Here is a 113,318-nt window from a genome sequence, read left to right on the forward strand (position 1 = left end):
ATTGTTAAAGTGGACACGTGTGGCAGTGTAGTCAGTCAGACATTACAACACACTTAGCCTCGTGACCTGCTGCGCTTTAACATTAATCTACAGAGGTTCAACAATTACTTTCTCTTAAATTTAGTTTATTTGATTTCACACTTAAAATTAAGCAAGGTAAAATATATAAACTGAGTCCATCACATGCATACAAACTAAATGGTCTACTTGTGTTTTTGTTGTTTTTACCAAAATGTGATATTATGAGCGACAAGTAGTTTTATTGTGAAAGCCATTACCGGAAGTCCTATATCTGTGGGGCTTGACTCTCTGGAGACGCCCATTTCCAGTCCACACCGCCCCCCCCCCCCCCCGGCCGCTGGGTCGGTTCCTCCCTCTTCAGTAGCTAATTTTTCCTGCCTGGATGTCGGATCACCACCGCAGTTCAACCGCAACAGGTAAATGACAAGAAATCATTTTTTATGCATTTATCTGGACCGGACAGATGTAACACTACTGGACATCATCGCTGTTGTTCTTGTTGTTGTTGTTTTCTTACCTCTTCATAGAAGGTAATTTGAGATATCCTGATTTAATAATCCTAAATTGAACAGCCGAGGCAGTGTAGCGTAACATTGTAGCCTTGAGGTGATACATTTTTTGTCTACCCTAAAATATGTGAATTCCTGACACCTGTCACTACAATAACCCTCAGTGATGGCTTTTTGTCTGCGTTTTAAGATTAGGAACACACCATATGGCTAAAAACGCCTGTCAGTCGCTACAATTAGACCGGAATAAATGCTTGAATGTATTTCAACAGATGTGCTAAAATCACATTTCAAGATAAACCTTTTTAAAATCACCAAAATAAGGGCTGGCTGCTGCAAATTGCCTCTATCTTGTCAAGAATGTTGTCAGTCAGTGACAGTATATCTAGTGTGGTGTGATGAATGTTTTTATATATATATTTATTATCCATACAGCATATTACCTGCCACAAATATGCTATAGGCCATGTAGAATGGCTTTATTGTTTTATGCCAGAAAACATAAATCCAGAGGTTATTCACATCTTTTTCCCTGAAGTAAAGTTACCATTCACAGAGACAAATGACACAATGCTCCTTAAACATTCAGTGTACAAATCCAGCCCAATAATAATAATATGGCCACGTCTCTGGAGCTCCCCAGAGAGGAGTGAGTGTCTTTAAAGCATTTGAAATGAAAAGATGTTATCAGACGTTCAGATTGTTTCACATCACTGCAGTTTTCCATTCATCAATAAGGAGATGTTGAGGCAGGTGCAGCAGTCCATCCGCGCTCGTGTTCATTCACTGCAGCATCGACTAATTATAGGGATTGTTTAAAATGTGCGTGCTTTGTTTGTGTGTGTTCTGCTGCTCTCGGTTGGAAAAACAAAGAGGAGGCCTTTCGATGCTGAGTCCATCCACACTGCACTTCCCAAATGACATCTGGCCTCATCCCAACAGGGGACCGCTGCACATCCACCCGCCAAGAAGAGACGCACTGCATAACGCACACGTGCATATAAATGCACACAAGCGTACATGCATACTGTACATACATTCATTGTTGTATTGAAGGTTGGAGCTTAAATGCAGACTTTCAGGGTCCAGTTTCACATGACAGACGCAGTCAGCGAGAATGCCAATGCTTTATTGAAGACATTTTGAGCGTTATACTTTAAATCAAGAGAAAAAGTCTTGAGCCAAAGGGTTGTTAAGGTAAAAAAAGAGGCTTTGGTGAATCATTTCTCAAGCTGACCCACAAATGTATCAAAGGGATGATAAATATAAGACGGATTTCTTCTGCTTCCCGATTTTTCACCTGCAGCACAGCAGAGGAAGGTGTGTGGATGTCTTTGTGTGTTTCTGTGCTCTTGTGAACAGGCAGAAAATACTAGCACGCACACACACACACACACACACACACACAGGCCTCTTTCTTCCCGGGCTCAGCAAAGCTTCCTGGGCTGTGTCTGCCTGAACAGGGTCCCCCTCTGTTTGTGGAGTGTGTGTCGGACACACTCGTGCACACAGGCCGACGCATTGATACGAACATCCGAGCGCACTAGTGCGCCGCACACAGGTGTCAATCAGCATGCAGGGCAGAGTCAAAGGTTCTTTGATTCATTTTTCCCTCCCTCAGTGCAGTGGATCAGCAAACGCCTGGCCCTTTTAACGTTGACTCACGCTGTTCCCCTCAATCAAAAACTTTTCAAGTGCTAGAATTTTTAAACGTCAATATACCATCAATGCTGACACGTGCCCACACAAGAAGCACACTACTTTCAGCCTTAGTGTTTGATGTTGACACAATACTTTTAACCCAATGTTTGTTTATGTCAGTTGCCATCACGTGCATGACCAGATTAACCTGTCAGGAGGCCTAAAGGGCAGACATTTTGGTGTGGATCCCTATTGGTCCCCCCCCCCCCCCCCCCCCCACACACACACACACAATCATTGTGTATGTTCCCTGTTGCATTCAAGGTCTCAGTGCACACAGTACTCCTGTTACTGCCGAGGCCGCAGCCTTTCTAGATAATAAAAGATCATAATACTAGACACAGGGACTCTTTACAAGCTGTTCTGCAATATTAACTAACCACTTGACATGCAGTGTACCCCGGTGAGTCTGTGGCCCCAAAAGTCCCTTGGCCAATAGTTAATCAAGCCTTAATCATGTAATCAAAGCATGGAACTTCTCTCATGTGATACCCGGTTTTTAAGCTCCAGAAAACTAGTTTTGTAAATGAAAGCATGGATGAGTTGATTTGTAGTCTTTATGTCTCTTTTGAAGTGAAAACATATTCAAGAAATGTTGCCGTATATCCTTCCACCCTTCCGAAAAACAAACGTGTCAATAGAGTTACTAAAATAATCACAGGCCAAGTTACCTGACATGAACACAGGGATTAGTTTGTTTTGAACAGACCAGAGTTTTTTGTCGTCATTTGTAAGGTTTCTTTAAGATCTTTGCCAGGAAATGGCGAGACTTGAAGCAGCATTTAAATCATCACTGTGCGATAACGTGATATGTCTCTGCAACGTAACATCAGTCACATCAACACGGACTGAGCCAAAAGGTAAATCTGATTTTTTTTCTTTTTAAGTGCATACATTTCTGAAGTGCTCATGGGTCTTTAGGGATGACAGATGGAGACATCAAGTCGTGAGCCTCTGAAGGTGCTGTCAGTGTTGATGTAGAGGGTGTCCTCTGAGCCTCGTGTTGATTCTGTGTTGCTTTAATCCAGGATGTGTCCTGTTTGAACAGACGGCTCTCTAACGGGGCCAATAGGCGATAGATAATATCTTGTGTTTTTAAACCACACGCACCTCAGGGTACCAAAGTGTTTGTGTGTGTGAGGGTGGATGGGAGTCTGCTAAATACCCTCATGCAAAGTGTTTACATAAGCGAGTTTAAAGCGCACACATACAGTATTTACACAGACATACACCCACATAGCTCAGGGGCCTATTAAGAAAATGCTTTTGTAGTTTTATAAATGAATAGTTTACCTAGTAATGATTATTCTGGTATTATCTACTTTGCCTCCTGTCAGTTGAAACACGGTGAAGCTTTAATCCATAACGCACGGTGAGTTACAATGACTGCTGTCACATTACATTACATAACACAGCTTCATAAGTGTTTACTAAGTGGAGATTTACCACATCCCTAAATTACAACAGGTTACACTACGCAAACTTATTTTTACATAAATATTAGTTTTTAATAACACTGTATACCAAGACTGCCAGGTGTAACTGTTGCATATAGAGTGCTGCAGGATGGAGTCCTACAAACTGCACTTTTGGTTCGCTAGTCTCAAAGTCGATGTTTTTTGTGTGTGTTTTTGTTTAGACGCTCAAAATAAGGTCTATGGATAATACAAGTTTAAGAGATTTAAAAGTTTTGTTCTACGATATAAGATATGTCGGTAAATATCCCCCAATTTTGAAGCGCTTACCTGTTCTAAGATTGATAACAAGCGTCTAAATGAGACAAAAAAACGGCCTTGCTTTACGGCCTTGTTGTGCATACTTACGCTCATGCGATGTATAGTTTGTTTAAAGCCTAACGTTAGCTTTTTACTTCTGCCGAGCGCATTCACGCTTCAAAAATCATATGTTGTGTCCATTTGTGAAGATTATCTTGCTGAATGAAACGTGTCAGTATCATAAACTTGTGTTTGCCAGAGAGATTATTTTCGGCAATAATCCAATATCCAATGGAAAAATCCCATTGGCTATGTTAACTTCTGGGTTAGCCTGAGCTAACTGACAAAGCAAACATTAGTGTGTTAACATATGACCTGTTTAGAGCGCAGAGGAAAAGAGATAATGTAGAACGTAGCACATCTAACCTGACACTTAATACATTTATGTTGAATAATTATGTGAACTGGGAAGATTTATACATTTTAGTAAAATAACTTTGAGAAAATAATGTTGAGACTCTGCATTAGCTAGTTTGAAACTAGCTAGTGATGCGAGCTAGTTTAGTGGTTTCTAAGAACTATGGGTGGATACTGTGTCTAAAATCCCAGTTCATCATGCAGTGACAAATTAAGATGGCTACTCACAGTTAGCCTTAAGTGTTACTTTATTAGGATTACCAAGATTTTCTCAGAGCAACTGCTTTTTTTGTATTATCCAAACATTTTTGTTTGTATTTCCCTGGAAGGAGTTGTGTTTTTTTTTGTACTTGGAATGCCAGTATTGTTTGCCTGTGCGTGCACTAGCGCAGATATTCAAGTGTGTGCGGAGGCATACGTCACAGTTCATTGCTCTTAAGTAATTGGCAGTGCCAGCATGTGCAGAGAATGATTTATACTACGACAACCTCAGCTCCCCCTCCAGGAATTCACACGCAAAGAGGGGAAGCCGATGATGGAACAACAGAGTAACAAGAGCAGAAGGAGAGGAGAGGGATGAAATAAATTTGGTGGGAGTCATATAAGAGGGGATGCATGTTCGAGTGAGACATGATTGAGAAGTAGGGGAACAGAGATGAAAAAGAAAGTGAAGTGGGGTAAAAAAAGTGTGGAGGCAGAGAGGAGATTGCTTCGACCTGACAGGAATCACAGCTGATGAGAGCTTGCTCCTTAGCTATAGGCTTGTAGATAGATGGATGAAACAGGAGGAAATAAAGGGTTAGGTCTGAGTGGAGGGACTAATAGAATCTGAAGAACAGGATTGAAGGGGTGGCTAGAATAAGGGAATGGGAAACTCAGCTTGGGGGTGAAAAAGGAGGGAAACTGCCTCTATAAATTTCTATTTGAAGATGGAGGAAACACAAATGATTGGGAATATGGGGTGTGTATTGCTGGAGTAATTGGACTGAAAAATGATTCGGCAACAACGGCATAGCAAAGGAAAAGGATAAATGGCAAGAGGAACAATAGACTAGACGTGGATTCTTTTTATGTGGCAGGGCATGCCGTAACGCTGAGAAATGAAAGCCCGTGCACACAGGGCTCATTTTCCAATTTAAGAGTATTACCTGCATGGGCTCATTTGTCCCCTCTACCTCCTGGGTCTCTGCCAGAGATCCCCACAGAGGAATATCTCATCAGGTGGGCCAGGCTCCATGCCCACTGACGACAACAGTGGATGCAAACTGCACTCAATACATCCATAGCTCTTTATTTTGTGTTTAGTGTGTGCGGTGCACATACACGTGGGAATACATGTTTTATCTTTCAACTTAATCAGAAATGCCCTTTATGAGATGCTCCTATTAGGACAAATATGTATAACCCCAAAAAGACTAATATTTATATTCCTGATAAAACAAATTGTGTTTTGCCAACAGGGAAGATACATACATTCCTAATAATGTAAATGTGTATACTACTAAAACAGGAAATATTAATATTCCTAATTAAAGAAATATGTATATTCCTAATGAGAGAAATATTTCCAATCCTGATAAAACAAATATTTATATCGGAAAAAAAGACAAATATTTAAATTCCTGTCAAGACAAATTTATATTCAAATACATATTCCCAATAAGTGCCAAACCATGACTCAGTGGCAATGAAAGAAAACCACTAAAACCACTGCAGATATAAAGATACTCTTATATTTGCAAAAAGCCGCCATCTGTGATGCGAGAGCAGACAACGATAGATGCTCGCTCTCTTCTCAGACCACCATCATTCTTCCTTCCTCTGTATCCTTCAGCTGTCTGTCCTCCTCTTGCCTACTTCTCCCCGGTAGCATTGTCTTCCTTCTTTTCTCCTCATCCTCATCCTCCCTCTCCCTCCTCTCTCTCTGTCATGTTGTCCCCCTCCTCTCTCTCTCTCTCTCTCTCCCTCTCTCTCTCTCTATTTCCCCTCCTCTGTCCCTCCCTCGCTCTGTCATCCCTCTCCGTGTTAGCCGTTCACTGTGCCTTCCTTGCATTTTTAACCGGGGGATGAAATTATTCCCCCTCTTGCCCGCATTTATATCGTTTCCATTCTCTTTCTTACTCACACACGCATGCTTGCGTTTCTCACATATACGCCCGCTGCTCTGTGACACACACACACACACACACTCTCACACTCACGTCTTCCTCCCTCTCTCTTTCTCTGCAGATGTCTGAGAGCTAGCCAGCTGAGTAGAGGACTCACCTCTCCGCCCGTGCTCTCCACCTGCAGCCATGAATGGTAAGAACACTTTGTCTTGCATGTGATATTTTCGTCTACGGGAGGAAATGATGTACTTTGCGGAGAGAGGTCAGGGCGGAAATTCGAATTTAACAGACTTTAAAAAAAATCTTTAACGAAAAAACCCCAGAAATGGAGAGACAGAGCTGACCAATAAGCAGCAGTTGTGTCGTGCCACTTCTTTAAACTTTAATCGTTCTCTCTGCTCGTCTTCCTGTCGAGACTGGAAGGTGCGTTTGTGACAGTCTCTCAGGATGTTTGGATGTTTGCGTGACTGCTTGTCCCTACTGTCAGCTGTAAACTGGACCCTGAGATCGGGTAAATAGGATATTGATCTGGTGCTGGAGTGAAGGATCAGACTTAAAACTGAACCCCGTCTCTGATCCCGTGACATTTCACATGTCTTTAATTAATTTTATGCGAATCATGAGCTATTCTTGCGTATGTTTTGCGTGGGGAAATGCCTCTGTTTCTGTCGTTGTGCTCACTCTTGGATGTTATGCATCGCTTTTGTCCTCGGTGTGTGGACAGAATTGCTCAAAAGTGTGTGTGTGTGTGTGTGTGTGTGTGTGTGTGTGTGTGTGTGTGTGTGTGTGTGTGTGTGTGTGTGTGTGTGTGTGTGTGTGTGTGTGTGTGTGTGTGTGTGTGTGTGTGTGTGTGTGAATCCTCTTGTTTCACAGCCTTTGATCATAGAACAGTAGTTGCCGCTCCTTAAGGGCCTCTATGGGAAATGCCTCGGAGGAGGTTTGTGTGTGTTTGCGTGTGTGTTGGATGCATCTCGTCCACATGACTAATTCTGCATTTTAACAAAGTGCCAACACCCCCCCCCCCCCCCAACAACTACACTCCCTGCTTCAATCCCATCCAGTAAATAAATACTAGGAGAGAGCAATTCCGACTCACAGCATCAGTATGTGATGAGCTTCTCCGTCGAGCGGGGAAGGCCGAGCTCTTTGCTTCATTGCGCACTTATGAACACGGGTGAATCTGTAATGAGCCAATTGTAGAGTCATTAGTTAGTCGATTTCCGAAACAGGTGGACACGGCATGCAACAGTGTCCGCTGACATGCTGCAGCGTGCACAGACTGTTCATCCATCGAAGCGATCCGAAGCGTTTGATGTGTAAATAATTACGGAAGCAGTGATGTGGTTTCCCCCAGAAGGCCCGGCCAGCGATGGGTGTCTGGAGGTTTGACTCCAGCGTCCCCCTAAGGACTGTACAGCACCTAGACAACAGCGCACTGGCTGACAAAGGGAAGTTACACCACACAAGCAGAGGCTCTTTGTGTCGCAGCTGCTGTGGCACAGTTGGTTTAAATTCTGCGCAGCCATTCGTCGCTGTGGAAGCTATTCCATGAGAGTGTTACTGCCAGTTTTTTTTGTGTGTGTGTGTTTGTTTTCTGTAGATGGACCGACTGTGTGCTATGTTGTCCCAATATTTGCTGACCGGCTCTTGTGTGTTCGCTGAGAGTTTGTGTTCTAGGTTTCTGTGCAGGAAGCTGTTCCTCTTATATTACAGTCCAGGTGGCGGGCTTGACGGTGTATGTTGGGATGGGTTCACAGTGACGGCCTGTCAGGATGCTAACAGAAACCCAGGGAAGGAATAACGGAGAAACGAGATAAGAATGCTGGTTTACGGCACAAACGAGATATTACTTGTTAAATGGGGAGCTTCAGAGCTGCTGATGGGCCTCCTGCTTTTAGTCTTTTATGCCAAGCTAAGCCAATCGTCACCTGGCTCCAGCTTCATATTTGGAGTCTTTAAAAAAGCAGATTAAATAGCCAAAAGACTCATTATAATCCGCTCTTATTTGCTAAGTATTCCAAAATTTGGCACCGTTTTATCTGGTCGCACATTGAGTGGTCTTATGCTGTCAAGACCCCCATGGATTGGTGTGAAAGGAGCTTTGCGGTGCCCCACTTATTTGCCGAGCTGATGCACACATGCTGGATCGACTGACAGGCCTGTGGATGCGGCCATGCTAGCTACATGTCCCAGTGGCCCTGTGCTAAATATCTCCTCCCCTTTTCCCTCCACTTACAATAGCCTCTAAACGAGGTCTGTCAAAGCCAACGAGACAGTGCGGAGAATACTCACATCTCCGTGAGAGATTAATTACTTTCGCCTTTTCGTGGCTGCAATTTTGCTGACGGTGCCAAATCTAGGTCGGGGACCGCAAGGTGCTAAAGTTGGCTTTGTCGGGGGGGGGAAGTGCATACCTGAACAGGTGTTACCGTGGTGGTTTAGAGAAGAGTGAGTTGGTTCTGGTACTGAGACCAGTTCAAGGCAGTCAGTCCGGAGTGTTCTGTGAAGCAAAGCAGTTTTTATTTATAATATTTGAATCTTTCTCCCTTTAACTCTGTAGTTACACATTTCATCTGCTGGGCACTTAGAAGGGACTGATGGGCTGTAACTTGGTGTCATTCCTCAGAGATGTGTGTGTGTGTGTGTGTGTGTGTGTGTGTGTGTGTGTGTGTGTGTGTGTGTGTGTGTGTGTGTGTGTGTGTGTGTGTGTGTGTGTGTGTGTGTGTGTGTGTGTGTGTGTGTGTGTGTGTGTGTGTGTGTGTGTGTGTGTGTGTGTGTGTGTGTGTGTGTGTGCTGTGTCAACAGTGGCTAGTGGAGTGTTTGGGTTAGCACAGGGGAGGAAGTTCCATCATGGGCAGGGTGGCATTTCCTGAAGCTGGTGAATAAATTACACTCTAGATACCAGGTCTCTAAAGACATTCACACATAAACAGCACAAAGTTTTGCATTTTGCCAAATAACAATATTACAGCTACGATATTAGAACTATAGTTTTTGTCCTTATCTCTGCAGACTTCATTCCTATTCCTCTGAATCTTTTGCATCTACCAGAGATACCCTCCCCTGATAATGGTGTCGTTGTTCATGTTGAAGTGGAAAGTTTAGAGAGAACTTCCTGTGTAAGATATTGTCTGTCTCTAAGAAGAAATCAGAATCAGAGTGACTTTATTCCCAACATGTCGCTTATCGAGAGGAAATATGGGATTATCATGAAAATCAATAAAAGCAATCGCATGATTAATTATTTTAGATTATATAACAAAACAATGTCCCGAGGCCAAATAACATCTTTAGATTCGGTCAATTTAAAGTTTTGACTTCTGACCCAGTGTTTCATCGATGCGCTCACAACGATAGGCGGTGAATTAATTTAAAAGACAAACTCTCAACACGTTGTCTTCATTTCACACTAAACTAACTGTTGTAAAAAATCCGTCTAAACATTTCGTTTGAGGGTTGACTGGCGCCAGCGAGGCCCGTCTGTCGCTGTCGGGCAGAGAATGATCTGTTTAGGAACTGAGCTACAGAAGGAGCTCATAGACAAAGTTTGTTCTTTTTTTTCCCACCCAGTTGTTTTCCATCTGTAACATCGCAACTATCCACTTTACAACCGAAGCCTTTCTCACATGAAACCATCTGTTTCTACCGTCTGAATGTAGGTTACAGTCGATTAACTTGTCCATCACTCTACTTCTATATCTCCGCTGTCTGGGCTCGTTATCTGTCATGTTGTCCTTATCTGCATCTCTGTCCTTCAATTACTGCCATATGGGGAGATCCAGCTGTGCACAACGTCCATACAGTCCCTCCTTTAATTAAAAATGGCCTCAGCGCTCCCAAGTTATGAAAACGAAATGAAGGGAAAAGGCTTTGAGTGTACCCTGATCGTGATTTGATTCATTTCGTGGATTCCCTGATGATTAATTGATTATCAGCTCCAATGATAATCTCTCCCCCCCCTTCCCTCTATTAAAGGTGTTTTAGAAAAATTAGTAAGAATTAAGTTTCGCACCCCTCACACAGCACATTCGACTTCATATTTAATTCATGGACAACCCTGAACTTACCTTGAGAAATGCATGAGTGGAGCGGAGTGGGGAAAAAAAAGCTGACTGGACTTTTTTACACATTAATCATTGTTGGGAGTTGGTGGTGAGTGGTTTCATCTGAGGGGAGGATCTCATTTGGGATGGAAATTATGCAGACTTTTTGGGTGGCGGAGTTAAAAAACACACTGAATTCGGTATTAGCATTTCCGCTTTGGGGACTTTCAACATGTTGCTGCATTTGTGTGTGTTGACGAGTGGAGCGCAGCCCACGCATAATGGTTTAAAATAGCTTTCTTCTCTTTATCTTTCTTCCTAAGAACTGGCGCTGTTTTATTTAGGGAAGTTTGGGGCTCCAAAATGTAGCTGGCATTATATTAAAGCAGGATCCTTTTTGGATTTGAGCTCTTTTTGCATAGCAGCACCAGTGACGGCCGCTGACGTTGTGTAGAATTACAGTCTGTTGAAATGATAATGTGTGGTGTATATACTGTATGCATTTGTTAGTTTGCATCTCTGTCTGAGTTTTTGCAGTGCTTGTGTTACTTTTTACTCGTGTTAGAGGCGTAGCTCTTTGGATGGCAATGTCGGTCGATGCCGTGGCATTTTTTTACCCACATTCATGGTCTCCAGAGGATCAGACCAACTGACTTTGGTGATCCCCTGACTGTTCTTCTTGCTCCACCGTGAGGTGGACATTTCTGTTTTTAGGATATCCTGATTTTTTTTCTCCATAAGGCATTTTTTGCTTTTGATATTTGCAAGTGCAGTGAGAGACAGGAAACATAGTGCGAGAGAGTCCCTGGCCAAAATCCAACTGTGGACATTTCGGGTTATGTGGCATGCATCTTAACCAGTTTGCTACAGGGAGGTGGCTCACACTTTTTAGTGATCCTTTACCCTGTTATTGCCTATTAAAGATGTTGTGTTTGAACAAGATTTGCACCAACTTTAGGAGGCCTCTCAAAATCCTGTTTTCATTGCGATTTCAAAATAACATCTCTTGGCTTTTGTCCAGGCGGAGCCAGCGTGTGGGCCATCACTCCAGAGGAGAGGGGGAAACACGACAAACAGTTTGACACCCTCGCCCCCGTCCTCAGCTATGTCTCTGGTAGGCTGTTGTCACAACAAACAGAAGTGTCATCGGTTTGTAAGCTCTATCAAATGCCCGTCTCTCTTAATTCTAGTGATTTTTGTCTGTTTCCAGGAGAACAAGCCAGGAAATTCTTCCTCCAGTCTGGCCTTCCTGCTTCTGTCCTGGCTGAGATCTGGTAAGCACCATTGAATCACAATGTTAAGACAGAGCAAGTAGGTCAGTAGGTCCAACATTTGTTTTTTGGCCAGAGTTAGTTTGGTCTTCTCGGCCTGCTTTTTATTTCCTGTAGAGCACTCACTTCCTTCACAGCCTGCCCCACCCAGTAAAGTGAATGTGGTGTGTGTGTATACTGTAATCAGAACAGAACCTTGTGTAACCCTCGCCCTTTATACTGTCTAAGAAAGACAAGGAATGCACACTTTGCTATAATCAGATCATATTATAAGTCAGCTCGCTCTTTCTCCTTCTCCTGTAGGAACCTAGCTGACATGGACAGCGATGGGAAGATGGACAGACAGGAGTTTTCCATCGCTATGAAGCTCATTAAACTCACACTTCAGGGGCGGAACTTACCGTCTGTCTTGCCAATCACCATAAAGCAACCTCCCGTCTCCAATTCAGCGTCAACCATCCCTTCTTCAGCACGTTTTGGTAAAGATTTGTCGGAGGATTTTACAGCCACAATCCAGTTTCAAAACCACGACATCTCAACTCTTTGTCTCACGACTGTGTCTCTTAGAAGTGTTGTTTCACAACTAATAATAACTCATACATTTTAGTTGTATTTCAAAATGGGATGCTTATGTATCTGAAAAAGAAATAGCTCCTCTCACAAAGTGATCTTCACTCAGTTGAGCTTCGGTAAAAATGGAAGTTTCCCATTTTTAAATTCAACTATAAGTTACTCTCTCTACTGAATGGTCTTCTGGATCAGTTCATGTTTACATGTGTGTGTTTCCTACTTGCAGGAATGGGTTCTATGCCAAACCTGTCAATCGGTCTGTCATCCATGTCAACTATGTCAGCCATGCCCATCCTAACACCCCTCCCGGCTAACCACTCCATGCACTCTGTGCAAACCCTTCTGCCAACGCCAATGACTCTGCCCCTCATCCACTGCCTGGGAAGCTGTGGACTCCCCAACGGCAATGTCAACCTCCTCACCCCACCTCTTGTTCCCAACAATTCAGGTTGGTTCTGCAGTGGAACCATTCCGATTTGCTCCAGGGACAAATACAGCTAGATATTGAGTAGTGGATTAGCACCAATTCTTTCCAATTTAACCTGGGATTATAAAAAGTGAATGTGCGCTGAAGATTTTGGATTATGTTCCAGAGTAACCGAGATATTTCACTGGCACATGTCCCAAAATGAGATTAAATGCAAAAAAGGAGAACATTAACAAAAACGAGCCTGCCAGAACAGCATAGATAAGAGGCTTATGCTATTGATAACTTCTACACATGCAAATAAACCCATTACCATAGCATTACAGCTGGGAACACAGATCCAGGTAAAATGAGAGGAATACATGTGTTTATGTCTGTTCTCATCTTTTTTCGGCGCTTGAAATTTTCGGTGTAAATCTACTCAATATTTCAGAACGTCCCAAGGTCCTTGGATGTTGTTGCAGCAGCTCATTGTAGACTACAATTCTAATCATAACATGACTTATTACTAAATGGAGATTATGCATTGATAAATTAAAATAGGTTACATCACAGTCTAGTTCTTATGAAGAGATTAGTTGTCACTTAACGTTTAAACCAAGTAACTACCAGGTTTATCTGCTACATGGCTAACTGAAACCAACCGCCAAAGCTAACGTTAGCGAGCTAACATATGTAGTCTTGGAAAAGGAGGAGTGAGCGAAGGGGTATTCAGCTGGTTGCAATCTGCAATGTGCCGCCAAATCCTACACACTGTGCCTTTAAGTTTGGTGCAGCTTAAAACTAGTAGTTACTAAGAGCTTTGAGGTTAGGAAGGAATAATGAATAGCTTGGTGCAACCCAATCCTGGTGTGTAATGTTCAGTGTAGCAGGGTCAGTTATTCATTCAGGTCTTGTGCATTTATGGTGCGGTGTTAATGTAACGCATGTAAGATGAAAGGGCTGCAGCTTATCCACCCCCTGAGGGTTTCTATCTGACTTGAATGGAATATGGAAGTATCTGAACATAGGCTACTGTATGTGCATGTATCTTGCAGTATGCTGTAACAGCTGTTTTTTATTTACCACCAAGGAGATAAGTCACCACAGTAAAACATTGATATCAGGTGTGGATGCACCTATCGGGTGTACACATACTCATTGAGTCTGTTTTATCTTTTATCTGACTGTGCACTCTTCCTCTCTCAACTCCTCCGTCTGTCCTTTGGCGGCTCTCTTTATTCTCACCCTGTTCGAGATTCCTTTCCGGCTGTGAAATGGGCAACCTAATTAGCGTGACGTTTCTCTCCTATTTGGTGCTCCCTCGATCTTCATCCTTCCTCTCTGAAATGGTGAAAAATGTACCAGTGCCACTGCCGCAGCTTTCCAGACTAAACCCTCTGTGGCGCAGAGTTGCAGAAAGCAGCGATCGGTTTGTTTTTAACCAGATGTCAATAACCTTGCTGCTGGAGCTCTGTGTGCTGTGACTGTAAAGTATGAGGAGATAAGATTAGATGTACACACGTTCAAGGGCAGCTGCACCCTTCACATAGTATGTCAGAGATTGATTGCATATTTTTTTTAAAAAGCACATGCACACTTGTGCATTCAGCAGATTGTTTTGTCATATGTTTGTTAAAAAATGATATTTGACTATTAACCAGCTGCCTCCAACCCTATTTGCAGCGCTCCCTCTCTCTGGCTTTTCCTCTCCCATGGCGTTCTCTCCGTCCACCGGCATGTCGAAGGCCAACTCTCTTCTGGACCTTGGATCCAGCAGGTGAGAGTGTAAATAGATTGTCACTGTCAGCTCCCACCAAAATAGAGAATTTTGCTCATTTTGAATGTCCTCTGTCAGCACATCTGCACAAGTTCCTTCTGAAACATAAATTTAGAATCAAGCACTCAATTTCCAAGTTGGATTTATGGGAGATGTGACGATTTCTAAAATGCACCATTTATTATGCAGTGATTTTAAGGGAATGGCTGCTGTTAACACCGGTCTGTGTCGCACACTACCAGCCCATTCGCCCTGTGCTTACGAAGAAGCAGAGTTTTTGCGGGGAAGGGACGAGGATCAGAATGCAGGCAGAGATGAAACCCTTTGATAACAGAGAGAGCAGGAAGGGCATGTTGAAATCAGATTGCAACATTAGGAAGTGGGCTTGTTTAGAGTCAGAGGAAAAATGGCATTCTTACGGGAGGAGGTCACTGTTACTGTGAAGTTTCCATCTAAGCTGACTGGCTTGTGATCCCCTGGCTTTTCATCTAGACTTTATGACTTAATACTTGCAAAAATGATGAAACTCTCATCAGTCCCAAAAGCTAATGCTAAAAAGATAACATGCTAATGTTAGCATTTCAAATTCCTGCTGTATCTGCATAGAGCTGCTAGCGTGGCTGTAGAGTCTTGTTAAAGTTTAGGAAGAATTGTGTTTGTGTGTAAGATGAGGTCTGTAAAACATGTTAGAGAGTGGACTGAGCGAGATATATAGATATATGCACTGTTGTTTAGGTTCTGATAACTTGGGTTGTCCCGTTAAATGGCAACAATGACATATATACGTTATCAGCCGTGAATGTTGCCATATCTCAAAGAGAAGTGTATATAGGAGATGGCGACTGGAGGGGTTCGCAGTCCTACATCCATGGCACTCAAACTGCCACTGTCATTTGTGTTTTTGCACGAAGCACTTTAGCTCTGCCTGGATTAGTTACAGCAGTGGGATGTAATGAGGAGTAAACAAAGAAGAAATCAGAGTCCGGGAGGTGCAGTTTCAGTAACGGCCAGAATCCCTTAAGAAAGACAATAACATATCTAATATCCTCGATCCTTCACATGGTGTTATGTGTGGTTTGGGAAAATGAGCAGGAGTAGTGTCTGATTTCATTTTGAATGTATTGTTTTTAAATGGCCCAGTGTTTGTCCTGGCCTCAGGTGTAGGTGGTGGCAAGTATAAAAAATGGCAACAGCAGTGTAGGGGAGTCAAATACCAGTACAGGTTGATCCAGCAGCCATCCACATCACTTTAACCTCTCAACTTTCAGCTTTATTTTTGTCCCAGAAGGGCAAATGTTTTTTACAGCAACGCATATAACAATAGAATGAAAAATCATAGACATACAGAACAGTCGGGAAAGGAGAGGCGTCCTGAATGCAAGTGGGCTAGAAGTCAAACAACAGCAGTCACTGGTATGCGACTCGCATTTCCACAGTGTGCAAAGGCATCTTGTCCTGTTTTAGTTTTTTTCTCCCAGAACCATAACAAGTTTTAGTATAAGTGACTTATACCCTCCTGGTGGCACTAAGTCATTCACGCTCACACACACACACACACACACACACACAGTCACACACTGAAAAATATCCCCAAGGCGGAGGGAGGATCCCGCACTGCATCTCCCATTGTCTCCCTGAACCCTCTTCTATTTCAGACGAGCGCTGTAAGTTTCCACTCAGCTACAATGACTGAAAAAAAGGACATTCTTCTCAAATGAACATCATCGACCCAGCCTATGCTGTTGCTATTCTTGCAGAGCCGTTGTTTACTATAAAAACAGAAGGGCTGATTAGCGTAGCCGGAGTGTACAGCGCTGTCTCGTTGCAGAGAGTCATTGTCTACGTGGTCGGTTGCTTCCTCTACAGCTAATTAAGAGCTGAGAGATAACACCAGGGAGTCTCGGAGCAATTAGTGGGTTTAAGTCAAGGCTTGAATACAAAAGGAGAAAGGGAACGCTGACCATGTAATATTATTGTGTAATTTCCCTTTAGGTGATATCTTGGTGTAACCTCGTGCCTTTTTTTTTTTTCTTTCTCCGTCCATAGTTCAAACTCTTCCTCCACCACGTCGCTGGCCAGTAACTCTCCAAAGACGGGTGCAAGTGATTGGGCCGTCCCGCAGGGCGCGAGGCTCAAGTACCGTCAGCAGTTCAACACGCTAGACAAGCTCATGAGTGGCTACTTGTCTGGTAGGTCCCGCACGGACACACGCATACGTACACACTCCAGCCAAAACAAACAGGAGGTTCTCAGGAGCGCTTGGCTGCTCATGAGTGGCCTTTTGGGTAAAGTTTGACAGAGCGCACTCTGCGTCAGCTTCACTTTACACACAAGCATGCACTCACGGAACTCTCGTGATGGCTCTTAACCCCGCTTGACAGGACGTAGGCAAACACATCCACATCAGGTGGCGTGATAATTCACTGTGTTATTATTTCTGATGTCATTTTTACTTTGCAGGACCTCAGGTTAGAAATGCGCTGATTGCATCCAACCTGACCCAGACTCAGCTCGCCACCATCTGGTGAGTATAAGGTGTGTGTGTGTGTGTGTGTGTGTGTGTATGTGTGTGTGTAGCCAGGTAGCCACATCTCTGGCTGTGTGCCTTATTAAGTTCATACTGGTATCTATTGATCACTAGACAGGCAGAACATGTAGATGCATAATGCCATTAAATCAAATTTCTTCCCTTTATGTGGAGCTTAATGCCATGATTCACGGCACAAAACCTTTCCATGAGTAGGATTTAATGCCACTTGGTTTATCATTTACCAAAAAGAAAAAGAAAAATGATCCAAAATCATACCTCTTAATAAGTACAGATATACATACTATAAACAGCGATCCAGCTAGCAATAAAATATATATTTTTTGTATTTTAGCTCATTGTTGTTGTCTTATAAATCAAACATTCACTACTGGCTCAGCACCAAAAGGCAAACAGTCAAAGTTAACGTCTAGCTGATGAACCTAGTGAAGTATTTAGCATCTAAAGAGTAGTAGTAAAAAGTATTTCCCTCAGGATTTGGTGGAAACCAAATGAGTGTAAAGGACTAATGAGCCAGGTGTGTCAGTAAGGTTGCCGCTAATGAATCTCAATGTTGCTCTTTGTCTGCTGGATGAGTAAATAGGCAACTGTTTGCGAAGTCGTTCACAATCACGACTTGACAGCTTGTCTCGCTGCCTCTAAAGAAGACCAATATGCTGCTTTAAAATCATGATATTCTCACCAAAGGAAGTTTTTTTTATCTTTACCGCTTTACGACGTGAGCTACTATGTTGTGCGTACACAGGACCTTGGCAGACGTGGACAAGGACGGTCAGCTGCAAGCTGACGAGTTCATTCTGGCCATGCACCTCGTGGACATGGCTAAAACTGGCCGACCGCTACCCCTCACACTGCCTCAAGACCTGGTGCCTCCTTCTCTCAGGTAACGCACACACACAGATTGACATCAATGGATTATTTTATACATTCATTATTACATATTCATTGTTATCTCTTTTTTTGATACATTTCAGAGGAGGAATCAAGCCCAGTGAGCTTGTTAATGGAACGGGGCCCTACATAACTCCCTGTTTAATAGACACACCAGAGATAGAACCTGCACAAAAGACCAAGAGCAGTGGTATGGCATGTCCTGCACACAGTTTGTTGTGTTAGAATTTGACTCTTTAGTCTTCCTCTGGGTCAAACCTCTCTGTCTGTCTTTTCCTCTCCTTAGTGTCCTTTGAGGACAAGCTGAAGGAGAACTTTGTGCGAGGCAGCGCCGAGCTGGAGAAACGCCGACTGGCTCTGGAGGAAGAGCGGCGAAAGGAGAGGGAGAGGAGAGAGAGGGAGGAGAGGGAGGCTCATGAAAGGAGGGAGAGGGAGGCAAGGGAGCAGGAAAACCGGAGGAGGCTTGAGGAGGAGAGGCGGAGAGAAATGGAGAGACAGAGGGAGGAGGAGAGGCTGAGAGAGCTGGAGAGGAAGGAGGTGAGCTGGAGAAAATGGCCTCACCTGTGAGATGCCGAACATCTGGACCGCCGTGCCTCTGTGATGACCATGTTCCTTCGTGCTTTCAGGCGGCGAAGCAGGAGATGGAGCGCCAGCACAGGGAGGAGTGGGAGCGTGGGAAGAGAGAGGAGCTGGGCAGAAGGAAAGAGGGGGAGCAGGAGGAGATCTCCCGACTCAGGGCCAAAAAGAAGAGTCTCGAGTTGGAGCTGCAGGATGTGGTGAGACATTCAGAAATGAGCGCTCATAAGAAAGCATGGGGAGCACACTGACATCTCTTGCCTGGTCTCGCAGGGTAACAAGCACAAGCTGATCTCAGACCGTCTCCGTGACGCTCAGAGCAAGAGGCGGATTCTGAAGGCCGAGGTGGACCTCGTCAATCAGACGAGGGACTCGCGCATCGTAGAGATCAACGCGTTGCAGCTTCAGTTTGAGGTTAAAGAAATGCGTTTGCTTTAACTTCCTCCCTGTCATAAAATGTATTCAATTATTCCCATGGATGTTTGTTCTTTTCTTCATTTTCTGCTCGTATGTTTGCCTCGGTGTTTGCCTTAGGACTGGCAGAGGAAGCTCTCCCAGCTGGTCCCAGAACAACACAGGCTGACAGAAAAGCTGCGAATCATCAACCTCAACAAAATCTCCCGTGGGTGACAAACGCCTGTCGCACGACACACGGGACACCATGTCGGTCGCTGAATTCTCGACACTTGCCTCTGACCTTTTGACATTTGGCCTTGCAGCGGTGACTCTGACCTCGCTGGCCGGGACCGTGACGGAGAAAGGAGGGAACTGCCGGAGGCTGAAGGACCAGCTCGACACTCTGGAGAGGGAGACCACCGACAAACTGGCCCAGATGGAGCAGTACAACAAGGAGCTGAAGGTCAGTGATCGGCACAGACTTGTTCAGGATGTGGAGGCTGGTAATGACCTTTTTAGCCTAGTTTAGAATATTTATGTTCAATTCAGCTCATACTAGCCCGGGAAGAGCCAGGTCAGGCCACTACAGAGTAGTTCAGACCACTCATAGATTATTTTAGGTAACACAGCTTAGCTTTGAAGAAGTTTAGAATCACCTATAAAGCCAGACGAGCCGTATTCCCCTGTTTCCAGTATTTAGACAGCTAGCTAAGCTAATCAACTGGCTTATTCCAAAATTAATGCGCAGACACGAAAGTCGTCATTTTCTCATTTGACTCTCTGGAAGAAAGCAAATAACTTTCCCAAAACTATTTCTTTAAGAGGAATAATGGAATTGGCTCTTTTTTTGTGTGAAAATGATTAAATATTGACTTATAATTCAAGAAAGAAGTTGGGTATAATCATAATAATACGGCAAAATAAAGCAATACAACTATATAATGGATTACACCAATATTGGGAAGCAGAACATTTTTATTGTTTTTCCTTCAGCAATGGTTTATTGGAAGAGAACAAAAAGTGAGTTTCACAGTGAGAACGCAGCTGTGAAATCTTGTTCAGCAGGTCTTTGAGTTTCACCCCTCAGGAAGGAAAAGAAAACCTTGTTACGTAACGTTATTGCACACATAGATACAGACTCGGACGTGCACGCTTGCTGGTAGACAGTCTGAAAATTCAATACCTGTGATGAATGATGTCATATCTTCTTACAACATATCGCCAATCTAATACTTATAGTTGCAGCATCAATAGCTGCTCTCTCTCTCTTTTTTTTGGGTCTCTTCTATTGTTTTCTTTTTTTAACTGCTTTTTAAAGCTTTTAACACTGTTCCTTCTCTCCTCTGTCTTTTTTTCCCCTCTGCTTCCCTCCAACTGGAAATGTTTCTTCTCGTCTATATTTTTTCCATTTATTTTGTTTCTTTCTGATGCTTCTTTTCTTTCTGCTTTCCTTTTCTTCTTTTATCCGTCTCACAACTCACCCCTGTATTCCTCCTTTTATCTTGAATATCGACCCCTCCTCTGTTCTCTTCCCTCTTTCCTTCCCTCCATCATCACACTGTGTGTTTCATAGCTCGGGGATATGGATGACTGTGTCCTGCGGGGCCTTCTGTCTCTGCTGGCCTGCCTCAGCCAGCTCTTCCTTCTCATCAAGGTTATCCTTCTTTCTCTCTCTCCCCCTCTCGCTCTCTCTCTCTCTCTCTCTCTCTCTCTCTCTCTCTCTCTCTCTTTACCTCCCACTGTGTAATCTTTTTCACCCCTCCTCCTTTTTAGTTGTTGTTTTTTTTCATCTCACCTCTTGCCTCAATTTTAAATCTTCCTTTCCTTTTCATCCCGTGATGATTCGATCTGTTCATCCCTGGGACTCATTATTAAATGAAGCTCTGCTTTGGTACCATGTCTTCCCTTTTTTTTGTTTTGTTCTAGCCTGTGTTTTTTGTATAAACAGGATGCACCCTGAGGGTAAAACACACACACAGAATGCTTAACCTGCACAATCTATGTGTTAGAAAAGGGAAAGAAAATGAACTCAGCTTGTACATATACACACACACATCTGCATGTGTCTGTGAATGGCTTATTTTACATCAGTTTTGCATGTTTGGACATGATTGTATTTGTACCATTGCACCAAATATGTGTGTGTTTTTTTTTAAACCACCACATACTCTATGTAGGGATGGCTTTTGCAACACATCCACATCTTTCTATACATTGAATGCAAATGTAATGTACAGTCCTGTGCATCCACTACTTTGGCTTGTTTGTGGTTGGAGCAGAATGTAAGCTTGCACCGACTTGTGTTGTGTTTTGTGTCCGATCACAACACTGTTTTCTGCTTCGTTAAACTGGTCTTAAACTGTCTTTTATTTCCCTCTAACGCATTGCACATTCTGTGGCTGCATCAGGAGCTGAGGGAGAAGCAGGTGAGGCAGCAGGCTGTCCTGGAGGACCTGCACAGAGTCAAAGAGGAGAAACTGAGGGAGCTGCAGAGGCGCAGGGAGGAGGAGATGGAGAGGAAGAGGAGGGAGGAAGAGGAGGCAGCCAGGTGAGTGTGACTGCAAAATGACTCACACGGTACTTTACTTGAATCGGCTTTTTGTTTCTCAAGATATTTTAGGTGACCTTCATTCCCAGATGAAATGCATTTTCTATGTCGGGCTTTAAAAATGTACTTTCCACAGACAGGCCAAGCTAGAGCTAGAGAGAAGAGAGAAGGAGGAGAAGGAGGAAGAGGAGGCGCGACAAAGGAGGCTTCTGGAGGAGCAGAGGGCCAGACAAAGGGAGGAGGAGGAGAGGGAGGCACAGGCTTGCCTCCAAGCCGCCCAGGAGAAAGCGCAGGAAGAGGAGAGAAGACGGAGAGAGGAGGAGGAGAAGGAGAAGAGGAAGAGGGAGGAGGAGCAGGAAAGGAAACGGAAAGAGGAGGAGGAGGAGGAGGAGCAGAGGAGGAGGAGCAAAGAAGAGCAGGAAAGAGAAGAACAACAGCAGGTGTTGGTGGCTCAGCGACCCAACAAGCTGACCACGTATCGAGCTCTGTACTCGTTTGTTTCCCGAAACGCAGACGAGCTGAGTATAGACGCAGACGGCCTGATAGAGGTACGAGACACACTCACACTGTGTTTAAATCACATATTCACACATTTACCATCAGGGCTGGGAATCCCCAGAAGCCCCACGATACAATACTATCACGATACTGATGTCACAAAATGAACTTATTGCGATTTCAAACAATTTCCGATATGCTAAGCTTTGCGATAACATATAGTTGTGTGGTAATATTTGTCAGTTTGTAAAACAATATTTGATAAAGAAACACGGTCAAGTGAAAAAGAAACATCATATGTGCAAAATAAAAATGACATTTGGTGCGATGGATGTCTTTATGTACGATTGCTCTGTAATAGCTATTGTTGCTGATTGCTCCAAAATACGTCTGCAGCTGGGAAACGGCATGTTTATCATCATCACCGTGTTCTGCCTGATTGCCGGTGATTAAGCAGAGTTTTTCATGATGCAGGTGGATGAGCAGACCGTCGGTGAGCCTGGCTGGTTTTGCGGGAGTTACCAGGGAAACAGGGGCTGGTTCCCCCAGAGTTACGCGGAGAAATATCCGACTTCCTCTACTACCGAGACAACGGCCCCCCCTTCTTCGCCTGGAAAATCGTCCTGTCCGCCGCCACCGCCACTTAACACAAGGTAACGGGAAGAAACGGGATGGGACGGCCTTTTATCATGCTTTGGGGCATTGCATGTTCTGCTACCCTTCTCTTGGGTTGCTTTTATTCTTGTGTTGGCTCCTTTCCTAACGGTTTGTCCCTCCTGTTTAACCCAGAGTCCCAGACAAGAAGGTAGCATGTGACAGCACTGTTCCTGCCCAATCGGACGCTTCACAGGTAAAGCTCCACTTGTGTTTACTTTTAACTCCAGACACACAGTGAATTGGGTCTAACTTAGTTTCCTTAAAAGAAAGCTCCCTCCTAATGGACAGATAGACTTTTTGGCTAGATGCAAATTGAAACCCTGTTTTGTTGCTGTGTCAGTTCAGAGATTAGCATTCTCCTTCTGGATAGAGTGGCCACGTTTATACAGGAGCAACGCCAGTTATCTGTTTTTAACAAAAAGTTCTCATGTCTTTTCAAAAGCACTTGTCATGAGCTGTTGGAATATTATAGGCCTCCCTGTGCTGCCATTTTATCAGATTGAACCTGCTATAATTACTATTTTTTATTTTAATAATGGATCAAATAAATGATAATGTGAAAGAAGTCACTTTGTAATGAAAAAGAGGAGGGAATATTGGAGAGGGAATATTGGACTTGCTTTCGTCAGGTGACCAAAGACATGACTCTAAGTGAATGCTTCTCTATGTCTGTTGCATGTGTAAATAAGCAACTGTTTGATAAACATGTTGCCATATCAACTTTGTACGGTGAATTTGTGTCACGGTTGGTTGTGATTACAGTTTGTTGCTCTGTCGGTTTAGTGATGTCTGCCTTCATAGTATATCTGAGCTATAAACAGGCTTTGGCAGGCAACTATATAGGTCTGGCTTGGAACACTCACTGCTGCTGTCACCAACACACACACACACACACACCAACACACACACATACATCTTCAGCAGCAGCATGGCTGTATATTTATAGCTATTCCCTATGAGAGTTCCTCTCTCTGGTTGCCTTTCTGTGGGTCACACAGACATTTACAGATTTCCATCTCCCAATAAATAACATCAGTGTTAGTAGCGGAGACGCTTGCAAGTCATTTTTGGCAAGTCCAAGTCTCTTGTGTTTTGTAATGAAGGTTCTATTGTCTGCTGCATGCCATCCGGTCTGCTTAGAACAGAGCATAGCTTTATCTAAAGAATTAGCATACAGTTTCAGCAATGCAATATGAAAAAAACACAAAAAAACGTACTCAGGGTAACAGGAAAATAATCAAAAAATGATTAGGCATGCAATAATAACCAAAAACTATTTTTTAATAACAGTTCCTTGATTTCGTAGAAGAATTGTTTAATTCTAATGTGAAACCTTGCTGCCCTTCTCGTCCCACTCCTCAGTCCTCCGTCCCTCTGTTGGCTCGAGCCGTCTCCTCGTGGTCGGCCACCTCGGAAACGAACCTCAACCTGGCCTCCGGCACGGGCGACGTCATCACTGCACTGCTGAGCTTCTCCCAGGGTGACATCATCGGCGTGCTGCAGCAGAGGGAAGACTGGTGGTTGGGACAGCTCAACGGGACTCAGGGATGGTTCCCCAAAAGCTATGTCACTTTGGAGACGGGAGGCAACACAGAGTACGAGGACACACAAAGAGTACACACGCCTCTCTGATGCCCACTTTAAGCTGATCGTAAGACTATATTGACTTTGTGTTGTTCCCATTCCAGTGTGGATGCATTTGACACATCTGACTCTGTTCAGCTAGAAGGTAAGAATAGTTTATGTGTCTCTACGTTTAATCATGACAACAAGCCAACTGTCGGATATGTTGCTCTGACCACTGCTCTTGTGTTTTATCCGAACTAGATTATGTGGCTTTGTACACATACGAGAGCCCAGAGGCGGGGGACCTGACGTTCGTTGAGGGAGATCTTGTCATGGTGACGGAGAGAGAAGGAGAATGGTGGCGAGGATGCATCGGGGATCGGACCGGGGTTTTCCCCTCCAACTACGTCCGACCTGTTGAACCAGAGGTGACACAGATTTGTGTTTCTGATTTTAGTAATTGTATAAAGTGTATTATATATTCAGGAATATAAAGCTGTTAACCTTTTTTTTATATATATATATGTTCTTTCATTTTGAATGCAATTTACTTATTTGTTACTTTACTCCTTAATTTACTGCAACTTTATTAATTTAGGTGTCAAAACCTGGAGCTCCAATCAAAAAGCCTGGTGAGACACACACACGCACACAAAGACTGTCACAGTCTGCTGACTAACTCTATTATGCCCTTGACATTTACTTGATCTAAATCCACCCTCGGCTCTGTTTTATCAACAGAGATAGCCCAGGCAGTCACCACCACCGCCGTCGGCCCGATGATGCATCAGCTGCATCTTTCTCCAGGGCAACTGATTGTGGTCCTGGCCAAGAACTCCACTGGCTGGTGGCTCGGGGAACTGCAGGTCAGTGTGTGTGTGTGTGTGTGGATATACTATATATAGATTTATGTATATATACAGTACATATATCTATAAGAATACAAGAATAATGTTATAATTTAAAATTTTCAGTAACAAGGTTTTACAAGAATTAATTTGGCTCTTAATGCTGATGTGCAGTTTAAGGTCAAATACACGTCGGATCACTGTATATGTATGAGTAATCGGTCATAGTGGAGAATATTTGAATATCCACAGTGACGGTCTTTTCTTCCTCTGTTTAACGAATGCTAAGAAAATGTAAATTAAAAAGATATAATAAATATCAAATGCATTATTAATAGATTAAAAAGAAACATGTGTTGTAACACGGTGCACAGTCAAGTTTAATGTATCACGTATATCATGTGAAAAATGACTCGATGTCAGTAAATGTACCGCTGCTGGTGCTGTCGATGTTTTTGTATCTGCTGACTTGTCCGATCAATGAAGAGCTGGTGAGGTAAGAGGAGTAATAACAGGGTTGTCTATAGGTCGTGCATCTGCAGCAGCGAGAGGTCTACTTAGTGCTGATGCAGCCGCCATAGCTGTTTAAACTCTCAGTGAACAGTTTGACACAGTAACGAGACAGTAATGAGTCAAGTTTGCAGCTATGGGACAGTTCAGACAGGACAGTCAAAATTTGAATTAACATTGTTGGAGGATTACCACAGCTTTGTCAAATTGTCCAATACCCTAAGTAAATAATATGCTGATTTGTATTAAGTTCGGTCAAGGAGTCATTTCACAGACTTTAGGCTGAGCTTTGGCTCGATTTATGACGGCAGCGAATATAAATTCACAGTAAAGACCTGTCACGAAATAGGTTGTTTTTTTTACCTGCTGAGACTCAATTGAGACTCAAATTTTCACATCAATTTTAGATTTCAGAATTGAGCCAGCAGGCGACTGATTTACTCTCACTGGCTCTTTGCCCTCCAGGCTCGAGGAAAGAAGCGGCAGAGAGGCTGGTTTCATTCTTCTCACGTCAAGCTCCTCGGCCCCTCCAGCAGCAAGTCCTCCCCCTCCCCTCTGCCAGGTGCTGACACACTTTGAACACAGTCATGAATCGGTTCTGTCTTACATAGTCAAGCGGGCCACACATTTCTTGGCCACGATTACTTTGACAACGCTGCCAATATGAGTTTCTGTGTCTCTGATTTTGACATTGAACACAAAAATATGCTTTAATGTATGAAACAAATACGGTACCAAAATGCTATTAAATTACAGCGACTGATTAACCTGGAATGAGTGTATACAATTCAGAGTTGCGTAATGTAGTTTCTGTCATTTTGTGAATTATGGTAAAACTGCATTGTTGTGAATTTCACAAATATCCAATCACTGCTCTATTTTGTCCAGTAATTATTCCAGTAAAACCCCCCAAAATCTTGGTTTTATCAATACATTGATGACATTTAACAAGATTTAGAGTCTACAGCCATGCTAGCAGTTCCATGAGCTAAATGCTAATGTCCAATCCATCCAATAGTTTTCAAGACCTTTCACTTCAAATCCCAAATGTCAACCTCGTGGTGGTGCTAGAAGAAAAGTCAAGGAATCACCAAAGTCGGTAGGATTCATCCTCTGGGGACCCAGAATGTCTGTAGAAAAGGTCATAGCTTTCTATCAAACAGTTATTGAGATAATTCAGTCTGATCCAAAGTGGTGGAGCAACATTTCCATTCCTGGATCCACTCCGCTAGCAAAAGTCCAGTAAACTGAACCATCAAACTTGTGAACATGCTTAAACTCACGTCCTTACAAAACCCCGTTTGTGCCTCTGAACCCTCAGTGTGCCAGGTTATTGCAATGTACGACTACACCGCTGCCAATCGGGACGAGCTGAGCTTCTCCAAGGGTCAGCTCATCAGCATCCTGGACAAGACCAACCCTGACTGGTGGAAAGGAGACGCCAATGGGATCACAGGCCTGCTGCCCACCAATTATGTAAAGATGACAACAGAATCAGACCCCAGTCAGCAATGTGAGTAAACCTCAAGTTTTCTGTCTGAATTTACGACTTTCTTCACAGAGGGACAATATTTCCCTGTCTACTTGAGAGAAAATCAATAATGCACACATGAAGTTTGAATTATTGTGGGAGTGTGCGGTTGGGGGGGGGGGACAAATAAGACAAATGGAAAATGCTAAAACATTTATCAGCTGGAGAAAGAAACTTCTCTCTTGTTGCTGACAATATGATTGGTTGACTTGGTTCACTGCAGGCACAGTAGATTCCTTATCCATGTCAGAGCATGGAGAGACCGACGGTAAGAGCTGCTTTCTGTCACACATGAACCCACTGCACTAAAAAGGCTCAATCCCCACATACTTTGGGTGTGATACTTATTGAAATGATTGGTGTCTCACACCTTCCTAAATTAACAAGACATCTAAAGTCTAATTAATAGTTATTTTGCCTTTTAAGTGTCCGTGAATCGGCTGCACCAACAATTTAAAATCATTCAACGGTATAGTTTGACGTTTTGGGAACAACATTTATGCATTTTCTTGCCGAGAATGTCTGTCTGTTATATAAATTAAAGCTAGGGCTAGCAGGCGGTTAGCTTAGCATAAAGACAGGAAGCAGGGAGGAAACCTCTATCCAAAAACCTGTAACGCTCACTAAATAGAACGTTGGATGTCCACGTTTTCACTCTTTGTGTTAAGCTAAGCTAACGGTCTTCTGCTATAGCTTCATACTTAGCGGTAATATAACTCTCAGCAAGAAAGTGAATGAGCATTTTTCCCAAAATGTCTTTCCAACAAATCACTGGGTCACAGAACAGAAGGGAACAACTGATCAGTTTCAAATTAAGAGCACTTGTTTTCAACGTAATCAGTCACATTTTGGAAGCTTAATTTCGACTGGGAGATTGATAATTGGTAAAGATAATGTACAATGCACTTTTTCCACTTTGCATACTGCTGTGTGTACAGTACACTGATGACTTCTCTGTTGGGTGTAATTGACTTATTCACATAGCTGGCCTGTGTGCCCATTCTTAAGCAAGAGGTGTATGTTTGAATTAGTATTCATAGCCTGTGTGTTCTCCCCACAGCAGTCGATCTCTGTTAACAAGAGCGAACGCTCTGGACGTTTAATTAGGATGAACTTGTTAAAGCCGCAGACACAAAACACAATGAAATTTTAATTCTAATGAACATGAACTCATACACACCCCAGCACGAGGCCTCAGAGAGAAAACCAAAAATTGAAGAAATTACCATCATTCTCCAGCTGAAATGATTAGTAACAACATTTCCATTTCCAGGAATACATTATTAATGCATTTGCATGTAAGAGTCCAGCATTAATATTAAAACTATATTAATGTCTCTCCGTCTCTCCTTCATCTCACTCACCTCCCCCTCCCGCCCCTCCACTTCATCTCTTTTTTTTTCTGTTTCCTCTGTAGGACAGTAATGCTGGCTTTCCTCTCTACTCCTTCTCTTCTTTTTCTTCCTCCTCCTCCTCCTCCTCCTCCTCCCCCCCCTTCTGTCTGAGCCAATCTGAATTGCCCTATCGCAACAGGAAGCCCAGCCGTCAGCAAGAACAGCCCGGCTCTGCGCTTTCCACCTCACTCGTTTAGGACTGTGTTGTTCTATGCTTCTCTATGTTTTTGGTCTCTTTTTAAATTTAATTTTGCTTCCTTTACCTTCTCCTCTGTCACTTTTCTATAAGGCATTTATTTCTCCCCCTTGTCCCCCTCGCTCTCTCCTCTTCTGTGTTCCCCTTGTTATTTCTTTAACTAACTAATTAACCGGGGGAGCGGGGGAGGCAGAGGCAGCTAGACGTGTTTTAGAGGCTTTTTGTCCCTCTGATACAGAAGCATGAAATGTGCAGTTTTGCTAAAGATGAATGGAAATATATAGTATATCACAAAAGTTTAGTTACATAGTATAATGAAAATAATCTGTAAATATAATCAGACTGAAGTCATTTAGTTTTCTAAAGGCTATGAATCAGTACGTCTTTAACAGGGTCACTCATCCTTGCACTAACGACACTACACCTTGCTAAAAATGGACCAACGTGAAGACTCACTGTTGCTTAATTCACCAACAACCTTTACTGCTGCTTGCTGACGCGTTGCTCGTACTAAAAAAAACAATTAATTGTGATTTTATTATTCTCTTCTGATGCACTCCATTTAATAATGCTTCCAAGCGATTAAGGTCGACACTCATCCTGTACTGAACTGTGATATCACCAGCAAAGAAAATACAAAAAGAAACTCACAAATATTAGCGTGCCAACTGCTACGAGTAGATTCAGAGATAATGACGCCACACTGCTAACATTCACGTCCAACTTCTGCCAAGTTTGAACCTCAAAGACTACTAACGGAGTCTTTCACTGCTCTTTCCTTTGAGCCTTTGCTACTTTACTCATTCACACCTATGCAATCATTGAAAGGTGCTTCACTTTTCTTTAATTCAATGTCCTCGGTAGCAGCGACCTTAGCGTTAGCATTGCCTGCTATGATCCCTGACTTCATGTACTGCGACTACAACGTGCCTCACTCTTCTGTCTGTGCATTAAATGTAAATAAAATATAGAGCTGATAATAAATGCAGATTTTAACATGCTCCGTGTGTCGTGTTTCTGACGAGAGTGCTTGCTGTAATTTCCTCAGTGTATTGACGATTGACAGAAAAGTATTTGTGTGTGATGCACATGCTTGTGTGTCGCGTGCATGCGTGCATGCATGTTTGCCTGTTTGCATGTGCGTGCGCCGTAGGGTGCGCTGACCTGATGACGTTGGACACAATGACCCCTCAGGAGAGGAAGAGGCAGGGTTACATCCACGAGCTCATCCAGACTGAGGAGACCTACGTGGAAGACCTGGAGCTGGTTCTAGAGGTACGAAAGTACTCACACACAAACATACAGGACCTGGTGTTTTTCTATAGTGTTTAATTGTTCTGTCTATTTGCATTAGGTCTTCTACAAGCCCATGTCCGAGTCAGGCCGGCTAACAGAAGCTGAGATGGGAGTGATCTTTGTTAACTGGAGGGAGCTGATTATTAGCAACACCAAATTACTCAAGTAGGTACCACTAACCACCTTTCATGAAGCATTCTGGGAAATGTCACGTGCATGAGCTTCTTCATTGGAGGTTGCTGTCTACCATGTGTGAAAGGAAGCAACTGCAAATGATTGAATGATTAAAAGAAATTGATTTAATTGAAAATCCGCAGTAAAACAGATTTTGATCTACTAATGAAGATGTGACAAGAATCCTGTTCTACATCATCATCATCATCCACTGTTTTCCAGAGCGCTGCGTGTCCGTAAAAAGACCGAAGGAGAGAACATGCCGGTTCAGCTGATAGGCGACCTGTTGGCGTCGGAGCTCGCGCACATGCAGCCCTACATCCGCTTCTGCTCCTGTCAGCTCAACGCCGCCGCCCTGCTGCAGAGCAGAACCCACAACCAGCCTGACTTCAAAGACTTCCTCAAGGTACGGTTTGCCGATAATGGATAGTGACAACAAAGAAACAAAGTGACCAAAAAACAGACAATAAGATACCTTTTCTCTCTCTCACTGTGTGCCTGCTCTTGAGCAGAAGATAGCCACTAACTACCGCTGTAAAGGAATGCCACTGTCCAGCTTCCTGCTCAAGCCCATGCAGAGGATCACGCGCTACCCCCTGCTCATAAAGAACGTATGTGGAAAATATACCCACTGTATGTCTTATTACAACACTCCTCCCCCCTTTTTTTCCTCCCCTGATATTCATTGTGTGATTCCACTTCTTCCCTCCTTTCCTCTTCCCGGTTGGTTCAGATCCTGGAGCACACCCCAGACGGTCACGCGGACCGCAGCCCCCTGAGAGAAGCTCTGGAGCGGGCCGAGGAGCTGTGCTCTCAGGTCAACGAGGGGGTCCGGGAGAAGGAGAACTCGGACAGGCTGGAGTGGATACAGAGCCACGTGCAGTGTGACGGACCGATAGAGGTAAACACTTTCAGACATTTTTTTTAAGGATAATAAATGTCAATATTTTATCGCTGCAGTAAAGTACAGTTGTAAACATCCTCTACAGTGCGTTTTATGTTGGATGCCACTGTGATGGATTCTGCTCGATTGCTTTGCACTAACTCAGTTTCACGTCTCCTTCACATCAGAATTGATCTGTTACCAAAACAAATGCACACACAGAGTAGCATTTTTCCACTAAAGCGTCGACTGTAATTGATAGTTTTTGTTCTTTCCTACCTCTCTCCTCAGTCATGCCCGTCTTTACTGTCTTTCAGCACTTGGTCTTCAACTCGCTGACTAATTGCCTCGGGCCTCGCAAGCTGCTCCACAGCGGTCGGCTTTACAAAACCAAAAGCAGCAGGGAGCTGTGGGCTTTCCTCTTCAATGATTTCCTCCTCCTCACGCACAGCGCCAAGTCCTTCTCCTCCTCAGGACCAGACAAGCTATTCAGCCTCAAGACCAGCATACAGCTGAAGATGTACAAAACAGTAAGCGAGAGGCTCGGCGCTAACCGTAGGCAGGAATATAAATACCTTTTGTGGTGTTAAAATAGTACATGCGCTGCTTTGATTATTTATGCCATACAGCAGGTGAAGTCTTCTTCTCGTTTTCCTTCTCCGGTCTTCTGCCCATAAGTGATTCATCACTTCATTTTCTTCCCCAGCCACTGTTTCTAAATGAGGTGTTGGTAAAAATGCCACCGGACCCGTCCAGCGACGAGCCAATCTTCCACGTCTCGCACATCGATCGGGTCTACACGCTCAAAACTGAGACCTTGAACGAGAGGTACGCATGCACATGTTAACATTCACATTCTTAATAACCAATCACCTGGTCGCATTGTCTAAAGGATACGTGTATGCACTGTGTCGGTAGGACAACGTGGGTCCAGAAAATCAAAGCAGCATCTGAACAATTCATAGAGACGGAGAAGAAAAAGAGAGAGAAGGCTTACCAAGGTAAACACAGTGAAGCTAATGACCATGCGAGTGTGTGTGTGTGCTGGAAAGTCTTACAATGTCCTTCTAAAGCAGTTGATCTCTGTGGACGGACTGACCACAGTGAAATCATAAGTGAGATACATAAATACTGTACGTACACATATTGAATTAACAACCACATACGTATTCTCAGCACACTGTACAGTAATTATTGTGGTTGAAGGAACAACTGTACTGTGTATTGTGATGGGAAAAAGTAATTTTTTTAGATTTGTTTTAATCAATCTAGAAGGCAATGGCTAAAATATAACTTTGCTCTTCCTACCCTGTCTGTGTGTTTTGTTTTTAGCACGTTCCCTGAAGACCAGCGGTATCGGCCGACTGCTGGTAACCGTCACTGAAGCCAAGGAGCTCAAAGCCTGTAAGCCCAACGGTAAGGCCTTGTGGTGGAATGCAGAGCCCGTTGCTCCTCCCTGTTGCCCAATATCATTTCACAGTAATCTCTAGTTAATTTAACGACCCATATAACTTCCCTCCAGGTAAGAGCAATCCGTACTGCGAGCTGACGATGGGGGCCCAGTGCTACACGTCCCGACCGATCAGCGACACTCTGAACCCAAAGTGGAACTTCAACTGCCAGTTCTTTATCAAAGACCTCTACCAGGACATCCTGTGTATCACTGTGTTTGAGAAAGACCAGTTCTCACCAGACGGTCAGTGGATAAGAGCCTGTACAGAATGAAGCAAACACACAAAATCACTGGTTGCAATCCCTTTTTTCTGTGTTCTGTCTTTTTGTTCTTCGCTCATCACATATAGTGTATCTCCATCTGCAAAATATCTTTATCTGTTGACATACTGACGTTGGTATTTTCCTCAAAAACTGTCTCAATCAGCCTCGACTAATATTTGAAATCCCTTGAAGACGTGCATTTCTTTGTCATTTTATCAGTTTTACTAAATGACTGTTTTCTGCCTCTTCAGATTTCCTGGGTCGTACTGAAGTTCCCGTGGCCACTATAAAGAAAGAGATGGAGAGCAAAGGTGCAGCGAACCGTCGCCTACTACTGCACGAAGTCCCTACTGGAGAAGTTTGGGTCAAACTAGACCTACAGCTTTACGAGCCAATCAAATGAGGACAACACACGGCCCAAACATTCCCTCAGGCACTCGCACCACTTATTTTTTTATAGTAATGAGGAGAAGACATTTTGCATAAACAGCCACACAAATCTATAAGTGCCCCTATCTGTAGCAGTGCAAGCAGTGAAGAACTCTTGATTTTACTGTCACTGCCTTCTTCTGCCTTGAGCCAAAAAAGGGTGTTCTTGTTACCAACAAACCAGCTAAAATGTAAAAATATTTTTTACAAATTTGTTAACAATACTATTTTACTCTTCATTGAGGAATACCGCCTGTCCAACATGTCTTCTTTGTTCATATGAAGACATACGTCCTGTAATACATTTGCCTGCACACTGCCACACGTCCTTTTTATGCCGTCATTTAAAATGCTGCACACTACTGTCCAATGAAACGTCAAATGTTAACCCTAAGTTTGCCATTTACGTCCTGAAAATGGCATGAATAAAATGTGCATCCACACACTGCAAACATTTTCTTTATTGCGGCTGAACGTTTCGCTACTTTGTCAACACGTTCCTGGTTTCCTACACGATTAACCCTTTCTAGTACAGTGCCTGGGGTAAAAAAATGTGAGTTAGTTCGAAGCGAGCAGAGGTGAAGATTTGCGGTTAAAATGGATTTTATTTGGATGCAGGCGAGGGCTGAAGCCGTTAACTCGCTGGTTGTTGCCGACATCCACGTCCGAGGAGCCAGCAGCCGGTCTGATGGCACCTTCCATCTAGTGCGGCAGTTGCACTGATGTGGTATGGAATGGTGTCGAGCCTGGATGACACACGCATGCACAACGTTAACATTATTTTAACTGAATGAAGTGTCGTCGTGCTGCAGCAGTAATCGCATTGTCACCGCAGATCCTGCTTTGTTCTATAAAATATGTTTTGACGATAAAACTTATAATAATAATACTGCATATTTGGACCTGCTGGACTTCTTTCCTTCGGTCGTATCCCCCACTGGAGTGTTTCTGGATGCAGTGACTGGATGATTAGATGAGGCCTGTAGCAGTTTGTTGGTCTGAGACGTCACAGAATCACAAAGAGGAGGATCGCTCTGCACTGGGCTCCTCGTGTATTTACATCCTGAAATAGAAGGGAAATTTGTTGGCTACAATTAGCCGCGATAAGCTACTGGTCATACCAGACCAAGTGAGGCTGTAGCTGCAACACCTCATGAACGTATTGAGTTGAGCAAGCTTGCCTTTTATTGCTCATGAATGCAGCTTTTCTCTTGTAACAGGAAGAATGAGTTATTTCTTCTTTCAAAAGTGATATAGTCTCACATTTATTCCCCCAAATTAAAGAGAAAATGCCACTGAGGATATCTCCTCTCAAAGCAAAGCATTCATACAAGTCTTCAATTTCCTTTTAGTTCAAAAAAAAGAAAGGAAATGACCTGCTTCACAAGAACCGGCTGTTCTCTTTTCCTTCAGTCTTTCATGTAACTGAAGGTACAATGGCTCCTTTAAGTCAGCTGTACTGAGCTAAAGGAATAAAGCAGTGAAAATAGTGTCAGTAATAAGACACATTCGGAATGCTTCAATTTGTCCGAAGCTGTTATATATTAACTGAAATAAAAATAAATAATCTTCACCTTAAAAAAGTGTGGCTTTTTGATGTGTAGACGAAACGGATTGTATTCCTTTACATCATAGGTGTCTAGAAACACACGGCCCTGAAGATGAAATACATTACAGCAGTTAGATAATTACACATCACCTGTGTGAGGTTTTGTGAAGCTGTTTCCAGTACAAGTGGATCGTATGGTGAGATCAGCATCACCTTGGTGTTGCAGTGATGGAGGTAGTGACTGTATAAGCTCTGGCGCCTCTTGACCGCCGCGGGGCTGCAGCTGGACACGTGTTCCTCCACTCTCCTCTGGAGAGGAAACCAGACGCGCTCAGTCCAGCGCTGGTGCAGCAGCTCCCTCCTCCTCAGCTCCGTCACGTCCCGCTGGCTCAGAAACCTCTCCAAGTCCTCAATGGAGACACATTCCAAACAACGTGGGAAGTAAAGACACAAAGCTACAGATTCAAAGTCTCTTTTTGTAGGTAATTAAAATTAAAAAGACTGAAAAACCACATAATTTGGAGACTGTAAGCTCAAACAAAACAAACATTGTGCTGTCTGTTGTACAGCTTTCTTACCTTCACTAAACCATTTTCTGTGTCCAGTAAGGGTTGGGTTATTTCCTTGGCCTGTTGATTTCCAGCCTCCATCTCGGCCTAAATAGTAATAAATGCAGTAAGATCATCCACTGTCTTTTTGTGCAGGCCTGAGTTTGGTTGAGTGCAATACCTTCAGTCGTCTGAGGGAGGTGTGAGAGAGCCGCTCCTGTTTGGCTCCCGGCTGTGGCTCAGAGGGTGAGGCCTCATCCCTTGGCCCTGCTCTTACACATTTAGCTGGGCTCCTAGCGGGGCTCCTCGTCCTCGGATGAGACGGGCTCCCTCTGCGGCCTGCAGCGTCCCTCGCATCTGCCCTGCACTCCTGAAGAAAACCCAGCGGTGTTGAGTCTGTGGTCACTCACTACTATGTCCTTTTCAATGTAAATCCCGTTGCAAATAACAGCACATATACTGTAGTGTAGGATCACAATGTACAGGAAAGAAAACCACACAAATTGCAGAGCACCATGTGGTAATCAACTCTTAGAAATCCCAGCTGGAGTTCACAGACAGACCAGACACAAATATGTAGGTGAACAGAAGACAACAGAGGTCAGCACAGCAGGTAGCGACAGATCATGTCACTACCAGGAAACCTGAGCTGCATCTCACTGTTACGCAAACACATGGCACATGTATGTCAGTGCACTATGTTTTTTTGTTATGATTTAACACATAAGTCCAAATGTGGCAGCTCCCTTGCTGTGCTTTCTGTTGTGCTTCTCTGAAATAATACCAGTTTAACTCTGGATTTGGATGCTCGGTTGGTTTGTTCATCTGCATGTAATCTGATCCCTCCCGAGCATCCCCCCCCCCCATTGTCCGGAGTCAAGAGTAGGAAAACAGTGGATACCGTATATCTTAACATGTCAATATAACCTGAAACCTTTCCATTCATCTTTTCCAAGGCCACTGATTCCATGATTGCACATTCAGACATGACACTGTACAGACCGAGGATAAAGAGGAGCAGCCAGGCATTCGGCCGAGTAGGCTGCACAGGGTACACACACTGTTTCTAGGCAGCCTCGTTGACATTTAGAGACAAGTAATGAATGTTAGTTTGGGTTTTTTTTACCTCTGATTTCAACAGGTTGACAGGAAAAGGTGCGTGGAAGGTGATCACACCATTGGCTGTGTTCATCTTCTTGGGGCCCATCACCTAAATCATGAGGGAATAAAACGGTTTGAGCCAGCAGAGTGCTAGTTTGTGTGGCCTACTTTAGTTAGTTAGTACATGCAAAGTAGTTGCATCGTATTACTCAAACAGTACATTGTGTCTGGTAATGTCAGGATTTAGCAGCCCGTGTCACCATAGTAATGTTGTGGTGTCTTACCTTTGCAGACTCGAGGGACGTTTGGGTTCGAAGTTCGTGGGAAAAAAACGGCACAAATGCGCCAAAATGAACCGAAACTGATTTGGTTTTGGGGTCAGCACAAAGTCACATAAAACACACGTAACATTTTAAACGTGGGGCGACTGCTAACCGTTGGTTTCCCCTTCAGACTATTCAACAGAGGCGGTGACTTGGAGAGAGAGGGAGAGGAAGGGAGGGGGAGAGCTACTCCTCCACGTGTACTGCCGTCTGAAGCTTTTTTGTTGCCATGACAAAACGCACTTCGGCGTGTGTGTGCGCGCGTGCGTGTGTGTGCGTGTGTGTGCACGAATTGAATGTAAATCAATTTCCCCCAAATATTCAGTAAATGTAAATTTGTGCTGTTACTAAATCCAACACATTTTAACTGTTGCTTTTAGTACCATTTACTTTATTTTTTTGTTTAGATTTAATTAATTTATTCAATACTTTTTACTCAAAGTTGTAGTCGGCCTACTTAAAATCTAATCAATTATATTACGTGTCACTTTGTTGCCATACTTTTAAAAAAGTTTTTAGAGTGTATAACCTAACATCCAAATGAATATCTTGATTTCTTTCTTTTTAAATTGGCAACGACTACAATATCTTTATTTAGGCAAGGTGATTGCTCCCACCTTGTCTGGCACTCAGGTGTGTCTAGACTAACTTGGAGTTTATCCAGCCGGCATAAACCCATGATGGCTATATTTGTACACATGGAGAACTAAGGTGTCCTATTTAGGCATGAGAAATAAGCAGTCCTTTTAAAAGCATGTGCTATGTAAGATTAATCTTGGCTCTGGTTTGCATCCAATCACTAGTTAGGCTATCCTTAAAATAATCCCCAAAATTGAGCACATGGAGCAAAGTGCCCATTTCTGTGAGACACAACACGGTGCAGCAAGTTCAAGGGTTGTACTCATATGGTCCTAATACGCCTGTTGACACCTCAGGTGAACTTAAGGCTGCAACTGTCCGACACCTGCGGAGAATGGGATAGGCCTACTTAATGTTTGGAATTAGCCGCGTGAAGGCAGGGCAGGGCAGGGCTTGGCCAGATCATAACTTGGGGAGTTCACTGCTTTCCTTATTTCTCGTTGCCGAGTCCTGGACAGGGGGGAGACCACATGGATTGGTGGACTTCGTTGGCAGCGATTATTGCCCTGCTCTGGATTTTCTGCTTTATAGATGGTAAGAGAATATTTTGTAAGAGGAGATTTGGAAGCCTTTCAGGAACGCATCGATTTACAACCTTATGGCAGAAACTGCTGTCATACATTTACAGCATAAGATATAAGACTACTCATCTCCCTTTATAACATGTTATAATAGTAGGCTGCCCAGTGAGTGATTTGCTGGGTAAAACAAATAATTGTACCTTGCAGTTTTGCTAAGAATTGATAATCAGTTGCCAAAAACCTATGAAAGGATGGCCAACTGAGACATCTTCGGGAAATCAGGACAGTAGTTCTATTTTACGGGTTTCCAAAATTGTGCTTTATTAGAATAAATGTTGCTTCAGGTGTAGCATGTAGTGCCCACTACAACCTAGTTGTGTTGCTTAGAGTAGCCCGTTAGAATGAAGGTCTTAGTAGACTTTATGAGTCACACAATGTTTATTTATTGTTGTTTTAATGAGACATTTAAAGTATTTTTCTTCTTTGGCATTTATGATTTACTTGTTCCAGTAGCCTACATTATTTTGATAAAAGTACAATACTTGGGGAATATAATCGTAAAGATCTGTTGCAGAATGATTTGTGACATTTTGGCTTCCTGAGCACGCGCCCCTCGGCTCAAACCGCTTCGCGTGCCAAGGTGATGCCCGCCGCCCCCACACGGCTGGTGAACGCTTTAATCCAGTGGCAGACGCTGTGTGTAATGGTTGCTGACATTAGCCATGGGTGTTAAATTAGAGCTGACCCCGATGCTCTCTTATCTCCAGGCAACGCCGTGCTCGAGCTGCGGCTGCTCTTCCACGCGCTGACCAAAGCCGCATGTCACCTGTACCTGGCCCTCCTCCCGCTGCGCCGGGCCGTCACCCACTTCGCGGACTGCGCGCGGTACCTGGTCAACCATGCCCAGCAAACCCCCGCTATGCAGGGCGGCCCCTATCACCAGGGCCAGCCGCCGGCCAAGAAAGGCACGCTGCACTTCCTGGAGGGCGTGTGCGTGGTGTGCGAGACGGTGCCAAACCTGATGGGCGCCGCGCTGAGCTTGGGCGCCGCCTTCTGCCACATGCTGCAGGGCGGCTTCTACGTCCTGGCGGCCACGCTGCGCACCATCCAGGTCAACCTGTTCTCCCAAATGAACGGCGAGAAGGACCGGTGGGACAAAGAGCGCCACAGAGCCAAAGAGGGCGAGAAAAAGCTAAATTCTAGAGTGTTGGAATACATCTCGGTGTTTTGCCAAGACCCTGTCAGCGCTTTACGCATCAAGGTTGACGTACCACCTGTGTATAGATAATGTTCCCTCCATGTAGGCCTAAATCGATATCCTTGTGAATTGGCACATATGAGGCCTTCATCTAACTGCTGAGGCTTTACAGGTGCAGGCAGTGTGTTGATTGGTTTGCAGAGATGACAGGAGGTTGCACTTTAAACTCTCGGTTTCACTCACTGTTGTTGAGGGAATAGTACAAACAGAATCAGAGAATCATTTATAACTATGTGTGGGAAAAAAAAAACAATCTATGGTGCGTTTTGTTACATTTGTTTTACATTTAATGAGATGTAACCAAGTTAAAATAAATGTCTCAAACAAACATTTGTTATGATATTTGGTACAGTATTACGATTTTTATTGGTACAATGTTTATACAATCAAGAGTCATAATTCAGTGTTTACTATCTAATTGCACGTACTATGGCAGCAATCAGGTTTATTTTAAAGTGCTCTATTCATTTTCCTCATTTAGACATGTCAGCCTTGCCAAATAGCGATAAATCTGCAGGACACAAACATACTAAGACAATGCAATGGATTAAAAAAGTTAGTTAATTATCTTTATCCACAGGCATCTTTAGTGCATCAGTCATACATACTGTGAGCCTTTTCTTCTTCAACTAATTCTGATTATAGGCATCAAACGGAATCAGCAATACCGTCGCAGGTCAGGTCTTTATAGCTTTATCTTTAGTACGGGATGACATCAAGGACACAGAGAGTGGGGGGGAGGTAGCAGACGTTCAAGAGTGGAAAGCTGCCAGGTTAAGGGGATGCAGCATTGCTACCGATGGCTGCATTAAGGCACGGAGGGAAGGAGGAGTGGAAAGGGTCAAGCGGGGCTAAACAGGACAGTGAGCTGATACTGAAGATGGATCTGTTCCAGTGGAGGCTAAAGTTTTGCGTCAGGTGTAGTCTGGAGCATCTGGGGAGGGATTTTCCCGCCTACAGCGAGAGAGGAAAAGAAAAAAGAAAAATCCCTTAGGCTGCTGTCGGTTGGTGCGGTAAACACATAAACCAAATCCTAAACACATGGTGAGGACAGTGAGGTTAACGAGGTCACAATGTTCATCTTTATCACAAAATCAGTTGTATTTGAAGTAACCCGACTCACAAAATATGTCGTTGATTCTTCTGACAGCTGCTTTGTTCACTCTGTACTCATTCTGCTCAGACCTGTGACGATTAATCAGACGGAGAATCTTAAAAACGTTGGCATTAGGAACACAGACAGCTTCTCAACCACCACAGAAAATGAGCTTAAAACCAAACAGATTTGCCGAAGCTAATCTCGTTACTCACGCCTTCAACTTCGTCAAGGCCTCCAGCCTCCGCAGGGCCGACACAACGTTCTTTTGCGTGTCGGACGAAAGGGCTTCATAGGTGTGAAGCTCACCTGAAACACACACACACACACATAATGATGGGGATCGATTTGCTGATACGAGTTTAACAGCTAGAGATTGTTTGTAGGGTTCAGAGGTCACTTTGTTTCACCTGAGAGGATGAGCTTTGTAGCCAGGTTTCGCACAGCAGGTAGCAACTGTTTCTCGGCAAACACGTGAACTCCGTCTTCACAGAGGTACCTGAACATCACCTGGACATAAAAACACACCCGATCAAACAGGAGGACATAAACCGCCTATTTCTACTATTCAAAATCAGAGTGTGAGGAAGCCTATTATATATAATCGGCAACTGCAATACTTTCATTTTCAGCATCATGACATATTAAGGAAAAGTCAGCCAGGTGTGACCCAACAACCCAAACAACATTTTTTAGTAACAGAGAGAGTGTCTCTAATCACATTAAATAAAATCCATTATACAGACATTTACCAAAATACCAGATTTAAAGAGCACTGGGAAGGAAATAATCTAACATCTCTTATCAATTGTTAAACATTTTGATATTTCCATTTATGGAAATTGTATTCAAACATTGTATCCCGTAGCTGTGCCTACGGTATCATAGCATCTGAATTGTAAGTTGCTTTGGATAAAAGCGTCAGCGAAATGACTGTAATGTAATGTAACAACTGCTTATGAGCTAAATTCAGAGAAATTACAGCCCTGTAAAATAAAGCGCTCCTGATTTATATTTTCAACATGAAGGTGTCAATTCTGTTTCAATGCCTGCTCCACACTACCAGGAAGAAGGTTTTTTTAATTCTGAATTATTTAAACTAAAGTACAAAAAAAACAACATAAAAATAAGTTCAATTGTATAATGTAAACTACCTCAGGGTTGCGCCCCCCCCCCCCCCAACTCCCAGAACAAAAGCAGAGGTCATGACGTCAGATGTCAGAATAATGTGCGTTATCTCAATCAGGCGAGGCAAAAGTCAAACCACCTGATAAGAGTCTACGAAGGGTTGTAGAAGTGCCTGGAGGAAGGATAGCACCTCCAGCCCCGCGTCTGGCACCGTCACTTCCTGCCCACTGATGTGGACCGCTCCACATTTCCTCAGGAGGACGCATGCCTCCTCAAAGTCCTGATTAAAAGGAAAGACAGAAATCAACAGGCAGAGACACACAATATCAATAACAATCCAACAAGTGGATTTTCAAAATTAATATAAAGGCCTTTGACCAGGTAACAATATGCCGACAAGAAGGTAATGATGATAGTATTTTGTTTTTTCTGGGCAGCTTTTTCACACATGTAGAATCTCCAAAGGCTACAAAATGACTCCCAATGTGTCCTGCAAGTGCAGACTCATCTACCTAACCAGAGTTTCTACGTTAAACATATACGCCTGGACATGCCCAGGTTGTGAGAGGCAGAGCTGTGATCATGTTTGTGCCACATAGGGGCTGGTGAGGTTGTTACCTGAGACGACTTCCCAGGGATGAAGATGAATTCGTTGGAGAAGACATCTCGTAGGACGCAAAAGAAGGCGAAGAGCTCGTCTGCGAACGGAAGATCACAAAGAGGCAAGAAGAAAAACATAGATCAGTAAATATGACGGTGTGTCATTTGAGAAATATATATCTTGTAGCCCTCACCTCTCTGCGCTGTCTTTACGACGTGTATGGCTGTTGCGAGCAGGGCGGGACGCACAAAAATATGCAGGGACTGATTCCTGTAGGCTGCCATCATCAGCACCGCCACCGAAGTCTTGATCACATCCTCCTCCGGGTTGATCGGACGTTTCCTCTCGCGCTCTTCCTCCTGAACCAGGTAGACACGCCCCGCTTCACGGCGAACTATGGAGTGATGAAGAGCCACGGCGGATGACATCGCATCCGGGTCAGGGACTTGTCCTGGAGAAAACGGCGTCCACATTGTCATTGTATCAGCCTCAGAGTAGTTTTGTAATGCATTTGTACATTTGCATGTGCGTTTAGGTGCCTGCATGTGTGTATTTGCAGACACACCAGACCTGTACAGTGAGGCGGTTCAGTCGGGTACTCTTAGGGTAAGTTACTTACTTAAAGTGCATTAATCCACTGAAGCTCTCCTAAGTGAATCTGAACGCTTGTGCCAACTCTCATTCGTCTAATCTGTCTGATCTACCTCAGACCGGGTCGAAGGAGTCTTTAGTATCCCGAGGTAAGACGCTGACGGAATCAACTTACTTACTTTTCTGCATTAACTCTATCTGGTTCACTTGTAATGCACTATGCAAACGCCACCTACTGGTCATTCAAGGGATGTGAAAACAAACCTCTTAAAAAAAAAAAGAAAACACCCACGAAACGAAGAGCACTCATCTTAAATCACATGCTCCCGTAGTTGCATTGGTGCAAAGTTTAGCACTAAAAAGATACAATTTTAACAGCATATACATAGAAATCCATCCATCTTCTTCACCCACCAGGCCAGCTCAGACGAGCCCCGAAGTCCAGCGCCAGCTTCCTGAGCCAGAGGGTTTTTTCTGTGAGCTGATGCCACGGCAGGCCCTGCTCGGTTAAGACTGTGGTAGGAGCCTGGAGCAACAGGCAGGCCATCAGAGACCAAGGGCTGATCAGAGAGCCCTCCTCTTGGATTCGTACCATCAGATGAGCCAGCCAGCTCACACAGGCCTGAGCGTCTGCACTGGGCTTCTGAGGAAGATCTCTGAATAGATATAAAAAGGGAGAGAGGGGGAGGGCGTGAGGAGGACGAATGGGGGAGATGCATGACTACAGCTATATGTTGGAGGGTTTATAATGACTTAAAGGAGGAGTTTCGATTGTATACAAATGATTACACTTTGATTCTCATGTTTTTTTTAGACTGAATCCTATGAAAACTATATGGGAGGACTTTTATCTTCTACCTGGGTGCGAGGTTGTACTGGCAGCGGTTTATCTTGCCCCGACACAATTGTCGGACTGACATGGGGCGGCCAAAGTTCACATGCATGCTGCCGTAATTGTTCTGGAGCACTTTGCTAGCCTTCAGCAGACCCTGCGGAGAAAGAGCCAGGCTGGGAGTGAATCACTAGCGAGCAGTAATCAGCTTTACTCATGCACGAACCCTTCTGACCTGCACTTATAATATTGTTTGCAAATACGATAAATGGAATTTTTACATACTGTAACAAACATGTCGGAAAAGATTCAGAGAGAGAGACAGGCTTAATGGGGCACTTGAACCCAATTAACCGTCACAATAAACAGTAATATCGCAGAGAATGCTGGAAGGAGGTAAGGCTTCTTGGAAAGAGTTGATTGTGTCGATTGAAGCGAGTAACGTGACCGGGACGTACCGCGGTGCTTTCTTTGGGTTTGGGGACACCCAGTAGCTCGTGGGCGAGCAGCGACTCCTCCAGCACTCGGTCGTAGCTGATACTGATGGGGACCAACTTGATGTCATACACCTCGCCTTTAAAGTAGGGCTCCAGCGCCATGTGCATCATACCTGCAGACATGTGCAAGCACTTTAGAATTGTGTCCGGTTTTCAAAACGGCAATGCATGAATGCAATAGTCGGTGGCCACAGGAAAATGACGGCCAACTGCATTGGAAAAATACAGCCTTCAGACAATATCTACTCCTGCACACAATGATGTAACAAAAGTTGGAACAATGAATATGAAACAAAAGAACTTGTTGAGATGGACTCGTACGAGGAAATTAGTGAAGAAAAGACAATCTTTCTCATTTGTACGGTCTATTATTAATAAGCAACAAGGCATCCTGACAGAGACACTCTTTTACCCTGGAACACACACAAAGCGCTGACGTGACACTTACCTAACTTGGGCATCAGGGACTTCAGTGTGCGACTTCGCAGGCCTTCCACAAAAAACTCCAAAGGTGCATATCCCTTCTACAGAAAACCCATGGTTGGAAACATTCTTTACAGACAAGTCAAATACAGCAGCTGGTGGACTGAGGGATACTTGAACAAGCTGAAGCCATTTCCAAAAAGACGTTGATGTTTTGTATCTTACTTTGACAATGGTTCTGACATATTCCGACAGCACTGCCCAGTACAGTTTGTCAGAGCCGATGGCACGTCGGATATAGAAAGCTCCCGAGCGGCGAAATATCTCCCCGAACATCTTCATCCCTGCAAGAGCTTTACAGTGGAGAAAAACCAGAGAAACAAATGAAGGGAGGGAGGGAGGAAGAGAGAGAGAGAGAGTGAGCATCATGAAAACGTTTTACATCAAGCAGAGGTGTTGTAATGCAACTCTACATGATCTATAATATCCTGTTGTTTTTGATTAAAATAGATACTTGCGAAGCCCTGAAGCAATTACAGGCACTGGGATGTCGTAGGTGAACAGGATGTAGGAGATCACCATGAAGTCCATATAGCTCCTGTGATTGGGCAGCAGGATCACAGGAGTCTCCTGGACAGCTTTTCGGAGCTGCATGGGACAGACAACGGAGAAATCTAATGCTGTATCAGTAGCAGCCTCGTGGTAGTCTTTGAACCCTGGATAGAATATTACTTATCAAGTGCTAGTTTATCATATGTTGTATGTATCATATTAAGTCAGTCTCAATAAAGAGCAAGCCACTATTTCATACGCTTCTGTTGTTTTTGGCCGTCCTTCGATTAGATGAAAATATTGTAAACATAGAGACTGATTATAATCTTCTTAACTAACTCTCGTCTGTATTTTCCAACGTTTTTGTGTCTAATGGGAACAACATTACCCACATAACTAAAGAATAACCATGATCTCTCACTTACCTAATGTTGAGCATCGCAGGCAAATTACATTTGGATGAGCGACTGTATTTGATTATGAGATCGAACAGTTACTTAGAAGCTGTACATTGTTTCTAAACGGAGTATTGATTTGGTTCTGACCGCGTCGAGTCCTTCAATGTTGACATGGATGCCGGTGAAGAGTCTCTTCAACACCTTGGTGAGTATGTAGGCCAGCAGCCTGATGAACCCCAGCTGCAGGTTCTGAGACATCTCCTCCAAAATCACACACGCCTCCTCTCTCACCTCCTCCAGAGACGACCCCGTCTCGGTGGCGATCTGATGGGGGGGAAATGCAGAGGCAAAAGACTCCATATTGATGAAGCAATAATGTAAAAACTCTTTGTTGCGTCTTATTTATTTATTTATTTTTATTAAATGACACCATCCCACCTCCTCGACCACGTAGCGGAGATACTGGGACTCCAGCACGGCTTTGGGGAGGTCAGCAGCGGTGCAGGTCGGGCCTCCTTTGTACGGGCTGGGGGTGAAGTCCCTGAGGGCATGGCAAAGATCACTGCTGCACCTCTTCTCCTTCAACATATCCACAAACTCATCCTCATTTTCCGGGCCTGCTCTGCCTGAATCCCTATACTGGAGGGGAGGAGGACGGCATTGTTGTGTTAAAAGCATTACAGTAACGTTTGACACCTTTTAATAGAATGGGAACACAGAAACATGGCTGACTTGACTCAGGTGAGACGAAAGGAAGAGAATACAAAACATTTTGGGAAGTTACTGGCTGAACAAATGGTAATACCAATTTTTCTCAACCCCTATATGAACTAAAAATCTGTTACACAAGAAGGTTTCACAGGTTGTAAAAACAGTGGGGACAGCAGGGCCAACACAAACACACACAATGTGAGGCAAACTGCCTCACACAAGTTTAACTTCCCCCCCTTCTGCTCCAAAATGTGCTTCAAGTCATTTGGATGTTTGACCTCAAGTGTGAATTACATATGTTTGAAACTAGAAGGCTGTTTGTGCTCGCTTTAAATCTGAGTTGAACACATGCAGGCATGCTTTTGTGAAGCCACAAGAGGCCAACCATGGCCCAATATTACATTAAGTGGGATGTGAAAACTTTGAACCTCCAGCCCTCCCACACACACACGCACACTGATAATGAACCTTTGAAATATGAAACATCTAGTGTCCAGCAGTAAAAAATAAAGATGTGGATATTCATAGGTTTTGCATTTTTCAATGGGAGAAAGGGACTAGAAGTAATTAAACACAAATTGTTAATCCAAACATTTTTCCTATAAGTCTTAAAACATGTCTAAAGGATATCTTTAAATACAAAAGGAGTATTTTTTTTATCTAACTTAGCTATAAACTGAAACAACACACTGCCTCCTTATCTGCAGCCTGCTCTTATTTGTACTATGATCCTCTCATGTCGGGTGCTAGCGACCTATTAGGCAACATTGCTCAACTATGTTTTACGGTCAGCCAAAGTTCCAGCAGCTGGACAGATATATTCAGAGCAACAATAGCCTCAGCTTGAAGACAATTAAGCGAACACATCTAAAGTCGTTTGCGCGTTCATTCGCGATGTCAGCGCTCGCACACTTTAAAATGTAAAACTTTGAAAGCGTAACTGAGCTCGCGCTGTGCACACGAAAGGAGCGACAGAAAGTCTTGTGCATGCAAACGGACTCGTTTCGAGGGCTCTCTTACCGTGTCCGTCATGCTTCACAGGAACAAACGCACAGCTCCCAGGTGGCTGTCCTCATCGACTTTCGTTTTCCAGTACTTGACGGCCCCCCTGCGAGACTCGCTGCGTGAAGAGCAGCAGCCACACGGGGCCAGAGCCAATCAGCGGTGTCGCTGGGTTTTAGAAACTCCTCCTGCTGTTGAAGAGAGCAGCCCTTTGCTCTAAATAACCCCACAGTATTGTGCATGACATAAATATCCAACACAAGCACATCTCCGAGGCTTAGGTAGCGTGTATATCTATCTATCCATCCATCTATCCATCCATCCATCTATCCATGTATCTATGTATTTATGTATCTATAAGCAGCCTGATGCATCACAGTGATGACAGACAAACTCCAGAACAACATACATTTTATCAAGTACTGTATTTAAGTAAAACTTAAGGTACTTGTACTTTACTTGAGTACTGATCTGATGCCTCAGTGTGTGGCAGAGATGGGATCATTATTTTATTTGTAAGACAACATCAGGCTTGACTTAAACATGGCAGTTCTAATGAAACGTTGTCTTTCTCGTGATACGTGGTTCTCTACAAACATTATGATATTATAGAATGCGATGCATTGCTGTAAATTAAACTACCCAACAGTATATAACCGTAAAATGCAACACATTGATGTACTAATCCAGAAACATCATGAATAATTGGAAAACACTGACACTTAGGATTTTACTTGTAGTATTTTCACAGTGTGATATTTCTACTTTTCTATGAATATTTCTTCCACCAGCTGTCATGCTGAATTATTGACCCACACTCACTGTTATCAAGGCATTTCTTTATTGACTCTGCTTGCATAAATAAAACAGTGAACTGGTCAGGAGAAGGAGTGGAGGGAATAAATGAACACATTATTGATCATATCGTTCACAGTTAAGGCAAAGTTAAATACGCTTTCAGGCTATTGGGGCTCTTTCATGGAAAGAATCATAAAGCATTATATGCACATCCTCTTCCATAAACCACACGCTTACTCAATATGATTGTACTGTTCGGGTGGTTCAAAACACTGATGCATTAGGCATGTCACCGTGACAGCAGCTCCTGCATATGACCTCAGGTTATCTGTGGTGTTGTAAGAATTAAAGATCACTTTTCAAAGTGTTACTTTGGAAAGAAATGTCAATTACGCCTGGATGATATTACAAGGGAATGGCAGCAGCACAAGAACCAATTGGTGATGTATAATGTAGGCTACATGTCATATCAGTCAGTATGTCACCAGATGAATAAACAAAATATATCTAATGGCAATTATGGAAACATACATTAATCTTAAAGAGCTGAGCACCTAACAGTCACATCGTGTGAACTGTAACTGGATCAATTAATTTCATAAAGGCCACCACAGAAATCACTTTCACATCGCAACATATACACATCGTGTGATTTCAATAGAAAAATAAAAATGTTTCAGCAATTCTCACAGATACTCTTTTTTTTTTTTTTTAAAGGGAAAACAATGGTTATTTTGACCATTCAAAACGTTGTGCTTTCGGTTCTCCTGTCAGCATTACTTTGTCTCAACAATAAATATGCATTCAAAACCAAGTCTTTATAATGAACCCTCTGTCAGAATAACGTCAAGCTACATAGACGTCCACTCATTAATTGTGCTGTGTAATACATTTTAACATATGTAACTAATACTGAGGGAATAATACATTACACATACAGTATGCTGCTCTAAAGTAAAATTTGCCGACATATATATGTATATATATGTATATATACATATATATATGCAACTCCATGTTGATTGAGGATCTGTAACAGTCTCGACTGAAAAAGGAAATAAATTCTACATCGAGTATGATGCACCTCTGAACATCGTTATACCGTCTGAGAAATACAGTCAGCAACTGTCTGCATAGCTTGAAAAGTCTACTGAAATAATGTCAACACTAACTCAAAAATAGTACATGTGCTAAGCTGCCTGAATAAATTATTATTATTTCTCATATACATACAGATAGTCAAAAGGCCATCTTTTCATAAAAGTGCTCTTACATCCATCGTGTGCGTTTTAAATATTTTAACAGCAGATTAACCAAATTAGGCTGCTCTCTGCTGTGCACTCAAAGTGCTCCATCCTCTTCTACAGTAAACAAAAAATACAAATTCCTATCGCACACCATCACACCGTCAGCCACAGACAGTCAGCTGCTGGGGAGGGGAGTCCGTGGAGGTGTGGTACCCGGATGGTCCACCCGGGGGAGCTGCTGCCTCCAGTAGGTGAAGTGGCTGTAGGTGTCAGAGCAAGGGAAGTCTGAGGACGAGGCTCGCATCTTCAGAGGGAACACGTGGTCCACCACCTCACCTAGACGGACGTAACTGAGGAGAGGAGAGGGCAGCGGTCAGACACGTTGAATTGAGAAAAGTAAACGTTACAATGTTTCCTCCTTGAGTACGGCGTGTGAACTGGACGCATGGACTCACGATGAGATGTTGGTCTTGGCGTGCTCCTGCACTAGCTCGCCTTTAGGGTTGACCGTAAAAATCCTGTTAAGTGGCACTCCTACTTCTTTATAGGAATATACATCCTAAACAATATAAAAGAGCATTTAATTCAGTGTTGGAAATGATGTATATATAAATTTAACTTTGCAAAAGTAACATGCATTTATGCAAGAATCTACAGCATTAATGGCTTTCCTTTTCAAACCCAGAGTAAAAACCTTTAAATGACGTAGTGTACCATGAGTTGTGCTTTACGTAACGCGTGCGTACCGTTGGTCTGTTGCCAAACGCTGCATAGAACGGCTGAGTGTTGGGGTAGAAGAGGTTCTTGATATCGTTGAGACACTCCACCTTGAATTTCTCTGGTTTCTTCTCAATCACCTCCCTGTCAAACACACACACACACACACACACACACACACACACACGCCACAGAGATGTAACCAAGTATCAGCACAGTACAACAATGATTGAGCGTTAATTTAGAAACGCATGCGTGCATGTTTGCGTGAATGAGAGACCTGTGCAGGGCTGAAAAGAGGCTGCTCGGGCTGAGGAGGACGGGGCCAATGGGAAGCATGGTGCCCCTCTCGTTGACCCAGTGGAGGTAACCTCTGGTCATGTCGGCCATGCCGATAGCTCGCGCCGAACAGTACAGGAACTTGTAGCCATTTCTGACGAAGCGAGAACAAGCGTGTTGTATCGATAATGATCACTCCATGGCAATGACAATCAAATCTGTAGCTTGTTCTTTGGTCTGTCCGGTGTATAACATCAACAACATTTCCAAGCAATGTGTGCCTTTTGGTGTTTTGCTTTAAATGAAAGTACAGTTGGTGCTTACTGGCTGACTTTGTGGTAGAGGTTTGCAATGCCCTGGTGGGTCCAGTCTTTCCCCAGTGTGGGCAGGATATGACCCAATGTGTCCGACCTGAAGACAAACACGCATGAATTACATTTAGACATGTGAGCGCAGGCTAATGTCTGTACTGGACACAACCTATAGATTACATTTTGGACCACACACATATATATATATACATAATATTCATTTTCACTCCAAACGGATTTCAACTGTGTTGTAAAATGTTTATATTCACATGTATCACACACCTGGTGATGGTTCCATCTATGTCAGAGATGATTATCTTGTCGTCCCAGTTCCAGAGGTAGATGGTGCCCTGACAGCGACAGGTTCCCTGGTACTGAGTGGTCACACTAAACACAGCATCGTTAGGACCGTCCTGCAGCTGGAGGGACATCTGTGTGTGACAGAGAGAGAAAGAGGGAGAAAGAGATATAATATACAATGGGAAAAACAACTACAATTAGTAGAACAATTCAAAACATGCGCTCACCAGCTGCTCTGATGTGAGTCGGAGTGTTTTCTTATAAGACACGCCTCCTAGTGTGAGCCCAGGCTCTGACTGGATGGTGGGAGAGCTCTGCATGGCGTCCCCGTGGTCTTCATCGCTGGAGGACGACTCGTCTTTGTGTCTGGCATCGGACAGGTCGACAGTGTGTTTAAAAGGATGTTCACACCTCGACAGACAGGATGTTCTGTCGCTCGCTAACTTGGAGCATATTTTTTGTTTGTTTTAAAGCCGGGTTCCTCACCTGCTTGACATTTTCCCGGCCTGCTCGGCGTAACCGCAGGCCCCGCGCTCAGAGACGGAATCCTAGCGAGAGGAGAAACAGCGTTGATTTGCTTTTGCCCACTCACTTAGTGGAATCTAAAAAAGAAATTTTATCAGCAAGATGAGAGGAAATCACCAATTTGGAGCCGCTGTTTCTGCCTCGCCAGGAGAACCACCACCTCCCTCCTTTCTTGGGCATCTTCTCCTTCATGATGTTCTCCACTGCAGCCTGGAGCGGAGCACACACAACCCCAAAAAACAACCACAACACAACACCATAAAAAAACACACTTAAAAAAAAACAACTTAAAGCTGAAGCATGTATGGGGAGGGGGAGGGGGGCGGTGATTGGATAGTTTGATAGAGGACAAGGAATGAGGAAGGTAGAGAAAGGGGTAAAAGAATGTGGTCTGTGACGTACAGAGCTGTAGCCCAGCACACCAGTAAGACAACAGAGGAGAAACTCTAAGGCTGAGTGAATGTAACCGAGGCAAGAGGACTAATGGAGGGGAGGGAGGGAGGGGAACAGAGGGGGAGACAACGTTTAAGGAGAAGAGATTCAGTGGATGTTTGTCACATGACATTAAGACTAATGCATGTAGGATGGGCAGAATTATAAGGTGTATAGGTGTATACGCGGTCACACAGGGTGCGGTACCAGTTTCAGTCCACAGAGGGGAGTGGTATTCACGTAACACAACCAGCCAACCTCAAATGTCTGTCCTAGTATTAGTTTCTTACCTTTGGCAGCGGTTTCTGAAAGGCTTGCATGGCCAGCATAAGGGGAGCTGCCGAACTCCAATTATAGTATCTGAGGGAGAAATGTATTTTTATCAATTTCATAAGCGCGTTAAAAACACTCCACTTTGTCAGCTAAATGTCTTTACAAAAAATGCCTTTATGAGCTCAAACAATCCTGCACATGCTGCAGTTTCTGCTGCAAGCGTGTGACAGTTAAATCCATACAGCACGCAGTGGATTGTAAACTGCTTATAGCCTGCTGTTTTCATTTCTCCCGTGTGAAATGTCTTACTTGGAGCCAATTTTCACGACTAAGTTGGGGTCGTCGATGATGGAGGGGCTTTCCGAGAACTGCTGGTAAGAGATGATCTTCTCGTGGAAATGCTCTGCACAGGAGACACACACACACACACTTTGTTTCAGTTTCCTCTTTCCTGCAGCTGACAACACAAGCATGAAGCTGCTGCGCTTGTGTCCGTGTCTCACCTGTAGTGATCTCCCTGTTGTCATTGAGCCCTCCGCACAAAGAGATGGCGATGGACGGCATGTCGGCCATGTGGTCGCAGTAGCTGTCCACTCCGCTGTCTCCTCCAGAGCTGACCGACTGTGGGGACAGACTAGTGCTGTGGAGACCCGGGTCTGAGATGCTCCTCACTGCCGCACTGCCGTCGCTACGGAGGAGAGGCGTTAAGCTCGGCTATAGCGACGTGTTAAAACTTTTAACGGCACACACAGCATGTGATTGTTTAATACCTCTTTGGGAAATAAAGGGCCGCCACTTCAGGCTCCAGCTCAGTGATGTCATCCAGGTAAATTCCATCAGAGCCAAGATGGCGGCTTCTCTTGTCTGCAACAGAGAGACAGCTTCTTTGTGTTTAGGGGCCCTTTTTTACAGCCTGGTGTTCAATAAGTGGCAAGTAAAATGCAATAAAAAATAGGCATTACAGTGAATTCTATTGCAAAGTACATGTCTTTAAAAGCTAATATTTCACCACAAAACACAATAACACTTTGGTTTTGAATGATGGATTCGATAAACTCCTGAAGGAATTATACACCGTATTGTGCTGTTGCCCTTTGACTGTTACCTTGTCTCTTGGTCGGAGAGTCTGTCTTGCCTGGTGGACGAGACATTGCCTCCTCCATGGCGTCAGACGTCATCTGAGCTGCCACGCCTCCGGCTGTCTGGGACTCAGTCCTCGTGGACTCGGACTCCATCCCCACCGTTTCCTCGCCCGTCTCCTCTGGCAGCAGCAGCCTGAGCGCCGATATTTCGGAGCAGGGCCCACACTGCTCCGAGGACGTCTCGTGAGTTATCACGCGGAAGTGTGTGCTTTCAGACACAGGGATGGATACTGGGCAAACTGGTGGAGGGTCGGGTTTCACTGGGAGGAACGACGGCTAGAAGAGCACGGAGGAGGACAAAAATATGAAAACACTGCGAGCCAGACTAATATGAACGTACCAAAAACTACTGCACATTTATTGAGAGCTGCTGTTCTCTATGTATGCACAGTGGACACTTTTAGTTACCTTAGCAGCCTGTGGCAGCTCCCCCCACGCCCAGAGCATGGCTGGATTCTGATTGTCTGACGGCTTGGTCATCAGTTCGGAGTCGCTCTTGGGAGAGGTGGGACGAGAGTTTCCTGGGCTGAGAGAGGAACAGACGATAAACCAGAATTATAGAGCTGTTTCTTCTGAATAATAGCACAGAGGTCTTCGTCATATGAGTGAATGAAGCACCTCTGAATTGGGCTCCAATCTCCATCTGAACGGGTGTACATGCCGGTCTGTTTGAAAGAGCCGCTGGCTGAACCGACTTGCTGAGTCCTGAAACACACACAAATACTGTATATAACCACGACATCAATGTATATCATTCATCGGTAACATAATGTCTTTTAATTTTTACTAATGGTCTATAATTTACCTTTCCCTTTTCACCCGTTTCACACCCACAGAGATCATACCTGAACTTGTTGCTCTCTGCATGCACTCAAAACATAACACAAGCGTGAGTCCGGATTGTAAGTTTCTTTTTGACTCCCCAATTGTTCTTATGTTCGGTCATGAAAATAAGCATAGACAATCGACAGTATTTGAACCAGAAATGCAACAAAATGTACTAATACTGGCTTGGTGTTAGAGGTCGACTGTTCCCTTTAATAACAAAGCATTTTAACAATGTGTTTACACTTCAAATACAACCATCTATTTTTAAAACTGTCACCTTGGTGTTGTTTCACGGTCGTGTACAGAAGAGACGAGCCAGAATTTAGATAACGTTTTCCCACACACGAGCAGAGATCAAAATAAATCTGCGTACTGCAAGCACATGAAACATGCGCCCTTTAACAAAAGCACGCACTTCCTCTTTTCCCATGGAAGCTTCTTTTCTGTCTAATACAAATCGAAACAGTACGAGTGTTTTCCATTTGGTCTTGAGTGTCTTATCAGTGTGTGTGTGCGTGGGTCAATGCCACAGCTGGAGGCCTCTCCACTACAGACACTGGTCTGTTTATTCTCATCTGGCAGACTCCAATTTTGTTCCAGCTGTTCTCAAAGCTCATTTCAGTGATGTATTATACTTCCTATCTTACCGCCTCACTGCCACCCCCCCCCGCTCCCTTGTTCTGTCTCGTGTATTGCTCTTCCTCTTTGCGTGCACCTCTCATGTATTTCCTCTTGCTTTCTTTATTCCTCTTTCTCCTCCTTCGCCCCTTCATCCTTTGCTCTCTGCACATCTTCTCACCTGTTGCTCTCCACCGCCGTCATTTCGTCCGAGCTGATGTCTATGGTGAACATGTCTTCGTCCTCGGAGTAGTCGCCGCTCTCCTCCCTCCTCACGCTGTCCGCCCGAGCCTTCCTCCTCCTCTTCCTCCTCTTCTTCATCATCCCGCCGCCAGTCTCTCCCGTGCAGCCCGCAGAGCCCAGGCTCTGTATGGGCGGCCCGGAGCTCTTCCCCATCAGGGAGGAGCTCATCAGGATGGGCTCATCCGACAAGATCGGAGAGGTGGCCAGGTAGGAGGGAACCACTTCCTGTGAGAAATAAGATAAAGTCAGGGACATTGATGAAATGCCTTGAAGAGATAAATAGGTTTTGAGATGAGACTTAAAACACACCAACAAGATTCTTGCCATTAAAAACTGCAAGGGTGCAAGGTCGTAGAGTGTGATTTGTACTCCATCCAAAACATCTTCTCTGGCATCCACCCTAACAATTTCTGTAAGCATGTTAAAACTGGATTTCAACATTTTGAACATGACCCTATTGTTTTGCAAAATTGTGCAAAATTGTGCAATCACTGCAACACTGTTTGCAGCCACTTCTGCTGTGAGGAGAGCCGTTGCCAGCGAAACCAAACAGCCAATCCAAAACAGACTCTGTTCCTCTGTTTTGTGAAAGGAGCGGGGGGTAGGGGTGGGGGGGGTTATAATACTTCCTTCTAGGAAACGAAAATACTTTCCAGGAGGATCTCCCGCTGCCAGCGCAGGGGAGTCTAAATGTGTGTGGAGACATTTGGAAAGAGAGCGAGAGAGAGAATGAGAGGGAGGAGGAGGAAAAGTGAGGTACAACCATATGATTTGTGGTCTAACAATACTCTCCCTCACGTTTTTCTTCCCTGTGCCAAGAACTCTCGGTGTCCCCGTCCAACCCCTTTCTCTTCCAGGCCTGGGAATCTGACACCACTCTGGTGAAAATAAATTACCCACTTCCCTTGTTGGTGCCGGGGCCCCCCGACCCCAGTAGTTCACCGCTTGTCTTTCAGCTGCACACATCTTCATGTATACTTTGGCGAAGAAACGCGTGACATGGCTGTTTCAACCTGCAGCTCCAAAACTCTTGGAAAACCAAATGTTTTCCAAGAACTCAAGAAAAACATCTGCTTTTTTATAGTTTTAATGTTTTCAATCTTTCTTTTTTTAATGGTTCTCAAGGGCTTCGTAAACATAAAAAGTAATAACGATTTAAAAAAAAGAGACGGGTATTGTTTTACTACATCCGTTCATCTTGTCAACCTATAACCACTTCTCTATTTCTTTGATAGATTGATCCTCAGTCTTTAGGCAGCAGCTTTAAATATAGTTCAGAAAAGCCTGAGATAGTAAATGCTGCATTCAGAAACTCATTCACTCACTGATGAGCAGAAGAGTGCTGTTCAGCCAAAAGGGAAAGGAAAAAATTCCCAGCCGCTGTGCCAACACAGCATGGCCTTGTTCAAACTACTACTGTATGACTGCATGTAAGGAGGACGATCCCTCGGTTGTAAACATGGGTGTGTCTGGGTTTCAGTGGAAATCAGCGGTGCGGAGACTGGTGTGTGTTTTCATTTGAATCTTGTTGTTATTTGAATCAATGCCCGCCGCTCAACGAATGTTGTATCACGCTTTGAACCGGAGCATTTTTATAAAGTCATTCTCAGACACAATTACATTCATGCGTACCTGATTGTTTTCCATTTCTTGCACAAAGAATGCTTCTCCATTGTCCCCAAGCTTCATATGTAGATCCACTGGTTCCCCATTGATCTCCATGTCCACCTTGAGGAGCAGGGAAAGGGGCAAAAGAGGTGTAAAAAAAACCCCAAAACAAGCGGGAACAGATGGAAACAAGACTTCAGGCATCTGAAAGGTTGCACGTCTCTCAACGTGACAACAAAGGCGGTTGCCCTTACCACTTTCTCTCGGGACCGCAGGACTCCCATCTTGCCGAAGCGAACATGGAAAGGTGAGCAATGCAGAGACCCATCGGGCTGTCTCACCACGATGACGTCAATGCAGCCAGAAAGGGTGGCGGGATTGAGGCCTCGGTACAGCTCTTTGACCTGGACGAACACCTGCCCTGCCAACTGGCCCACGTAGTTCATGGTCTGACGAGTCTGGAGGAGGAAACAGTAAGAAGGGGGGACAAGATGGGACGCAAGAGATTATTTAGCATTATAGCTGTCAACCACATCCATTAAAAGAAGGTCTGAATTTGATACTACATAGTGGGGACCACTAAGTGCCGCAACACTCGAACTCAGTGAACATTCAGAGGAGGTGTTTATGATGTTCATGTCAGTCAAACCACTGATGGCGTATTACTCTCCCACAGGGCCATGAGGTGAAGTTATTCCAATACGCTGATTTGAAGTCAGCTTTTGAGCTGCACTAAGACCGGCCTGGCTATGGAAAGAGGACATGGAGGCTGGTTCCTGTTCAGTAGTCTTTGGCCGACATACTGTAGAAAGAACCCGATGCTCCTCTTTCCCCACTTCCTCATATGTCTGGAAATCCGACCCGACTGTTTACCATACAGCAAACCCCCGTCAACTGAGATCAAAGGACAAACCAAATTAGACCAGTCTGTACTCCGGCCACAAAGGTGATTTCATAGCCTTTCCTCTGTATTTATTGGTTGAGCAGAGACATCACGAGAAGTAAAGCAGAGCACGTCGACAATGCAAATGTCTTTTGAAGGTACAGAACGAATGCATTCGTATGTAGTGTGTTGATTGTTCCTCTTTGCAGACAGCTAGAGCGCTCTTATGGTCCGTCATACGCTGTACGCTACTGTCCCTGGTTTGACGATAGCGACACAGTAACATATGGAGGAAGGACGAGGGGTTGATCACAATCACATCACAAGAAGTTCAGTTTACTGCCCAAATGCTTTCAAGGTGAACAATTTAAAACATCTGGAAAAGAACACGATCTTGTGTTCTGTCTGAGTCACTAGTTGGAACAGCTCAACTCTAAAACAAACTACTGCAAAGGAATGCAAGTAAGATACTTTCTTTTCTTCCAATGAGATAAAGAAGGTATGGAAATGAACTCAGACCGTTTCAAAAGTATACTGTTCAATCTCATCCCTGCTGGCGCCAAACAGAGACTAAATTATTTACATTTCTGTGATGCAAACACCAATGGTCACACGTGATGAATCCCATTTGTAGCGGTCAAGACTCCTTGGGGGTCTGCAGCTGCCTGATAACAGAGAAGGGGGTCTGACATTTGACTCAGTTGGCAGTGAGCCCCCAAAATGACAGCAGCAACAGGGAAGATCTGGAACAATGCCAACATGTCTCTCCTCCTTTGAGCATGTGACCAGGAGAACAGGCTCCTTACAGGAGAACAGGAACCCTAATTTTAGAACAGCTGGTGAATCTGAGTAGCCATAACTATGTCTGAGTCTTGAAATACTTCTTGCAGGTGACCTTAACGCGTCTTTAATTATTAATTTCACCTTTCACTGAGGCGTTGAGTTACAGGGCTGCCGGCAAAGCCCTGCTGATTTTCAAAGCTGAGGACTTTTTCTTGTGAACGCTGCTACATGCAGAGCAGCTCCGTCCAAAAATAGATTTTTCTAGTGTTACAGATGAAACAGAAAGAGGAACAATGTCTCAAAACACTGACAGCACTGCTTGGTTTCACAAAGGAGTTGGGAGTTGAGACAAACTTAACTGAGCCTTTTCACAAAATCCTATTTTTAAAAGCCAGTGATTTGCGTTGAACTGTAGTTCGGTCATGAGTTTAATTGGTTTACAAGCTGCAGTTATGAATATTCCCTCGCAGGCTGAAATCTGGCTGAGCCACTCAGCAGATAATGTGTAGACACAGAGAGTCTTTCATTAGTCCCATATCACCACACAAAGCTAACTATAGGCTCCACCTGACTATTTAAGAAAACAACTATGCAAGTGGAAGGTGTAAGTGATGAATTATCAGTTTAATTAAGAACACTCAGAAATACATGTGCCTCACACCAATCAGCTACAGCTACACATATCTAAAGGAAAGACATAGCTGACTCATAATAACGTCCTGACATGGAAAGCACATGATAACTGATGAGTATAGGCCTATATAATGAGCATAAAGACGCAGTATTGATCATAACAGATATGTGTAACCATGTTAAAAATCTGAATTATCATCAGACATGCAGGTGCAGTCAAACACACTGTAAAAACAGGATCATACCTTCTGTGGCTGAGTATATGCCGACAGCCAACACACGGGGACTGGCGCTTCCACAGCGGTGAATGACAGCTCAACTGCACATTATAGAAGAAGCCATTCGCGGATAGAGGTGATGCATGCGTGCTCCACAAAAGCCTCGACTTTCTGTCACCGAGTCACGGGGACCGAAAAAAAAAAAAAAAGCGGACTATTTAAGTAATTGCGATACTGATTTCTCCCTCTGAGCGCCTCTGTTTTCTCTTCGCTCCTCCGTCTGTGTCAGCGAGTCTGGTCGGCGGATGATATCATCTCCATCGGAACCCGCCCGCTGACCAATCAGCGTCGAGCCGTGGAGTTGCCAAACGCATCGTTTCAGCTGCCACAGTGGCAACAAAAAAAAAAAACACAGACAGTTGACTCGTTGCGTCAAAAATGGTGTTCTCAAAGTGAAAGTAGCGTCACGGCCTATTCGTTAGGAGACACGAGTTCCGCACTGACTTCTTTAAGGCACATTAAACTAGTCAGTGGATATCTAAAAGTCTGTGAAACAGGACGAAAACAATAATGGACTTATGCTTTATGTTTTTTCATGTGAGACGCGTTACATTGTAACGCAACCGCACCACGCGGTGACGTCTCAGTTTAAAGGGCACTGAGGGGGAAACATGTTTCCTGCACAGAGGACCCGGCAGCAGAGTACAGTACGGCGGGAAGTAGCGGGCTCTACGTCAGCGTTTGAAGTCACCCAGCCAGCCCGGAGGAGTGAGGTGATGTCTCCGGCCAATCACAGGCCTGTACGAGAGCACATGCGATGTTGCCAGTCTAGACTGGGACCCTGAAGTGCAACGTTTGGAGGATGCGGTTGACTTGTGGTGTCATTATGTGTAACTCAACTATATGTATACGAGCAAGGCATTTCTGTTGCACGATTACAAACTCACAGAACCAGATTTACATAGACGTAGATACACTTATAATAACATAGTCCTAATGTAGAGCTAGACTTCCCCTACTAAGCAAAATAACATGGGAGATTTCCCCCCACCAGCCCAAACATTTAATAGGCTACACTCTACAACAGCCTCACGTGCCACTCTTCTGTAACAAGAGCCAGCTCGACGGGTGTGTGTGTGTGTGTGTGTGTGTGTGTGTGTGTGTGTGTGTTCACAGTGCATGGCAGCTAATTTTTTTTCCAGACTTTTTTTTTTTATAGCTGAAACCATAAAAGGAAGAATGCATGTCTCAGTGAGAGGTTTTTTCCACCACAGTGGCTAAACCCTGTGTGCTGCTATGTTGTACTTTTGAAGCGTTCACCATTGTCGTGCCAGTTGACACTGTTGGGAAATCACTGGACTGTGTTGAGTGGCAGGCAGCGCATGTCACCATGTCACACTGTACAATGTCAGAGCTGCGGTTTCCTCTTGCATTGCTCTGTCTGCATGTGTGTGTGTGTGTTTTTTTTTGTGGTTTACAACCTTGCAGCTTCAGCATGTTTAGTTTCAGTACCAGTTCGTAGCCTGAGAACTCTGTTGACCTTGCACCAACCGGCAACCTCAGTTGACATTAAGCATATGGGTGGCTTCTTTTACTGCATAAGAAGTTATGTAAAACATGACTATGTAGTTCACCCTTTTTGGCAATAAACCATATTTAAATTGAGGCATTTCCTGTGAGCATGTTCTTCTCCCCTGTGCAGCTACAGTTTAGTTTCATTAATCGCAGCACAAAGCCACTTGTAGTGTAACTCACCCTTCTGTCACACCCTGAATGTACCATGTGCATTTTTAGCACATTGTACTTAAACAACTCATAAATACCTGCATGTTTCCCTGACATAACATAATAACTCCTTGTACTTTCTGTTACTTGCTTACAAATGTGTCATTTAAATGTCCCCGTCCTGATTCCGGATACAGTAATAACCCTGTAATAACGAGGCGTGAAACACACCGTTTTAACTCAACTCTTAACAGTGGTCCGCACATTGTGGCTCTGCTACATATACAGACAGCGGTCAGAGTCGCTGAGTTTCTACAAGGATATACGAGCCGACCAGCTGCCCGTAGACATGTTTATAAGAACGAGCTGCTTTGCCAGCAGGAGCTGAGCTCAGCTGATTGACTCTGGACACCAAACAGCATATGATAGCAATTTCATGTATGGTCGGTGCTGCGACTGGTATCAGGCTACGGCAAACAAGTTGACATACGACTCTGTGACTAAACCACACAGCAACATTTATCAAGAGAACAAAAACATCTTGGTTTCTATTCGCTTGAATTCCCCACAAATATCTTAAATCTGACTTATTTTAAATTAAGATTGACTTGACCTGCATGTTGACCTTATTTACCATTGCACCAAATCATTCACCCTCTCTGCTGGGAGGAGCGACTTGGCTGGTGTGGTCTCACACTCTCAATCCCAATTTTGGATTTACGGTTAGCTATGAGCTGAACGCTTCCTACGTATGCACCAATCAGTGTAGCAAGGGCGACCATTTGTTTACTATACATCCGCCGAAAAGAGAGAAACTCAGGGAGAGGAACTGAGGAGGATCCCTCTCCCAGGATGAGCAGAAGTGCAACAGATATCATGTGTACAAAAAGAACAACATCATAAAAACAGTCCAAGTGACAGAAATGATACATACAAGTGTATTGTTCCTGCATCATTTATGCACTTGAGCTATGCAATGGTAGAACGCAACACAAACTCCTCACAATGTGCCTGAAGCCGGCAATAAACAACACGTACACGTCCGCATTCTGCTCGGACCTCATTTCAGTTGACTCAGCAAGGCCACGGCGCTCTAACAAATTAATTGCGTAATCTTTTGACACACTTGGTTGATAGCGGGGCCTCTGATTGGCTCAGGTCATTCTGGCCTGAGAGTCACAAGACCTGACAGAAACATTAGCTGGGACTGTCAACCTCAGACACATTGGAAAACTGTTTGTAATTAGAGAGGTTATGAGGGCAGAACACCCTCTTGGGCAAATCATTGTATGGCTGTGGACTGAGTAAAGGAGAAGAAAATGAGATGGACACCTTTTATTAATGTAAGATTTAAAAATGGGGGAATTTCAAAAAGAAATTTAAGTATCCACAAATAACTTTTAGGATGTTCTGGTCCCAACAAACGGCCACATGATTAAAGACTTTCTTAAATCAAGTATTCCACAAGAAATGTGGAAATGTTTACCTCACCTAATGAGTCTGAGTTGCATAATTTTGTCTGATACGTCTTGTTTTCTTGCGAGGTAAATTCCCTCCAAAGAGAGAGACGGGGTGAAAAGTTCACCTGATGCACGAGGCTATCCCCTCTCTCCCCCCTCTCTCCCCCCTTTTCACACCCTTCTTCTCCCTCCCGAGTTTTAGTTGGTTCAGATCGTCTTACACGGTGGAGGATTACTGAAAAACACGTTCATGTTCTCACTGTCTCTGCTGTCCTAAGAACCAGAAGACTTTTATACCAGTCTGATATTTCACTTAAGCTCAGATATTATAAGAAACAGAGCATCATTTTGAATGAACGTATGTCCCCACTAGTCCTGTCGTGATACAAAACACAAGTTTTTTTTAAAGTTTTTAATGCACAATTTGTTATTAATATGTACATAGTATCTTACACTGACGATATAAATCATACACACATATTTAGTAATCTTACACGTACATACTGTACACAATGATCCAGTCTTATCTGTATTCATTTATTTGCACACTTGACTTGTATGTAGTATATATTGTATATATTTCTATTTCTGTGTAAGTACATTGTGAGAGATGGAAAATAAATGTTTTTTTCTATGTGTGCATTTCTGTTCATTTATACATTTAAAAGTGTAATCCTTCACCTTTCCAACCCATTGATTGTGTTCATCAAGATGTCCACTCTTTCACCCCACAATTCATGCTTTTCTTCCACACATTTGATTTATAAACTACTTTACCCAGCTCCAGGTGGTGTCAGTGGCATAGCGGTCGACAGCCTCATCAAACTCTTCATCATCCTCTGCTGATGTCATAATTCCATCATGCATTTGATCCCAGCCGCAGGTTTCTGATCTTTGCTCCCTCTAAGCAGATTTGTATGTATTAAAAAGCTCTAGAGGTCCGGTCGGTCGTGTCTGGAACTTGTGTCTTCTCTCTGTGAGCATGTCAAGTGTCTGACTGCAAGTGGACCGCGTCTTACTAAATTTACCTGGGCCCCCTGGTCAGAAACCCGAGACTGTCCTGGAGTGGTCATCGTCCACCAGACCCTCTGACTTGTAAGGCATTTGGGGAAGGGGACACCTGTTAGGATTGTTTGTCTACACACACACATAGTCACACTTGATCACACACCAGTTAGAGAACAAATTACCGAGGCTCGCACGGAGCCCCCCCCCCCATGCATGCCTGACAGTTTAGTCAAGGTGTAAAAATTGTCATTAGTTAACACAGCGAGTGTGACCCCTTTTGCTGCCCTTGTTGACCACAGCAGTGCCATCGCTGACGTTCAGAAAAGATCAGAACACCTGTCGCATTGGGCTGAAGTCCAAGTCTCCCTGTAACCAGGGCCTCTTCCAGTGACCACTGTCATTAATATGACACTGGTGCCACTGATGGGTTTTAACTGGTGACCTTTAGGATGTATTTGATAAGCCAGCTGAGTGCTTTCAACCATGGCATCTACTGCTACTTCTGGGAAGCCTTTTCAATAAACACGTTTACATCGCCCTCTAGTGGGCAAAATGTGAACACATGTGGATTAAGCGTTGCATTCACTTGCTACATTTAAAATCCGATTTATAATGACATACTTTGGTTGTTAGACTTCATGTGTCTTTGGTTGTAAATTACAACTAAACATATCCAAAAAAGAAAGTGCACCCTCTTTATCATATTTCCTGTCAATATTAAGAATCCACTTTCATCCACAAACAAAAAGAAAATGCCTCTTTTTGGGAAACTAAAAAAAAAAATCAGGTTGGTCCATGTTCTAGCTTTTCTGGAACTTCAGACTAGACAAGAGGAGGGTTAATTAGTTATTGCTGTTATTTATTATTTGGCTATGCAGCTGTGCTCGTGCTCTCGTATGACAATGCCAATTTCGGATTTTTCTGCAGTACGTGAAGGCAGCATAATACCTCTCGCTGCTCGCTACTGTCCTCCTCTTGTCGCGTATTGATCCTGCTGGCTGATCGCTTAGCTTTTGTGTGTCAGGATGGTGTGCACACGTTTGTCCGTAGTTTCTGGTTAAAGGTATCTGGCAATTTGGGGGCTTTAATGTTCCGTGCAGCTAATCTAAAAACCATCGGCAAAGCGGGAACCGGCTGGTAGGTGGTCTTTTGAAATGAAATCCCTGAGACGTTCACATATTGTTCACGTCCACTCAACTCTCGTGAACCAGCTAAGCTAACGAGCTAAAGCTAGCTTTGCTAACTGGCTAGCAGCAGCAAATCACATCCAACTATCGACGGGTTTCTTCTTTGTTTATTGATCGATGACAGTCGTTTAAAATCTCCACAATTTAAAGCTACTAATATTGGGTTGTTGTTGTTTGACTAATTATCTTCTTTAGTTATTTGTTGTTAGTATCAACGTTTGTTGTCGTTGACTTAAGCTAGCTTTAGCGTTAGCCCATGAAGCTATTAACGACCCTTACAGTTAACTAAAGAAGAGTAACGTTAATGTTAGTGTCAAATCCAGAGGAGTGCTCTTAAATCAGACCTCTGAAGGTTTATACACGTAAGTATTACGCAGTGAGGGTTCAACTTAACGAATAATGTATTAAATGCTAATAAAAAGCTACCTGGCTAACGTGAATAGTTATAATTGCACGTGTCTTACGTTGTTAATGTCAGTTAGACATCTCAACTGTCGCCGTTCAGCTAAATAATGTCACGGTGCTTGGATTCAGGCCTCCTGTCTTGACAATAGTCCCAGACGTTAATGTCGCTTTCTCCATCAATGACAATCCGCAAATCATCCCTCCATACACGCACATACCAACAAGTACCCCAACAGCACCCATAGCTGTCCTGCACCCACTGATCACATAAGTACAACACAAGTTGTGATCCTAAATGTGTGCACACGTGTGTCGAAATGTGTGAAATAAGATCCTTCTCTCTTTTGCCTCCACTTCAGGCACTTTTGCCGGACGATGGACGAGCTGGTCCACGACCTGGTGTCAGCGCTGGAGGAGAGCTCAGAGCAGGCTGCTCGTGGTGGTTTTGGTGATGGAGGAGACCACGCGCTGGCCGTGGGCTGTCTGCTGAAGAGGCAATCTCGAAAGCGCAGGGGCAGAAAGCGACGCTCGGACAACCCGCACCCGCCCTGGGAGACGGGCCACCTCAGTGAGGGCTCGGAGTCCAGTCTGGAAGAACACAACAAGGTAAGTTAGGCCCAAGTGGATCAGGATCAATAATTTGGTACAAAGACAGTTGTTCAAACAGGACCTTTGGGCTTGTGTCAACAAACCAACCGACATTCGTAAGATGCACACATTTAGCCTCACTCAGATATCGTTCTGGTCTTATTCATTCTGGTCTTATCAAGTCTCTAAATATAGCGTCAGAATCCCTGTTTGATATTTACTGTGACGTCTGCTGCAGGACTACCGTGCCAGTACAGGGGGCGTCTCTGCTGCCAACAGCCATGCCCGGGACAACAGCGACTCGGATGAACAACTTGGCCCCAAACGGCGCACCCTTCTAACAGCTGACACCGGACGAGGCAAGCGACCGGTTTGGCCCGACGACTTGGGTGTCCTGGGGTCCGCAGAGGGAACGCGCAGCCTCAGGCGGAGACGTAAGGTCAAACGCATGGCGGTGGACCCACCTGTCGAACCAGAACCCCCCTCCTGCACCATGCTGGGGCCGCCACCTGTTCCCAAAGCCCGCGCGGGTGCCAGGCCGCACAGACTGGGTCCGAGCGACATCAGGGGTGCCATGGAGGTCTGTGGAGGTGGAATGGTGGGGCCGGGGGGAGGGAAGAACCGGGTGAAGAAGAGGAAGCTGGCTCCCTACAGGCTGGGGATGGAGGCTACAGATGAAGGGGTGGTGGTGGAGAGCGAGGACCCCATTTCTTCTCCAACGGAAGGGTCCAAGGACAAGATGGAGTTGGAGGAGCAGAAGGGTTCGGACGAGGACATGAGTGACAGGTGGTTAGTGTTTTGACTTTTGTTTTCTTCATGCTTCTGTATACTTTATTTATGAGACACAGTAGGTCAACCGGTGAGGAAGAACTGCTGACTATCACACATCCATCGCTTTGACATAAATGTCAGTTTTCGTGATCAGAAAGTTCCCAAATTAGATACATTTTTAACCTACTTTTCCGGCAAGTTTTGTAGCCAGATGTCCTTTTTATGGCATAAAACTTTTAGGAACCTTGGCTTCTGTTAATTGGAAAAAGGGTTTGCATTTCCATCTTCCGCTCTTCTCTTTTTCAGCGAGACCAGCAGTGTGAGTAACAGCAGTGACGGAGGCCTCTACACCAATGATGAGGGAAGGCAAGGTAAATACTCAGATACGTTTAGTATTTCTGTTCACACTCAAAAGAAAGTGTACACAGACCGTAGGTATACGTAGTATTTAACTTATGTAAAGTGGAACACCGGGTCACGTTTTCCTCTCTCTCCTCCCAGCGGATGACGAGCAGAGCGACTGGTTCTACGAGGGCGAGCCGGGCTCCGGTTCAGGACCCGGAGGTGCGTGTGGGATAGCGGGGGTGGTTCCCTGGTGGGAGAGGGAGACGGGCTCGGAGGAGCTGGACCTGGCGGACCCGGTCTTCAACAGCATCCTCACCGGATCCTTCCCCCTCATGAGCCACGGAGCACAGAAAGGTAGGCTGGAAACATACAGACGGTGTAGTTAAAAACCAGCAGTCTGATTTTTTTAGAGACTCAGACACACTAGTAAATGTCTAGTAACATTATAACACTGTAGGAGTGTATGTGGTCGTTGTTGTTGCAAGTCTCACTCATGACCAGCAGTACTAAATACAATTAATACACACCTGATCATGCTTTACATAAATCCCAGTACCTCACAGAATACGGTTCTTCCTTAGTGGCCACCATAGTGTTTACCAGGCCTCATCATTTAATGAAGTGGTGACGAACCAGTACTCTGTTGGTCAGGGTTCCAGGCCAGGCTGAGTCGTCTTCATGTCAACCAGCCGGCATCTCAGGCAGGCGGCTCCAGCCAAAGCTTCACTGACAGACTGGGCAGACAAAGCCAGGACGCCCACGAGTGAGTCCCCATCTTTTCTTTTTTTTTTTTTTATTGTAGTTAATTCTGATTGTTATGTTTTCTATTTTTGTCTTTTCTTGTTCATACTTTTATGTCTGGTGAGAGCCGTGGTCGGAGGCTTTGTTGACGTTTTACAGACTTTTATAAAAGTGTTAAGTTATATGGAGGCAGCACCAGCTGGTAGACAGGATCACAAACGAGTGAAACGAACAATTTACGTGTTATTTTCCTGATTGGTTCATCTATTCACATTTAAAAACATGACCATCACAAGTTGCTAGAGAGTCGATTAGATTTTGGTGGTATAGCTCACGGTGAACGCGATATCTCAGCCGAGAGCTAATTTCTTCAAAATTTGACACAAACGTCCACATCGGGCATTACTCAAGAATTCATATGCTAATTATGACACTTCCGTACAGATGTCTAATAGGATGGCTAATGATGAGTTGATGGTGTAGTGGACAGACATGGAGGTAATCTGCAACTTGACTGGTTGTCACACAACTGCGGTAATTCTAGTTTCCTTTTAATCTGCTGTTATGATTGTAGCACTTTCAGTCGCATTTTATTTTTTATGAAAGGTGCGATACAAATGAAGTGGTTGAGACTGAGAACAGTAGCGACAGTTTACCCCTAGAATCAATTCAGATTTAATTGTTATGTAGAACTAATTTGTTTGCAGACGGCAGGGTTAGATAAAACAACAGCATGCAATAAAAAATCTGTCCGTAGTTAATTAAACTGCAACTTCCTGCAGTTCAAATGTAAGTAATGTTCCTAAGTTAGAGTCTATAAAGGTAACTGCTTCTGTGATGGACAACAGTTCACCCACAGTTTGCTTTCTGTCTCTGGAACGCTGCCTTGGTGGGACTTTGAGGGCCTTATTATATATTATTATATCTCCAACAGGCCCTGGTTTAGCTCGGGCTCGAGGAGAGAGCACGGACAGGTGAGCCATGTTTCTTTACCAACGTCTTCCCTCTCAAATGCAAAGTTTAAAAAAAAAAAAAAAAAGGACCTATGTGGTTGTTGTTTTATTGCAAGGATTTACCTGCTTGAGCGTCAACTTAAGTTTTTCCTCTGCCACTTCAGTTGCATTGGGACCCGCGGTCAGACAAAGGGCATCGGAGAAGCTGCTCGGTAAAAACCGCCAGCAGGTGAGAAACACAGTTTCCCTCTAAACACCGCTGATTTACGACCAAAAAAACTCGGACTAATTTCATTTGGTACCTGCGTTTGTTTCTGCTGCGGTCTCATCGACCCGACTCCCCGTAGCTTTCACCTTGTTTAATGCGATTCTTCCCGCTACTTTCCACGGTGTTATTTCAGCTCAAACTAATGCTCTCATATTTTTGTCACACTTGGCTGGTTTCGCAGACAGACCAGCGGGCACCTGGGCTCTCTGTGCACGGGGGATGTCAAGCGGAGGCGAAAAGCAGCCCCCCTCGGCTCCACCGCCCCCTCAGGTATTGGATGCAAACCTAGCTGGACCTAACACACCATCTGGCACTTTGTACCTGCTTCCCCCTTCTCATTGTATTCTTGGCTCTCACTTTGTCGCCTGGTTTCCTCCCCCCCCCCCTCTTGGTTGAGCTCAGTATGTTCACCAGCCTGCTCCCCTCATTGCCTTCTGTCTCGCACATACACTGATGTAAACATCGAGCCTTTCACTACGCATACCTCTTATTATTACACCGTGCTTTAGCTTCAGTTGGACAAGACTCAGCTGGCTAGTCGTGCTTTTAGAGCGGAGATACTGGATTAGCTGTTAGCCAGTAACACCTGTGTATCCCCCCCCACCCCAAATGTTAGACCATGACACCAGAATTTTATGCACCATCACACAACTAAGTATTGCAAGTTGAAGATATAACAACATCTCAGCGACACTCGGTGAGCAGGCACGTGCAAACATCAAACACGTTTGATTCTCGCTCCGCACACCGGCGTCGTGCTCAAGAGCAGCAGGTGCCCGGCCACCAGCAGAGGTCCTGCCAAATTCACGATGTCAGAATTTGGCTTTCATCCACCGCGCACTCAGCCACCGAGTGTGTAAATGAGCGTGCGGCTTCGCCCCGTGCTTCATACAAATCAAGATTGGGGGGGGCGGAAAGGCAATAAGTCTGCATCTGTTACTGGACCGTGAACTTTCAGGAAGAACGAGGATAAAAAAAGACTGTTTTAAGAACCTACTTTCCCTCACTGGATGTGTTTACGTGATGATTACATTACAATTATTCTTAGATGTATCAACAGTTTTAATGCAGTGGGGATGACGTCACTGGAGGAGATCCTCTGGTGCAACACGGTTTACAGACTCTTGTATAAAGGCAGCACCAGATGGCAGACAGAATCTCAAACGAATAAAACCACCTACTTGTTATTTTCTTGATTGATTAATCTATTCACATTAAAAACATGCTCGTCACTAGTTCCTAGAGCCAACGGTCACGTCTCTAACACAAACGCATCCCATTTATAATGATGTAAGAAGACCAAATCAGCAACGCCTTGATCACCTGGAACTATATTTTTAGATATGTACTTGATGAACCGATTTTAGATTTTGATGATCAAAGATCGAGATCACCGTGACCTCACATCTGTCCCGTTTTGGTGAACATAACATCTCAGGAATGCCTTTTAAGGATTATTTTTTCAAATTTGACACAAACGTCCACTTGGAGTCACTGTGACTTTTTAAAAAAAACATGTTTTGGGTCATAACTGATGAATTCATATGCTATGTCTAATAGGATAAATTAATGAGGATGTAAACTGCAACGTGACTGTTTAGCGCAGGCATAAAACCGCGACACGGCAATTTTCCTTTCTGACCTGTGGCCTCTTCTTTCCAGGAGTGGTCGGGGAGAACGCGGCTCCGATCCCCGACTCGAACATGGGGAGTCGGATGTTACAGAGCATGGGCTGGAGCCCGGGGATGGGCCTGGGTCCAGAGGGCCGGGGCATCACCGAGCCCGTCCGGGCCACACAGAGACCCAAAGGCACCGGTCTAGGTTTCAACTGAACACCTGGTGTCTGGATCCTAAACCCGAAGCAGGCCCAGCGACCTACAAGGAGCGAGGGAGACAGCTGCTCAGGGCGATGAACGATTTAAAAAAAACAAAAAAAAAAACGGTCCAGAATAATCCAGGCATGCGAGTCATAAGAAGGGAAGGAATGAGGTTTTACCTAGCAACAGTCTGTGATGAAAGAGAAACTTTCCCATATTGGGGAAACTGCAAGAAGCCGGGGATTTCCACACAACGAGAGAGAGAGAGACGTGGAAGTGAACGAAACTGAGCTGGAGAAAAGACTTTTTTGCAAACCTCTCAAGAAACTCCATGTTGGAGAAAATAAATGACGTTGATGCCTCCGTAGTTAATGTTATCCTGAGCCGATGATGACAGTGTGGTTTGTTTTCAGTCAACGGTATTGGTTAGTGAATTAACCATCAATGGTTTTGTCCAATATTGCACAATATATTTGGGAATCAAAGACTGATCAAGGTCGTACCTCAAGATTTATTTTAGCTTTCTTTTTAAGGTAATGAAGTAAAAGTACACTGTATGGATGTGTGTTATCTGGATCTTCCCCCACCTCTATTACATTGTTCATTTAATGGAAAAAGTCATATCATCAGAGTGTTTTTATCTATCAAAAAACAAGAAAAAGATTAAATCAAACCCACGTTTCCCCCTTGATTGTAGCACCACTACGTATGCATGTACAGCTGTGGCTGCTGCAGGTTCTGCTGACGTTTACTAAGAAAACACACGAGTCAAAGTCTTGCTGACTTTTGACTATTTTATGCAGTTTGTTTAGGTATTTTATCCTGACACATGTTTATACTGCAGTATTTAGCCTGCCATAGCCATAATGACTTGACATGCATTACATGAAGAAATGGCTATTTTATTGTCTGATTACAAGCACTCAGCATCTCCTTACAGTTTTGGAAATCCCAGTGAAAGAGATAATTAGTGCATTTAGCTCTTTTCAATGTCTTCAGAAGTTGAATATATATATACTGCTGTTATCGTGTATATATAAAGGTCCTTAATATCTTTTGTTTTACAGGTGTTTCCACTTAATTGGCACTAATGGCGAGTGTAGGCTGTGCTTGAGGTCTAATCAGATAGAAGTGAAAACACCTGGTCCTTTAACTAAAAACAGAGGAAGTGCTACTTTAATTATATTTTTTTTATTTACTTTTAGACCCATTGTTTGTTGTTTGTTTGGGCTATTGGGTAAAATAGTTTACCTACAACCATAGATAGTCCTGAGCACAGATTTGAAATTATTTTAAGAGCAGCTAGAGAGTTAAATGTCTAGAAAAACAAAATAAAAAATGAAATTATGAATTTATAAATGTGCAGGAAGTTGTACTGTGAGTATATTATTTTCCTCTACTCTGTTGTAACCATTGAGCCCCATTTGGGTGTTCTTGTACCCCACGAGGCCTGTTCAGAGAGGTGTGAGGTGAAACTATTAAACTCAGAGACTAAACAATGTGGTGGTTGTTGTCCTATGAGGCCACTCCCACCCCGTCAGTTCCTCAGGTGGTTCACCCCAAAGGCTCATTTTATTATCCATTTTAACTAGAGCCTGACCCATGCTGGATTTTTTAAACCAATATTAATATCCCATAAAAAGATAAATATGAAGCCAGCAGCTGCTTAGCTTAGCATAACAACAGGAAACGGGCTAGCCTTGTTCTGTCCAAATGTAACAAAATCCACAAACTATCATCTTTTAGAGTTTAGTAATCATACGGATCTTTTTGGGGGAAAAACTGAAGCCGTAAAAGGCCACAAAGTAGCCAGAAAAAAAGTTATCTGCAAACCAGGGGATATATTAAATGTTTAATAAATACCATTTAATATCAGTCTTGTATCACGCTTGCAGAATCGCACAATGCGACGTGGTTAACATTCTGAAGCGAGGTTTAGGCAACAAAGTACTTTTAGGTTTAGGTTTGAAAGAATATCATGAATTGTGTTAAAACAACATGGTTACAATGTAACCTAACAACTGTAACTCGCTTAAATAAGAACAGGAACCCGAACAGCGGTCTCCTGAGTGAAAGTCCTGTGTTTGTTTGACCCACCCAATCTTCGGTAACGTTCTCATTTGTCATATTAGTTATTATACCACGTAACTTTTAATATCAGTCGCTCATTGTGTCACTTTCTCTGACCGATTGCGAAAGTTCAACAATATCCGTCCGTGGTTTGCAGAAACGTGCAATATCAACATTGATTCCTGGAGACCTGGCTAAATATAACTTAAACAAGCAACGTCGTACGTGTTAATTTCAGAGCTTTAGAGGCAGCCAGGCTCACTGTTTCCTCTTGTCTTGTTTCTAATTGGCCAACATTCACGTCAATACAAATATACCTGTAGTAAGTTAAAAGCCAATGATATCGGTGATTCCAATATTTCAGGCAAAAATAAATGTTTTAAAAGAAGACCTTTGTGAGTGTTTGAAATTCATTTTTCTCTCAGTCAGTGGTTACTTATCAGATGGAAATACAACTGAAATGAAACCTGTTGAAAAATATCTTACGTCCGGTGGTAGTGAAGCTGATTCATGGTTGTACGTCAGCGTTTGAGCCTCTTGTTACATCCGCTGATTAAATACAATACATTAGAAACTAGGAGAACTTTCTAGTCTGTTGGCTTTACTCGCACAACCACACTCGCAGCTTCTTTTTTTTTAATCCACAACATGCCCTCTAAATATGTCCAACTCCCATCAACACATGCATCACATTCGCATGCTGACTCAACATCGCTGAAATATGATGCTCCCTCTGTCTCCCTCCCTCTTTTCTCTCTCTCTCTCTCTCTCCCTCTTGTCTCCCGTCTTTGCAAGGCTGCAATAGAAATCCCTCCTCTGTATCTATGGGAATACAGGAGCGCTGTGTGTCCTCTACCCTCCCCTCTACTCACCACCTCCCTCTGCATATAAGGGAACGCTGGCTACCCCCACCGCCCCCCCCCCCAACCCCTCTTAGACACACTTTCCGTCTGACACACACTCTCAGGACTCCCCCTGCCAGCGAGCTATAGGCAGGTAGGTAAACTCAGCACTGGATCAGAGTGAGACGCTGAGAGGAGAGAAAGAAGGAGAGGGGAATGCATGTGTGTGTGTTTATGTATTTGTGTGTGTTGGGAGAGTGTGTGTGTGTGTGTGTGTGTGTGCGCTGCTGCATCGCTGAGCTACAGAGACCGGAGGCGAGGAGAGCCGGAGCATTTGTCCTTGAGACTGACTGACTGACTGCAGCTGTAGAGCGGAGGACCAGCCATCCAGCCAGTGGATGAAACTGACAGTAAGTGCTGAGCAAAAGCATTAAGATGAGCGAACGGCAAGAAGTAGGTGCAGGCTTCTTGTAATCGGAGCAAATGAACCAATGTGTTTTTGTTTCTGTCTGCTTAGAAACAGTCCAATGTGGTGTTTGAATGGAAACAGAGGTGCGCACAATATATATCTGCGTGTGTGTGTGTGTGTGTGGGGGGCCAGGTGAAGGTCTACTCTGCTCCCAGGTGAACTTATTTCTCAGGCTTTTTATTGGCTCCCGTCAATACTTGCTTCCCAGCCTATGTCAGACTTTGTAAGCAGTTCAGTTGCAATTATTCAGCTATTCTAGTTCGCCTGCAGCAGTGTCCACTGTGTCTGTGGGGCGTCAAGAGTGATGTCAGTAAACACAACATTACTGTATATCTCTACAGCTCCTCTCCTCTTCCTCACTGCTCCTGTTGACCGATCGATAGTTGTGCATCTATAATTGGAAGACATCATTTATGGCGGCCCTCCAAAGCGAGTCATTATCATGTGTAATCTTGCAGAAAATTACATTTTGACTAGAGTACCTTGGCGTGGCCAGGAAGCAGTGAACTGTGTTGAGCGGCCTGAAGGATGACCGCAAGGTTGGGTTACTTACAGGAAGCCTCCAAAGCCTGGAAAGGAGGGTGGTGTAGGATGAAATGGGCCCGGTGTCACATTTGGCCCGAAAAAAAAAAGCGAGGAAATTCCAGCAGCGACCCCCGGGGTGCATCTTGCATGATCAGATGAGGCAGGGCAGTAAGGAAGGGATGGGCGACACAGTGTGAAGGATTAAAAAGAGGAAGGGAAGGAGGTGATGGAATCAGAGAAAGCTAGACGAGCATTGGCGCTCGCTCTCCGTGGTGTGAGACGCTGTCGTGAGCCGAGACTGGCTCACCTGTGGAGCTGCTGACAGAATGTGTTAGGCCACGTTAGAGGGCTGGCTCTAGATAGATGGGGAGATAGAAAGAAAGCCAGAAGGCGAATACATAAAGCTGTGGTAGACTTTTTCCTTTTGAACCAGCATGACAGGATAGCTCTTTTGGTCTCTGTGTATGTACGTCTGTCTGTTTGTTTATTCTAGACATGCTGACAGTGAGCCAGAGGGCTAAATTTGCCACCTGTGGAGATAAAAGTGATATGATGAGATAGATCAGACTGCATGCTGTGTGTGTGTGTGTGTGTGTGTGTGGTTATGTGAAAGTGTGTATAATAGTTCCTGACATCAGCAGTAGGTGTGTGGTGCTGACTCCCAGGATTTTATGTGTGTTGGGCCCACATCCTGACTCCTCACCTGAGACTGGTCCGGGAACCAGGTGTGTGTGTGTGTGTGTGTGTGTGTGTGTGTGTGTAAAAGGAGGGTTACTTGTGAAAAGGATGTGTATGAAGCACATCTGTTCAAATCCAGTAAAATCAATTTAATTTTAGAAGTAATCAGATTTGTTACTTAAGTACCAATAACCCAACGTCAAAATACTCCATCACAAGTAAAGGTTAATGAGCCGGAGACCAGAGGCTGACTTCTTAATCCAATAGGTTGTTGAGAGTATGACGGGGCCGGGCTGCAGTAATCCACATTGTGTTGTTAGGATAGGCTTGGTTACATAATCGCCCTAAGAACCTCCAGATGGTCACATGCCAGAAGACAACATGGCCTGATGATTGGACAGGGGGAAACAATGACATGTGCTGGCCATAATCAGGCTAAACTCCAGTCACATTACAATTCCATTACAGTCCTTAATAGTGCTTTTAAATAATCAATTCTTATCAGGCTTGTGGACAGTTAAGAGGCAGCAAAGCTGCTGTGAATGGCAAATAAATCTGTCCACTAGAGGGCAGTCCAGCCAAGTTATTAGGCTGTAAACCAGCCATAGGAGCCTGCAAGTCCACCGTGTTTCTCCGTGCATTGAGTTTCAAATACTCATAAAATGATCCCAAATTAGCGCTAATGAAATCCGGCCTGCCTGAATGCCTTCCTGTGCATATATACGTGTCCCAGCACTGACGGAACTTCCTCCCCGGTGGGAAAGCAGGATGTCCAGATAAGTGAAAACCATTTAAAGAGCATTGACCCTCCGAGGATAGCAGCAGCAGGTCTCAGTAGCTCTAAGTGACATTTCTATGGTTACGTTGCTTTAAGCTTCTCCCAGAGGCTTTCTTGGGCTTCTGCTGTGTGTGTGTGTGTGTGTGTGTGTGTGTGTGACCTCTGATCCCTGTACAGTGCGCAACGGATCAATACAGTGAAACTGATCCTATTCCAATCTGCACTTAATCCATCATTCTATGTATCATTTCCCTCCCATCCATCTATTTAGAGACGCGGAACTGTACAAAGCTCCTCCATTTCTTTATCATATTTCTCTCCATTTCTCTCATGTTCATCATCTTATTTTTTCTTCTCCACTTTTCTTCCTTTCTCTCTTTTTCTCCACTTTTACTTCCCCATGCCCCTCCACTCCTTTTGTGAACCACTGAAGTGTCTGAGAGGTGCTGTGCCACTGCGGCGAGACAATGGTGTTTGCACACAGTGTCAATAGTCTTTCCCTCTGTCTCAGTAATTGATGGATGACTGTGAGTCAGGCATAAACTAAGCAGATTACACTCACTAGATCTGAGGACTGATGCTAATGTGTGTGTGTGTGTGTGTGTGTGTGTGGTGGGGGTTGGAGTTGCAGAGTGACTGTCCAGTTTTGGAAGTCAATCCGACAGCTGTCCCTGGAGGCTGAGATTTGATGGCCGTGAGTTTAGGGATGAGGAGAAAAGGGTGGACACACACACACACACACACACACACACACACACACACACACACACACACACACACATATGTGCAAAGGGTGTCTGCTTCACTTGTACATTTGCTTTTGGTCAGAGAGAACGTGATGCATCTGGTGTGTGTGGGTCAATAGCTGGCAGCTGGGCGCTCTGTTACAGGCAGCGTCCCTCCGGAGCAGCTATTGAGCTCCTGTCTTCGGTTCAGCTTTAGCAGTGTAAAAATATTGTTGACGTTTAGCTGCTGCCATGCATGTTCAATTTAATTTGCTGCATTGAGATTTGTTTCCATTTCTTGTTATTACTAGCTTTTGTTATGGCTCATGTTATTGTCCTCTGTGCTCAGTTTCCTTGACATTTGTCTTCTGCGGTTTTGTCATTTGGGTTGACATGTTTTTTCATCAGCCCCATAGGTCTTTATTTCATCTGGACTTTACAAGCTTCCCTCTTATCCCTTTTTATTTGGTTACATTTTTTACTTTCAACAGGGCGTTTCAATTGGTTTCAGTAACTCTTAAACTCCTTTTTATCGCCACTGATTTTCAAGGCCAATACAAATATATAAAACTGCAGTGACGGGAGGGGACAGTTGGGACAGTGCCTTTCTTTAGCAGGTTACAGAGCATATATGCCATTCACCAATGCTCACACTCAGCCACTCCCTCTTCACATTCAACCTCAAAGTTGAGACCTTCTGACTATTCCTCACAAGTTATTCACAGTTTTGAAATATGCACTGTGAAAGTCAATTTTAGCTTTTCCTAATTAAATAAGATCCGTTGTGAAGTCACTAAGTGAAGGTTTACTCTAAAAGATCTTTATAAATTGTTAGCAGACACCTGTATACTGTTCAGGGGTCAAATTATTTTCAGTAGTTTGTGAGTAATGGAAGGTTATTTCTCGGAGTTTCGAAAGTGTCCCAATAACCCCGCTCTCCCCACAGCAGAGGTTGTTTACTCATCCCGGCATGATGATGGCGCTAGATGAAAGTTTTAGGAATCGCATTTATTATTACATTTAACTCTGGACTGAAAAGGTGGACCAAACCAACTGATAGACTGACTATGCCGCTAGCATGGCTAAAAACTGTGATGGATTATTTGACATCATAGTCGTCGTGTGCAGCCCCTGATCTGAATTTATTCTGAACCTCTTTGTTGATAGCGGTTCAATCGACCGATTTAGGTTCAATGAGTTCTACTCCTTTTCAGTCTGTAACCTTTTTATTTACTTTACCTCAAACAACATGAACCTTTGACACTGAAGCAACACAAAGCTTTTGTACAGTGGCACACAGTAGTGAGTCAATTGTCAGAAGAATAAACTACTCGGGTGCGTCGGGTCTTTCAAGTGGTTCGCTTGACGCCACTCTGGCTTTACTCAAGTGTGCCTAAATATTGCCGTGGTGCGTCTGAAGACCATTGAGCTGGTGCCAAGGAAAATATCAACCATTGATAAAAATTATTAATCTCAAGTTTTGATTTTAACTTGAATATCTGAAAAAAAAAACTCCTCAGCCTTCTTTGAGCAAATAAAGAACCCATTGACGGCAGCTGCCAAACTAAAAGCCACCGAGAGATAAGAGCCACTTGGCTTTAGCGTCAACATTTGGTTTCCTAAATGGTTTATAAAAGATAATTTCTCAGTGTAGATAATGGTTGATGTGATGCATTAACTTTAGGAGATTTGATACGATAGTAGTGTCTGGCTTTTTGCATTTCATGGTTGAGATAAAATTATGTACCATTAGAAAAAACACACTCTCTTTAATCTTTCATGGCTTTTTTATTCGAGCGCTCTCCTTTGTGTTCCCTGTGTGCTCGTGTTTCATTTGTTTACACGTGTTGCATGTCAGTGCATGTGGCTGCTGTATTGCTCTTTGGCGAGCTGTTTCATGTGGTGCGTAATGAGATAAGGCCCCACTCCTTGCAGTCTGCTGTCTGGCCTTTATCTTGCTCAACAGATTAGCGCAGGTGATTTCGTTCCTGTGGAGGTTGGTCAGGTGAGGGTCAGCTCAAAGCACGAGCCCGACGTCAGACAGGCCGAGACTGACATGAAACGAGCAGGAAGTCTGAGGTTTACGTGTACCAAACTCCATTTGTGCATTTTTGATGCTCAAACTGCTATCATTTGGGAAATGTATGACTATTGTCCTTCCATCACCGTATGTTAAAGTTTGTGTAAGTACAACATATAGTCCTGTGCCTGTACACTGATGAATGCTTCATTGCTGCACCAAGCTGATGCAGAAACAACTGGAACAATGTGGTACGAGCATATTTCAAGCACTCTACTCTATACTGTAATATCACTCATTTATTCAATGCTCCGTGGCCAGCATCCACACTGAGGCCTGTGCTGGGACTTCACCATCATCATTTGAATTTGACCCATGACTTCTCAACAAGGCTGAGCAGTGTATCTGTGTGTGTCCCCACACAGACAAACACTCCCCAAAGCTTGTTTTCTGCACATACAGGGATTTTTTGTTGGCATGGACTCTGACAGATCCCCTCTGCGTCTGTCTTTTAAGTGGATTAGGACGTAGTGACAACAGGTTGACTCCTCGAACACCGGGCTTCTTACTGTAACTTCACTCTCATTGGAGGATAGTTTAAACAATTTAAAAAAAATACACAAACTTAACAGAGATAAATAATATCACAGCGCAGGAAGAGCCAGAAAGCCCACCGGGCTTCTTTGAAGCATCCATCTATTTAATATTGAAATTTCACAATATTATAGAGAACACAAAATGAATATACCGAAGATATGACTACGTAATATTGTTGACAAGGTATTTTTACAAGATAGGATATATAATAACAACAAAACTATACATTATTAACAACAAAAACTAAATAAAGTGTGGGCTTGTGTTTGTTAAGGGGATATTGGTTTATACACCATATTGTTTTTATTAAAGGTTGAATGTTATATTTACTGAATTTTGGTCGCATCCAATCAGGTTGAACATAAGGCAAGCAAGGACAATCTGAACACTTTTCACGGACTACATTTGTATATTTAATCGTGTTTTCCTGTGTTTCTGTCGATCACACTGCATCTTGTTGCACCTGTTAACCCTCTTCCCAGGCCAAGCACTACTTACTGTGTTTCTTATTTTGCGTGCACGTGTGTGATGTCAGTGAAAGGCCCAAAAGCATGACATTAGGCGCATAGCCAAAGCTGATTAAACCAGATAGAAGTACGAGCAGTAAGTCAGTTAAGGCTTGGTTACAAACTGTGCGTATGTGTGGTTGTCCATATGTTTATTATCGAAGCTCTTTCTTCGAGTACAACTAATGAGAATGTTCGTGGCAATGCTTGTTTTTTCAAACCAATAATGCAAAACTCAAATATGTTTAATTAACAATAATATAAAACAGAAAATAGCGTCTTATTTTCATGTTTAATAAGCTGGAACCAGATTTCTTTAATTGGTAAATGCCTATAACTGATGTTTCAAGTGGATATATCTTCTGTGGATCTATTATGTTACACATTAGATTGGATTAATTGATTAAGATCATACAACTGTGTAGTTATATTATTCAGTTATATTATGCAGTATATTTTATTCATACACACATACATACAGACAATTTAGTTAGAGCCTTTTTTTTTTTTTTTACAAACAATAACCGCTGCTGTTAATGTGAGAAAATTCACCTTCTACGTTCCCATATAAAGTTATTACTTAGAGCTAAGCCCCAAAACATCCTCTGTTGTCACATCCACCTGCCCCGGCGAGAGGCCGCCTCTCATTGGCTCAGAGGACAGCCAATCAACTGCCAGCTCAGCCTTCAGAGGGAAGGCCATTCAAATGGTGTGGCTCATGTGGGCCAGCTCTGCTTGGAGACCCTTGTCACACACAGCCAGCTAGTCACAACAGTCAGGACTTCAAAAGCAGCCAGCGGCCAAGGAGAAGTGCGAGTGACAGGGAGACGAGACGCAGGGGACAATGAGAGGAGCTGAGGGTGTTATACCACAGACGAGAGGACAGTAGATGGAGACAAAGTTTGAGGGCAGAGTAAAGAGAAAGGGACAAGCACTGCGGTGAGAGACACAGTTTATTAAATCAGCAGAGGAGAGACCAAAGAGAAAGAGAAGGAGAGAAAACAGACGACCATTTTTCTCATCTTCAGAGCATGGTGGCAGAGTTCACATGGATTTAGTCGACCTCTACCTCCCAGAGTGTTTCACCTACCACTCTGACACAGAGTAAGTACTTTCACCTTTCAAGACGACACCACCGAGCAAGAAGTGTGTGTGTGTGCTCTCATAGTGTCACACAGGTTGAGTGTGAAAGTTAGGTGGCTGACTGCTTCCTTATGATGTCTTGACTGAGATCAAATATTATTTCATGTTTGATTTGTGGGACATTCTGTGTGTGTGTGTGTGTGTGTGTTTATGACGTATATGTGTCTGCTTGTGCTGCACAGGTATTCTACAGTACACGCTTTTGATTTTCCTGTTGATTGAAATACTTTAGAGAGTCAGTTTTCTGACTCTTTGTGTCTTGTAGAGGAATGCCACAACGTTTAAAAGCATCCTTGTGTTTGCGATTTGTCTTCGTTTGAATTAAGCCGGTGTAAATATTTGCCATTAATGGCCAGTTTAAGGCTTTCCCTTTTTCCTTAATCTCGCAGCATTTAATTAGATGGTTATTTCTTATGGATTACTGAATTCATCCTGTAATAAAACATCAGAAAATAGTGGTTAACGCTCCTCCAGCTTTCTAAAGCCCAAGACAACGTCTAAAAATGGCGCGTTTTGTTTTGTTTAGCAGAAAAGATTTCACTATTCAATCTATGGAAGTAGAGAATGTTATATTTGCTTATAAATGTCTCAAACTATTAATCCATGAACAAAATATTTTTGAAAATGTTCTGTTGGTTGACTAACCCTTTCAGCTCTATTGAGGTATAATCGGAAAAGTTTTATGGAAATAAAAATGCAACATAAAGTTTCTTTCTTTGTGCTTTGGGGACATTTGGATGAACATTTCTCTGGTGTGGAGGCTTGTTTGCATTGCTTACAGTTGACATTGTTCAGACTGTTTGTAGAGGGTGAGTGGGTAGGACCAGTCGAAGAAAAGCCTGTTTCATCTAAAGAAAACCTTCCCGACATGCACAAAGCAAACAAACGCCTGCGAAGCAGCTGTTTGATTACCCCGGGACATCTTTGTGATTGCCATCCTTTTCTGTAATCATAAAAAAAAAGAAATCATGTTCATTATCATCACCGCTGCGCTTTTATCAGCTGTGGCATAATCACACATCTCATCAAGCATTTTGGGGCTTGAAAGTAACAAACCGCCGAGCAGGGAAAAGATGGGACAGCGAGGCAGAAGACGAGCAGACATGTGGGGACGTACAGGTCGGCTGATCGCTGGTGACAGAATCGACCGGATAAAGAATAGGGGGAAAAGGCAGCGACGGCCAGAGATGATCCCCTGTATGGCACGCTATCCATGTTTCCAGAGCCTGCGGGTCCAAAGCTCCAGCAGCAGGCACCTCATCTCCCTGCTAACAGCTTCGTCCAAAGCCTGACTAAGGCTCTTACGGATAGCCTGGGGTGCCACTGATCCCTGCTCATCTCCTACTGGCTCATTAGTAATAAAAAAACAAACTAAAAAAAAAGAACCACTACTGAGACCCCACTGACCTAAATAACTGCTCCTCAGGGTTGATGTCAGGGCTAAAAGGTTAGTCAGTAGTTGTGTTTTTTTGGCATTTTATTTTCACTTCCCCAAGGCCTGTAGATCTGCTTTTACTTTTCCTTATATCTCTTTGTCACTTCCTTCTTGTTTTCTGTATTTCCTTCCCTCCTTGTTTTCTTCTCCCTCTCCCTCCCTCCTTCATCCGTCGGGTCATTGTCTGCATTATGACTCCGCTCATTTGGAAGTGAGTGTTGCCTTCTCCCTTTTCTTTCAACACCCGCAGGTTAATGAGCCACAGGACTGCCCCCTTCTCTTTCTGTCCCTTCCCGGCTTTTTCACACTCCCTCTATCTGTCTGCCGCTCTTGTAATTTCCTCCCGCCTCTCTTCTTCTTCTCTCTTTCTGTCTCCTCGTCGTTTCACGCTGAATTTTGGCCTTTGTTGCCGAGGTGCAATTAGAGTTGTTTTGAATTCTGGGACACAAAGGGGTAAGGTACGATAACTTTGAATACCCATTGACACGCACACACACACACACATAATACCTATTGACGCACACACACACACACACACCCTCTCTGATTTATCCCCGCTGCATGCCGCTGTAGGAGCTGCACCAACAGTCTTTTGATGGGCTTTTATGTGGAGTTGTAGATTAGTAATCTGTCAGAGTGAATATTACATCACATCTGATCACCCCACACTAATGCCATTTCATTATGAAAGCAAAACACCCCCCCCCCCCCCCCCCCCCCACGCCCCTCTCCTCCTCCTCGTCTTCCTCCCCGTGATGCATTATAATAGGAGAGCACAAAGTATATCTCACTCTCTATCTGTCAGAGACTTGACACAGCAATATGGACGCCTGTGATGGATAGCCAATAAGTAAACCAGTGAGTCTGAAATCTCCTCCTCGTACTGTTTTTATAGTCTTCAAAGTGGATTGGAGAGGTGAAAGTTGGGAGGGGAGGGGGGGTTAATATGTTGTGTTAATTGGTGGGTTTAAGACTCAGCTTAAGGCTTAAGAGTCGGGTATTGTTGGGAATTTTTCAAAACTAGGCGCTGACACGATACCTGAAATTCAGTAAATGATGAGAAAATGATATTTGTTTAGGCTACTTTATCTTAAGGAATGTTGTTCTACAAAACCAAATGTTTGAAGCTTTTTAAACTCTCTCCACCTCAACCCTCCGTAGTTGTTCTGGTTTCACTGTTGTGATTCACTCCCTGCTCTCAGCTTGCTGCCGTAGAGGGCAGCAGTTTTCAGTGAAAAAGTGACAAACATTAGCAACTAGTTGACACAACGCAGCATTTAGCAGCTAAAGAGACAGGTATTTTGCAAATGTTTGCTAGCATGTTCGCCATAACTCTTTCATAAAGGGCAAACATGCCAAGTGTTGCACTGCCCATAAGAGATGAAACAATAAATTGATGACAATTATTAAGACAGCAGGTGCTGATTGCGTTGCTGTGGTTGCTTTGTCTTCTTATAGAGAAGTCTGCTGTTGGCTCTGTTGGTATCTTGCTGTCGGTCTGTCTCTTGCTGTGCGTCTGTGCGTCGGTCTTTGTGGCTTTGTAGAGGGGTCAATAGCGCGTGCCCATGGTTTACTCTGGAGGTGGTTAAAAGCAGCCAGTCTTTTTGCCTACCAAATGACTTGTGGCCGAGCAAACGCTGATTTACATGGCAGGAAACTGAATTGGACATCCAAAGCCAAGATTAGAGTGGGAGATACAGTGTGTGTGTGTGTGTGTGTGTGTGTGTGTGTGTGTGGAAGTGTGGAAGTGTGCGACAAAGAGTGAGACAGCAGGGGTCTTTTTAAAGTTGGCCTGGCAACAAACAGTTGCATGCCAGTATGTGTCGGGGTGTTTATGAAGACACTTGCTTTAAAATGTGTCTGTAAGTGTGTATGCAAGTATGTGCGTGTGTGTATGTCTGTGTGTGTGCGTGTGTGAGCATGGAGCTTGAACATGTTCCTGATCACATGAATCTGAAGTGTGCGTGGAGAAGTGGGAGCCTGTCTATGGTTTTTATTTTTACATCCACACATGGACGCCTGACGCCACGATGAGAGCGTGTGTGCGTGTGTTTGTGTGTGTGTGTGTGTGAGCCCAGATCACATGCCTGTGAGCCTGGTGCACACCTCAACTGGTTTCAGATGCTTTTTTTTCTCCTCGTCGTGGTGACAGAGAGTCTGTTGTAGTCACATCTTGATCCAATAATAAAGTAATGATGCACACTTTAGCACGCAGGGAAATTTATTTTCAGCCGTTGTAATGGATATATTCATAGAAAATACTTCCAAAAGTATGTGAGCAATGCTAAGACACAAGACATGGATGTATTTGTGTCTGTGTTTTAATATTAACAACAGAAAAAGCCAAGTGTGTTGTTCTTAAAACTATTCTTTATTGTCCTTTTAAGTGGTTTGGGGGTTGGCTGTCCATGCACAATACACAATGAACTAGTACAAACATGTAATATCAGTTAATGCTACACAAAGCATTTGTTCATGTGTCATTCAATGGATTATTTTCATTGTCTGCGTTGTCTTAACATTTCCTAACAGTAAATAAAAGTTGTTGGCTGTTGTGACAACAGGTTAGCTGTAATGCTTGACAGGTCGAGAGTGATGAGAGACACAAAGAGACAATGGAGAGTGAAAGACGACGCGGATGATTGCTGACTTGGCTATTTCCCTACGTTTGCTTAAGCAATCTCTTTCTTTAAAAACAAAGCAGAGTAATGGACGGCGGCTTTGCATACGTGGGGATTGGAAATCCCAAACGGCCAGTTTAGTTTGGACTGGGATGGATGGATGCGTGAATGGAGGGGCGTGGCGATGGAGAGGCGGAGGTCTTCGAAGCATCCGGAGACTGTTGAAGGGGAAAAAATAAATATGAGCTTAATGCTCTGTATGAGGTTTGAAAATACAAACATGAATCCATAGATTCATCGTAAGGTTTCTCCCAATCTGTGTTAATTATGCCTGACTTAATAAAACTAGCCCGTCATTAATATTTATAGCATTACCAAGGTGACTCATTTTATAAAGCTGACCTGAAAGTCAAATCTCTCACCATCATGAATATGTATTACAATAAGATGCATATATCCGATCATGTACAATCAAATTTCCCCTCCCTCTTCTCCAGACATCTCGGCAGGATGTCAGTGAGGGGCTTGGACCCCACATGTCCCTCCACTATAAAGCGTGAGCCCTCCAGCCCCAGCTCTCAGGGGGACGTCAGCCCGGCCCAGCCCAGCCCTGGAAGCACCTCGTCGGACACAAACTCCAGCTACGGGGCCCTGGTCAAAGGCCATCACAATCACAGCAATGGGCTGGACTCCCCGGGCCTCTATGGTCACACGGCGGGGTTGGCCAACAATGCAGGAGCGAATAGGTTGGTGTATGCAATACGTTGTCCCCTTTATTTTGTGTGTTTCAATGGAAGTGCTGTTACTATCTGAGCAGGCTCCTCTTAATGCGTGCCCTCACCCTCCTCCCCTCCTCTCTTTCTCTCCACCTCTATCCAGGATGTTTGTGGAGGGAGAAAGCCAAGTGAAGTGTGAATTCATGCTGGGCTCGGTGGCCAAGCGTGTGTGTCTGGTGTGCGGCGACGTTGCCTCGGGCTACCACTATGGTGTGGCCTCCTGTGAAGCCTGCAAGGCCTTCTTCAAGAGGACCATCCAGGGTAAGACAGAGACAACACACACACACATACACACGCAAAACACACATTCAGGCGCAGGTTCCACGCTCAGTTTTATACTTAGTAACAGAGTTTAGTGTGCATGGCTGATAATGCCTTCCTGCATCATGTAAACCTGTTTTACTAGCAACATGGTGCAGATGCATTCATTTGTTTTTGGTATAAACAAAACCCGATCAGTTAGCTCACAGCCTCCGCCCCGCTGCCTCAAACTGCAGAAAATAAAGACCTGTTTGCAAACAGCTGATACGCGGTTAAACTTTCAGTGCATCGTGTATACAGTCAACACATTTGAGTTCAGGCTTTAAAGCCTCAGATAAGATATGGTGATGAATGTGTGCACATTGGCGTCGCCCCTAAAAGTCGAGAGGCAGTGGCATGCGGCGTGGGTGTTTTAAAGGGATTGTCCTGCGCTCTGTGGGCTCGCCGCCCAGGTCGAGGACCCAGCAGGCCGTGATGCGTTTAAGGCCTCTAGAGGTTGGCGACTGTCGATGGGTTCAAAAGGCAAACAGGATGAACGGCTGTCAGATCAACCGAGGAGATCTGATGTCTGGCTCGTCAGATACTTCCTGATTCTGATCGAGGGTGGCAGCTGAGAGCGCCATACAACTGGCCGAACGCCATCGGGCTTAACGCACATTACTCCCAATTAGGTGTAGACAACGTGCTAAAAAGGGACTTTTTTATTACGTTTGAAAACAGTTGTATAATGTCCTCTGTAGCTTGGAGGGAGCTTTGCCAAGTCAGAGAAAAATAATCCTGATGATGTCATAGTGATGTCATCCGGGTCACCTCAGTTTCTGCACGAGATTACGCGTTTATTAACAGAAAGCCTGAGGCATAAAAACTGGAGGTGTAGAGTTCAAAAGGTGTGAGTATTTACCAAGCAGGCACAGCCTAATGGAATTAAATGGATTTTACGCTGTGACACATTTTAGTGACATCTACCTTTTGACTGAATCCGAGTGAAGTGAAGACATGAACAATACGGTTGAATTATTGCTTCACTGCAACTTCAAAACGTGTTTTTATTCATCTTCCTCTCTTCTCCTCCAGGCAACATTGACTACAGCTGCCCAGCGTCCAATGAATGTGAAATCACCAAGAGGAGGAGGAAATCTTGCCAGGCCTGTCGATTCGTGAAATGTCTGTCTGTGGGCATGTTGAGAGAAGGTCAGCTCTACACCAAAAATCACTTTTAGACCTGGGTCAAAACATTGTTTGAGTTTGCTTTTTCTGGGATTGATCGGTTGGTAGTCTTGGCAGCAGTTCTATCATTCTCCTTTGGACAGCTGAGAGAAAAAAAAAAAAGCACCCAGCGAGTGAAGGCTAACACAAGCCTGCGTTGTCCGTCAATATCTACGTTGTGCATTCCTGGAAACAACACCCCGATTACCGGCAGAGATTCACTATATACGTCTCACCTGATAAACTGGCGGCGGCATGTACAGTAGTTCTGTAGACTCCAGTGAAACCTAAAACCTTTGACAGTTAAACTTCAGACATTTCGTGCCAGGTGTGATGTGTGTGTAGGTCTTTTGTATGTGTTGTAAACACAAGGCGGAACAATGCATAGCTGTGTCTTTGAGATGGAGGAGAGGGCTACTAACTGTTCGATTGTGTCTTTGCTTCACCAGTGTTCCTCAGAAATCGCTTCTGGAAATTTGCCAGTGTGTGTGTGTGTGTGTGTGCAAAACTCCAGCAGCTAGTTAGATAATGCAGCGAGTCATTGCTAGGAACTACAAAAATAGAAATGTAGGGACTTCTAAATGAAATGTTTGAGATACATTTTGACAAGGAAATGTAATGAGAGTGGGACAATTAACCTAACTTAACCAGTTTATTCCTTTGAGCTTGACAACGTTTTAAAACAATTTATTTCAGAATCTGAATTATGGACACAATGGTGCCCTACTGAACTGTATTAATACCCATGCACAGACTAAATTAAGGTTACACAATACACCAAATCATTTCAGCGGGCTTTCTAACATCTTTTGTTGGTAGTTGCCAACTATTTCGATAATCGATCAATCGTGAAATGCTGTTTTCAGCCTCTCAAATGTAGAGATTTCCTGCTTTTCTCTGTTTTATGTAAACTGGATATAATTGACTTTGAGAAACTGCTTTTCACTATTTTCTGATACTCTATATATTTTATAATTAATCAAGAAAATAATCGGGCAGATTAATTGATAATGAAATTTGTCGTTAGTTGCACCCCTAATGTTGCAAAAGGTCGTTACATTTGGTCAACGATATGGACTAACGGTGGTGACATGTATACATACCACACAGAGAATCTGTGACAGCAATCAGGTGCTCCGTTAGTCTGACTGTGTGCCTGTCTGGTGACATATTGCTGTCCAGATTTAGAAGTGACTCAAAAAGGAAAACATTAGCGACCTCCTACTGTACCGGCCACTTGCTGCATGCTGTGTGGGGCCTCCAGATGATAATAAAGACGGGAGAAGATATAAAACACGTAGGTTTGTGTGTGTGTGTGGTGGCTACAATTTTAGGACCAAGGGACAGTAAATGTAAAGACGAAGCATTTACACCATCTTATTCATCGAACAGTTATTAAAGAGGAAAATTGTCAGTTGGATTTGATTTTGATGCAATATTTTAGCATTTTAAATGCTGGTATGTTCAGGCCTTTATACAAAGCTGCATGTTAGCCAAACATATTCGGAAGACAAAATGAAAGTCAACCATTACATTTGAACCTAAACTGTCTGTCGTAAACATTCTACATACAACCTAGAGCTATAGTGCACACACACACAGTTTCATTACCATCATTTGGGCTGCACTCACTTTTATTTTTACCTCCAAATAAAGTGAGGACGTGTCACGTGTCTCAATTGTTGACTTGTTTACAACCTGCGCGATCGACTGGTCACTGACTTTTTTTCCTTTTTTGCACTGTCGGACTTTGTGGCGCTGATGTCGCCATATTCCCCGATCTCAGCAATTACCATCCCACGTATATTCTTATCATAACCAATAGCAACGGGGGCTAAAACTATATGAAGATACGTTCCCAATTGTAATAAACGTGAATGATCCTTTAATCCCACCTACTCATCTCCAAAGACACAGCAGCATCTGTTCATTGCGGTCGTGTTCCTGAATGTGTGTTTGAGAGTTATGGACACACGGAGTTATTGCATCTTTACACGTGTATCAGTTTGTGTATATGAGTTTGTTTAAGCACATGTCAGCCTGCACTCACATTTATGCGCACACCTCTGTGTGTTTTTGTGAGTGACTGTGTGTCCGCAATTTTTCTAAATTAGCCGCTTTTAATAGGGTAGGGGCATCAGCAGCATCCCAGTCCGCCTCTCAACCCTCTCTCCCCCCCCTCTCCTCTCTCCTCTCGCCACCCCCTTTTGCTTTCCCTCCCCCCTCGTAAAAATTCCTCCAGATGCCTTGTGGGATTCCTGGACCTCCGTGAAATGCGAACTGCCCCTCGTAACTCCCGTCGTAAGCGCCCTCGTAACGCGCTTCATCGTGTCTCGTAATGCCCCTCTTCCCCGGAGAGGCCGCAGTAAAGGCCGAGACAGAGGAGCTGTGAGGTTTAATGGGTAGAGTCAGAGCCGTATTAAATACACGGCTAAAAGACATATAGACCCCGGGACGTGATTTAATTAAGCCCTGTTTAGTGCTCAATGCTACAGTTGCTGTCGCTTCTAAGGGCAGTCAAAACATGTATGTTGGCCAAATGTACGCGATATTTTCAAAATACACCTTATCATACAGATGTGGCTGTGTGATCCTGTGTTTTGATGTTTTATGGTCCGAAGATATGGTCAGTGGTGCAGCAATTCCTCTTCTTTACCGACTCCGCTTCCTGTTGCCTGAAGTTATCTGGTCTCAGGTGTGTTGATCTGTATTCTGAGAAAAGAGCGCAGAGACTATGTGTGTGCCAACTTTCCATTCCCTTTTTTTATTCGTGAAGCAGCGTGCGGGGAATGTAACGCCACAGTAGCGCTGTCTTCATTTGTCACAATATTTGTGAAGATGAAGGATTGTTTGCACTGAACACATGCTAATGATGGCAGCAGTGATGGAGGCGGGAGGCAGTGCTGCCAAAGAACACGACAACCTGGATCAGTCCTGATGAGGTGCTAGATGTCCGTGTTCCTGATCCTGCTGTACTGCGAGCATTTTGGGAACCTGTAAAGCCTCCCATGTGAGGATCCAGACACCCTCGGAAGACGGCCGAGTGATGAAAGCTGCAAAAAATAGATCAATGTCTAAGTAGTCCGAGTTTATCGAATAGGGAGGAGGTTTGTGTGCCCGTTATCCACCAAAGCTATTCTTGGCCTTTTTGTTGTCGGCACATTCCGCTGTGAAGAGTTACACTTAGCCTTGATGTGTGTGTGTTTGAATAACTGTCAGACCTGAGCGCCAACACGCATACAAATAGACCCGTATAAAACACACTTTTCCAACATATTAAGTGACCAAAGTAGTTTGATTTAATCCAGCGTTTGCTAGCAGTTTGTGTTTGATCTGTTTGTGTTTGGGGGGCGACTGTGGCTAAGTGGAGAGCAGGGCCGTCGGTTCGATCCCCGGCTCCGCTAGTCGCATGTCGATGTGTCCTTGAGCAACGACACTTAACCCCAAAAATTCTCCCGTAGCTGTGCCTACGGTGTATAGATAGAATCTGAATTGTAAGTCGCTTTGGATAAAAGCGTCTGCTAAATGACTGTAATGTAATGTAATCTGATTCACAAGGAAGCGCCTTCATCCCTCACCTCGCACCTCGGAGTGCCACCTGCCAAGTGCTCAAGATAATCCACACTTACTGTTTGCCCCCGCCCCCCCCCCCCCCATGACATGGAGGTATTGAGTTTGCCCGACCAATGTCTTCTTCGCGTACAAGCTCTTCACTTTTTCCTCTTAGCCCCGAAACTGCCAACTCACGTTTCACCTATTTCACCATCATTGGACCAAATGAGATGCCCAAAAGTATGACGTATAGGTCTCAAAGATATGATCTCAAATCTATGTGATGATAAATTGTCCCATTTATCTGGATTACAATAAGTGTAAGATCAACAGCGCATGACATTTCTTGTCTTGAGCTGGCTTACAATTGATGTTCTCTGGATTAATAATTAATATTAAATGTTCTGGACTGGACTTCTGAATCTTGATTGACCGGATTGGTGCAGCGAAATACTTCATATCACTTCTCTTCAATTGAGCCACTTCAAACCAGAAAGAAGAGCTGAGAGGAAAAACTCCAAAACAGAAATCCCTTATGTAAAATACTTTTGCATAAAATGCTTAATTCATGTAGGATGAACAGGCTTACATACAGCACTGTGAAGGTACATGCGTCTATCTGTCAAAATTGTCTTTAAATGTGGAAGTAAACATACATCATCTGAGCATAATATTTCATAGTCTTGTGGAAGAGCCATAGCAAGAGGCTTATAGCAAAGGTCACGGACCACATTTTCACTCCATCGCTTTGTTATTAGTGGCCCCCTCTTCCCATCTTACCTATCTCTGTTCATGGTACATTAACTAATACAGCAGAAATTCTATAAAATTGTTGTTATTGTAATGGCTTAACAATAAAATGACACAAAGTGCCTTTTCAAACCAATGATGCAACAAAACGAAGAACCCTTTCAACCCTACAAGACACGTCACAAGCGTGATTAAAAGGACATTATGTTATTTAATGTGGATGTTCGTGCATGCGCCCCATAAATATCTGCACAAGTAAGAATAAGTACAGGAGGCAGCGGGCTCAAAGGGATGAGGTGTCTCTGCGAGGTGTCAAGTGGGCGAATAATACCCTCAGAGTGCCATTATAGATCTATTCAGGGTCACTATGGCCTCTGTGTGGATCAGGAAACCCAACACCACTACTGAAGGCTCCCTGAGTCACGTTCACACTCGCTGGACACATTTCCTTTAGAGATACACCTGGTGACTGTTACTCTCAGTGCTAAGTGTTACTCTCCGTGCACACACACACACACACACACACTCACACACACACACACACACACACTGTTAAATCCCCATCACCGTGGTGACGAGGCTACCACAATGCTCGTTAAGATCAGCAGTTGTCATCGGCTGCTCTGAAATTCTTGGGTGTCGTGTTACAGGGCGCATGCTGCTGTGCAAGCTTTAGACACGTCACGTTCACGTTGTAGTGTATTTTCCTCAATACTTATGAAACAGCATACGTGCATGAACTCTGTCCTTTCCAGGAGCAGATGCATGGAGTGTAGGAGGCATGTCCTTAATTTATGCGCCCTGTGACATGTACAGATGTTTTATATTATCAGAGCAGGCATACGAGGAGGAGCAGGAGGCCCATGTCTGAGACATGTTTTATTAGGGGTCCTGGAAAGGACAGCATCATCTGTATTTAAGGGGATGAAGACTCTCTGGTCGGCAGAGTCATTTTGAATTGGCTGAGACTCTCCGGCCGTGTCGACCGGCCGTATGACATGTGTTGCTTGCTGTAATAAACTTCATTATACTATCAAGAACAGTGTCCGCGGAGCTTCCTTCGATCATCACTTCAACATCACTGCAGCATGAAATATACGACAAACTTGGCGTCACGAGCAGCTCGGATGTGACCTGCGATTCCTCCATCAACTTCATATACGGTGAGCTCCCTCGATCTGATCAGTCATTGGGGCTGTTGTATGTTGATTGCTTGGTCATACCGTAAAATAAGAACCTCTTTAGGGACATGTGCTGTTGGTTTGATGTTTGAAGTGAAACTCCGTGCTAAATTTGATTTTATTTGCGTAAGGGAATACGCAAATGGGGGGAATGAATATAGAGAAGATAAGAAGTGAAGAAAAGAAGTATGAGAAATAAGGAATGAATTAGAATAGCTTCATTGTAACGATAAGGGTGCTAAATAGTATTGTGCTAGATTAATGAGAGTGGGCCCACACAGTCTTAATGGTACGACATGCATATTAGCCACTGTGTAACGATGGCTTTGACATAGTCAGGAATTAAGTTAGAAAGACAAAATTGGGGAAACCTGGATCCAGGTAATTTGAATAACTAAATGTAAAAAGGGATAAGAGACAGAGTAATGAGAGAGGGATAAGCTTAAAGGAAATGATCATATAGAATTGCCGCAAATCAGACAGGATAGAAGCCCTCAGGGAAGGAGCTGTAGTACGGGCCGACAAAAACCTGGAACAACACCTTATGGTCAGTTTGATAACTGGAGAATGTAGAATAAAAATTCGATTGACTGTTACCACTCTGGCATTGGTTGACGAATGGTGTCTGATGCAGCCTCTCATCGGATATTTACATCTCAGAGGTAGCAGAAATTTTATAAGAAAATAAAGGAAAAAAGCGGCAAAAAGCATGCTGTGTGTCTGTGTTGTGCAAATGTGGTGTTTCTTGGGATAGAGAAATGCGTGTGTGCTCTGAATATCGGGTGTTTACTTTGGAGCAGAGCTAGGTGAAATTGTGTGTGCGTTTGCTACCGGGTGAAATTGTGTGTGTGTGTGAGATCTGGCTGCTGATGTGTTCCAGCTGTGTGCTGTGAGAGCTGCAGAGGAGAAGACATGTTTAAAGTTAAAAGAAAAAACACATTATGATTGAATAATCATATAACGGTTGTGATTTGAGAATGGGACATTTAATAACTTGTAAGGACAGATATGTTGCCCGATGTATTGAATTAAGCAAGTTAACAAATAAATAAAATGAAATGAGCTTCTTTTTGAAGACGTAATGAACTAAGTGAGTTAATAAAATGAAATGAGCTTCTTTTTGAAGACGTAATGAATTAAACGAGGTATTGGATAAAAATGAGCTTCTTTTGAGAAGACGTAAGGAATTGAATGAGTTAATAAATACAACATGAGCTCTTCTTAAAAGGGACGTAATATAACAAATGAGTTATTGAGTACACAATGAACTTCGTTTCAGAAGGGTAGCCCACCGAACCCCCCTCACACGCCTAAAAAGTCCCTCCAGACAGAGGTCGGAAGGTGTGTGTGTGAATGTGCTCAAGTGACAATAAAACTTTCTTGGGAGATACAGAAAATTCCTTTGCCGTTTGAACTGTTTGTTTCATAGGGAAGGGGTTTCATTTAGGAATAAAGTTTATGATGCTGTTAAAGGGACCTAAGGGTTCATAAGAGACTAAATCATTGCCTGTTTTCTTGTCTTTATGTCATTTACGATGAATGAGAATTAAGACTGAAGACAAGACAGAGGGCCGGTGCCTCACGGAGTGTGGCTTGCTGACGTCTACTGGGAGACTTCTGTTTCAATCCACAAAGGGCCGGTACTTATCCACAAACTCTTCAAAAACAAAACCTGCATTTTCCATGTGTGTATGTGTTCTCAGTCGTAATTAATAGGGATGGTACACATTTTTAACCTGCTTTCATTTATAAGCCTAAAAGGATACTGACCTGCTCAAACACACATGAAAGAATACATGCTCTAAACAATTAGGAGAAATAAATAAGTAAATAAATAGAAAACTTGGCAACTGACTGACCAGTTAATGCATTTAATTAATTAATGGCGAATGACTGTTTTGTCTAAACTCTGCTGGCGATTGCAGATGTCAATTTGTTATTTGTGCGTGGTTTGCTCTGATCTGTGCTGTAGTGGACATTCAGTATTGTGACTGTTTGACGATTTGAGCTGAATATTGGGTGATAATTAGACGATTGTCTTACAGAGACAAGTCCACATTTGGTGACAATCAGTCACTTGTGGGAGCGCGTGATCTTTTGTCAAACATTATGAGTGGACTTTGGGTTGTGATATTGCATTAATGAGCTCTTGCTCCTTTGGCATTGTCAAATTGATATATTGGTTAATTAATTGATGGGGTAATTTGTTGTTTGGTTGATTTGTTAATAGGTTAATTGACTGTTGGTTAGTTGGTTGATTGGTTGATTGATTGGGTCTTGATGTGGTTGTTGACTGATGGATTGATTTGTTGGTTTACTGATTGGTTAATTGGTTAATTGCTTGATCGCTTGGGGGCTTAATTGTTTAAATTTCGGGATTGGTTGATTGATTGATTGATTTGTTAATGGGCTAATTGACTAATTGGCTAATTGGTTGATTGCTTAATTGGTTTTTTTGGTTAATTGATTTTTTTGGTTAATTGGTTAATTGATTTTTTGGAAGAAAAGGGGGGAGGAAGTAATCTAAATAGCCTTGAGTAGTTTTAAGTTTAGAAATTACTTCTTAAAGTACAATAGCGGAACATAAGGAAGCCGTTATAATGGGGAAAAAGGACACTAAAAATCCAAAAGTAATCACTCCTGTTGATGTAGTACAGAAGAATAATCCTTTAATTAGAGGCATCGCAAACATTGCAAAAATATCGGAAAAATGGCATAAACGCTGGCCTGAAATTGACCAACCATGGCCAGTGGAGGGTACGCTTAACCCAGATGTAATTAAAGTAATGATGGTACTTGTATCCACATACAAGGCAGAGCAAAAGAAGGGAAAAAAGGGGAGTAAACGCAAAGAGAAGAGGCAAGTGGAGCTTGGCATTCTCCAGTTGTTTGAAAATGAGGGACAGAAACTGATCCAAGCTGCAAACGATAAGAGGGACAAAGATGCAGAAGAAAGAAAACAAAATACAAAACTAACAGAAAAACTGATGGAAGACACCAATTCAGTGTTCTCACATATGAACCCAGTGAAGGGACCGCCACCTTATGAGATAGGGGCGAAGTCTAAGAAAATCTATCCTCAAGTTCCAGTGATCATCCAGGAGGGGGACTACCAGATCAGAAACAAGGTGGACAAGAAAGAAAGCTCCAAACGATCGGCCATGAAAGATGGATTGCGCTCTAGAAAACAGTCGACACCCCACAAACTCCTTCCAGTGGTCATCCGAGGACAGAGCATGGAGTACAAGCCTTGGCGGAATACAGATATGTCAAGCATACTTGAAAAGTTACCTACTCTTCAAGATGGAGCACATCCTTGGATTTCAAAGTTGGAAGAGATCATGATGGGAGAGCATCCGGCCATGGGAGATATCAAGAGACTCTTGGCCAATCTCTTGGGAGTTCATGCTATGGGAGAGATTCTACAGAAAGCTGGACTCAATCGATATGTGGGAACTGCTGTGAATGATTCAGAGCTGTTTGCTGCAAGTAGAGGTCAAGTGTGCAAGGCGCTGAAAGAAACATTTCCGACAAATGTACATCCTGACAATATTTTCATTGAACCACTGGGACAGGAAGAAAACCCGAGGGCCTATGTGTCGAGAGTTCATCAAGTGTGGAGAAATGTCACAGGAAATGACCCGGAGTTGAATCAAATGGAGCAGTCAATTTTGCGAGCCAGAATACAGAAGGGGTTGCCCCTGCCAGTGAGAAGCAAGTTGGCAGAGGTGGTTGGTCTTGGAAGCATGGCAAAGGGTGTGTATACGGATCATATAGCCCACCAAGTGGAGCTGTATAGGAAAAAGGAACATGATCAGAAAGACGAGGACCAAGAGACCCTCAGGAAACTTAATCAAATACAACTGATGGATAATAAGAAGACGGAAAAGAAACAGGCGCTGGTTATGCAGAATCAGTCTCCACTAAATCAACTAGTACCACAACTACAGCCGAACCAGACTCAGTTCCAATTGTTCCAGCCACCGCCGGTGGTTCCAGTCGTCTCCTACCCACAGCCAGCTTTTGATCAAGCGCAGTCCTGGAGAGGAAGAGATCAAAGAAACTTCGGAAGAGAAGGAAGGTTAAATCCAAACTTTCAACAGCAATCAAACGAATGTTATACTTGTGGACAACTAGGCCATTTTGCCCACGAGTGCAACTGGTCAGGAGGAGATTTCTGATGATTCAGTAGGCGATTGGGTTAGCTCACGTTGCAGGGGGGAAGTTAAGAGAAAGATTGCAAGGGAGTATGGTTTTTGGTCACCATGTTTGCTTGAACAGATTGATTATGTCATAGGCAGGTAATCTGTCTGAAAAACAATGTTCGGAGGGGAGTGACGGTTCCTCCTGGTTACATCCCAACTCCAAGGGGTCCTATGCGTGAACTCGTTGTGGACTATGTTGACATGATAAAACCGATTGAAGGAAAAAAGATGCTCAATCGGTTGCCAAGTTCTTATGCAAAAAAGGTCACAAGCAGGTGGGGACTTCCAGATAAAATATCCTCAGACAATAGAAAAGAGTTTGTGGATAAGACGGTGAAATTGATTTTGAAAAATTAGGAATTAAACAGCATCTTGGTGCAGTCTATCATCTGCAAAGTCAAGGGATGTGCGAAAGAATGAATGGTGTTCTGAAAAATCGTACACTATTATAATCCTATTATTAACCTCTGTTATAGCTTGGGTAGTTTGTAGTGTTGATTTTGTCTTACTCTTTCGAGACTTTGTTTAGTCTCGAAGGGGGGGGGGTATAGAAACAAATGAACAATATGATAAAGGGACAATATGATTTATAATTTCACATTTTAATTTCACATTTTACTTATAGAAGTGTTCTTATTCTGTAGTGATGTTTTGATCTGTATCTGTTCTGTATGCAAAGGATACTGGTTTTCTTTTCTTTCATTCTAGTACACATGAGGGGAGAAGACCACTGTAAGGGTGGTGGATTGTCAGGGACTCCGAGGGGCTGAATGGATTCAGACACTTCAAACATGAACATACGAATGGTCTGAAGGACTCTGAACGTGGACTGGCGATACAACATCCAGATTCAAGGCGTCATCGATACTACAACTGAGAGTCAAGGCTGCTGAGAAACTGCAGTGATATACATTCTTATGTCTTCTCTTATAGGTTACATTAGTCAAATAAAAAATGAATTTTCTTCTTTATGTATTAAATACTTGGGAAATGATTTTTTCTAAATGTAATGGGACCTCGGATGTTTTCTTTGTTTTCTTCGATGTTTAGGGACAGGGGGATAGGCAGGAAAAGGTCCATCGAAAGGTGCGATGGGTCGACCAGCCTGACTTTGGACATTGTTTTGTTTTGATTTGCTGAGAGTTCCATATGTATTTGTTTAAGTCATTTCCTTACACAATTCGTTTAAATTCGTCATTTCAGTGATATGGAGTACTATGTATGGTTGCCTTGGCAGAGGGACCGTGAGGGAATTTTCCTGTCTACATTGTTCAAGAAAAATTAGCTGCCTGACAGGTTTTTCACTCTCACTTTTATACTCCTTACAGTTGCTTTAATGTTAAAAATATGCTGTATGACGGGTTGTTTGTTTGTCATGATTATGCACCTGTATGTTCTCTTCTTTTATTTTTTCGAGACTTTGTGTAAGTCTCGAAGGGGGGAATATGTAGTGTATTTTCCTCAATACTTATGAAACAGCATACGTGCATGAACTCTGTCCTTTCCAGGAGCAGATGCATGGAGTGTAGGAGGCATGTCCTTAATTTATGCGCCCTGTGACATGTACAGATGTTTTATATTATCAGAGCAGGCATACGAGGAGGAGCAGGAGGCCCATGTCTGAGACATGTTTTATTAGGGGTCCTGGAAAGGACAGCATCATCTGTATTTAAGGGGATGAAGACTCTCTGGTCGGCAGAGTCATTTTGAATTGGCTGAGACTCTCCGGCCGTGTCGACCGGCCGTATGACATGTGTTGCTTGCTGTAATAAACTTCATTATACTATCAAGAACAGTGTCCGCGGAGCTTCCTTCGATCATCACTTCAACATCACTGCAGCATGAAATATACGACAACGTCTCATTGGGCTCGTTGAGACGCGGCAGCAGATGATTGGGCGACATCCTGATAATTGACCCGGTTCAATATTTTCTCTGATAACTGATTACCTGTTTGAACTGTAGTCAGTGTTTTGGAGTCACTTTGTTAATGAAAATAGGATGACGCACTCTGATTACTTTTGCTTTTAGTTTCCACAGAATTTCTAAACAATTATTAATTATTTTTATACTTTTTTTATAAAGGATTTTACCCGATGTGATCTCATTATCAAGATGCCTTTTGGAATCGTTAAATCAAATACATGAAATAATAATAATAAATTGTGCGCGTGAGTGACTTCACCCTGTGATTTAAGGACAACCGGGCGAGTATATTTAGAGCGTGTGACTGTCTGACGCCAAATACATCATTAATAACCTTGTGTTTATGTTTGTGTAGGTGTGCGTTTGGACCGGGTCCGGGGCGGCAGACAGAAGTACAAGAGGAGAATAGACGCTGAGAACAGCCCGTATCTGCACCCACAGAATGCCTTGCCTCAGAAAAAAACATGTAAGTGTCCACGCAAAAGCTTGCAAGGTGCATAATGAACCCGACTGAAGCCGTTAAGTGGTCAGTCTGTGTTAATGGATTCCTTTAGTCAAATAACGCTCTCTGTGATGTTGTCTGTTGCAACACTGAATCATTTTTATAGCTTTGTATTTGCTAATGAGTTGGCATGAATCAATGCCAACCGTAGTTTTGGAATTGAGACGTGGGACGCTTTGAATTGATGAATGTCTCTTCAAAACCTCAACTTTTCATAAGTAAAAATTTTTTTACATAATGCGATGGAATTCTTTGGTAATCCTGTGGGGTTTCAAATGGTTTATTTAGCTTAAGGGGATGTTTTCTCAACCCATAAAGGTACAATTTATCCCTTTGGATTCAAAATCACCAAATTTGGAGATACATTGTTTTCACTGGACAGCGACAAAAACAGTTTTTTGGTCTGTGATTGTCTCCAAAGCTGTTTGTTTGCCTGTTCTTTTGTGTAACTGGCTATATCAACTGGTTGTATAATGATTAAATAAAGATGATGATAACAATCTAATCTTACTCTCGCCGTCTCTCTCAGTCTTTGTTGGCGGTGTGGTGGAAAACAAAGTGGTGTCCCTGCTGCTGGTGGCCGAGCCAGAGGGCATCTTCGCCATGCCGGACCCCACGGTACCTGAGAGCGACATCAAGGCTCTGACCACGCTGTGCGACCTGGCTGACAGGGAGCTGGTGGTCAACATCGGCTGGGCCAAACACATCCCAGGTATGATCAGTCAGTCAGTCAGGCAGGCAGTTGTTTGCTCACACACTCCACTGCACGCATTAACTCACATTAAGTCTATAATCTGATCAGAGTCGGGAGATTGTTGTGACTTGTGGTGGCCAAGATGCCCAGAGGAGAGAGCGCATGTTGGCGCGGCTGTGTGTTATCTGTCATCCTCTATGTGTAGGTGTGTGTGTGTGTGTGTGTGTGTGTGTGTGCGCCATGCCCTTGCTGACCGCTTGTTCCTAATATATCATGAGATGAGCAGTGGCCACCTGGAAGTTTTAATTCATTTCCTGGGCCGCCTCTGAATTACAGAAATCCTCCTGACACTTGGAACACACTTCTCCTCTGACACAGGAGCAGCAGAAGGGATGTCCAATTTTTTTTTTTTCCATTGGATGGAAGGGTGGAAAGGAGAGGGGAAGTGCATTCTGACAGCTTAGTGGGATTAAAACGCTGGTATGCAGCTATGTTGGCGGTTGTAATCGTATGCGGTGGCAACAGAGGTTTGCAGGTCTGCTTTGGATACTTGGCTTTGGAGACCGTTACTGCACATTTTCAAATGTAAAGCAGCACTTGCACTTTAGTCAGAAGCACATTCACGCGTGTGTTTATGGCCAAAAAAGTAATTTCTTCTTTGCCATTACAATCTTGCAAAGCACAAGTTGATGTCTTACTTTCAATCGACCAACAGTCGAAAAACCCAATATGATAATATAATATAAATTGAATACATTTGACTTTTGGACTGTAAGTTTGACAAATCAAGCAACTTGAAGATGTCACCTCAGGTTTAGACGAGTTGTGATGGGCATTTTCATTAGTCTTTGTCATTTTATAAATCAAAAGTGGTGGTCTACCAGTGGATGGGTCATTACAAACTTAATTAATTTGAAATTCCTAGCGCAGACCACAAAGTTTCAACCGGCAATATGTTAATCAATAATTAAATTAATCATTATTCTCCAGCAATAACCATTAGTCTTTTTTTTCCTCTAACTGAAGCTGTGACTGCTTTATCAGCCGTGGTTATCCACACACAAAACATCACCAGGGAAACACCTGGTTTTTTTGTTGATGTCCTATCTCGGAAATGCTTACAAAACAAACAAAGCAGGTGTGTGTGTGTGTGTGCTTGTATCTGTGATATATGTGTCCCCGTATTTCTTCTTAAAAAGTGGACATGAAGCAACCATTAGTGTGTGTTGGTGTTTGGTGTGTGTGTGTGTGTGTGTGTGTGTGTCCCCCCCCCACGGCTGTTACTGTCTGCCTATTTTCTCCCGTTGACGGCTCTTTACTGTCAGCGCACGAGACACACGGAGTCCGACTGATGGGTGTATTTGTAGCCCTCTGCCAGTGGAGGGTTTGGCTCGGAGAGCGCCCATACACACAGCAGATACCCACCTGAGGGTGCGGAGAGACAGGGAGCCATGTAGTCATCCGACTGTCAAGCTATTTTTACTAAAATAAAATAAAATGCAACAAAAGGTGCGCTTCCATCGGGCCAGTGGAGGCAAATAAATAGGCTCAGGGTCATCCGTTCACATCCATCGCAAAGAAAGACGAGAGGATTTTTAACGACCTGTCCAGTAGCAGGCAGGTTGTTACTGTTCATTAGTGTCAGTTAATTGCTGAGAGTTAGATGAGAGGATCAATACCACTCACATGCCTGTACAATAAATGTGAAGCTGGAGCCAGCAGCTGGTTAGCTTAGCTTAGCATACAGGCTGGACACAAGGGGAAACCGCTAAAATAAATATACAATAAGCTGTTTAACATGTTTGTTTGTTCGCTGCTGGACTGCAGCACATATTTCAATAAGTTATATTTTAGAGGGGCTGGTAGGCAGATTTTGTGACCAGCCGATAGAGTCAGGCGATCCGTTTCCCCTTGTTTCCAGTCTTTATGCTAAGCTAGGCTAACTGGCTGCTGATAGTATCTTCGTATTCAACGGACAGACATGAGTGTGGTATCAATCTTATCATCTACTGTAAGTCTCGAAGTCTCTAAGCAAATAAGCATACATATATATACAGATTTGTGGAAATCAATTGACAATTAAGTCCTTTAAAAATCAACAACATAACATTCAATGGTTTACAAATACTGGAATTAGCTTTGAAATCATTATAAAACATGTATTTTTGGTTGCTTGTCAGACTAAATGTAATACATTATTTTTTTTTTTACTTAAATATAATAGCATGTATCTGTGCTGAGAATAAAATGTGAGTTTGAGCCTTACAGACAACTATTCATTAGAATACATTAATTATTTTTTTTGGCAAACAAAATGACACTGTTGCCTGAAAACATCGTTCTTCCAGTGACGGTGAATTTTAGCTTTTTCAATTTAATAGAAAGAGACAGAGGCACAGGGATGCAGACAAAGGATGTGGCAGATAAAGACAAAAAGGATGAAGGAAAAAGATAATAATGGCAAAAATGAGTGACAGCAGACGTAATGAAAGGAAGCGACAATGGCATCATTCAAGGAGCAGGTTTAGGAGGTAAAAGAGACCACGACAGCTCAACTAACGGGGGACAAAGAAAGAAAGGAACATAGAGGAGACAAACACACACAGAGAGAATGGATATTTAAAAAAAAAAAAAGACTGCCCCCCTTCTAGCAGCGTAATGGCCATGTCACATCAGCTCTGGATGAGTGGCAGGCCACAAGGCCCCCATCGCTGGGAGAACCAGGGTCCTGGGCGAAGTGGCCTGGGCCATCTGAGTTCTTTGCCCAGGGGGAGGTGAGTGCGATGGGGCAACTGTCCTGGCTGCCCCCCCCCCCTCTTCTGTGTCCGCTTTTATCAGGCAGATTGACGGTGACGTGGTCTGAAGTCTGAGGGCCAGACTGGCAGATGAGCTGGCTAAAGACCAACTGCCCTCTTTGCTTTTGGCTCTTTTTTGAGTCCGTGCTGCGAGTTGGCTGTCAAGTATGCGTGCGTTAAAGACGGCCGTGGTGTTACTGGCTGTGTGTTGCTGTTGATATGATACAACTGACACTGGCAAGAGAATTCTTCCCAAATGTCAGCACTCCCCATCGCCCTCAGTGTCCTTCACTCTGTCCCTTTAAAACACGCTCTTTTCTCTTTATTGAAGGTTTAACTCGTATTTGCCTTTAAAATATATCAATATATTATCTGAAATTTCATCACACGGGGCTTAACATGCACTCTCAAACGGGTCTCTGTCCCTGATCAATGGTCCTGTGCCAGAATACTGATCCCTATCGACCAATGAAAATTGTGCACAGACAGCGTTTCCAATCAATCAGGGAGCGATAGTGGGGAAACGGGCGCCACTCATGTCCCCGTGGTGATTGTAAAGAGCAGTGGATCCTGATAACAATCACCGATGGTGTCAAAAACACAAACGCCTCCCCCTCCTCCCCTCGTTCTATAAAATCATCTGTTTTAATTACAGTAAACGTGTGTGTGAGTGTGTGTATGCGGGTTTATGCGGGGGACGTGACCAGGTTTAATCATGCTCCTGTGGGGTGTAATTGTCAATCAAAGTGGGTGTGTCCCACAGAGTGTAATTAAATTCACCCCCTATTCACTCCCTCTGTCCTTTGTTATGCCCTTTGCAATGTGGTCTTCTTATGAAGGAATCTGTATCATCAGTGATGTTATTATATTGAATACAAATGATTATAATTATTATCATGATTATTATTAATGTGGGAAACTGTGAGAAATGACAAACAAAATTAGAAATAGCAAGTTGAGGGAATTTGGATACAATACAATAAATCATTTAACCAAATAATTTAAAAGGGTTCTTCAGCAATTTAGTATTACCATATAATAAAGTTGGGGGACTTGCTAGGGACAGGAATCATGTGTGCAGCAGAGGATGAAACACCCTTTGTCGCTAGTACGGGTCAGTCTGCTTGATTACCACAATGCAACCAAATAGCATCTTGTATTAGACCAGGTGTGTTCAGTGTTTTTGGAAAAACATTGATTCAGTTGTACCTGGTCCATTTATGATCCTCTCGTCCCTCTAGGCTTCCCCTCCCTCTCTCTGGCTGACCAGATGAGTCTACTGCAGAGCGGCTGGATGGAGATTTTGATTCTTAGAGTGGTGTTCCGCTCGCTGGCCTTGGAGGACAAGCTGGTGTACGCCGAGGACTACGTCATGGACGAGGAGCAGTCGAAGCTGGCCGGGCTGCTCGACCTCAACAACGCCATCCTGCAGCTGGTGAAGAAGTATAAAACTATGGGGCTGGAGAAGGAGGAGTTTGTGGTCCTCAAGGCTATCGCACTCGCTAATTCAGGTATCAGATGAATCTTAATCCTTTTGTTGATGACTTTTCTTCCAGCGCCAATTTGTGCCATATTGTGCTTTGGGGAATTTCATTCATGTGAAAGCAATTTGGAAATAAACCAAAGCACAATTTGTGCAATTTTTTTTGAAGTATCGAATCCGTTTTTTCAAAATTCTGCTTTTACTTTGTAAAAAAACGTTTAGCGCATTTAATTTCTTCCTCCCGACCTGAACCTCAATTTCATTTTCCTTACAGACTCCATGCAAATTGAGGACTTAGAGGCAGTTCAGAGACTCCAGGATGTCCTTCACGGGGCCCTCCAGGACCATGAGGCCACCCACCGTCCAGAGGACCCTCGGCGGGCCGGCAAGCTGATCATGACCCTCCCTCTCCTCCGTCAGACGGCCGCTCGTGCCGTCCAGCACTTCTGCAGCATCAAACAGGACGGCCGCGTGCCCATGCACAAACTGTTCCTCGAACTGCTGGAGGCCAAGGCCTGACCCGAACACAGACGGCCATCAGCTTTGGTCCGGACCCCCGATGCAGGGGGTCAGGATGACCGGAAGTGAAGGATAACGGGTAATGGTGAGGTTTGACACCATGTATTTGTCCATTTCAGCTTTGACAAAAAAAAAAAAAAAGTTTCAAATCTGCCGGGAAGTGTGTTCCAGCAGATGGAACATGTTTAGAGCAACATCTTTTCCTTCTCCCAACAACAGTTTGAACGGAGCCGTCGAATTTGCATTTAGTGTCTTGACGACGAGGACATTGTCATCTTTAGTGTTTGACACTAATTTAAGCGCGTTGACCTGCTTCGAACGGTCGAAGGCGGACGGACAGAGAGACGGCATTAAAGCAGAAGAAAGCGCCTTCTCGAGATATTTACAGTAAAATGCCAAAAGTAGAGCTTCTTCTGTCAAAAGACCACCTGATACTTGAATATCCTCATGGATTATTTCATCTTGAAACCTGTTAATCTGCATTCTAGTGCATTTAGAGAGCCTTTTAATGATTTCATTTTGTTTGTCCTTTTTGTATAGAAAAGGTAAATGGGTCCTAAGAGGAAAGTCTTGCCAAAGAGTAAAGACTCGAACTATTAATACCAGCATATGTCCACAATAATATGATGTGGCCTGTAAGACATTCACATAAACCTGCATCCCTGCTGTGTTGTGTATGGCAAAAAGTATCTATCTATCCACTACATTCATATATAAATAATCAAAGGGAAGCTATTAAGTGATCAGCATCTCACAAAACAATAACCGGCCTCCTGACTTTAGTTGCAAATTTCAGGGAAAGAGTACTTAATGATACAATTGTTCGACAGCAAAGTGATATTTATTCAAAAGTAGCTCTGTTCGTTTGCTGTTTTTTATTTACTAATGAGGCATTAATGAAGAGTAGATTAAAAGAATTACAGTGGATAATCATTTTTTTAAAGATTTTTAAATGATATCATAGTAAAATCATTTGTACTAGCTTCTCTGCTACAGCACTGATGTATACCATATCATCAAATTCGAGGCAACATGATTATAATTGGAGTGCGTACTTAAAGATCATAATGTTGTAGAGCTATTGTAGACCCGTAGATATAACTTTAACTATGTAAAATGGCTGCCATACTGTATAATCTGGATTAGGGAGGCATTTGATGTCCTTTCTATGGTAGAATGTCTGTGTAGGATGAAATTTGTGCACTACTTTTTCCTTTTAGCCATAAAGTTTGGGGAAACTGGTGATGGCGCTCTGTTAATCTGTTAGCGTGTTTTGTGTGAAGAGTAGTTATATCTGAAAATTGTCTTTTTTCTGCACCCGATAAATGAAGGGATTAAACTCGAAAGGAACCTCAGTACCATGAGTAAAAGTCTTTCTCCTTATTTTACTCAAGGTACTGTGACGCTATAATGTGCATATTTTTGTGACAAGATGAAGGCAGCAATATGCCGGTTTAAATGTATGTACTGTATTTTGCTGTATATACGTCATGTCTTATGCCAACAGAGATGTTTAAGGATGCAAATAAGCTTTGTTTGGATGAGCTGTGCCGTGCTATTTCATTCTCAGGTGGATTCTTGGGCAATAAAGATGATCCCCTTAATGCAAAGCTCATATCATCTGAGTGTCATCTTTCTCAATTAAGAGAAGAACGGCTGTGAAACAAATTCATTCAGAGCTGGTAAGTGAGCACAGTCTATTCTGCACTGTTTGACAATGGACTGTCAGTTCCAAGTTAGCACATTTATTGCACATTTAGGCCATCAGATCCCAGTTGGATGGAGATTTATAATTAACGGCTATAATGTAATGCAGTCTAACAGTGGCTCTGGGGAGTGCTGGTCATCAGATGCCTGTTGATGGAAGCAGAGGTGGGTTGACTCATCGCATCATCATACAATCATTAAAATGTATACCTTAAAACTAAAATGTAATATTTGGGTCATGTTTTTGACTCAAACAACCCTATTTAGCATTTATAAGCAGTATATATAACACTTGATAAATGGTTTAAAACACACTATAATGTAGTTGTGAGCAGATACGAGGATATTATTTGCTTCACGTATTTCGTTGCATATATTTTTGGCAACAAAATAGAACAAGACTGCTCATCAACATATATGTGTGAACATTTATGAATCCTCCTGCAACTCCTGTAAAATCCAGTAGCTGTGTAATTTTATTTAATTGATATATCATTCACAAGCAGGTTTAAAACTGTTTAAATACATATATGTTCAAAACTCAAAACACTGAGTTGGAAGGTCCGTTCTTGACGTTGAAAAAACATGCGGTGCGCTTCATATGAAGGTTATGTATGCATTATAAGCACATTCATAAGATGTAATGCGCTTATAATGATGGTATAATTCTCTAAACATGTTAGTTTTGTTTGCTCGTTCTGTTATATATATTTTCAGATCAATTTCTTTAACCAAAGTTGCATGAAAGGATTGCAGAATTAGCAAGCTAGCTAAGTAGTCATCTAGTTAGCTAGTTAGCGGGCTAATTCCACCATGCTTTCATGCTACATTGGTGACAGCGGGCCATTCCTTCATCTTTCTATTAGTTTAGCCGAGAATCAATCGCTCTAATAATTTAACCTGCAGCAGCCGTGACAGCAGTGGAGGTTAGCAAAAGCCTACGCTAAACTATTAGCATTTACTCTTTATCTCTGAAGCTTTTCGTCGATATTGTAGCTGACTAGAGCCTAGAATCACAGTTTATCATTTAAAATGTATGCATTACTGATTCGGTCACCAAACAACAAAGAAAAATGAAATTTTCAATATGAAACTTTGGCCGACTACACTGAGGTGATTTGTGTTTGCCTCCAGTCTTTCCTTTGTTTTGCCTCCATCGAACACTGTGATGTATTCATGACATCTGCTGTAAAAGTGTCCCTAAAACTCTTTATAGCTGTTTATTTATGTGTGGTGGGCATAGTGTACGCATTCATAATGCTTTACCTCCATGCCAAAGTGACATTTTTAGTTAAATGCTATACCATCATTTTGTTATGAATTTTTTGATGACATACTATACCATACATTTTTGACAGACTACTGACTTCTTTAAGAGATTTTTCGCTGTACTGTACTATAAATTCTTTTGCCATACTAAAAAAAATACTTTTTTATTTATTTACTTTTTTGTAATTTTTTTCAACTCACTACACTGTGAGCTTTTCTAACTTTTTCAACATACATTCTTTGACTTTTTTGGAGATACTATAGAATGACTTATTTTCCTTCTTTCAACATTTCAAGACTATTTTCAAATTTTTCCAAATACGTTTTTTTTTACATTTATTTGTCATAGTATAGTATGATTTGGATGTTGATTTGGATGTTTTTTTTCGACATACTATAGTTGCTCAATTTATTTCACACTAGGATTTTGCTGCTTACTTGTGCCACATTTCCACTGCATGGTATGGCACGTGGACTCAAGACGGAAAAAACATCTCAAGTCCACAGGCTTTTATGAGCCACCGAGAAAGTTGGGGAATATCTCAGTATTTAAGTTATGTTAAAATCTGTTCGCCAATTGTCAATACAAAACAATTAATACATGTAAATTGCTTCACATAGTACCTTTGAAACAGAGCATGTGTTCCAATAAAATGAAGTGTTGCAATAAAATGAAGCGTGCCAGTATTTCTTACAGCTATGTTTTAGGCGTCACTACTCATTTTAAAAATGTAATTGGAAAAATACAGTGATGATGAGCAACGCCCTGCCTTTGTTAGACTGTTGATTAAACAAGCATTTATTTTGTAGGATTACATGCTTTTTGATTGAGTTTACAGTCAATAAAGGAACGATCAACTGGAGAAACGTGCATGCTTTCAGTCACGATTGGTTCCGTAACGTGAAGCATTCGATCTTGTTCGTATATACGAGGAGAGGAGAGGAGAGGAGGCAATGCCAGCAAAACCTGAAGAATAAAGATGGCTGAATAGATAGAGAGACAAATCAAAATCCAAGTGAATTTGTCCTTTATTCCCACCTTATCTGTCAGCAGAAGCTTAATAATCTCCTTATTTTCCTGTGGTTAAAACTCAAGGAGTGCACCAAGGGATTTCGAACCGGCCGGAGATGTTTCAGCACATCAGCCGTCAGTAAGTGAGTTAGTGATCTTGAGTGATATATCCCTGTATGTCCCTCTCCTTAAATGAGTTAGTATGTGTCTAGCGGCCGTGTCGCCCAGACACCTTGGTGATGGATGAGGCCCTGAGGAGATGGGCTGTAAAAAAAGGCTGATTCTGGCACTCAAGGGTGAGATCACTTCCTCAATAAAAAAGCATTGTCCCGAATCATCACGGCAAGGTATGAATGCTGATTAGGGTATTAGACTGAGGAGAGCTCTTCTGTAAAAAATAAATCAAATGAGCAGTTAGTTAATGTGGGGCCCACCTCTCATACGCAGTGGTTATGTCTGGAGCTGGAGACCGATGGCTACTGATTCAAAGAAAGTCTTAAATTATCACTTTGTTTTAGTAAAATTATTGTGTAGCAACAGTGCGTTCAGTTATTAAGTTGCCCTTGTTGTGCTGCAGGAAATACGTCTTAACACGGAGTTAACCTTGCTGGGTTTCACAAAAACAAAACAATGAAATGTCCTCGCTGAGCCCACATTTTGAAGGAGCAGTCGTCATTGAAAAGAAAATCATCCAATGGTTATATTTATTATGATTTCCTAGCTCACTCAGGTGTGTTTTTATTCTGATTAACAGCTTTTGTCAGTCATCTTAGAGAGATGTGACTTTACCAAAGTAATTAAAACAGTTTTACTTCTAAGGGTCTTTGGAACTTTTCATGAATGACATTCACCGGATCATGAGTCTTGAAAATGTGTCATAAAACTGAAATAAAATATAAATTGGAATATGAGTTGCATGTTACACCTGATGATTTCAAACTCTTTCACATTTACCACTTGTCTTTGTCTCCATCTGGAGTTCTTCTACAAACGTACAGAATTCAGATTGTTAAGATCTCCTCCAGACGTGTTTTAAGACCTTAAAGGTTTTCTGCTTCTTTGCTTATTGAACCACGATTGGCTCCCAGACTAGCTGGTGCTGCACATACATCATTATGCACAGTGACGGTCAAACATCCAAACGAAGTGACATAATGTCAGGAGGCTCTGTTGTGCAGAACAACATAGACATCATAAATTTTTGAGGTAGAAGAAAAAAAAAAACCCAACAAGACCAGAAATCATCCCAGGATTCCACCCCTGAGTTGCTCACACGTTTAAAAGTTTGATGTCGTCCTGAGGCACTGCCACGAACGCCCTGACAAACTGTTACTAAAGCTGCTGCTGTACCTCTTGCCTGTCATTCTCAATCATTCCCCCACAGCAGATGGACAACGAGTACATGCACAGTTAGAGGTCACTTTAGGACGACGCAGAGAAAAGCGACTTTTAGCACATCGGGGCCTTCAGCTTAACTGTGCTGCATTGTCCTGATAGGGAGGACAAAAGGGGTGTTTAGCTGATTTCTGAGCATGCATGCACGAGTGCAACTGCAATAACAGCTGGGACTGAGGATAAGAGGCTGTGCAGCTGCACTTGCTTAAGGAGTTTCTTCTGTGCTGCTGTTGCCTGTTTAATACTGGACACACAGGAGCTGCTGCTTAGCGCCATCATGTGGTTACACCGCTCATTGCAAGGAACACCATGCACATTCTGGTTTGAGCAAGGAGGTCAAAATTCTCATTTCAAATCATTTCAAATCTCACCCATAATTTTTCAGACATTCACGGTAAACACAATGATGTAACTTCTAAAGGCATACAGCAAAAATAAATATTGGGCATTCAAGTAAACACTGATCATGAGCGACTTCTAAAGACATTCCATAAAAACATGATTATACTGTAGAAACATGAGATGTTGTATCTTCAGACACCTGGTGGTGTGCAATAACATGTCCAACAGCACACATACAAACTAGCCAAGCTAATACACATAGCTGCATTATCATTAAGAGAGAAAAGAGAATGTCTCTTAGTATACAGACAGACTCTCATTATAACACAATGATATAACGGCCGGAGTATCATCTCACTGAAGAGCGTAACAAACTCACACTGTACAACATCACACTACTGGGAATATGTTAAGTACCTTTTTTATTCTGTATTACATGACATTATGTCACAATACAAGTGAACATAACACATATGGGGCATATGTTGCCACAAGAAAGGACGGCCAAACAGTGCACCTGAGGATCAGAGGGGTGATATGGCGACTACCATGCCTCTTCAGGTAAACTGACACCTGACACCTGGCCGTTACCATGGCACTGCTGAAAAAAGCAAAGGTTGAACACGCATGCAGTGTGTGTCCGAGGCTCATTTTAGCTCCGACACTGTGCTTCGACCTTGTGTGCGCTCTAGGAACCGTTAAGCCTCAGGGCCGGAGACAAGAAATGGGGACGTTTTTTCTTTCTTGAGCTTTTCCTCATCCGTGTGCTGCCGAGGAGTCAGCAAGTAAAAGTATCATGGTGTAAAATATTGATGGGGCGACAGGTGTGATCCTTAACACCCAGCAGGTCTTCGCCTTTCTGATCGATGTGTCTCACAGCGAGGGGCTGCCAGCACCCCCGCCGCAGGCCGAACCACGGACCTCAGTACTGGTGAGTCTCTGGATGGACACTTTTTATCCATCAACACATCCAGGGTGCAAACTCACGCTTATCTTCCCCCTTACGGTCAGTTTCAAAACAAGAATTTCTAAACTTACTGTACACACAAGATGTGTCTCCCAACAGCCTTCCTATATTCATTTTAGCAGCATCGTGTTGCCTTTAGGGCCTATACTGAAATACTGTGTGATATATATATATATATAACGACACATTTAAGACGGTAGAAGTCCAGAGGAATTGATTAAAAGTGTCTGATTAAGGAGTGTGGTGCTCGGGCTAGAGGCCATGAGAACAGGTTTGTCTCCAGTTACAGTGTTATCTCTTCTGCAGCACGTGTGATCGTCTTTCTGTCTCACGGAGAGTTGACTTGTGATGTATTCCCATCAAATGAAACCTAACAGAAGTCTGAATAAATCCATTTAGGGACATTCAGATAATGAATAATGAATGATGATAATAGATGGGTCTATGCCGTTTTTTAAATTATATGACAGTATACAGATTATCTTACTTATTTCTACATATGTTGTGTGACTAAACTTCAGTTAGTGATCATTCTTCTGGAGGATATTGGAGTGTAAAATCCAGAAAAAGGATGTTGCTGTAAGGAGGTTATTTTGGGTGGAAATGTAATTGAACAAAATGATAATTACGATCAAACCTCAGATTCAAAACCTTCCCTCCAGATTCACCGAGCCTCGCTCCTCCTGGAGGAGGAGGAGGAGGTGGTGAGCGGGCGGAGGGAGGTCAGGCAGACCAGCCGCTCGTCCGGGAGCTGTGGTTCATCGTAGTGATGGCAGCCATCGCTCTGCTGCTGCTCGCCATCGTGTTGGGTGTCGCGCTCCATAAGGTGAGACACTTATTTCACATTATACGGTGTGTCGAGGGTGAAGGCCAGGAAGGGACTGACCTCACCAGCACAGGTCAGTATCTATCTTTCCCTTTCATGATCCCGCACCAGGCCCTGAACAAACCCCCCTTCACCAGGGAGAGACCCCCGCTGGGGGCCCTGCCCATGAGGAAGAGGAACCCCATGGCTATTTATCCAACCAGCAACTCTGTTTTGGTGAGGGGACATACATTCATTTACCAATCACTGTTCACTTCATCAAGAAGAGGCCCGTTTAGTGGCAACACTCGGCCTCGTCACAGCAGAGAAAGCACACCTGTAACTAATTACAGTGAGCAAGAACACACAGTACTATGGCCCTTCAACTGGACCACCTAAATGGAATGCAGCCATCGTTAATGCTTTTAATTCCTCATGTGAAGAGTCAAATACCTATTCTGCAGACTATGACACACTAAAGAATGCTAATTTGATATTTATTTAGTTCAAATATAAATATTAAACTAGATATTTCTATTCATCTTTGGTGACTTTTTCTTTATGTTTTTTCTATTTTCTATTAATTCTGTTAAATTTGTGATGTGTAATATACTGTGGCCAGTTTGCCAGTAGGTCGAAAGCACATTAATTATATTTTGTGAAGAAAATTATCAAAGAGTAATTTAATTTGAACAAACAAAATAGTCTATAAACTATAACTTATGTCCTTGTGAGAAGTGTCCCTGGCACAAACATAATGCCATAATAACAGTGAGACAGAAGTGACCTATGGAGTGTATATAAGTCTCACCCACTCTCCTTTTCAGTTTGACACGGTGCCCAACACAACCGCCTTCTCCAACAGTGTAACACTTAAGGGTTTCACCATGAAGATGGAGGTAAAAAAACACTGCCTCACCAAAACATGCACAAACATATATAAATAAATCCAGCTGCACACGTTCATGGCGTGAATATCTCTCTCTCTCTCTCTCTCTCTCCGCTCCCACCAGGAAAAGCTGGAAGCTAAATGTGAGCCCATCGATGAGGTCCCACCACAAGGTGACCTGGAGATCCTCAGTGTGAACTCCCTGAGGCGCAGCGTCAGTCAAATGATGGACGGGAAGTCCATCACGGGAGAAGACGAAGTGTGGGACCCAAACATTTCCGGCCACGACAGTGGGATGGTGAGAGACCCCCCAAAAAACAACAGTGACATTACAGAGACGAACCTTAAGACAAACTTAAACAAGCCAAAACACACACAAAGGATTTGAAATCACTCCTGTCTAACAAGCTCTGTCCTCCCTTTCAGTTTATGGACGATGAGGAATTCGTTGACACCGTCAAAGGTTTCAGCACGGTGAGGAAGGAGCACACCATGTTCACCGACACCAACCTGTGACCGGAGGACGACCTCTGAACCAGACAGGACGCCGGTGTTTAAACTTTTCGACAAGCGAGGCCACTCACTCAATGTTTTTGTCT

At 43.4% G+C, this 113,318-nt stretch overlaps 5 protein-coding genes across 8 annotated transcripts; 3 read left to right on the forward strand and 2 right to left on the reverse strand.

Moving 5' to 3' along the window:
• Positions 1–385: 385 nt before the first annotated feature.
• Positions 386–33,638, forward strand: itsn2a (intersectin 2a). The gene is made up of 38 exons (XM_079180495.1): positions 386–437; positions 6,593–6,664; positions 11,536–11,628; positions 11,725–11,788; positions 12,089–12,264; positions 12,582–12,803; positions 14,448–14,541; positions 16,588–16,730; positions 17,002–17,065; positions 17,835–17,972; positions 18,064–18,170; positions 18,267–18,517; positions 18,607–18,756; positions 18,830–18,970; positions 19,091–19,178; positions 19,276–19,415; positions 21,361–21,500; positions 21,637–22,048; positions 22,473–22,651; positions 22,788–22,848; positions 24,018–24,250; positions 24,344–24,384; positions 24,483–24,649; positions 24,820–24,853; positions 24,963–25,087; positions 26,045–26,141; positions 26,901–27,092; positions 29,854–29,975; positions 30,055–30,161; positions 30,393–30,576; positions 30,683–30,781; positions 30,904–31,071; positions 31,371–31,583; positions 31,760–31,881; positions 31,972–32,054; positions 32,386–32,469; positions 32,576–32,749; positions 33,021–33,638. The coding sequence occupies exons 2-38, from the start codon at positions 6,658–6,660 to the stop codon at positions 33,170–33,172; spliced, it is 5,067 nt and encodes a 1,688-aa protein (XP_079036621.1). The 5' UTR covers positions 386–437; positions 6,593–6,657; the 3' UTR covers positions 33,173–33,638.
• A 5,778-nt stretch (positions 33,639–39,416) lies between these two features.
• On the reverse strand, positions 39,417–47,051 carry gnpat2 (glyceronephosphate O-acyltransferase 2). The gene is made up of 16 exons (XM_079180911.1): positions 46,987–47,051; positions 45,694–45,894; positions 45,403–45,579; positions 44,824–44,953; positions 44,531–44,658; positions 44,331–44,406; positions 43,844–43,995; positions 43,412–43,542; positions 42,968–43,209; positions 42,156–42,413; positions 41,980–42,059; positions 41,501–41,641; positions 40,644–40,743; positions 40,449–40,542; positions 40,261–40,322; positions 39,417–40,091 (listed from the first exon to the last, which is right to left on the reverse strand). The coding sequence occupies exons 1-16, from the start codon at positions 46,996–46,998 to the stop codon at positions 40,039–40,041; spliced, it is 2,037 nt and encodes a 678-aa protein (XP_079037037.1). The 5' UTR covers positions 46,999–47,051; the 3' UTR covers positions 39,417–40,038.
• A 747-nt stretch (positions 47,052–47,798) lies between these two features.
• On the reverse strand, positions 47,799–63,296 carry lpin1b (lipin 1b). Of its 2 annotated transcripts, none has more exons than XM_079179976.1 (20): positions 62,769–63,296; positions 56,544–56,747; positions 56,314–56,409; positions 54,620–54,906; positions 53,611–53,697; positions 53,401–53,518; positions 52,956–53,268; positions 52,621–52,714; positions 52,354–52,538; positions 52,160–52,253; positions 51,868–51,937; positions 51,263–51,355; positions 51,107–51,168; positions 50,848–50,986; positions 50,603–50,751; positions 50,334–50,420; positions 50,011–50,163; positions 49,760–49,874; positions 49,469–49,572; positions 47,799–49,363 (listed from the first exon to the last, which is right to left on the reverse strand). In XM_079179976.1, exons 1-20 carry the CDS (start codon positions 62,856–62,858, stop codon positions 49,189–49,191), a joined length of 2,715 nt encoding a protein of 904 aa, XP_079036102.1. In that variant the 5' UTR covers positions 62,859–63,296; the 3' UTR covers positions 47,799–49,188. The 2 variants fall into 2 exon arrangements, with proteins under 2 accessions (XP_079036102.1, XP_079036103.1); XM_079179977.1 differs by lacking the exon at positions 62,769–63,296 and adding an exon at positions 58,834–59,021.
• Positions 63,297–63,986: 690 nt separating this feature from the next.
• On the forward strand, positions 63,987–70,225 carry gpatch2 (G patch domain containing 2). 2 transcript variants are annotated; one of them, XM_079180896.1, is made up of 10 exons: positions 63,987–64,136; positions 64,951–65,197; positions 65,418–65,968; positions 66,257–66,321; positions 66,452–66,649; positions 66,947–67,058; positions 67,971–68,010; positions 68,154–68,218; positions 68,439–68,527; positions 69,920–70,225. In XM_079180896.1, exons 1-10 carry the CDS (start codon positions 64,087–64,089, stop codon positions 70,087–70,089), a joined length of 1,587 nt encoding a protein of 528 aa, XP_079037022.1. In that variant the 5' UTR covers positions 63,987–64,086; the 3' UTR covers positions 70,090–70,225. The 2 variants fall into 2 exon arrangements, with proteins under 2 accessions (XP_079037022.1, XP_079037023.1); XM_079180897.1 differs by having other exon boundaries at positions 65,418–65,965.
• Positions 70,226–80,124: 9,899 nt separating this feature from the next.
• On the forward strand, positions 80,125–104,339 carry LOC306711477 (estrogen-related receptor gamma-like). 2 transcript variants are annotated; one of them, XM_079180443.1, is made up of 8 exons: positions 80,125–80,388; positions 84,981–85,235; positions 85,363–85,520; positions 86,595–86,711; positions 98,696–98,806; positions 99,372–99,554; positions 103,573–103,842; positions 104,089–104,339. In XM_079180443.1, exons 1-8 carry the CDS (start codon positions 80,333–80,335, stop codon positions 104,331–104,333), a joined length of 1,395 nt encoding a protein of 464 aa, XP_079036569.1. In that variant the 5' UTR covers positions 80,125–80,332; the 3' UTR covers positions 104,334–104,339. The 2 variants fall into 2 exon arrangements, with proteins under 2 accessions (XP_079036569.1, XP_079036568.1); XM_079180442.1 differs by having other exon boundaries at positions 84,981–85,229.
• The last annotated feature ends 8,979 nt before the right edge of the window (positions 104,340–113,318 follow it).

Source organism: Pholis gunnellus (assembly GCF_910591455.1).
Source record: "Pholis gunnellus genome assembly, chromosome: 19".
NCBI classification, from domain to species: Eukaryota; Metazoa; Chordata; class Actinopteri; order Perciformes; family Pholidae; genus Pholis; species Pholis gunnellus.

What these genes read in the sequence shown, in the direction of transcription:
- itsn2a (XM_079180495.1), top strand. An exon ending in AGTACAACAAGGAGCTGAAG is followed by an intron (nt 19,416 to 21,360) that starts GTCAGTGATCGG and finishes TGGCTGCATCAG; the next exon opens with GAGCTGAGGGAGAAGCAGGT. An exon ending in AGCAACACCAAATTACTCAA is followed by an intron (nt 30,162 to 30,392) that starts GTAGGTACCACT and finishes ACTGTTTTCCAG; the next exon opens with AGCGCTGCGTGTCCGTAAAA.
- gnpat2 (XM_079180911.1), bottom strand. An exon ending in ACATTGAAGGACTCGACGCG is followed by an intron (nt 44,954 to 45,402) that starts GTCAGAACCAAA and finishes TGTCCCATGCAG; the next exon opens with CTCCGAAAAGCTGTCCAGGA. An exon ending in ATGTCAGAACCATTGTCAAA is followed by an intron (nt 44,407 to 44,530) that starts GTAAGATACAAA and finishes GGTTTTCTGTAG; the next exon opens with AAGGGATATGCACCTTTGGA.
- lpin1b (XM_079179976.1), bottom strand. Translation starts at nt 62,858, where the DNA reads ATGCATGATGGAATTATGACATCAGCAGAGGATGATGAAGAGTTTGAT. An exon ending in ACGGCGGTGGAGAGCAACAG is followed by an intron (nt 53,698 to 54,619) that starts GTGAGAAGATGT and finishes TGTGTGTTTCAG; the next exon opens with GACTCAGCAAGTCGGTTCAG. An exon ending in ATAGATGGAACCATCACCAG is followed by an intron (nt 50,421 to 50,602) that starts GTGTGTGATACA and finishes GTTTGTCTTCAG; the next exon opens with GTCGGACACATTGGGTCATA.
- gpatch2 (XM_079180896.1), top strand. Translation starts at nt 64,087, where the DNA reads ATGTTCCGTGCAGCTAATCTAAAAACCATCGGCAAAGCGGGAACCGGC. An exon ending in GAGGACATGAGTGACAGGTG is followed by an intron (nt 65,969 to 66,256) that starts GTTAGTGTTTTG and finishes TCTCTTTTTCAG; the next exon opens with CGAGACCAGCAGTGTGAGTA. An exon ending in CAAAGCCAGGACGCCCACGA is followed by an intron (nt 67,059 to 67,970) that starts GTGAGTCCCCAT and finishes TATCTCCAACAG; the next exon opens with GCCCTGGTTTAGCTCGGGCT.
- LOC306711477 (XM_079180443.1), top strand. Translation starts at nt 80,333, where the DNA reads ATGGATTTAGTCGACCTCTACCTCCCAGAGTGTTTCACCTACCACTCT. An exon ending in ACCTACCACTCTGACACAGA is followed by an intron (nt 80,389 to 84,980) that starts GTAAGTACTTTC and finishes CCTCTTCTCCAG; the next exon opens with ACATCTCGGCAGGATGTCAG. An exon ending in TGTGGGCATGTTGAGAGAAG is followed by an intron (nt 86,712 to 98,695) that starts GTCAGCTCTACA and finishes ATGTTTGTGTAG; the next exon opens with GTGTGCGTTTGGACCGGGTC.